At 49.5% G+C, this 143184-nt stretch overlaps 3 protein-coding genes and 1 long non-coding RNA gene across 4 annotated transcripts; 2 read left to right on the top strand and 2 right to left on the bottom strand.

The window, feature by feature from the left end:
• Positions 1-372: 372 nt before the first annotated feature.
• Positions 373-9390, top strand: LOC116984596 (E3 ubiquitin-protein ligase TRIM7-like). Its single transcript, XM_033038825.1, has 4 exons — positions 373-621; positions 1635-1657; positions 5734-5867; positions 8604-9390. The coding sequence occupies exons 1-4, from the start codon at positions 373-375 to the stop codon at positions 9122-9124; spliced, it is 927 nt and encodes a 308-aa protein (XP_032894716.1). The 3' UTR covers positions 9125-9390.
• Positions 9391-22157: 12767 nt separating this feature from the next.
• On the top strand, positions 22158-58787 carry gars1 (glycyl-tRNA synthetase 1). Its single transcript, XM_033040909.1, has 17 exons — positions 22158-22437; positions 31319-31420; positions 35435-35537; positions 37403-37544; positions 39229-39317; positions 39975-40051; positions 42646-42791; positions 42923-43072; positions 44247-44409; positions 46309-46473; positions 49028-49135; positions 50205-50350; positions 51815-51900; positions 53698-53807; positions 54969-55062; positions 56658-56848; positions 58489-58787. The coding sequence occupies exons 1-17, from the start codon at positions 22168-22170 to the stop codon at positions 58603-58605; spliced, it is 2259 nt and encodes a 752-aa protein (XP_032896800.1). The 5' UTR covers positions 22158-22167; the 3' UTR covers positions 58606-58787.
• Positions 58788-60683: 1896 nt separating this feature from the next.
• Positions 60684-79422, bottom strand: LOC116985822 (E3 ubiquitin-protein ligase TRIM39-like). Its single transcript, XM_033040888.1, has 6 exons — positions 78978-79422; positions 74170-74265; positions 71702-71932; positions 64988-65010; positions 64046-64179; positions 60684-62118 (listed from the first exon to the last, which is right to left on the bottom strand). The coding sequence occupies exons 1-6, from the start codon at positions 79341-79343 to the stop codon at positions 61598-61600; spliced, it is 1371 nt and encodes a 456-aa protein (XP_032896779.1). The 5' UTR covers positions 79344-79422; the 3' UTR covers positions 60684-61597.
• Positions 79423-85244: 5822 nt separating this feature from the next.
• On the bottom strand, positions 85245-94057 carry LOC116985829. The gene is made up of 3 exons (XR_004415354.1): positions 94047-94057; positions 92609-92613; positions 85245-85275 (listed from the first exon to the last, which is right to left on the bottom strand). It is a non-coding gene; the product is annotated as an uncharacterized LOC116985829 (long non-coding RNA).
• Between the last annotated feature and the right edge of the window lie 49127 nt (positions 94058-143184).

Raw genomic sequence — 143184 nt, 5'->3', positions numbered from 1 at the left:
CCCCGCCCCCACCCCCATTAACCACTCCCCCACCCCATTAACCCCACCCCCCCCACCCCATTAATCCCTCCCCCCACCCCCATTAACCCCTCCCCACCCCCATTAACCCCTCCCCCACCCCATTACCCCACCCCCCCACCCCATTAACCCCTCCCCCACCCCCATTAACCCCTCCCCCACCCCATTAACCCCTCCCCCCGCCCCCATGAACCCCTTCCCCCCCTACATAAAATGGCCCCTCGGAAAATGTCCCTCAAAGAAAGGACCCCCAAAGAAAGACCCCTTCACATGTGGAGGTGGGGGTGTCTCCCCCGCCCTCCATCCTCCCCCTCCCCCGCCCCAGTAGCAGAGCATGTTAACGGACAGGCGGCCATGGTTTGTGGGTTGCAGACACAGATGGGCCGGCTGAAGGGGAACCTGGCGAAGAAGTTCTCGGAGTGGCGCGAGAGCCTGCGGGAGGGGGAGGAGGAGGTGCTGAGCATGGTGGATGAGGAGGGTCAGCGCCTGCTGGCCCACAGCTCCCGCTCCTCCCACATGCTGGACCGCACCATGGACCTCATCCAGCAGATCGACGAGCAGTCCCAGCGCCTGACCCAAGAGGACCCCCTCGACTTCATCCAGGTATGTCCACCTCGCCACACTCTCACACTCGCACACGCTGCTCCAGTTCACCGCCACCTCCATTGGTGAGAGGAGCACAATGAGCCCATTCGGCCCATCGAGCCTACTCTGCCATTCAATCATGGCTGACCTATCTCTCCCTCCTAAACCCATTCTCCTGCCCATAACCCCTAACACCCTGTGTGGGAAGGAGCTGCAGATGCTGGTTTACACCGAAGACAGACACAAAGTGCTGGAGTAACTCAGCGGGGCAGGCAGCATCTCTGGAGCGGAGGAGGAATGGGTGACGTTTCGAGTCGAGACCCTTCTTCAGAGCACATTCCCACTATCCAGAGATGCTGCCTGTCCCGCTGAGTTAAGGGCCTTTCCCACTTCACGACCTAATTCACGATCTCTGCCGAGTTTGCCTTTGACTCATACTCGCAGCATGGTCGTCACGGGGTCGTAGGTCGTTCGTAGCAGGTCGTGATGCTAGTCGTAGGTACTGGTGGCATCAAGTAGGTCGGGGCGTTTTTCTAGCCTGATGAAAAATGTCCACGAATAAAAAAGGTCGTGAATGAGGTCGTGAAAGTGGGACAGACCCTTTAGGCTACCTCTGCCACCCGTTCTAATTAAGAATCTATCTATCTCTGTCTTAAAAATATCCATTGACTTGGCATCCACAGCCTCCGTACAGACAGCACCCGTAGTTAGGATCGTACTACGCTGTAAGGCAGCAACTCTACCGCTGCACGACCACACAGCTGTGGAAACACATCCAACCATGACTTTCAAAGGACATTTGGGCAGATATAGGGGATTGGAGGGATGGGCCAAATGCAGGCAAATGGGACCAGCCAACTCGGACAGGGTGGGCCGAAGGGCCTGTTTCCGTGCTGCACAGCTACCACGACCCTAACCTCCTCCGCACCGTTTCCGGCACCTTCCGTTCTCCCGCTGCGTTGGTTTACCGGGTGTAATCATTTAAAACCGTGATCTAATCGCCTCTCTCTCTCTGCCTTTCTCCCACCCAGGCCGTGAAAGAACTCCTTTCAAAGTAAGTCCGTTACAGCCGTGAGATTGCGTAAGATACAGTCGTATGCTGTTAAGCCTGAAAGAGCGCAGAGAGGATTTCCCAGCTTGTAGGTCTGAGCTATAGGGAGAGATTGAGACCAGGACACTATACCTTGAAGCACAGTAGGATGAGGGGTGATCTTATAGAGGTGTATAAAATCATGAGAGGAATAGATCGGGTAGATGCACAGACTCTCTTGCCCAGAGTAGGGGAATTAAGAACCATAGGACATAGGTTTATGGTGACATGGGGAAAGATTTAATAGGAACCTGAGGGGGCAACTTTTTTTTTACACAAAGGGTGATGGGTGTATGGAACAAGTTACTGAAGGAGGTAGTTGAGACAGGGACTATCACAACATTTAAGATAGGTACATGGATAGGACAGGTTTAGAGGGACACAAAATGCTGGAGTAACTCAACGGGGCAGGCAGCATCTCTGCAGAGTAGGACAATAGGTGCAGGAGTAGGCCATTCGGCCCTTCAAGCCAGCACTGCCATTCAATGTGATCATGGCTAATCATCCACAATCAGTACCCCGTTCCTGCCTTATCCCCTTATCCCCTGAATGGGTGATGTTTCGGGTCGAGACCCATCTCTCCTAAATGGTCTCCCATTCCTTCTCCCCAGAGATGCTGCCTGTCCCGCTGAGTTACTCCAGCATTTTGTGTCTACCTTCAATTTAAACCAGCAACTTTCCTACAGGTTTAGAGGGAAATGGGCCAGGTGGGACTAGTGTAGCTGGGGGGCATGTTGGTTGGCAAGGGCAAGTTGTGCTGAAGGGGCTGTTTCCACATTGTATGATTTTTGATGAAAACATTTTGAGAGGAGTGAAAATATTTTTGCTAAGTTGACGGCAGGAGGTGTTTGTAATTGAAAAGATATGGGCAAGGGAGGCAGATGGTTGGACGAAGGCCAGAGATGAAAAGACACAAGGCGTGAGACAAAAGGATTGAAGAGTTGTGAATTGTGAAGCTAGAGGAAGGAATGGAGGGAGGGGAGTCATGGTTGTGAGTCCAGGTGGGGGCACAGATGGGGGGGGGGCATAGCTATTTAAAATATCTTTTAATTTTGGCGTGGAGGCAGGTTCTCTGGATACTTTCAAGAGAGAGCTAGATAGAGCTCTTAAAAATAGCGGAGTCAGGGGATATGGGGAGAAGGCAGGAACGGGGTACTGATTGGGGATGATCAGCCATGATCACATTGAATGGCGGTGCAGGCTCGGCCTACTCCTGCATCTATTGTCTATTGTCTATTTTGAAATAAGTTTGTTATTGCAAGTCTGAAACTCTTTAACATTTGACCTCTTTCCCCATTGATACAATTGGTTTTGGATTTCCATGGTTCTTCAGTATGCAACAGTAGCGTTTAGCAGAATCATCTGTATATTGGTTCAAGGTTACTCTGTTGAACAGTGTAACATTGGCTGGTACTTCAAGACCATCGGACACAGAGCATCAGTGAGGGAAGGCCTGCTTCAGTATCTCTGTAAACTGGGCAGCAGAAGGCAATAGATAAATGTTTTGTGTTACTGCGGAGGGGTGGTTACTCTATCCAGCTCCAACTTGAGAACAAAATTGGCCACAAATTATACTTGTGACCTAGAGGTGGCTCAAGTTCATCTAAAGGCCCTGTCCCGCCATGCGAGTTTAATAATAATAATAATGGATGGGATTTATATAGCGCCTTTCTAATACTCAAGGCGCTTTACATCGCATTATTCATTCACTCCTCAGTCACACTCGGTGGTGGTAAGCTACTTCTGTAGCCACAGCTGCCCTGGGGCAGACTGACGGAAGCGTGGCTGCCAATCTACGCCTACGGCCCCTCCAACCACCACCAATCACTCACACACATTCACACACAGGCAAAGGTGGGTGAAGTGTCTTGCCCAAGGACACAACGGCAGTATGCACTCCAAGCGGGATTCGAACCGGCTACCTTCCGGTTGCCAGCCGAACACTTAGCCCATTGTGCCATCTGTCATCCCGAGTTTACCCAAGAGCTCTCCCCAGTTTTAAAGAACAAACTCGTGGTAAGTACGTAGAATGTACGTAGCGGGTACGTCGGAGCTCGTGGATGTCTCGTAACGGCTCGTAACACTAACGGCAGGTACTCGGGAAACGGGGTAACTCGTGAAGTTTTTTCAACAGTGTGAAAAACTTCCAAGAGAAAAAAAATACTCGTGATGAGGTACCTCGAGTTTGATTTTTTTTTAAAACTCGGGAGAGCTCTTGGGTAAACTCGCATCATGGGACAGGGGTTTTAGTTTTAGCTTCGATTTACCTTCGATCCCAGCAGCGGGTGCTGTCTGTGTGGGTTTGCACGTTCTCCCCGTGACCGTGTGTGTGTTTCCTCCCACGTCCCAAAGACATTGGGCGTTGCAGGTTAATTGGCCTCTGCAAATAGTCCCCAGTGTGTGTAGGATGGAGCAAGTGCAGGGCCAAAGGGTCTGGTCCCATTCTGTATCTCTAAACAAAACAAACTAAATTGCCCCTAGTGTGTAGGGAGTGGATGGGGAAAGTGGGATCGATGGTTGGCGTGGGCTGAAGGGCCTGTTTCCGTACAAAAGCACTAGATCCCTGTAGGTTTTCAGGCTCAGAGGGTTCAGGAAGCCAGTCTCTTTAGTTTGGTTTAGAGATACAGCGCAGAAACAGGCCCTTCGGCCCACCAGGTCCGCGCCGACCAGCGATCCCCGCATATTAACACTATCCTACACACACTAAGGACAATGTTTACATTCATACCAAGCCAATTAACCTACAAACCTGGAGTGTGGGAGGAAACCAAAAACTCGGAGAAAACCCACGCAGGTCACGGGGAGAACGTACAAACTCCATAGAGACAGCACTCATAGCCTGGATAGTCTGTCCTGATTAATGCCCCCTCTCCCCCCCGAAGTGCCTCCCCCTGAGGGAGGAGAGGGGGTGGAATAACACTGCACAAGATGCTTCATCGGGCTGAGATTACGAGAATGATCCCAGGAATGAGTGGGTTAACATATAATGAGCGTTTGTCGGCACTGGGCCTGTACTCGCTGGAGTTTAGAAGGACGAGGGGAGACATCATTGAAACGTACCGAATAGTGAAAGGCTTGAATAGAGTGGATGTGGGGAGGATGTTTCCACTAGTGGGAGAGTCTAGGACCAGACGGCACAGTCTCAGTATAAAAGGATGCACCTTTAGAAAGATGAGGAGGGATTTCTTTAGAGGGTGGTGAATCTGTGGAATTGATTGCCACAGACGGCAGTGGAGACCAAATAATTTAAAGCGGAGATTGGTTCTTTAACCTGAGATTATGGGGAGAAGGCAGGAAAATGGGGCTGAGAGGGAAAGATAGATGGCAGAGTAGACTCGATGGGCCGAATGGCCTAGTTCTACTCCTATGACTTGAACTATGAGACGATTTGAGGTGAATGGCTGTGAAGACCAAGTCAATGGATATTTTTAACATAGAAACATAGAAAATAGGTGCAGGAGTAGGCCGTTCGACGGGACGACAGATGGCACAATGGGCTAAGTGTTCGGCTGGCAACCGGAAGGTAGCCGGTTCGAATCCTGCTTGGAGTGCATACTGTCGTTGTGTCCCTGGGCAAGACACTTCACCCACCTTTGCCTGTGTGTGAATGTGTGTGAATGTGTGTGAGTGATTGGTGGTGGTCGGAGGGGCCGTAGGCGCAGATTGGCAGCCACGCTTCCGTCAGTCTGCCCCAGGGCAGCTGTGGCTACAGAAGTAGCTTACCACCACCGATTGTGACTGAGGAGTGAATGAATAATGCGATGTAAAGCGCCTTGAGTATTAGAAAGGCGCTATATAAATCCCATCCATTATTATTATTATTATTATTCGGCCTTTCGAGCCAGAGATTGATAGATTCTTGATTAGTACGGGTGTCGGGGGTCATGGGGAGAAGGCAGGAGAATGGGTTTGAGAGGAAGAGGTAGATCAGCCACGATTGAATGGCGGAGTGGACTTGATGGGCCGAATGGCCTAATTCTGCTCCTATCACTTGTGAACCTATGAGTCCGTGCCAAGTGAATGTTTCTCTTCCGTTTCAGGGCCTCGGAGGTACAAAAGCAGAAGATTCCAATTCACCACAAGGACACGCTGAACATGAACCTGATTTCTGACTACACCAAGGAGAGGGTGCAGAACTCCATGCTCTATCACTCCGCCATCACCAGCATTGTCGGTGAGTTCTAGAGACCGACAGGAGGAGAGGGAGCTGGGCTGAACGCAGAGTCTTTTACCAGGGGGGATCCAGGACCAGAGGAGATAGGTTTAAAGGGCCTGTCCCACTGTACGAGGTAATTCAAGAGTTCTCTCCATTTTTCCCCTGATTCGAACTCGTAGAATGTCCGTAGCGGGTCAGTAGGAGTTTGTGGATGTCTCGTAGCGGCTCGTGCGAGTCAAAAAGTAACAATATTTTTCATTACGAGTATTTTTTTACTCGTGGGCATTTTTCACAGTGTTGAAAAAACGTCACGAGTTTACCGGATGTCCCGAGTACCTACCGTTACTCGTACGAGCCGCTACAAGACATATCTCACTGACCTCCTCTCCCCCTACCAACCCTCACGGTCCCTCAGATCCACATCAGCCGGTCTCCTCTCCATCCACAAGTCCAACCTCCGCAGTTTTGGGGACAGAGCCTTCTCCAGGGCAGCTCCCAGGCTCTGGAACTCCCTCCCCCAACTGATCCGCAATTCCGTGTCCCTCACCATCTTCCAGTCCCGCCTCAAGACCCATCTCTTCACCTCTGCCTATCCTTAGCCCCACGTCCCCCTCCCTTTTCATCTGTACATTAATTGCCTCATATTGTGTTTTGTATTGAATTCTGTCTTTACTTTGTGTACTAGTCATGTCTCTACTATTTATTTCATTCCCCTTACATGTTTTTCCTCTACCTGCTAAATTTTTGTAAGGTGTCCTTGAGACTCTTGAAAGGCGCCCATAAATAAAATGTATTATTATTATTATTATCCACGATCTCCTACGGACATTCCCCGAGTTCGAATCGGGGGGGAAAACTCGGGAGAGCTCTTGAATTACCTCGTACAGTGGAACAGGCCCTTTAGTTGTGAGGGGAAAGGTTTAATAAGGAGGCGCGGTGGCACAGCAGTAGAGCTGCTGCCTCACAGCGCCAGAGACCCGGGTTCGATCCTGACTACGGGGGCTGTCTGTATGGAGTTTGCACGTTCTCCCTGTGACTGTGTGGGTTCCCACCGGGCGCTCGGGTTTCCTCCCACACTCCAAAGACGTGCGGGTTTGTAGGTTAATTGGCTTCTGTAAATTGTCCCTGGTGTGTACAGGATAGTACTAGCGTGTGCGGGGATCGCTGGTCAGCGCAGACTCGGTGGGCTGAAGGGCCTGTTTCTGCGCTGTATCTCTAATACTAAAAACTAAATACAATCTTCTAAGGAAGTAGAGGTGGTGATGGGCTGTCTATGTGGTTGCATCAATGTGCTGGGTCCAGGACAGATGTGTACAGATGTGCACGGCCAGGAACTTGAAGTTGTCATTACAAGAAACTGCAGATGCAGATTTAGTTTTATACCAAAGATGGACCCAAAATGCCAGAGTAGTTCAGCGGGAGAACATATGTGATGTTTTGACCCGAGACGTCACCTATTCATGTTCTCCAGAGATGCTGCCCGACCCACTTAGTTACTCCAGCACCTTGTGTCGACCATGCAATTATTGGATGTGGAGAGGATGTTTCCACTAGTGGGAGAGTCTAGGACCAGAGGCCATAGCCTCAGAATAAATGGAAGTTCCTTTGGGAAGGAGATGAGGAGAAATTAATTTAGTCAGAGGATGGTGAATCTGTGGAATTCTTTGCCACAGAAGGCAGTGGAGGCCAGGTCAGTGGATATTTTTAAGGCAGAGATAGATAGATTCTTGATTAGTACGGGTGTCAGGGGTTATGGGGAGAAGGCAGGAGAATTGGCTTAGAACGGAGAGATAGATCAGCCATGATTGAATGGCGGAGTAGATTTGATGGGCCGAATGGCCTAATTCTACTCCAATTTCTTATGACCTCATGACTCTCTCCACTACTGTTCCGTCGATGAAGACAGGTTTGAGGGTGGGGGGGGGGGGGGGGGGGGGGGTGGGGAGGTCAGTACCCGTGGTAGATCGGGTGGTGTCAACCACTCTTGACTCTCAGATGATCCTGATCTCCAAGTGTTGGGCTAGTTCATAACTCACTGGAGCAGAATTAGGCCATTCAGCCCATCAAGTCTACACCATTCAATCATGGCTGATCTATCTCTCCCTCTCAACCCCATTCTCCTGCCTTCTCCCCGTAACCCTTGACACCCGTACTAATCAAGAAGCTGTCAATCTCTGCTTTAAAAATACCTAATGACTTGGCCTCCACCGCCGTCTGTGGCAATGAGTTCCACAGATTCACCACCCTCTGTCTAAAGAAATTCCTCCTCATTTTCATTCCAAAGGAAAGTCCTTTTATTCTGAGACGATTGCCTCTGGTTCCTAAAATCTCCCACTAGACTTCAAGACTTTAGAGATACAGCACGGAGACAGGCCCTTCGGCCCACCGAGTCCACGCCGACCAGCGATCATCCTAAACCCTAGCGGTATCCTACACACTAGGGGCAATTTGCAATTTTACTGAAGCCAATTAACCCACAAAGCTTTGGGATGTGGGAGGAAACCGGAGCACCCGGACAAAACCCACGTGGTCCCGGGGAGACTGTGCAAACTCCGTACTGACGGACCGCGCCCGTAGTCGGGATGGAACTTGGGTCTCTGGCGCTACTCTACCGCTGCGCCCGCCAACGTACCGCCCCAACGGAAGCGCCCCTGTCCACGTCCACTCTGTCCAGGAGTCCCACTGGACTGGAGCACGGCTGGTGTGGTCAGTAGGTCAACGCGGATGACACTGTCTCTCTCTCCCTCTCTGCAGGTGAGTGGGCTCGGCTGACCTTGGACCCCAAGACGGCCTACTGGTTCCTGACGGTGTCAGAGGACGCCCGCTCCCTGAGCTTCGGCTACGACCTGCAGCCGTACCCGTCCAACCCCGAGCGCTTCCGCACCCACCGCCAGATCCTGTGCTGCCAGAGCTTCTCGTCAGGCTACCACACCTGGGTGGTGGAGGCGGAGGGCATCGCCTGGGGCATCGGCGTGGCCTACGGCAGCATCGCCCGAGAAGGCCTGACCTCAGACCTGGCCAACAGCGACAAGGCCTGGTGCGTCCACTTCAGCCACGGCACACTGACCGCCAGCCACTCCGGAGCCCACACCGACATCATCAGCGACCCCACATACAACAGGTTCCAGGTGGAACTGGACTTTGACATGGGCACTGTCTCATTCTACCAGGTCAACCACTCCCTCAAGCACCTCCACACCTTCAAGACCACCTTCAGTGAGCCCATCTTCCCAGCTTTCTCCTGCTTCTACATCTCATCCCTCAAGCTCTGTTAAATCAACCCGTACTTTCAAATCACCTGTAGTTTAGTGTGCGTGTAGATAGGAACTGCAGATGCTGGTATATACTGAAGGTAGACACAAGGCGTAACTCAGCGGGTCAGGCAGCGACTCTGGAGAAAAAGGATGGGTGATGTTCTTCAGAAGGTTTAGTGTGGTTTAGTTTGGATAGATACCTAATGCTGGAGTAACTCAGCGGGTCAGGCAACGTCACTGGAGAAAAAGGATGGATGACGTTTTCATAGAAACATAGAAAATAGGTGCAGGAGTAGGCCATTCGGCCCTTCGAGCCTGCACCGCCATTCAATATGATCATGGCTGATCATCCAACTCAGTATCATGTACCTGCCTTCTCTCCATACCCCCTGATCCCTTTAGCCACAAGGGCCAGCGATCCCCGCACATTAACACTATCCTACACACACTGGGGACAATTTACACTTATGCCAGGCCAATTAACCTACAAACCTGTGTGTCTTTGGAGTGTGGGAGGAAACCGAAGATCCCGGAGAAAACCCACGCAGGTCACGGGGAGAACGTGCAAACTCCGTACAGACAGCACCCGTAGTCGGAATCGTACCCGGGTCTCCGGCGCTGCAAGGGCTGAAACATAGAAACATAGACAATAGGTGCAGGAGTAGGCCATTCGGCCCTTCGAGCCTGCACCGCCATTCAATGTGATCATGGCTGATCATCCAACTCAGTATCCTGTACCTGCCTTCTCTCCATGCCTCCTGATCCCTTTAGCCACAAAGGCCACATCTAACTCCCTCTTAAATATAGCCAATGAACTGGCCTCAACTACCTTCTGTGGCAGAGAATTCCACAGATTCACCACTCTCTGTGTAAAAAATGATTTTCTCATCTCGGTCCTAAAAGATTTCCCCCTTATCCTTAAACTGTGACCCCTTGTCCTGGACTTCCCCAACATCGGGAACAATCTTCCTGCATCTAGCCTGTCCAACCCCTTAAGAATTTTGTAAGTTTCTATAAGATCCCCCCTCAATCTTCTAAATTCTAGCGAGTACAAGCCGAGTCTATCCAGTCTTTCTTCATATGAAAGTCCTGCCATCCCAGGAATCAGTCTGGTGAACCTTCTCTGTACTCCCTCTATGGCAAGAATGTCTTTCCTCAGGGTCGGGTCGGGATCTGTTAGGTACGTTCTTCAGGAGGTTTAGTGTGATTAGGTTTGGTTTAGTTTGGATAGACACAGTGTGCTGGAGTAACTCAGCGGGCCAGGCAGCATCTCTGGAGAAAAAGGATGGGTGGCATTCATCAGAAGGTTTGGTGTGGCTTTGTTTGGATAGACACAAAATGCTGGAGTAACTCAGCGGGTCAGGCAGCGTCTCTAGAGAAAAAGGATGGATGATGTTTTGGCTCGGGACCGTTCTTCAGGAGGTTTAGTGCGATTTGGTTGGTTTAGGTTGGATAGACACAAAGTGCTGGAGTAAGTCAGCGGGTCAGGCAGCATCTCTGGGGGGGACAAATAGCATTGGTGATATTTCGGGTCGGGAGCCTTCTCCAGTCTGAAGGAGGGTCCCAACTTGAAACTTCACCTATCCATAAATGCTGCCTGACTCGCTGAGTTACTCCAGCACTTTGTGTCCATCTATCCCAGTCTTGCTGGTGTGGAGAGCACCATTCAATGATTCACACAGTTACAGGGGTCAGGAGAATGGACGGGTTGGTCAGTAGGTGACCACTGACACACACGTATGATAAAGTGATCCTGGTTCTTCAGAAGAGTTTGTTGAGTTTAGATGGACACAAAGTGCTGGAGTAACTCAGCGGGTCAGGCAGCATCTCTGGAGAAAAAGCACAGGGTGGCATGGTGGCGCAGCGGTAGAGTTGCTGCCTTACATCGCCAGAGACCCGGGTTTGATCCTAGCTACGGGTGCTGTCTGTACGGAGTTTGTACGTTCTTCCTCTGACCACGTGGGTTTTCTCCGGGTGCTCCGGTTTCCTCCCACATTCCAAAGACGTGCAGGTTTGTGGGTTCATTGGCTTGGTATAAGTTTAAACTGTCCCTAGTGTGTAGGATAGTCAGATGGTGTATGAGTGATAGCTGGTTGACGTGGACTCGGTGGGCCGAGGGACCTGTTTTTTGTGTCCTTTCTCAAGTCTAAGGACGATTCAGTTGGAGGCCCTTGTTGAGACTGTTTGTTTGATTGATTGAAAGCTACAGCACGGACACAGGCCCTTCAGCCCACCGAGTCCACGCCGACCATCGATCACCCTTTCACACTAGTTCTATGTTGTCCCCCTTTCTCATCCATCCCCTTCAGGCAGGAGGGGGATTTACAGAGCTGTCTGTGTGGAGTTTGTACGTTCCTCCTGTGGGTTTTAGCCCAGCGCTCCGCTTTTAGATCAGATTCAGATTCCACTTTAATTGTCATTGTCAGTGTACAGTACAGAGACAACGAAATGCAGTTAGCATCTCCCTGGAAGAGCGACATAGAATATGATTTCAATAAATAAATCTATTTACATAGAACGAGTGTACCTGTCCTCCGCACAAAAACCAGCCGTTCGGCCCACTGAGTCCGTGCCGACCATAGTTCACCTGTGTGCACACTAATCCTATTCTCCCACATCCCAAAGATGTGCGGGTTTGTAGATTAATTGGCATCTATAAATTGCCCCTAGTGTGTAGGATAGAATGAGTGTACGGGTGATCAATGATCAGTGTGGGCCGAGGGGCCTGTTTCCATGCTGTGTCTCCAAACTAAACTACACACTAGGGGCGATTTACAGAGGCCAATTAACCTACAAACTAACATGTCTTTGAGATGTGGAAGGAAACTGAAGCATCCGGAGAAAACGCACGCGGTTACGGGTATAACGTACAAACTCCATACAGACAGCACTGGTGGTCAGGTTCGAACCCAGGTCTCTGGCGCTGTAAGGCAGCAACTCTACCCGCTGTGCTGATCGTAGTCATAGATCCTGTAGCGGAGCAAGATAGACCACTCCTGCTAAATACAATGGGCTGACGTGTAGTACGCAACGGAGTGGAACCTGGGCCTTTTTTCATCCATTTCAGTAACCCGACCCGACCCAACTCGCAGTGTAATCAACGTTGCGGGGGAACAGTTTGTGTTAATAAATTATAATTCTGAAAATGAGGAGAAGATTTTCACCAAATAACTTTGATTTTTACGAGGATGTTTCTGTAACCGGCTTCCGTCTCCGCACTAGTATCTTTGCTCCGCTATGATGGGATCTTTGGTGCGGAGACGGAAACCGGTTACGGAAATGGGGCCGAAAATGACCCATGAATCTGCCCGTGACCGTACTACGTCTTTTTCATCGAGTGATCTATCTTGCTCGCTAGAGGATCTTAGGGGCTGAGGAAAGCTGAAAAATGAAGAAAGTCAGGAGCTGTGTGGGAGGTAATAGTTCGACACAAGTGAGGGAGGCAGCTGGTTGGAATAAGAATGGAAGGAAGGTGTGGGACATGTTGGAAGAGTTGCGGATTGTAAAGGTACGTTAGTTTCTTGTCACGTGTGCCAAGGTACTGATGTAAAAAACCTTACACTGTCCCCCGATACACGTGACACTAAACTAAACCTGTCCCCCGCACACTTTGCCGAAAAACAGGCCGTTCGGCCAACTGAATCCGTGCCGACCATAGTGCACCCGTGTGCACACTAATCCTATCCTGAACTACTCCCAATATGAAGAGATATAGAAACACAGTGCTGGAGTAACTCAGTGGGCCAGGCAGCATCTGCGGAGGAAGGATAGACTCAAAGTGCTGGATTATCTCAGCGGGCCAGGTAGCAGAGGTCAGATGAAGGGTCCTGGCCTGAAATGTCACCCAGCCGTGTTCTCCACAAATGCTGTCTGGCCTGAGCTACTCCAGCACTTTGTATCTTTTTGTAAGCCAGGATCTGTTGTTCCTTGTTTCAGCATCTTTGGAGGACATGGATTGGTGACAATTTGAGCAGGGACCCTTCCTCGTATTCCCAACCAGTTTTACCCTCCCCTCCCCCACACTTCTTGGCCTACTAGGTCCACTGTTCACATCCATGTATCCCTCTCCTTTGCCCGTCTTCCCCAGCCAACAATGGACCATTGTGTGCTCCAGCAGTACACAAGTCAGTACACAAGAGTCGCCACATTTCCCGTGCCATCTTGTACCTTTCACGTTTCAAAGTTCTCAGATGAAGTGCCTTATCTTGGCCTTGAAGGCCCATAGTCCTGGCGACGGCACTGGTTTGGCAGGCCGTGTGTTCCAGTCGTTCTGGGTGAAAAAGTTCCTCCTTGGATCCCCGATGAATCTCTTGCCCCTTCACTTTAAAAAAAATCTTCCTCTCCAAAAAAAACCAGGATCTACCTAATTTGAAACACTTCTGCTGCCATCTACGCATGAGTTCTGAATAGTATAGGTTTATTATTGTTATGTGTACTTGGCTGCAGTGAAAAGCATGCTATTCAATACAAACAAGTCAAACTCCAGTACAACAGGTAGAGCAAAGGGGAAGATACAGAGTGCAGAATCTAGTTCTCAGCATTGTAGTGCACCAGTTCCACAGACAAAGTCCAATGTCCACAATGGGGTAGAGGTGAATTGGACAGTGCCCTAGCTTATGGAAGGACTGTTCAGAAGCCTGATAACAGAGGGGAAGAAGCTGTTCCTGAGTCTGGAGCTGTGCGATTTCAAGCTTCTGCCTGCCGAGAGCAGGGAGACGGAATGACCGGGGTGGGACAAGTCTTTGGTTGTGTTGGCTGCTTTTCTGAGGCAGTGTAAAGTGCAGGTGGAATCGATAGTGGGAAGTCAGGTCTGTGTGATGGGCTGGGCTACATCCACAACTCTCTGCATTTGCTTGCGGTCTTGGGCAGAGCTGTTCCCAAACCAGGCTGTGATGCAAGCCGACAGTGTGCTTTCTATGGTGCATCTGCAGAAGTCACTAAATGTGATGTAAGTGAGGCCAGTAAGGAAACACGATTCACTGCCATGGAGGCCAAGTCACGGTGTAATTTTAAAGCCGAGTTGGTAGGTTCTTGTTTAGTAAGGACGTCAAAGGTTATGGGGAGAAGGCAGGAGAATGGGGTTGAGAGGGAAAGATAGATGAGTCAAGATTGAATGGCGGTGCAGACTCGATGGGCCGAATGGCGTAACTCTGCTCCTTTGTCCCATGGTCTTACGATTTTACGAGTGTCTGAGCCATATTCTCTGGTGGTTCCAATGTCTCGGCCCACTAACACCAATTCTTTTTCTTTCATTGCCGCCCTCTAGCTGAATATTGACCCAGCTGCTTCCCCTGCACCAGACCCTTCCGGGTTGTACGACGTGTGACTTTGTGTGCTGTGACTTTCCTCCCCCAAATAAAGTGCAAACGCTTCACTTCCTCCTTGTCTTATTGATGTCGAGTTTCAAACCGGCCGCAGGTCAAAGAGAAATGAGTGTTCTGAGCCTACACTTGGGCAGGCGCAGCAGGTAGAGCTGCTGCCTCACAGCACCGCAGACCCGGCTTCCATCCGTGTGTGTGTGTGTGTGTGTGTGTGTGTCTCCCTCCCTCCCTCCCGCCCTCCCTCCCTCCCTCCTCCCGCCCCCCCTCCCCCCCTCCCTCCCTCTCTCCCTCTCTCCATCTCTCTCCCTCTCTCTCCCTCGCTCTCTCTCCCCCTCTATCTCTCTCTCCCTCTCTCCCTCCCTTCCTCCGCGTGGGTTTCCTCCAGGTGTTCCGGTTTCCTCCCACATCCCAAAGACATGCAAATTAAATTTCTTTATTTATATAGCACATTTTTAGTCAACTTGCATTGACCCCAAAGTGCTTCACATAATTACATCCACACACACAGGCAAAGGTGGGTGAAGTGTCTTGCCCAAGGACACACACAGGCAAAGGTGGGTGAAGTGTCTTGCCCAAGGACACACACAGGCAAAGGTGGGTGAAGTGTCTTGCCCAAGGACACAACGACAGTATGCACTCCAAGCAGGATTCGAACCAGCTACCTTCCGGTTGCCAGCCGAACACTTAGCCCATTGTGCCATCTGTCGTCCCGATTGTAGGTTATGGGGAGAAGGCAGGAGAATTGGGTTGAGAGAGAAAGATAGATCAGCCATGATTGAATGGCGGTGCAGACTCGATGGGCCGAATGGCGTAACTCTGCTCCTTTGTCTCATGGTCTTACGATTTTACGAGTGTCTGAGCCATATTCTCTGGTGGTTCCAATGCCTCGGCCCCTCTGTAAATTGCCCCTGTTGTTTAGTTTAGATAGTGCAAAGGTACAGCAATTTAGGGACAATTTACAGAAGCCAATCATCCTACACGTCTTAGGAACGTGGGAGGAAACCGGAGCACCTGGAGAAAACCCACGCGGTCACAGGAAGAACATGCAAACTCTGCACAAACTGCACCCGTAGCTAGGATTGAACTCTGGTCTCTGGCACTGTGCCACTGTGCCGCCCTTTTGTTAGCTGTAGTACATGCATTATAAAGCAGATAGAACCAGCGTCAACGGGTGACCGATGGTCGGGCCAGTGCCTGAAGGGCCTGTTTACAAGCTGTATCTCTAAACTAAAAAACTAAACACCCCCTGTATCTGAAACTTCCTTGAGGGAGTATTTCTGTTAGTTCATTATTATCAAGTGTACCAAGATACAATGAAAAACCTGTGTTATCCAGTCAGACTATACCATACATGAGCACAATCGAGCCGTACACAACTACAACAGGTAGTGCAAAGATAACAACACCAGAGTGCTGAATATTGTGTTGCAGTGTTACAATTATGGAGGAAGTGCAGGAAAAAAGTGCAAGGTCAGCAATGAGGTAGGTTGGAAGATCAGAATTACATCCAAGTTTATGGGAGGACCAAAATAAGGTTCATAAGGTTCATTTATTGTCACATACACCAATTAAACATCCACCACAGTGACTCCTACACATTCCTCACCGTGATGGAAGGCGAAATAAAGTTCCCTTTTTGTTCTTCCTTGGTCGGGGGGCCTTGAGCCCCCCGTTGACGGGACGATCTTGAGTCCAGTAGCTGGCGGCGTTCAGGCCCTCCGCCTCGAGGCGTTCAGCTCCCACAACGGGCGATCGAACCTTGCGTTGGGGGCTGGACGAACCTTCTGCGGCGTTGGAGCTCCCGACTAGCCTCTCCCGAGACCGTGAGCCCTTGATGGTAAGTCCACAGGCCGCGGTGGGAGCGATCCCAGGCAAATGATCCGCTCCGATGGGAAGTCCGCGTGAGGCTCACGACAGTCCGAGGCAGCTTTTCAACTCCATCGATGGTAGGCCGCAGAGCCCGGAGAATGTGATCCGAAACTTGATCACCTCTCCGGGAAGGTAAGAACTTGAAAAAAGGTTCCCCCAGATCCCCTCCCCTCCCCCCACATAAAACAAACAGAAGATTAAAACAAACTTTAAACAAACGCTAAAAATAACAAAAATAGACACAAAATGCTGGAGTGACAGGCAGCATCTCTGGAGAGAAGGAATGGGTGACGTTTCTGGTCGAGACCCTTCTTCAGACAAAGTCACGGTAAAAAAGGGAAACGAGAGATATAGATGATGATGTAGAGAGATATGGAACAAATTAATGAAAGATATGCAAATAAGGTAACAGTGATAAAGGAAACAGGCCATTGTTAGCTGTTTGCTAAGTGATAACGAGAAGCTGGTGTGACTTGGGTGGGGGAGGGATGGAGAGAGAGGGAATGCAGGGATTACTTATGGGAAGACCATTCAGTCGCCTGATAACAGCAGGGAAGAAGCTATTCCTGAATCTGGTAGTGCGGGCTTTCAAGCTTTTGCAGCTTCTGCTTGTTTAGTGAGGGGAGAAGCGGGATTGCCCGGGGTTTGAATGATCCTTGATTCACATATGTTTGAGGTGTTATATTTTGGGAAATCGCAACAGGACAGGACCGATCTAGAATGAACGGTAGGGTCCTGGGATGTGTGGTAGAGCAGAGGGATCAAGCATTACAAATCGAGAGACGCATTAGGGGGGTATCATTGGCTGATGGGTGGAGTAAGTGACAAAGGTTAGAGATGAAAAGGAGACGATAGGGTGTCAGATAAGGAAGTGGGAGGACAATAGATAATAGGTGCAGGAGTAGGCCATTCAGCCCTTCGAGCCAGCACCGACATTCAATGTGATCATGGCTGATCATTCCCAATCAGTACCCCGTTCCTGACTTCTCCCCATATCCCCTGACTCTGCTATCTTTAAGAGCCCTATCTAGCTCTCTCTTGAAAGCCTCCAGAGAACTGGCCTCCACCTCCCTCTGAGGCAGAGAATTCCACAGACTCACAATTCTCTGTGAGAAAAAGTTTTTCCTCGTCTCCGTTCTAAATGGCTTACTCCTTATTCTTGAACTGTGGCCCCTGGTTCTGGACTCCCCCAACATCGGGAACATGTTTCCTGCCTCTAGCGTGTCCAAGCCCTTAACAATCTTATATGTTTCAATAAGAATCCCTCTCATCCTTCTAAACTCCAGAGTGTACAAGCCCAGCCGCTCCATTCTCTCAGCATATGACAGTCCCGCCATCCCGGGAACTAACCTTGTGAACCTACGCTGTACTCCCTCAATAGCAAGAATGTCCTTCCTCAAACTAGGGGACCAAAACTGCACACAATACTCCAGGTGTGGTCTCACTAGGGCTCTGTACAACTGCAGAAGGACCTCTTTGTTCCTATACTCAACTCCTCTGTGATGGTAACGCTAGGGGAGAGGGTTGTAGGTGGAAAGGAGGGGAGGTAGAGGTGCTGGATAGTGGGAGAAATGGGTGTGCATCTGGGGAGGGCACAGGAAAGGAAGGGGGGGGGGGAGGTGATAGCTAAAATTAGAAAACTTAATGTTCATACCGCTGGGTTGTAAGCTACCCAAGTGGAATCTGAGGTGCTGTCCCTCCCAGTTTGCCTCACTGGCAATGGTGGCCCATTGTGGGGTCAGTGTGGGAATGGGAAGCGAAGTTAAAGTGGTTAACGACCAAGAGGCGTAGTAGGACCTGGCAGACTGAGCCAAATTGTTTGGCGAAACGGTCGCCCAGTCTACGCCTGGTCTCAACGATGTACAGGAGGCAACATTGGGAACACCGAATGCAGGAGACGAGGTTAGAGGAGGTGCATGTGAACCTCGGTCTCACCAGGAAGGGCTGCAGTGTGGGTAGGATGGAGTGTGAATTGTAAAAGGAGTGATCTCTAGATACCACAGTCCACAGTTCCCTGAAAGTGGCCTCATGGGCAGATTGGGTGTTGAAGAAGGCTTCTGGCTTATTGGCCTTCATCAGTCAGGGAATTAAGTACAGAAGTAGAACTCCTTCGCAGACGTTGAGATATTAAGTTGCAGTTGTACAAGGTGCCGATGAGGCCACGTTTGAAGTATTGTCTTTAGTTTTGGTCACCCTGTCGTAGAAGATTAATATGGAAAGAGCGGAGAACTGTCAGTTTCCTGAGCCACTCTCAATTCCACCTCGCCAACGGAACACTGTGAAGCACATGTGGACGAGACAACGTGCTGAAGTACCTCAGCAGGTCAGGCAGCATCTCTGGAGAACCTGGATAGGTGAGGTTTCGGGTTGGGACCCTTCACTTTTACACAAGCCTCCAGCATCTGCAGTTCCTTGTATCTCCCTTTTACCATGGACCAACTCTTGCACTTCCATGATTTTGTTGTTTTTTTTAAATTGTGTTCTGCATTAATGTCTTGGTATTTTGCTGTCTATTTATTTTAGTTGTGTTAATATTGTGTAGCTTGTACCGAGGTACAATGAAAAGCCAGTCTGTGGAAAAACTATATATGATTACAATCAAGCCGTCCACAATGCACAGATACAAGATAAAGGAAGCAATGTTCTTTCACTATGTCGACGAGTCTGTGTAGAGTCCCGACCCGAAACGTCGCCAAACCATGTTCTCCAGAGATGCTGCCTGACCTGCTGAATTACGCCAGCACTTTGTGGAGAGTAGCTAATGTTGTTCCTTTATTTAAGAAGGGAAGGAGAGAGAATGCGGGGAATTATACCCCGGTGAACCACACACTTCAAGTATGAAGAGCTGGTCATAGACTGCCGTAAGCAGGGCTGGAAGGCAAGGTGTATGCCCATCGAGGTTGGCTGCAGAGGTTTTGCAGGGCAATCGCTCTACAAAGCCTTGAATGCACTGGGCATAAACGGAGTGGCGAGGAGAAGGGCCATCAAGAACACCACAGAGGCAGCGGAGAAGGCATCAAGATGGCTCTGGATCAGGAGAGAAGGTCCATGGGGAGGAGCGAATGCCACCTGAACACAAGTCGTGGTCTGATCAACCAGGGCTGGGTCGCCTGGGTGAGGGTGTCTGATGTTGAAAGACCCGAAACACCCAATGACCCCAGGTTACATCACCGACGATGTGTTCAGGAGCATCAAGAGATGTATTTGTATCAATAGGGAGGCTTTTGGAAAGAATTCTTTGGGATGGAACTTGCTTCCAATGGGAAGAGAATGGGTTAATTTGGGACAGTCAGCATTGCTTTATACACAGCAGGACGTGTTTTACTAACTTGATTGAGTATTTTGAGGAGGTGATCAATGAGGTGGTAGATGTTGTCTACATGCATTTTAGTAAAGCTTTTGATAATGGTCCTCGTGGTAGGCTGATCCATAAGATCAAGGTGTACTGGATTACACCTTAGCTTCCATATCTCTAGTTTCCCTCTGCCTTGACTCTCAGGCAGAAGAAGGGTCTCAACCCGAAACATCACCCATTCCTTCTCTCCAGAGATGTTGCCTGTCCTGCTGAGTTACTGCAGCATTTTGTGTCTAATTTTGCTGAAAACCATGGGATTAACAGGATAAATATTCCAGCATTTTGCGTCTATCTTCAGGATTAACAGTGACTTGTTTGTATGGATTTAGAACTGGCTCACTGATGGAAGACAGAGGGTGGTGGTGCAGGTACAATGTTTGGGCAGCAGATTGGGAGAACATGGATAGGTGATGCTTGGGGCAGGGACCTTCTGGGTCCAGAACATCACTTACCATCTGCACCACCTTCTCCCGAGGAGCCCCTGAAGTCTGGATCTGGGCCCGTGATTCATAAGTGGTACGAGCAGAATTAAGCCATTCGGCCCAACAAGCCGACTCCGCCATTCAATCATGGCTGATCCATCTCTCCCTCCTAAACCTAATTCTCACCATAACCCCTGACACCCATATTAATCCAGTCAAGTCAAGTCAAGTTTATTCGTCACATACACATACGAGATGTGCAGTGAAATGAAAAGTGGCAATGCTCGTGGACTTTGTGCAAAAAGACAAACAAACAAACAACCAGCAAACAGAATGGAATACAGAATCACATATTCTTTTCATATTAAATATTGTGGGCGGAAGGAAAAAGGTGAAAAAAAACCCAGCGATTATGTCAATCTTTGTCTTAAAAATATCCATTGTCCTGGCCTTCCTCCACAGCCTTCTATGGCAAAGAATTCCACAGATTCACCACCCTCTGACTAAAGTAATTCCTCCTCATCGTCTTCCTAAAATAACGTCCTTTAATTCTGGTCCTAGACTCTCCATCTGTTGGAAACTTGCATCAACCCCCGCCTGCAGTTCTACAAAGCCGCGGTTGGCGGCGCTGCTCCTGGAGTCTGGAAAAGGGCCCGCGATTGCACCAGCCCCGCCCCGTCCCCCCCACACACTGACCCCTTCCCCTTCTCTCAGCAGCTGTTGGTGCGCGTCAACGCCCCGCTGACTCCTCCCCCTCCCACAGCCCCTCCCCAGCCCACCCCCTCCCCCAGCCCTTCCATCGGCCCCTCCTCCAGCCCCTCCCCCTCCCACAGCCCCTCCAGCCCCACCCCCTCCCCCAGCCCTTCCATCGGCCCCTCCTCCAGCCCCTCCCCCTCCCCCAGCCCCTCCCCCTCAAATAGCCCCTCCCCAGCCCTTCCATCGGCCCCTCCTCCAGCCCCTCCCCCTCCCATAGCCCCTCCCCCTCCTCAAGCCCCTCCCCTCCCACACCCCTCCCCCTCCTCCAGCCCCTCCCCCTCACACAGCCCCTCCCCCTCACACAGCCCCTCAGCCACTCCCCTAGCCCCTCCCCCTCCCCCTCCCCCAGCCCACTCCCCTAGCCCCTCCCCTCCCCCAGCCCCCACCAGCCCGCCCCAGCCCCTTGCGCCCCATGTAGCCGTTGGTGCGGGTCACCGCGCCGCTGACCCCTCCCCCTCCGCAGCCCCTCCCTCAGCCCGCCCCAGCTCCTCCCCCTCCCCAGCCCCTCCGCAGCCCCTCCCTCAGCCCGCCCCAGCTCCTCCCCCTCCCCAGCCCCTCCGCAGCCCCTCCCTCAGCCCGCCCCAGCTCCTCCCCTCCCCAGCCCCTCCGCAGCCCCTCCCTCAGCCCGCCCCAGCTCCTCCCCCTCCCCAGCCCCTCCGCAGCCCCTCCCTCAGCCCGCCCCAGCTCCTCCCCCTCCCCAGCCCCTCCGCAGCCCCTCCCTCAGCCCGCCCCAGCCCCTCCCTCAGCCCGCCCCAGCTCCTCCCCCTCCCCAGCCCCTCCCTCAGCCCACCCCAGCCCCTCCCCAGCCCGCCACAGCCCCTCCCCCTGCCCCTCCCCGCCCCTCCCCAGCCCCTCCCCCCTCAAGCCCCTCCCCCAGCCCCTCCCCTCCCTCAGCCCCGCCCCTATCCCAGCCCCTCCTTCTCCCCAGCCCCTCCCTCAGCCCCCCCCAGCCCCTCCCTCAGCCCGCCCCAGCCCCTCCCCAGCCCGCCACAGCCCCTCCCCCTCCCTCAGCCCCTCCCCCAGCCCTTCCATCGGCCCCTCCTCCAGCCCCTCCCCTCCCTCAGCCCCTCCCCCTCCCCCTCCCGCCCCTATCCCAGCCCCTCCTCCTCCCCAGCCCCTCCCGCAGCCCCCCCCAGCCCTCCGCAGCCCGCCCCCTCCCCAGCCCCTCCCCCTCCCTCAGCCCCTCCCCCAGCCCTTCCATCGGCCCCTCCCCAGCCCCTCCCCCTCCCTCAGCCCCTCCCCCTCCCCTCCCCCCCTCCCCCTCCACCCAGCCCCTACCCCCTCCCCCCAGCCCCTCCCCCTCCCTCAGTCCCTCCCCCTGCAGCCCCCAGCTCGTGCCCCATGCAGCCGTTGGTGCGCGCCGCTGCCGCTGCTGCCGCCGTGTCCGTGTCCCTGGCGTCTCCCTGTGCTCGCGCGTTGCTGCCGCTGCGGTTGTTGTCCGGCGGGTGGACGGCGCCGCCGCTGCTGCAGTCGGGCCCCGGCCCCCATCACCACCAGCACCGGCATCAGCATCAGCTGCAGCCGCCACCACCACAGGCCGCCACCATGGACGGGGACGCGAGCGGCATGGAGATGGTGCTGGCGCCGTTGAGGCAGGCGGTGCGGGAGCAGGTAGGACAGGACAGGGCAGGGCAGGGGAGGGGATGCCGGGGTCCGGGCCCGGGGCAGCGGTGGGGTCGCTCAGGGAGACGCCGAGGCATCGGGAGATGAACCTAGGCCTCGGTGCACATTGCAGCTTAATTTACTAATACATTTACAATTTGTCACTGCTCGGTTCTCGGGTCCTGAACGTAAAATTCCCTCTTCTGCCCTGAAGTCCCGAACCGTCACCCATTCCTCATCTCCTGCTGCCGCTAAATTACTCCAGCATTTTGTGTCTATCTTCGCATTTCCCTCTATGTAGGGGCGAACTGCAGATGCTGGTTTAAACCGAAGATAGACACAACAAGCTGGAGTAACTCAGTGGGTCAGGCAGCATCCTCTATGCTCCGTTGTCTGTAATCGCCATCGCGATTAAATTTACAATCTTATATTTCCATTAATCCATGCCTAACCTTTGATGGTGGCAGAAGCTTGCAGAAAGGAAGGGGCATCTGCAAGGTTAACAAACATGATGCAATAATTCGTGGGATTGAGTTATAAGTTTTTCCTCATCTCACTCCTAAATGGCTTACCCCTTATTCCTAAACTGTGACCCCTGGTTCCTGACTGCCCCAACATTGGGAATATTTTTCTTGCATCTAGCCTGTCCAATCCTTTAAAAAAATTATATGTTTCCATAAGACTTCCTCCCATCCTTCTAAATTCCAGTGAATACAAGCCCAGTCGACCCATTCTTTCACCATATGTCAGTCCCGCTATACTGGAAATTAATCTGGTGAACCTACACTGCACTCCCTCAATAGCAATCATGTCCATCCTCAAATTAGGAGGCCAAAATTGCACACAATACTCCAGATGTGGTCTCACCTGTACGACTGCAGTAGGACCTCCTTGCTCATAAACTCAAATCCTCTCGCAATGAAGGCAAACATGCCATTAATTTTCTTCACTGCCTTCTGTACCTACCTGCATGCTTACTTTCTGTGACTGATGTACAAGGACATCCAGGTATCATTGCACTTCCCCTTTTCCTATTCTGACATTCAGTCTAAAAAAGAGTCTTGACCCGAAACATCACTCACCCATTGCTTCTCTGCAGAGATGCTGCCTGTCCCGTTGAGTTACTCCAGCTTTTTGTGTCCAACATTCAGATAATAATCTGCCTTCCTGTTCTTGCCACCAAAGTGGATCACCACGCATTTATCCACATTATACTGCATCTGCCGAGTTACCCAACCTGTCCAAGTCACCTTGCAGCCTCGTAGTATCTTCCTCGCAGCTCACACTGCCACCCACCTTTGTGTCATCTGCACACTTGGTGATGTCACATTTAATTCCCTCGTTTAAATCGTTAATATATGTTGTAAATAATTGGAATCCTAGCACTGAACCTTGCGGCACCCCACTAGTCGCTGCCTGCCATTCTGAAAAGGACCTTTTAATTCCTACTCTTTGCTTCCCGTCTGCCAATCAGTTCTCTATCCATGTCAATACCTGACCCCCAATACCATGTGCTTTAATTTTAATTCTTGTGTGTGACCATGTCAAAGGCTTTTTGAATGTCCAGATACACCACATCCACTAGCTCTCCCTTATCCATTCTACTTGGTACATCATCAAAAAATTCCAGAAGATTAGTCAAGCATGATTTCCCCTTCATAAATCCACGCTGACTTTGACCGATCCTGTCACTGCTTTCCAAATCTGCTGCTATAACATAGAAACATAGAAAATAGGTGCAGGAGTAGGCCATTCGGCCCTTCGAGCCTGCACCGCCATTCAATATGATCATGACTGATCATCCAACTCGGTATCCTGTACCTGCCTTCTCTCCATACCCCCTGATACCTTTAGCCACAAGGGCCACATCTAACTCCCTCTTAAATATAGCCAATGAACTGGCCTCAACTACCCTCTGTGGCAGAGAATTCCAGAGATTCATCACTCTCTGTGTGAAAAATGTTTTTCTCATCTCAGTCCTAAATGATTTCCCCCTTATCCTTAAACTGTGACCCCTTGTTCTGGACTTCCCCAACATCGGGAACAATCTTCCTGCATCTAGCCTGTCCAACCCCTTAAGAATTTTGTAAGTTTCTATAAGATCCCCCCTCAATCTTCTTAATTCTAGCAAAACATCTTTATAATCGAGTCGAGCATCTTCCCCACTACTGATGTAAGGCTAATGTCTGTAATTCCCAGTTTTCTCTCACCCTCCTTTCTTGAAAACATCCAATTAATTGTCCTCCACTGCTTTCTGTGCGATCACAGTGGTGCAGCAGAGGAGTTGCTGCCTTACAGCGAATAGAGAGCCGGAGACCCGGGTTCGATCCCGACTACGGGTGCTGTCTGTACAGAGTTTGTATGTTCTCCCCGTGAGCTGCGTGGGTTTTCTCCGATATCTTCGGTTTCCTCCCACACTCCAAAGACGTACAGGTTTGTAGGTTAATTGGCTTGATAAATGTAAAAATTGTCCCTAGTGGATGTAGGATAGTGTTAATGTGCGGGGATCGTTGGCCGGCGCAGACCCGGTGGGCTGAAGGGCCTGTTTCCGCGCTGTATTTCTAAACTAAAACTAAAGAATTAATTCCACAGATTCACAACTCTGGGTGAAAAAGTTTTTCTTCATTTCAGTCCTCAGATTATCTTAGTTAGCTTGGTTGGGAAGGATGAGAGGCCAAATGGCCTGTTTCTGTGCTGTATAACTCTGGGGCTCCATGATGGCATTATTAACATATGCCGGAGCTCCCGCAACGCGACTTCTCCAGCCCGTGTCTCGGGGTTGGAACGACCCGGAGCGGGGACGTACATCGCCCGGCGCGGCTTCATGGCCATGGGACATTACAGCGCCCGCCGGGGGCTCCAACACTGTGACTTTTAGACCGGGAGCTGGGGCCGTAAATCGCCCGGCACGGCCTAAAATGGCCGTGGGACTTATCATCGTCCGCCTGAGGCTTGGACATCGGGAGAGACATGGAGAACAGGGGAGAGAAAAGACTTTGCCTTCCATCACAGTGGGTTCACTGTGATGGATGTTTGTGTGAATTAAATTGTGTGTATGTCTGTAGGAAATTGTCTTTGTTTGTATGGCTGTGGAAACAGAATTTCGTTTGAGCCTCACATTGAGCTCAAATGACAATAAATATTGTATTGTATTGTATTGCAACCTGTACCAAGTACCCCACTGAGTGAAGCAGGTTTACTCTTGAGGTGTTGGGAGCCAAATCCTGTCCCGGGAGCCCCCACTAAAAGCACTGTGCTAACTACCAGATCACTATTTCCAGTGATACTGATGGAAGGAGAACTATTGGTTAGCGAATGAGAAGTCCCTGCCTTTTGTTAGAATTAGTGCCACAATGCTAATTCAATCCATATGAAGGCAATGGGGCCCCTCTTTTTAACATCTCATCTGAAAGAGACAAGTGTTTTTGCGAAGAAATTGCAGTGCTCCCTCTGTGCCGCAATGGATTGTCAGTGTTGTGCTGCTTGGATTCCTGCAATGGGATTTGAACTGAGCCAGGGATGAGGTGTTTGAGATCCAATGTCTGTTCCTCTGCACAGCTGTTAATGAAAATTGTTCATTAGTACAGTGAAAATTAATTTTGCATGCTATCCAAACAGATCAGATAACCATATACATAAATATAATCAAGCCAAACCCAAGTACAATAGGTCGAGTGAAGGACGAGATACAGTAGCAATGTTACAAAATTTTGAGATTTTAAAAATCAAGTCTGTAATTTATCCCATCAGATAAAGCATAAAAATAAGTTTAATTTGACACCTAATTCACTTTAATATCTCAAGTATTTAAAAAGGTATGGCCATTTTCATACTGGGAAATGAGCATCTTGTTCCCTATTGATTTTCTATGGACATAACAAAAAAGCTGTGATCGTGAACAGTCAAAAGCCCATAACTTTCTTAAAAATTAAGAGAACTGAATGAAATTTTCAGTTATCATAGATTGAAGCATTCTGAAACAAATATAAAATAATCTTACTTGGATGACCTGAAATTAAAGCATATAATTAGTTAGTTACCTAATTGTAGCTAATTTCAGACTTCAATTACTAGATCTAAACATCTATCCATGATTAACATTTTTAAATAGCCTAAATGTCCAAATAATATTCACAAATAATTCACAATAAAACATGATTTTAAAATCTCATTTACATTAATTTATAGGCCAAATGGAAGGAATTTAGTGTTTAATTGCTGTAAATAAATGTCCATTTAAATCAGCTTTCCAGTGGGTCCCTGTGGAACGCGCTGGTTTAGAACGTTCACATTGCGGTAGATTTGTGCCTCAAATGCCGAGAAAAATACTGCGGGATATAATGGGCCCAAAATGAGCTACTCGCAATATTAAACTTTGTATAAAGGGATCTTTAGAAGCCCTTTTTAATGTAAAAATATACAGCCTACCTTCTATGGTTTGCTTTATGAGACCCTGCGGTTGCTGGCGGTCGCGGGTTTAGAGATTGATTTTTAAACTACTATAACTATTATTCAAGGCCTTTAAACCTAATAATAGCTTTTGCGACGGGGTCTTTCAGCGATTTTTCGTTAATAATTAACTAGGCTGAACATTTTCGATTTGAACAGCCTAGCGAAAATCGCGTTTTAAACCCGCCCCCTCTAAACGGCGCCAAAATCGCGCACACCCGCAGCGACAGATTTTCACCGACGCTTCAGGTAGGCTTTGCAACATACCTAGATACAGAGTGCAGAATATAGTCCTCAGCATTTTCTGCAGAAAGGTCCCAACCTGAAACATTACCTATCCACGTTTTCCAGAGATGCTGACTGACCCGCTGAGTTACTACAGCACTTTGTCTTTTTTTCAGCATTGTAACATGTCAGTTCTAGGGACAAAGGGTAATGTCCACAATGGGGTAAACTTCAGCCCACCGAGTCCGCGCCGACCAGTGACACTAGGGCCAATATTCTAATTTTTACCAAAGCCAATTAAACTACATACCTGTACATCTTTGGAGTGTGGGTGGAATCCAGAGCTCCCGGAGAAAACCCATGCGGTCACAGGGAGAACGTACAGACTCCGTGCAGACAGCGCCCATAGTCAGGATCGAACCCGGGTCTCTGGCGCTGTATGGCAGCAACTCTGCCGCTGTGCTGGCAAAGGGGCAGATTGGACAGTTGTGTTAAATGTTTATACTGACCTGTATCTAAAGTAGTTTTTTGATATGCTGGGATCTGGAGTGGGCAGGTTTGCTTTGTTAGCTGGTGTTGAGTTGTATGGTTGGAACTGAATGGAAAAGGCTCTTGGTTGTGTTTGGAAGTGTGAGTTCCAGCCCCTGACACACTGTGATCAATTCACTGAGATGATTTTCAAAAGCTGCCTCTGATTGTGAGATATGCTGCAGGGGTGACAGGACTGTCCCTCAGGGTGTGCCGGGACTGTGCCTTGGGGCGAGAGTGCAGTGGGGCTGTAATTCACGTTACCTGGGACTGTACTTCAGGGTGTGACGGGACTGGCTGAATGATTCAATGATACTTTATTGTCACATACAGTGAAATGCTTTGAAATGCATACAACCCAGTAAAGTCATACATCAGAACTCGCCAAGGCAGCACAAAAGGTTCGGCACGTTTCTGGCGTCAACAACGTCACAGAAAATGCGTCAAACAGTTTTCTTCTGCTCTACGAGCATACCTCAGGTTACCTCGGGACCATCGGGGTACTTCAGGATACCTCACACTGTACCCCAGGGTGAGAGTGAGGTGGGAGTGCTCCTCAGGGTGCGGGTGTGCCTTGGGGCGAGGGTGTTACAATTCCAGTTTAGTTTACAGTTACTATGTGGTGTGGTGGGACGGTGCTGTTTCTGCTGTACTCATCGAGTGAGAAGTCCCTGCCCTCCCAAGTGACAAGTGTAACAGTTCCTCCAGCACCTGCTGTGGCCGGTCCACGTGTGTTTCTGTCCAGTCTCCCACACTGCAGCTCCAGCAGCCTGCCTGCTGCAGTAGAAATCTACAGCTCCCGCCCCTGCCACGTTTCTTCCTGCACCACTAAGATGCAGCCTGAATGACTCACTCCTGTTTTTACAGCATTTCTGCATAACAAATTTATTTCTCGTATTCCCATCCAAGTTCCCACTAGACTCAGTGCAATGCCTTGTGCCCTTGTTGTCGTTTTCATGGGGTGCTTTTCTGATCCAAAGAACAACAGAAAAAGCCTCCAGCACACCCCTGTTGGTGCGTTCCACCACCCTCTATGTAAAGAAAACATGCCCAGCACATCTTTAAACTGCTCCTCACATCTTAAAGTGTCTGTGCAGCAGGGCCTGCAGATTACTTCCTGTTGACACTGTTTAGTTCAGTCTTGTGTATGTCGTGCACAGCCTAAAGTTGTAGGACAACGTGTTCTATTTGATCTTATGTGATTGTGCACGCCAGGTTGATTGCATTCGTCGAAACAGGTCGGACCACGTGAAGGTTGCAATCTCCCACCCCTGTTTAGTTCAGTGCTTGGCTTAGTGCTTAGGCATAGAAACAGGGTCTTCCGGCCACCGAGTCAATGCTGACCATTGATCACCCGTTCACACTGGTTCTATGTTATCCCACTTCCTACGCACTAGGGGCAATTTTACAGAGGACAAATAACCTACAAACCTGCAGGTCTTTGAGAAGGGGAGGAAACTAGAGCACCCTGAGAAAACCCACACGGCTACGGGGAGAATGTGCAAACTCCACACAGACCGAGCCTGAGGTCAGGATGGAACCTGGGTCTCTAGTGCTGTGAGGCTCTAACAACTGTGCCGTTGTGCCACCCACTATAGCTGGTAATTACTGGTGCTGGTGAAGACATCCAGGCCCGGATTGGCAGTCTAGAACCTCAGAACACTCTGGTTATTTTTTTCTAAGGCTTGCTGCAAAGTAAGTGGTGGAAGAAACTCAATGGTCAGGTAGATAGAAACTACACCTAAGTTTAAGAGACTGTTCAATTGTCCAATATGGGGAGATTTTTAAGATAAGCACAATTGGCGGGGTTGCTGCCTCATAGTCAGTGGCCCTTGTCCAACCCTGACCTCTGGTGCTGTCGCCGTATGAAGTTTGCATGTGACCGGGTAGGCCTCGTTCAGCTGCACTGCTTTACTCCCACATTCACTCGTTATATTGGCCGCTGTAAGTTGCTCCGAATGTGTAGGTGAACGGTACAATCTGCAGGCAGTCAATGGTGGCATTCAGGGCGACACAGTGGCACAGTGATAGAGCCAGACACACGGGTTACATCCTGACTACGGCTGCTGTTCTCCCTGTGACCACGTGGGTTTTCTCCAGTGCTCCGCTTTCCTCCCACACTCCAAAGGTGTACAGGTTTATAGGTCATCTGGCTTCTGTAAATTGTAAATTGTCCCTGTTGTGTAGCATAGTTCTAGTACGATACAATACGATAGAACTTTATTTATCCCAGGATGGAAAGTGGTCTGCCAACTCTCATAAAACACAACAAGATACATGAAACATGAAATTAAAGTGACGAATGGAAAGGATTGGGGATGTGCAAAGATTGGGGAGGGGGGGGAGGAGGGAGGAGGGGAGTCTGTCAACCCCATGACAGAAGGGGGAGGAGTTGTACATTGATAGCCACAAGGAAAAAGGATCTGTGGCATTCAGTGCTGCATCTTGGTGGAACCAGTCTGTTACTGAAGGTTCTCCTCAGATTGACCCAATGTGTCATGGAGGGGGATGAGCTGTATTGTCCAGGATGGTCTGCAGTTTGAGGAGCATCCTCCCTCGTCCCGAGCATCCAACACCACGTCCCAAGAATCCAACCACGCCCCCAGGACGGAGCCAGCCTTCCTGATGAGCTTGTTGATCCTGTTGGCATCCGCGGCCTTCGCTCTGCTGCCCTAGCACACGACAGTGAAGAAAATAGCACTAGCCACCACCGATTGGTAGAGCCTCATCAAAATGTACAGCCGACTCTGTCCCTTCTTGTACAGGGCCTCAGCGTTCCTGGACCAGTCCAGTTTAATGGCCAGGTAAACTCCAAGGTATTTGTACATCTTGGTAAACTGCTCATCCACACCATTGATGGAGACAGGGGACAGGGGTGTTCCTCACCTAAATTCTACCACTAACTCCTTAGTCTTGTCGGTGTTCAGCGGCAAGTGATTCAGCCCACACCATTCAAGAAAGCCATTGACTACGCCTCTGTATTCAGCTTCCCTCTCCTCACTGATGCAGCCCACAATTGTAGAGTCATCTGAAAACCTCTGCAGGTGGCAGGAGTCCGAGTTATATCAGAAGTCCGAGATGTAGATGGTAAACAGGAAGGGAGATAGGACTGTCCCCTGTGGAGCCCCTGTGTTACGCACAACCATATCCGAGACACAGTTCTGTAGCCTGACATACTGTAGCCGTCCAGTTAGATAGCTGGTGATCCAGGTCACCAATGGAGCATCCACCCACATCTTTGTCAGTTTGCTCCCCAGTAGTGCAGGCCGGATGGTTTTAAAAGCACTGGAGAAGTAAAAAAACCATGACTCTCACAGTGCTTCCCGGCTTATCCAGGTGAGCATAAGAACGATGAAGCAGTGTGATCGCTGGTCGCGATGTTTTTGTATAAATCAGGGAGAAACCTTATTCCAAACTGTGTGTGGAACAGTGGGGCAGCTGTAGAGCTGCTGCCTCAGAGTGCCGGGGAGCCATGTTCAATCCTGACCTTGGGTGCTGTCTGTGTATGGAGTTTGTACATTATCCCTGCGACTGCTGGGGTTTCCGCAGGGTGCACTGGTTTCTCCCACATCCTAAAGACGTGTGGGTCTGTATGTCAATTGACCTCTGTAAATTCTCCTTAGTGTGCAGACTGTGAGTGTACTGCTCCAGCATGTCCTAATTCCGGCTCTGTTCTGTTCCTTTCCAGGGAGAACTTGTTCGGAAGTTGAAAGCCGAGAGCACGCCTCAGGTGGACGTTGATAGAGCAGTGGCTGAACTGAAAGTGCGGAAGAGGATCTTGGAAGCCAAGGTTTGAGCTGAGGTCTTGCTGCTGTCAATGTCGGCTTCCACCGAGACGTCACGGTGCTTCCATCTTGCCCTCTCCTCCGTGCTGGAGAATCAGCATTCTCTGACTGCTGTCTGCACATGCCGATGGTGTCAGATCCCCGTCCTCTTCCACCCATATCCCTCCCTCCCGGTTTTACATTTCACTCCGCTTCTATGGTGTTGTCACATGTTGGTTTAGAGGGATATGGGCCAAACACAGGCAGGTGGGACAGGTAAAGTATCTTGGTTGGCGTGGGCAAGTTGGGCCGAAGGTCCCGTTTCTATCTCTCTGATTATGTCTGACTCTCTGTACCTAGGTAGAGTGAAACATTTTTGCATATAATTCAGTAACGTCCTATTATACATAATCACAATTATACCCACTTCAAGCGTGTTAAGTATGTGGATTACAATGAGGCAGTACACAAGAATCGCCATGTTTCCAGCACCATCTTGTATCTTGCAAGTTCAAACACGTTAAAAATATCGAGTCTTATATTGGCTTTAAAGGCCCGTTGTCCTGGATTGGTGAGAGGTTAGAAGTTGGTATGGAGGGTGGTGAGAAAAAGTTTAAAGGACAGAATATACAGGAGAAAGGCAGAAAGCGAGGAAGGAAGGCTGGTTTAAACTGCACAAATTTTAATGCAAGGGGCCTGACGGGTAAGACGGATGAGCTTAGGGCATGGATAGCTTTGTGCGACTAGGCCGTTGTAGCCATTACTGAAACCTGGTTAAGAGAGGGGCAGGACTGGCAGCTCAAGGTTCCAGGGTACAGGAGAGAGAGGGGTGAGGGTGAAAGAGGAGGGGGGGTTGCAATATTGGTTGAGGAAGATGTCACGGCAGTGGTGAAAGGTGACATTACGGACGGTTGGTCCAGTGAGGCGATATGGGTGGAGCTGAGGAACAAGAATGGGATGATCACCTTGTTGGGGGTGTACTACAGACCCCCAAATAGTCAACGGGGCTATTGCAGACAGCTGCGGGTCAAATAAGGTTGTTGTAACGGGGGTTTTTAACTTTCCCAATATTGACTGGGAAAATCATAGTGTGAAAGGCTTAGATGGGGTGCAATTTCACGATATTGTTCAGGAGAGTTTCTCCAGCAATATGTAGAGGACCCCACACGTGAGAGGGCAAGACTCGATCTAGTCTTGGGAAATTGGGATGGGCAAGTGAATGAAGTGTTTGTGGAGGAGCATTTTGGGACCAGCGACCACTGTTCGATTAGGTTTAAGATGGTTATGGAGGTTAAATAGTTAAAATACTAAATTGGGGTAAGGCCAACTTTGAGGGTATGAGTGAAGGTCAAAATCAAGTTGCTCGGAGCAGGTTATATGAGGGAAAAGAAACATCAGTCAAGTGAGTGTTTTCAAAGGTATGCTGACAAGATCTCAGGATATGTTCGTCCCTGTTCGAGTGATGGGCAAGGCAGGCAAACGTAAGGAAACTTGGCTGATGAGAGAAATTGAGGCATTAGTCAAGAATAAGAAGGACGCAGGGGACCGTATAGGCAGCTGGGATCAATTGTATCCCTGGAGGAGGTTTGGGAACGAAAGAGCAAACTAAAAAAGGAAATCAGAAGAGCAAAAAGGGGCCAGGATATAGCTCTGGCAAATCGTATTAAGGACAATGCCATGAGGGTTTATAAATATATAAGGGGGGGAAAAGGTAACTAGAAAGAGAGCGGGACCCTCGGGAATCAAAGTGGTCTACTGTGTGGAGCCACAGGATTTACCTCGGAGAAAGACAGGAGGACGGGAAGAGCTTGGGGCAGTCGATGGAAGTGTCTTGAGAACAGTCAGTATTACAGTGCTGAAGGTACTATCGTGTATGAAGGTAGACAAATCTCCAGGGCCTGATCAGACATATCTGAGGACATTGTGGGAAACTAGAGAGGAAATTACAGGAACCCTGGTTGAAATTTACGAGTCGTCTTTAAATACAGGAGAGGTGCCGGAAGACAGGAGGGTGGCAAATGTTAAAGGTACACAAAATTGCTGGGGAAACTCAGCGGGTGCAGCAGCATCTATGGAGCGAAGGAAATAGGCGACGTTTCGGGCCGAAACCCTTCTTCAGACTGATGGGGGGTGGGGGAAAGAAAGAAGGAAAAGGGGAGGAGGAGGAGGAGCCCGAGGGCGGGCGGAGGGGAGGGTGGGAGGAGACAGCTAGAGGGTTAAGGAAGGGGAGGAGACAGCAAGGGCTAGCCAAATTGGGAGAATTCTATGTTAATGCCATAAGGACGCAAGGTCCCCAGACGGAATATGAGGTGCTGTTCCTCCAATTTCCGCTGTTGCTCACTCTGGCAATGGAGGAGACCCAGGACAGAGAGGTCGGATTGGGAATGGGAGGGGGAGTTGAAGTGCTGAGCCACCGGGAGGTCAGGTAGGTTATTGCGGACTGAGCGGAGGTGTTCGGCGAAACGATCGCCCAACCTACGCTTGGTCTCACCGATGTAAATCAGCGTGGCAAATGTTGTTCATTTATTCAAGAGGGGCCACAGGGAAAATGCTGGGAACTAGAGGCCAGTGAACTTAAAATCTGTAGTTGGAATGTTACTGGAGATTATTCTAAGGGATATGATATACAGGCATTTAGATGGACAAGGGCTGATTAGAGATAGTCAGCATGGTTTTGTACGTGGGAGATCATGTCTCACAAATACTTTGAAGACATGACCAAAAAGGTTGAGAGCAGAGCTGTAGATGATGTATATATGAACTTCAGCAAAACATTCAACAAGGTTCCGCATGGCAGGCTGCTCTGGAAGGTTAGATCGCGTGGCATCCAAGGAGAGTTAGCTGAATGGATAGAAAATTGGCTTTATGGGAGGAAGCAGAGGGTGATGGTGGAAGCTTGCTTCTCAGACTGGAGGCCTGTGACTAATGGTGTGCCTCAAATAGGACCTACACAGTGAGTGGTTTGGTTCTCGGGAGTGGTTGTAGAGCAGAGGGATCTAGGAGTGCAGGTGCATGGTTCCTTGAAGGTGGATAAGGGGGGGTCAAAAAGGCTTTTGCACACTGGCTATCATCAGTCAGAGTATTGATTATAGTTGATGGGTCATGTTGCAGTTGTATAAGACGTTGGTGAGGCCACATTTATATTGTGTTCAGTTCTGGGCACCGTGTTATAGAAAATATGTTGTCAAGCTGAAAAGTGTACAGAGAAGATTTACGAGGATGTTGCCAGGACTAGAGGGTCTGAGCTGTAGGGAGAGGTTGAGCAGGCTGGGTCTCACATGCTCCCTCCATTTCCTCTACTGCAGTTGTACAGGTTCTACTGCAGTTGTAGAGGGTCTTGGTGAGACCACACCAGGGGTATTGCATACAGTTTTGGTCTCCTAATCTGAGGAAAGACATTCTTGCCATAGATGGAGTACAGAGAAGGTTCACCAGACTGATTCCTGGGATGGCAGGACTTTCATATGAAGAAAGACTGGATAGACTCGGCTTGTACTCGCTACAATTTAGGAGATTGAGGGGGGATCTGAGAGAAACGTACAAAATTCTTAAGGGGTTGGACAGGCTAGATGCAGGAAGATTGTTCCTGATGTTGGGGAAGTCCAGAACAAGGGGTCACAGTTTAAGGATAAGGGGGAAGTCTTTTAGGACCGAGATGAGAAAGTCATTTTTTACACAGAGAGTGGTGAATTATGGAGTTCTCTGCCACAGAAGGTAGTTGAGGCCAGTTCATTGGCTATATTTAAGAGGGAGTTAGATGTGGCCCTTGTGGCTAAAGGGATCAGGGGGTATGGATAGAAGGCAGGTACAGGATACTGAGTTGGATGATCAGCCATGATCATATTGAATGGCGGTGCAGGCTCGAAGGGTCGAATGGCCTACTGCACCTATTTTCTATGTTTCCATGCTGCTATTCCTGGCTTAGCTCAGGCTTCGAGCTCTGGCATTCACACTGTCAGTGTTCCATTGGTTTTAGACGGCCGGGTTGCTGTTATTTCGATCCTGCACCCACCTAAGCACCTTTGCCCCTGTCTCCACAGGAGTTGGCTCTGCAACCAAAGGATGATATTGTTGACCGAACTAAAATGGAGGACACGCTAAAGCGAAGGTTCTTCTACGATCAGGCGTTTGCCATCTATGGAGGTAGGAGAGTCTTGGGCTTGTGGGGAAGTGAGGGTACATTAAATGAGTCGGTGTTGGGACAAGAATCCCACTTCTGCATTGTCCAGCCTGCTCTTCCAACATTCCGCTTGGGCTCAAATAAGTTCATAAGTCAGCAGAATTAAACAATTCGGCCCATCGTGTCTACTCCGCCATTTGATCAGGGCTGATCTATTATTTCCTTGCAATCCCATTCCCCTGCCTTTTCCTCGAAAAACCTTTGACGCCCTTACTAATCAGGAACCTGAAATCTTCGATTTAAAAATACCTAATGATGGCTTCCACGGCACCTGAATTGCACGTCAACCACCCTCTGGCTAAAGAAATCCCTCCTCATAGTGAAGTGTAGAGAGTGAGGTGTAGCTTTCAGCAGGGAAGAAGTCAGCCACTTGGGTTCTGTAGCAGCTCAGCAACTTTCCTGGTGCAGGACCATTGATTTGCGTTCCAGTTTATGTAGCGTGGGATTCTTTAAAAGTGACTTTTGGGCTTGTCTGTTCTTCCCATGACCTGAGTGGCTTTTCACTGGGATGTCAAGTTTCCTCCCACACTCTAAAGACATACGGGTTTGTAGGTCAATTGGCTTGGTATAATTGTAAAATTGTTCCTAGTCTGAGTAGGATTGTGTAAGTGTGCGGGGATCGCTGGTCAGAGGGATTTGGTGGACCGAAGGGCATGTTTCCGTGTTGTATCACTAAAATGCATTTCGTTGTAAATGCATTTCGTTGTCTCTGTACTGTACACAGACAATGACAATTAAAGTTGAATCTGAATCTGAATCTGAACTAAACTAATTGATTTGAGTTATGCAGTTTGTCCCTGCTTTAATAATGTCTCTGGGGCATGGGCATTACTGGCGAAGGCAATATTTACTGTCCATCTCTGGACGTCCTGATGCAACTGAGCGGCTTGCCAGGTCACTGCAGTGAAGGGTTAGAAGTCAACCCAGTTTTGGATCAGATTTGCATCTAGACAGGACTGGTACGGATGCCCTATTTCTAGCTCGAATAGGTGTTGTGAAACTGTTAGAACTGCAAATTCTCAACAGGCTTGTGGTCACTTTTACCTGACTGCATGTCTGAGTTTTTAACATTGCTTAGCAGCAGGAAACAAAAATCTAAAGCTGCCCACAGAGGCGATTGAACCAGTCCTGTGAATCTTTATTGCAAGCCTCTGGATTGCTGATCCACTAGTGTAAATCGAAGACATCCACAAAATGCTGGAGTAACTCAGCAGGGCAGGCAACATCTTTGGAGAGAAGGAATGGATAGTGTTTCGGAACAAGACCCTTCTTCAGACGGTCTTGACCCGAAACTTCACCCATTTCTTCTCTCCAGAGATGCTGCCTGCCCTGCTGAGTTACTCCAGCATTTTGTGGATGTCTTTGATTTAAATCAGCATCTGCAGTTCTTTTCTACACACTGGTGTATTTCTGGGAATGTTCAATACCTTTGGACGGCACAGTGTCACACCCACAGGAACCATTGCACCACTGTTCCAGCAACCCAGACCATTGTTTACTGTACACTTTAGAGATACATCATTAGAAACAGGCCTGTGTCCACCAAGTCTGCGCCAACCAGCGATCACACTAGGGACAATTAGTCCTGTGAATCTTTATTCAACGCCTCTGTGTTGCTGAGCCACTAGTGTATTCCGGGCAGCGTCCACCACCTTTGGACAGCACAGTGTCACATCCAATGGCTCACTGCTCCATCAAGCCAGAACCACCCTGTCCAATTCTACCTGTAGGAAAGGTGGTGTGGTGTATGGGGCTGCTGTCGGGGTGGTGGGAGGAGGATAGACAGCCAGTGCGTTGGGTGACCGGTGTCTAACTCTGCCTGGCCCAGGGGTGAGTGGTCTGTACGACTTTGGTCCTGTCGGCTGCGCTCTGAAGAACAACACCCTTCAGATCTGGAGGCAACACTTCATCCAGGAAGAGCAGATCCTGGAGATTGACTGCACGATGCTGACTCCAGAACCTGTCCTCAAGTAAGTCCCTGTACTGTGGGTGCATGGAGCTTGTGGTGGGACAGTGGGTGGTGTGGTGGGGCTGCACTGTGTGTGGGCGCAAGTGTGGGGAAAGGTGCACAGTGTTTCCACCTTCCTCAGCCAATCGATAGTAGCTTATTAATTTCAAGTATACCAAGATGGTGAACAGCTTTGTTAGCATGATATCCAGTCATAGAGTAATAGTGTGGAAACAAGCTAACTCGCCCACACCGGCCAACAATGTCCCAGCTACACTAGTCCCACTTGCCTGCGCTTGGTCCATATCCCTCCAAACCTGTCCTATCCATGTACCTGTCTAACTGTTTCTTAAACGATGGGATAGTCCCAGCCTCAACTACCTCCTCTGGCAGCTTGTTCCATACACCCACCACCCTTTGTGTGAAAAAGTTACCCCTCGGATTCCTATTAAATCTTTTTCCCTTCACCTTAAACCTATGTCCCCTGCTCTGGGTAAAAGACTCTGTGCATCTACCCGATCTATTCCTCTCATGATTTTGTAATTCCTCTCATGATTTTGTATCATACTATACCCAAGTTTAATTTAGTTTATTGTCACGTGTACTGAGTGACAGTACTGAGTGACAATATTCGAGGTACAGCTGACTGGTTAGCACACAGCTTTTGTTAACCAGTCAGCGGAAAGACAATACATGATTACAATCAAGCCATCCACAGTGTACAGATAAATGATAAAGAGAATATCATTTAGTGTAAAGTAAAGTCCAATTAAAAATAGTCCAATGAGGTAGATGGTAGCTAAGGACCGCTGTCTAGTTGTTGATAGGATGGTTCAGTTGCCTGATAACAGCTGGGGAGAAACAGTCCTTGATTATACTGGTGGCCTTGGCCCTTCTTTAAAGTTAGCATGGCGGTGATATGGATGCCTAAGCTGATGACCATCTCTGCAGCAGCTCTGTTGGGTGTGTTCACCTCCCTGCTTTCTTAAATCAACAATCAATTTGTTCCTCTTGCTGACTAATTAAGGGCTAGTCAGCAAGTTAAGGGCTAACTGCTGTTCTGGCACAAGGTTCTTGATCTCTTTCCAGTAATCCTCTCACCATTGTTGATCCGGCCGACAGCTGTGGCATTATCGGCAAGGTTAAAGATGGAGTTGGTGCCATACCTAGCCGCACAGTCATTGGCGGACAGGGTTTGAGCACACAACCCTGAAGGGCACCAGTGTTGAGGGTCAGGGTGGAGAAAGTGTTATGACCAATTCTAACCGACTGACATCTGTCAGTCAGGAATTCTGGAAGCTAAATGAGGAGAGATTTTTAGGTCTGTGGGGAAAGAGCATGGGGTGGGACTGATTGGTCAGCTTTTGCATGGATTTGATGCAAGGGAAAGATACCGAGTGCAGAATATAGTGGGGTAGAGGTGAATCGGACGGTACCCTAGCTTATGGAAGGACTGTTCCGAAGCCTGATAACCGAGGGGAAGAAGCAGTTCATTGTTCACTCCGGCCACCAACTGCTGAATGAACTCGTATCCCAGGGATTGTTACACGGAGACTCTCCTTGGGTCACCCTGACAGTCATTTACCAATAACACTGGGTTGCCTTTAATCCATGACTGTGGAAGGATGAATGAGGAGGCTGAGGAACTCTTGACATTTTCCCTAATGTAAGACAGTGTGCTTGATTCTCGGTGCTTGGCGTTGCAGGACCTCTGGCCACGTGGACAAGTTTGCTGACTACATGGTGAAAGATCTGAAGAACGGGGAATGTTTCCGAGCCGACCACCTGCTCAAAGGTAATGCTTTGTGTAGAGCCTCTACTGAATCAGAATTAGGCTATTCCCATTTAACATTTTTGAATCAGGGGCCTTGTTCAGATTGATAAACAGGGTTTCAATTCAAAACTTTACCTATTGCATCAGTCTGAAGAAAGGTCCCGACCCAAAACGTCTCCTTTCCATTCCCTCCACAGATGCTATCTGACTCTCTGAATTCCTTCAGCACTTTGTGTTTTGCTCAAGATTCCAGCATCTGTAGTTATTGTATCTTCACCTATCACTTTCCAGGCTTTGTTTCACCCCTCGTCTCTTTTCCAACTTTCTCACCCCCACCAACTCCAATAAGTCTGAAAAGGGGCCCCAACCCGGAATGCCATCTCCCCATTCTCTCCACAGATGCTGACTGACCTGAGTTCCTCCAGCATTCAGCTACTTGAATGCCCAGTGTTCTAAAGGCTCTTATGAAGTGAATATGAATTTTTGACCTTTTGAAATTTTACAGAGAAATCTTAGAAAAGGCTCTGCAGATCAGGCAGCGTCTGTGGAAAGAGAGGCAGCTAAAGACTTGATGGTCACTTGCTTGGCCTGTTGGCCATAGGACAGAGCCGGTGCTGCAGTCAGGTGTGGGACTGGTTGTACAAGGTGGTGATCGCTCATTGTCTTCTGCTGTTGCAGCTCATTTGCAGAAATTGATGTCTGATAAGAAATGCTCAGTGGAGAGGAAAGCAGAGATGGAAGATGTCATCACCCAGGTAAGCAGCACCTTCACTTTGCTTTATTATTGTCATGTGTACCAGGAAAGAGTGAAAATCTGGTCAAATCATACTCTGCTTTATCTGACTACAACCAGGCTATGCACATGTACAACAGGTAGTGCAAAGAGAAACACAACCAGAGTGCAGAATATAGCAGAATACAGTGTTATAAAGACTGTGCCAAATCACCTCCTCCATAGGCAACAATGGACCATTGTGGGCTCCACCTTTCCTGGGTCATCGGTGCCGGCTCTGATTTTTTTCTGTACATTTCCATATCTCCAGTTTCCCCTCTCCCCTGACTCTCAGTCTGAAGAAGGGTCTTGACCCAAGATGTCAGCTATACCTTCTCTCAAGTGATGCTGCCTGACCAGCTGAGTTATTCCAGCATTTGGTGCCTATCTGCAATGAAGTAGGTTGGGAGTTCATGACTCCACCCTAACTTGTGGGAGGACCGTTCAGTAGTCTGATAACAGCAGGGGAGAAGCTGTTCCTGATTCTGGTCGTGCATGCTTTCAATCTTCTGTCCGAGAGGAGAAGAGGGAATAACCGGGGTGAAAATGGTCCTAGATTACGTTGGCAGTTTTTCTGAAGTGTAGATGGAGTCGCTGGGGGGAGCCTGGTTTGTGTGATGGACTGGGCTTGTCCACACCAGTTCACTTTGTTATAGTTTAGAGGTACATCACGCAAACGGACCCCAGCCCCCCGTCCATGTCGTCAACCCATTCACATCTCTGGACTCTGGACTCTGGTCCTGTCCACGGGCGGGGAAATGGAGGAGGACTGGCCAAATTTTTGTGCCTTCCACCACAGTGATGAATGCTGTGGTGGATGTTTGTGTTACATTTTGTGTGTTCTTTATTATTGTATCGCTGCTGACAACCCAATCCTTGCCGGGTCACTGTCCGTGCGGTCATCCGGTTGGTGCAGAGAGTAGCTTTGAATGTTTGTCTCTTCGTTGATTGTGTCCATTTCTTTTTTTAAAAGCTACTGTAATGCGCCCTTTAAATTGCCCCTCGGGGATGAATAAAGTGCTTGATTGATTGATTGATTGATTGATTGACATCAGTTCTATGTTATCTCACTATGTATTCTCCCATCGCATGACCATTTCACTGAGTGTTAACTGTGTGCCACTGCTGCCTTGACCATCCCGATTGTTAGATTGTATGAGATGCGTAGATAGAGTAGACAGTCGGAACCTTTTTCCCCAGCATGTAAAAATCAAATACTAATGGCATAGTTTTAAGGCGAAAGGGGCAAAGTTATACTCTTGTATATCAGCGAGACCAAGCGCAGGCTCGGCGATCGTTTCGCTGAACACCTCCGCTCAGTCCACCTAAACCAACCTGAACTCCCGGTTGCTCCCATTCCCACACTGACCTTCCTGTCCTGGGTCTCCTCCATTGTCAGAGTGAGGCCCAGCGCAAATTGGAGGAACAGCACCTCATATTTCGCTTGGGCAGTTTACACCCCAGCTGTATGAACATTGACTTCTCTAACTTCAGATAGCCCTTGCTTTTCCTCTCCATCTCCTACCGCTTCCCAGTTCTCCGACCAGTCTTACTGTCTCCGACTAGATTCTATCTCTGTCCCGCCCACTCCCCTGACATCAGTCTGACGAAGGGTTCTGACCCGAAACGTCACCCACTCCTTCTCCCCAGAGATGCTGCCTGTCCCACTGAGTTACTCCAGCATTTTGTGTCAATCTTTGTAGTATTTTATGTTTGTTTTAAACCCCATTCTGAGAGCATGGCCTTCCCAAATTGTCTGTGGACCCCTACTTTCTTTTCCCTCCCTTGACGTAGTTCAGGTTTTGTGCGGCATGGTGACGCAGCGGTAGATTTGCTGCCTCACAGCGCCAGAGACCTGGGTTCGATCCTGACTATGGGTGCTGTTTGTACGCGTTTTGTACATTTGTACAGTGCTGGAGTAACTCAGCGGGTCAGGCAGCATCTCTGGAGAAAAGGAATAGGTGACGTTTCAGGTCGGGCATCTCCTTCAGACTGATTTCAGTGGTTTGAACCTGACTACGGGTACTGTTTGAACGGAGCTAGTACGTCCTCCCTGTGACCCCGTAGGTTTTCTCCAGGTGTTCCGGTTTCCTCCCACACTCCAAAGACGTGCAAGTTTGTAGGTTAATTGGTTTTGTTAAAATGGTAAATTGTCCCTGGTGTGTGGAGCATAGTGCTAGTGTACAGGGTGGTCGCTGTTCGGCGAGGACTTGGTGGGCCGAAGGGCCTGTTTCCACGCTGTCTCTCTAAAGTCTAACAGAATGGCTCCTTCATTATCTGGGTGGGGATGGCTCCCATCTGAGGTCATGGTATGTATTCAAGAGAGAGTTAGATAGACTCGGGGCTAACGGAATCAAGGGATATGGGGAGAAAGCAGGAAGGAGGAACTGATTTTGGATGATCAGCCATGATCATGTTGAATGATGGTGCTGGCTCGAATGGGCTGAATGGCCTACTCCTGCACCTATTTTCTATGGTGACGATTGTGTGCAGAACCCTTGTTGCATTGACTTGAAAGCTGCTGACAGCTACTTGTTGCAGAGAAATGGTATGTTTGCATTTTACTTTTGCGATTAGATGGACAATTACAGCCAGCAAGAGTTAGCGGACCTGTTTGTGAATTACAACGTCAAGTCCCCAGTCACCGGGAACGACCTGTCCCCACCCATCTCCTTCAATCTGATGTTCCAGACATCCATCGGACCAGGGGGCAACATGCCAGGGTGAGATATATTACCAACCCAGCGCACTTGGGGAACTTCCGTACTGTGGAGGGCTTTCGAGAGCTTATGACGAACACCCAGCTCGGGTGTGGAGCTGATCTTAAACTCACCGTTTCCATTTATGTTTCCAGCTACCTCAGGCCTGAAACAGCTCAAGGGATTTTCCTCAACTTCAAACGGTTGCTGGAATTCAATCAGGGAAAGCTTCCCTTTGCCGCTGCCCAGATTGGCAACGCGTTCCGCAATGAGATCTCCCCGCGATCAGGCCTCATCCGCGTCAGGTAGGAAACTCGTGGCAAATTACTGACGTTGTTCTGCTTCTGGTATTGGTTTGTTATTGTCACCTGGGCACTGATTTGCGGCTTATCCAGTTAAATCAGTGGCGCTGTGGTAGAGTTGCAGCCTAACAGCACCAGAGACCTGGGTTTAATCCTGACTACGGGTTCTTACTATGCAGAGTTTGTATGTTCTCCCTGTGACCGTGTGGGGTTTCTCCAAGTGCTCTGGATTCTTCCCACAACTCCACAGACGTGCAGGTTTGTAGGTTAGTTGTTTTCTGAAAATTGTAGATTGTCCTCAGTGTGTTGAGTAGTGCTAGTGTATGATCTGGGGTGATCGCTGGTTGACTTAAACTCGGTGGGTTGAAGGGCTTGTTTCCACGCTATCTCTTGTCTAAATATATATTACCCATGAGTACAAACAAACCAGAATATGGTGCTACACTGTTATAAAGTAACAGTTCCAGAGAAAGTGCAGATAAAAAGAAAGTGCATGGTCCACAGTCGGGTAGATTGGAAGATCAGGACCGCAATGAAGTTTTGAATTTGGGACCACAACCTAGCTAATGGAAGGATCGTTCAGGAGTCTGATAACAGAGGGGGAGAAACTTTTACTGGATCTGGTGGTGTACAGTTTCAAGCTTTTGTATCGTGTGCCCGATGGGAGAGGAGGGAATGACTGGTGGTTAAGTGGCTTTCCCCGAGGCAGCGTGAAGTGTAGATGGAGTTGTTGGTGGGGAGTGTAGTCTGTGTGATGGACTGGGCTACATCCACAACTGTGCGATTTCTTACTGTCGTGGGCAGAGCCGTTCCCAACACAAGCTGTGATGCAACTTCACAGGATGCTCTCTGCAGTGCATCTGTCAATGTTTGTAAGAGTCGTAGGTGACATGCCGAACTTTCTTAGTCTTGTGATGCAGTGGAGATGTTGGTGTGCTTTCTTGGTGACCTTCAATGTGATGGACCAGGGCAGCTTGTTGTCCTTTGCCCTATTGTCCCCTTCAGTGGTCTCTCTTACCCACCCTGCCTCTTTCTGCCCTGCATGGCCGCTGTTGGTTATTTCTGTGTTTAGTCGGGTAGTTGGTTCTGCAATGGACTGTCCCAGACTTGGCGATGTGGGCACAGTGTGGGCGCGGGCATTTCCCAGTGGCATTCTCAGCTCCCTCTCACTGTCCAGGGAGTTCACCATGGCAGAGATCGAGCACTTTGTGGATCCCAGTGAGAAGAACCACCCCAAGTTCTCCAACGTGGCCGACCTCGAGATAATGCTGTACTCGGGCCAAGCCCAGACCAGCGGGCAGTCGGCACGGAAGATGCGGCTCGGAGACGCCGTGGAACAGGTGAGCTGTGTGTGTGTGTGTGTGTGTGTGTGTCTGTGGAATTACACAACAGCCCACTATCATCTGGTGTGCTATGATCTGTCTTGTGGTGCTCTTGATTTTTGCCAACTACACCCCTCTGCTACACTTCCCCTTCTTTTCTCTCTCCCTCCCTCTCCTTTCTCCCTCTCCCCCCCTTCTTTCTCCCCTCTCTCTCCTTATCCCCTTTTCCCCTCTTTCCCCTCTCCCTCTTTCCCCTCTCCCTTTTTCACCCCTCTCCATCTCCCCTTCCCTCTCCCTTCAATCATAGTGTTGCAGATAGATAAACAGTTTGAGATTCGGGGAAAAGATGTATTTGGTACAGCTTTTACATTCTCAGGTGACAAGATTGCACAGAAATGTGATTAACAGTAAAACTGGGTCTTGATTACAGAACAGGGTTTAATTAGGTAACAAACTAGGTCTTGATTACAGAATATAATGATTATCCGCAAGTCTCAGTTGACAGTAGATCCAATTTTCTGATGGGTGCACGCTGTAACATAATCAAAGAAAGTTCTTAAAACTCGGGTGTAGTCACTGCTGTATTCCATGTCTCTACTTTCAAAGGTTCAAAGGTCTTTTATTGTCATCTGTACCAATTAAAGTACAGTGAAACTCCATTTACCGTGCAGCCAAACTAAAAAAAGCAACAAGACACAACTACATAAAAGTTAACATAAACATCCACCACTGCGGATTCCCCACATTCCTCACTGTGATGGAAGGCAATAAAGTCTAATCTTCTTCCCTCCTTTTCTCCCGCGGTCGGGGCAGTCCAACCATCCGCAGTCGGGGCGATCGTAGCCCCCACGTTGGGGAGATCGAAGATCCCACGATCGGGGCGGTCGAAGCTCCTGCGGCTTGGAGCTCCTGAAGTCGGTCTCTAACCAGCGACCGTGAGCTCCATGATGTTAAAGTCCGCAGGCTCCCGCGGTTGCAGCTCCCAAAGTCGATCTGCAGATCTAACAACTTCACGATGTGAGGCCGCAGTGCGGACGGAGAACCGCTTTGAGGCTTTGTCTGCAGTGCCCTATCACCACATTAGCGTAACCCCTATTTACTAGTTATTAGTCCTTGCTATTCTTTTCCCTACAACACATGTTTCAAAGAAAAAGTGCAGAAGAATACAATCAAGCTGTCCTCAGTGCACAGATCAAAAATAAAGGGCGCACCATTTACTGCAAGATAAAGTCTGATTAAAGATAGTTCAAAGGTCTCCAGTGAAGTAAATTAAAGGTTCAAAGTTGCTTTACTTGTCCCATGTGCGACTGCACAGTGGAATTATTTTTGCATTCTTGCACATGTGGGCACTGCCATGTCTTGGCGCCATTTCCAAAGTTTGTTCCACCCGCTCGCTCGATCTACTGGAGCTGCTCCCGTTCCAGGCGAGCTCCAGGCTCCTGCAGGGCCGTCTGTCGCACCACAAGACAGATCATTGCACACCAGATGATAGTGGGCTGTTGTGTAATTCCTCAGCCCATGATCCGACGTCCCTCTCCTCGTCCGGCCAATGTTGTGTCCAGGGGGCGCCTCCTGCAGCCGACTTTGAAGGTGCTGGAGGCTTTACCCTGGTTCACCCTCCTACCGCCTTTGCTCCTCACACCCGTCTCTCCAGCGGCGTCCGCCGAGCCTTTGGGTCCCCAGGCTAGGTTCCCCGTTCTGCGGTCCGCTGGGTCACTCGGGCCGGATTTTCCGTTCCGCGGTGTGCTGGGCCCCCCCGGGTGGGTTTCCTGGTCCTCGGTGTGCCGAGCCTTCAGGCCGGGTCCTCTGGCAGGATTCCGGTTAAGGGCGGTGACAAGTGGGGAAGGTCAGGACTGCGCTCCAGCTGGTGAGGGGACAGCTCAGCTGCCCGATTTACAGCCCCATCTTCCATTGCAGGGGATCATCGATAACTCTGTGCTGGGCTACTTCATCGGAAGGATCTACCTGTTCCTGGTCAAGGTGGGCGTGTCGCCCAGCAAGCTGCGCTTCCGGCAGCACATGGAGAACGAGATGGCCCACTACGCCTGCGACTGCTGGGATGCCGAGGCCAAGACCTCCTATGTAAGTGTGCTCCCGCCGGACCAGAGCGCAGGCAGCTCCCGCCTCCACAAACCCTTCACCACAAACTTAGTGTGGAGATACAGCGTAGACACCGGCCCTTCAGCCCACCGAGTCCACCAATCACCCCGTTCACACTAGTTCTATATTTTCCCAGTCTTGCATCCACTCCTTACACACTAGGGACAATTTGCAGAAGCCAATTAACCTACAAACCCCCACATCTTTGGAGTGTGGGAGAAAACCAGAGCACCTGGAGGAGACCCATACAGGTCACGGGGAGAAGGTGCAAACTCCGTACAGACAGCACCCGTAGTCAGGATTGAACCCGTGTCTCTGGCGCTGTGAGGCAGCAACTCTACCGCTGCACCACTGCACCGTCCCGTGCACATCCCTGTGTTTGTGGTAACTGGTTTGTTTCATCACTGCAATCTTCTGCCCCCGAAGTGTGTAGTCAGTCGAACAGCCCTTTACCCTCTCCTCTGATCACGAATCAGCTTCTTAAGTAGGGTGGCATCAGGGGTGAAAGCATTGCTTCCTTAGTGTAGTTTAGAGATATAGCCCCAACGGGTCCGCGCCGACCAGCGATCCCCACACACAAACACTATCCTACACACACTAAGGACAATTTTTACATTTACCAAGCCAATTAACCTACAAACCTGTACGTCTTTGGAGTGTGGGAGGAAACTGAAGATCCCGGAGAAAACCCACGCGGGTCACGGGGAGAACGTACAAACTCTGCACAGACAGCGCCCATGCACGTGCAACAAGAAGAGAGTATTAAAGCAGATTTGGTTGCAGCTCAAGCATCTATAGCTCTGCAAGTTGATGGCGTTCTTGTGCACATTGTCTATCCTGCTCACAGTGGGTGCCCAATCAGGATTGTTGACATTCCATGCTGCAGGCTTGTCTGTTATTAGATGATAAATAAATAAATAAATAAATAAGTAGTTTGGGTGATTGTGCAGGCTTTAAACAAGAAACATTGAGAAATATATTTTGGCAAATAATAAAATGTCCTGCTTTTGTCCAACTAACAGCTGACAGCTTGCATCTCAGTAAAATTTATTTCAAAACGCATTGATAGTTTATGATTATTTAAATGGTAAATGGAGCTTCAGAAGCGTTTTCATTTTGCATGTTAAAACCCGCCTGTGAACCATGGGCGATTTTGCAATTTTACTGACGGATTTTTAACTTTTAATACTTTTCATATAACAAATGAATAAAGATAAAAAGTCAATAATGCCACTTTTGATGAAATGCAGCGAGCAAACGCGATAATTCCCGATATTTTGGATCTTTAAATCTCCACGGCAAATGTCTGCTAGCACTTCCGCTGTATTTACACCTTCAGCTCCCTCTTGAATTTACCTTAGTTTCTATCTTTTTTTTGGACTGTAAATTTAGGTAGCTGTACCTCACGGTCACCCCGACTGGTACAATAAATTGCAGCTCAAAAACGGGCCGTTTTCGATGTTTTTAACGGGTGTGAAAGTGCGTGTTTTCCCATTTACTAACATGTACCGGAAGTGACGCATGTACTCCAGTTAAAATTTTCGGTCACGTGGGTGCGGATCTACGCTCCAGTGACCTTTCGTGAAATCACCTTATAGGAGAGATGTCAAGCTGGAAAGGGTACTGGGAAGATTTACAAGGATGTTGCCAGGACTAGAGGATCTGAGCTATAGAGAGCGGTTGAGTAGGCTGGGAGTCTATTCCTTGCAGCGCAGGAGGATGTAGGGTGATCTAATAGAGGTATCACTCGAAAATGAAAATAGAGGGTTTGAGTTACAAGGTTGTGTTTTATTTTTTTTCTCGATAGTGCAGGAGGTTGAGGGGAACCTTATTGAGGTTTATAAAATCCGGAGGGTCATAAACAAGGGGTTTCTTTCCTCAGGAAAGGGCTGTATAAAACTAGCGGGCATAGGTTTAAGTGGGGGAGAATGATTTAACAGGAGCCTAAGGGCATGAGCTATGGGGAGAGGTTAGGTAGGTTAGGACTTTATTCTTTAGAGTGCAGGAGATTGAGGGGTGATCTTATAGAGGTGTGGTCGTTGTGGCTATCCCTCGAGGTCGAGGATGATGGTCCACTTTCAGTTGTTTTTACGTTCTGTTGCTTTTATGGTGTACAACTTCATGCAAGGAATAGACAGGGTAAATGTACAGAGTCTTTTACCCAGAGAAAGGTAATTACGAACCAGAGGACGTAGGTTTAAGGACGTTAGTTTGAGAAAGATTTAATAGGAAGCCGAGGGGTAACTTTTTCACGCAGAGGATGGTGGGTATAGGGAATGAGCTGCCAGAGGAGATAGCTGAGGCTGCTACTAGAAAAGCATTTAAAACATATTTGCATGGATACATAGATAGGAAATGAAAGTTAGATGGATACGGGCCAAAAGCGGGCAAATGAGGCATCTTGGTGGGCATGGTCGAGTTGTGCGACGACTATAATCCGTGGGTATTGCTGCCCTGCGGAGGATAGTGTGTGGCTATTTGCCTGGGTGAATAACTCTCCTCTCCTGCGGTCTCACTCTGTCTTCTCTCCCCGCAGGGCTGGATCGAAATAGTTGGCTGTGCTGATCGATCGTGCTACGACTTGGCCTGTCATTCCCGAGCGACCAAGGTGCCTCTAGTGGCAGAGAAGCTTCTGAAGGAACCCATATCCTTATCAGTGTGGAGCCTGAGCTGGGAGTAATCACTGAATACAGGCACCCCCTTCTTGATCAATACCCACAGATTGGGAGCAGGAGTAGGCCATTCGACCCATCGAGCCGAGAGGTGGCAATATGGAACGAACTGCCAGAGGAGGTAGTTGAGGCAGGGACTATGACAGCATTTAAACGCCATTTGGGCAGGTACATGGATAGGAAAGGTTTAGGGATATGGGCCAAAGATGAGCATAGACGAGGCATCTTTGTCAGCGTGACTAGACTGTACTAAATGTTATTCTCTTCATCCTGTATCTGTACCCTGTGGATGGCTCGATTGTAATCATGTATAGTCTTTCCACTGACTGGTTAGCACGTAACATAAAGCTTTTCACTGTTGTCTCACATGATAATAAACTAAACTAAACTAGCGTAGATGGGGCATCTTTGTCAGCTTGGACAAGTGGCCTGTGTCTGTGCTCTGTAGTTCTGTCACCTGTCCATGTTCACCAGAGATGCTGCCTAACCTGCCGAGTTACTCCAGCACTTTGTGTCTTTTTTTTTTTACCCCTGAGAGACAAAAGGGGTCTGACTTTAAAATATAATCTTAGACAGAGCACCTTTTTTCCCACCTCTTTTTCACCACCCCCCCCCCCCCCCCCCCCCCCTCAAATCCCTTGGGGTGTCAGCCAAACATGTTGGGGAGCAGAGAATCGCCTGTAGTTTTGCGGTTTAAAAGAACGATGTGGTGTCCTTGAGGCATTCAGTATTGAGGGGATTAGATACTGAGTGACTGTCCTGCACTGTACTTTCAGGAAGCAGATACCATAGTAGTGTTGAAGATGTTTTTGAATATGGATATGGTGAATGGAGGGGTAAATCAGTGCAACAGCAGAATGGTACAATCTGGAATAATGTATAGAAAGGTACGACTGTAATACCAGTAACGGGATTATTGAATGACCGCGTCAAGCCCCCTTTAGGATGTCGTGTGTTTGTACGAGGGCGAGATGCCTCGCAGGCTGCGGGAGCAGAGTACCTTTGGATATATTGCTGCGATTTCCCTTAACGTTAGTACACAAAACTGTCAGCGTTGTGCAGTTTGAGCCCAACAAGAGCGCCATTGGCAAGGAGTTCAAGAAGGAGGCCAAGAAGGTGATGGAGTACCTGAGCGTATGTGACGCGTGCTACATCACAGAGGTGGAGACGGAGCTGAATGAGAAGGGGTGGGTATCTGTAATCTCCCAGCTCCACCACAACTCAGAACCACACAAGAGTTTCATTGTCAGATGTCCCAAAATCTTCACCTCAACTCAGCCTCTCGCCCAGTGGGACGCGCCGCAACACCTAGCCTTGCTTTCATTTGCTAATCAACTCATTTGGATGTCCTCACTCACTGCTCACACTGCCGCCCCTCTGCCAACCTTTGCGTTAATTGTCTAAGGCTGCCCATGGGCGGCATTTTTTAAACTACCCGCACTAGGATCCCCTTCCTCCAGCTGATCCACTCACCCGCTGCTCAGACTGCCGCTCCCCGTTAACTGAAGGGGGACCCTGATGGGCAGAATGGCCTAATTCTGCCGTCGCTTAGGAACTTATGAATACAATACAATACAATACAATTTTATTTGTCATTTGAACCTCGTTGAGGTCCAAATGAAATGTTGTTTCTGCAGTCATACATACAAGAAAAAGACCCAAGACACAACACAATTTACACAGACATCCATCACAGCTCATCTCTCCCCTGCACTCCCCATTCCCCATCCGATGTCAGAGTCAAAGCCCCCGGCGGGCGATGGTAATTGTCCCGCAGCCATTAACGCCGCGCCGGGTGGTGCAAGGCCACGCTCCGGGTCTTGTTGTTGGAGCCCCCGGCGGGCGCTAGCAAAGTCCCGCAGCCATTCCAAGCCGCGCGGGGCGGTGATGTAAGGCCCCGCTCCAGGTAATCTTCAACCCCGCAACTCGGGCGGGAGAAGTCGCCGTTGCGGAAGCCCCGAAAAGCGGTCTCCCAGCAGGGACCCGCGGGCTCCCGGTATTACTGTCTACCAGACCTGCGGTTAGAGCCTCCGAATCTCCGGGGGTCGGGTCACAGCAGCGCACCACCACAACTCCACCCGCTCCGGTCTCGGCCAGCTTCGTGATGGTACGCAAGTCCGCAGCTCCGCGACTGGAGCCCTAGGTCATTCCTGCTGGAGGCCGCTCCACGTTGCTCAGCCCCAACGACAACGGAGACCCGACAAAGAAAAGGTCGGGTCTCCCGTGCAGGGGAAAGATTTTAAAGTTTTCGCCCCCCAACCCCGCCCCCCACACACATACCCCGTCAAAACAAATAAAATAAAAACTACATTGAAACGAGACAGAAAATAATAAAAAGACAGACGGACTGCAGAGGCTGCTGCGACGTGAGGTGCATGGAATGGAGGGATGTGGATAACGTGCAAGCAGATAAGAGTTGGTTTTGGCATTATGTTCAGCACAGACATTGTGGGCTGAAGGGCCTGTTCCTGTGCCGTACAGTTCTGAGTTCTCTGGAAACAGGTAAGGTGTGCGCTGGGTTCTCCCTCCCTCCAGGTTCAAGGTCACTGGACAGGCCAGGGAGATTTCACCGCCAGTTGGTTGTTTCAAATTTCTTGCCACCTTCCGAGACTGATCTTGTTTTATACCGCTTTCTACCCCACCCCATCCAGGAAGTTCACTTTTGAATCCGACGGAAAGAAGTTCACCCTGACCAAGAACATGGTTGGAGTGAAAAGGTTTCAGAAGACCCTGCATGGTGAGTGGATCCTCTGAGCCTGCAGTGTGTTTATTTACAGATGATTCCCCATGAGCTGAACCTTTGTTCCCACCTCCAGAAGCTGGTGACCAACTTGTGTGGACATTGAATAACAAGTGTGTGCTGTACACCCACTGCCACACAGTGCTACTGCATGGTTCAGCTCCAATGACCTTCCCTTTGCTATAGGACCGAGGTCTCCCAACTATGGCCCGTGGGCCACATGCGGCCCGCCACGAGATTGTATCCGGCCCACAGCAAGCTCTGAGCTCCGGGTCTTAAGGTCTGGCAACTCAGAGAATTTGTATCGTGTTTACAGCATTTGCTCTCCACACAACAGATTTGTTTCCTTTGGAACGGATCTTTGTAAGAATGGGTTCAAACCGAATTCCCGGTTCCAGGTGGGAGCCCGTTATGCTCAGGCTCTGTCTCTCTCCCTGCAGAATACCTAGATCGTTCCTTGTTTCAGTCGCCACCAGACCCTTCCCTCACCTCTCTCTCAAGTACATCATGTCTGTATCGGTGCTGCTTCCTGCTCTCGTTCATTGCTTTAACGTTTCATCTCCCTCACTGCCAGTTTCCAACCAGCTCCCACTTTCCTCTGCTCGAGCCCCGACTCTTCCCTTTGCTTTCTCGCCGTCTCTATTTCCGATTCAGAGAAAACGCGAGTGACCAAAAGTCTATTCCAAGCCTGCGGACGCCATCGGCTACCTTATCTATCCACTACCCCTGTTTGTGCATCGGAACTGAAATATCCTCTCCAAGATCGAGTCCTTACAGCAAAACTGACATTTCTTTATTTTTTCCGACGGCCCGCAAAAATGTGCCAAATATATAATATGGTCCTCATGCTGAAAAGTTTGGAGGCCCCTGCTATAGGACATGATGCTGGTTGTAGCCTTGCCTTTCGTGCCTGGGTAAACACAGCATGCGGGTGGTTCAGACACTGGGCAAAGCTCCGGGCGGCACAGTGGCGCAGCGGTAGAGTTGCTGCCTTACAGCGAATGCAGCACCAGAGACCCGGGTTCCATCACGACCATTGGTGCTGTCTGTACGGAGTTTGTATTTTCTCCCTGTGACCGTGTGGGTTTTCTCCGAGATCTTTGTTTTCCTCCCATTCTCCAAAGGTGTACAGGTTTGTAGGTTAATTGGCTTAGTATAAATGTCCATTGGCCCTAGTGTGTGTAGGATAGTGTTAGTGTGCAGGGATCACTGGTCGATCCTCCGAGTGTGTCACAGGCACAATGTGGTCCTCACACTCACTAAGTTAACGGTGCTCTGAGTATAGAAACAAGGAGCTGCATGTCCTGGTTAATGCACAAAAGGACACGCAGTGCTGCAGTATCGCAGCAGGTCAGGCAACATTGCTGGAGAACATGCATCAGTGGCATTTTGGGTCAAGGCCCTTCTTCAGAGTCTGAATCTGAAACATCACCTATCCATGTCCTCCAGAGGTGCTGCCTGACTCGCTGAGTTACTCCAGCTCTGTGCTTTTCAATGAAATTCTTAATTGCTGCAGCACAGACCACTAAACATGGCGCTCAATAGCTAATTAACAACTGAAAGTTCAATAAATAAAAAAAGAGCAGGGGTGGAAGGGATTCGGTGAGAAGGCAGGAACAGGATACTGAATGGGGATGATCACAGTGAATGGTGCAGTAGGAAGGAGCTGAGAGTGTGTCCAGGGCGGTGTGGGTCTCTGGCTACTGTTGGTGGGCAGGGCAGGTCTAGCTTGCCCCCTGCAGCCCAGTGCTTCGCTCCCCTCACTAATGCTGCCTTCTCTTGGTGCCATTCCAGTTGAGGAGATCACCCCCAGTGTGATCGAGCCGTCCTTCGGCATCGGGAGGATCATGTACACCGTGTTCGAGCACACGTTCAACGTGCGGACTGGCGACGAGCAGAGAACGGTGAGAGGGGGGCGTGGGTGGGACAGACACTCGAGGGTGGGGGAGGGTTGCTCAGGAGAGGTGGGTGGTTGCGGTGGGGGTTGGTGGGACAGACACTGTGGGTGGGGAGGTGTTGCCCAGGGGAGAGGGGTGTGGGGGCGGGGGGGGGGGTCAGTGACGGGGCAGTCCAGTGCATTGCAGGAAAGCAGTGCCGGCTGTCGTTGACTATGTGGGTCAAGGAGTGATCTGATGTGGGATCAGAGCCGAGGGTTTGGTGGGCACTGGCCATCCTCCCGGTATTGCTTCAGCGATGAATGAGGAATGAAAGGAACCTGTGCTGGAAGGCCCATGGGAATAATGATGGGAGTTTCTGGTATAAAACAGTCACCAATAATTTGTCCTGAAGCAGCCACGTTGATGCTACGGCTGAGAAAGAACGCTGACGTCTCTACTTCCTTACGAGGCATGACCAATTTCCTCAGTCTCCGCAGCCTGTAGTAGCGTTGGCGGACGCATCAATGTGTTTGGTCCACGGCAGATTGCTGGTAGTGCTAAAGGGCCTGTCCCACTTGGGCGACCTAATCCGCGAGTTCTGGCGAGTTTGCCCTCGACTGATACTCACAGCATGGTCGACACAAGGTCCTAGGAGGTCTTCATGACTCTCCTTCATGCTCAAGAGTGGTCTCCGTGCACTCGAGGCCTCAACTAGGTCGCGGCGTTTTTTTCAACATGTTAAAAAAGGCCGCAACTAAAATAAGGTCGCCATGGAAAAAATCAATACTTTTTTTACTTGTAGGTTTAGTCGTAGTAGGTTGGCATGTTAGTCGTAGGTAATCGAGGGTAGTCAAAGGTAGTTGTAGATAGTCTTCAACATAGTCGAAGGAAGATTGAAGGAGGTCGTCTTCACTCTCCACTATTCGGTGTCCAATTTTCCCGAAGCTAGTCTTCAACATAGTCGAAGGAGGTCTTCAACATGTCATTTTTTCAAACTCTCCTAAACTCGCCAATTAGGTCGCCCAAGTAGGACAGCCCCTTAATGCCCAGGAACTGAAGCAGGCTGCCAGATTGAGAATATACGGGGTTGTGCGGGAGGGGGGCTGTGATTATGTTGACCTGCTGTTATTGCTCCTGTCTGCACGGTGCTGAGCCTCTCACTGTAACAGCCTCCGTTTCCCTCCACAGTACTTCAGCTTCCCGGCGCCTGTGGCCCCCTACAAGTGCTCCGTGCTGCCGCTCAGCCAGAACCAGGAATTTGCTCCCTTCGTCAAGGAGCTGGGTGAGTAGCCAACCACTGATACGCAACATAGGGTGTTATTCTCATCTTCCAACCTACCGCGTTGCTGCCTTGGCACTTTTTAAAAACCTACTGTAAAGCTGTACACTACATATTGCACTGGTATTTTCTCTTTGCATTACCTGCACTTGTGTGTGACTTGATTGTACTCATCTATGTTATGGTTTTAATGGATACAAAGTCATAGAGTGATACAGGTGTGGAGACAGGCCCTTCGGCCCAACATGCCCCAGCTACACTGGTCCCACCTGCCTGCGTTTAGTCCATTTCCCACCAAACCTGTCCTATCCATCTACTTGTCTAACTGTACCTTAATAGGAATAATAGGAATCTGAGGGTTTAACTTTTTCACGCAAAGGGTGGGGTGGTGTAAGGAACGAGCTGCCAGAGGTGGTAGTTGTGGTCGGTGGTATCACAACGTTTAAGAGACATTTGGACAGGTACATGGATAGGATAGGTTTAGTGGGATACTAGACTAAGTGGGGCCCTTTGGGTCCCAGTCACACGGGAGGCCTGGTCCCCCAATGCAACCCATGCCCCAACGCAATATTCCACCACTCACCCGTTCCTCCAACGCAATATTCCACTGCTCACCCATAGCTCCTAACTGCGCAGGCGCGGCTCATTTCCCCTCATCCCTGAGCACCCTTGTGGGAGGGGAGGGGGGAGGGAAGTGGGGTGTGTGGCGGGGGGGGTGGGGGGGGGGGGAAGGAGGGTGTGTGTTGGGGGGGGGGGGGGTGTGGTGGGGGGGATGGGTGTGGGCAGGGGGGTTGTGGGGGGAGGATTTGTGTGGGGGAGGGAGGTCTGTGGGCAGGTGGGGAGTTGTGGGGGAGGAGGGGTGTGGGCGGGGGGGAGGGGGGGAAATGAGCTCGGAGAAAAGACGGGGGAAGAGCCATGGGGGAGAGGGTGGTATCACGGGAGGGGGGGGCAGGAGCCAGCGAGGGGGACCAGAGGGGTAGGGGCTGGAGCTGGCAGTACGATGTGGACTCACAGCGGGCGCTAGTCGTTCTCCTCCGCCGGGATCAGAATCTCCACTTTCCGTTTGGCAACATCTCTGACTCCGGCCTGGGCTAGGTCAGGTCTCCGACGTGGGGCTGGTTTGGGTCGCTTCGGGTCCGGCTGGCCATCCTCTGCTCCAGTAAAGGCGCGATGGTGGAGGAAGGGGCGGACCATGGGAGTGACAGGAGAAGAGACTAATCCGCGCGGCGCTGACTGGCAGGAGAGGAGATCGATCTGTGCACGCGCGTTTTTAAAGATTTTTAAACCTCACTGACTTTTACAACATTCAACCGATCTGAACGAAACTTGTTGCACTCGCAACATAGGAGAACGGTGAGTGAACTCGCGAAAAATCGTATCATTTTTGCACAAATAGAAAGATCGCGCAAACCGGAAGATAACAAGATCAGAGTTTTAGTCATGTATAGATAGATGGGCCAAACGCAGGAAGGTGGGACTAGTTTAGATGGGGCATGTTGGTTGGTGTGGGCAAGTTGGGCTGATAGGACTGTTTCCATGCTGTATGACGTGTCAATAATAAACCTGTGCTAACGGTGCTCCCTCTGCCACTCTCCCAGCCGAGGCACTGAACAGACATGGGGTGTCCCACAAGGTGGACGACTCGTCGGGCTCCATTGGCAGACGCTATGCCCGGACGGACGAGATCGGCGTGGCGTTCGGCATAACCATCGACTTTGACACGGTCAACAAGGTGCCGCACACGGCCACGCTGAGGGAGAGGGATTCCATGCGGCAGATCCGGGCCGAGGTAGGCAGGGGAGGGGGAGGTCTCACCTGTCGCTGTGTGTGGACATTTTTTAGAATTTTGTAAGATCTTATAGAAACTTACAACATTCTTAAGGGTTTGGACAGGCTAGATGCAGGAAGATTGTTCCCCATGTTGAGGAAGTCCAGAACAAGGGGTCACAGTTTAAGGATAAAGGGGGAAATCTTTTAGGACCGAGATGAGAAAAACATTTTTCACACAGAGAGTGGTGAATCTGTGGAATTCTCTGCCACAGAATGTAGTTGAGGCCAGTTCATTGGCTATATTTAAGAGGGAGTTAGATGTGGTTAAAGGGATCAGGGGGTATGGAGAGAAGGTAGGTACAGGATACTGAGTTGGATGATCAGCCATGATCATATTGAATGGCGGTGCAGGCTCGAAGGGCCGAATGGCCTACTCCTGCACCTATTTTCTATATTTCTATGTGTGGCCCCAACATCAGTGTGGCAGCAAGGGCTACACTGTGTAAATGCTGGTTTACACCACAGACAGACAGACAGACATACAAACATGCAGCAACTCAGCAGGACAGGCAGCATCTCTGGAGACAAGGAATAGGGGACGTTTCGGGTCAAGACCCTCCTTCAGACCCTTGTTCTCAAGAAGGGTCATGACCTGAATCATCACCTATTCCTTTTCTCCAGGACGACACTGACAGGAGCTGGTGTGTACCCATCACAGGCCGGGTACGGCTGTAGTGCCTGTACACCACCTGGTGCCTGACGCCACAACAACACGAGCAACACATTACACCTGCTAATGCTGGCTTAGGGCAAAAACACAAAGTGCTGGAGTAACTCAGCAGAGTAGATAGGGTGGTTAAAAAGACTTTTGGCATATTGGCTTTCATCAGTCAGGATAATGAGTACCGAAGTTGGGATGTTATGTTACAGTTGCTTAACTGTTTTACATTGGTGAGGCCGCACTAGGGGTGTTGTGTTCAGTTTTGGCTACCCTGGTACCGGAAGGATGTTGTTAAGTTGGAAAGAGTGCAGTGAAGCTTTTTGAGGATGTTGCCAGGACACGAGGGCCTGAGCTACAGGGAGAGGGTGGGCAGGCTTAGACTTTACTCCATGGAGTGCAGGAGGATGAGGGGGTATTTTATAGCGATGTATAAAATCATGAGGGGAATAGATCAGGTGAATGCACAGAGTCCTTTCCCCAGAGTAAGGGGAATCAAAAGCCAGAGGACATAGCATTAAGGTGAGAGGGGTAAGATTTCATAGTGACCTGAGGGGGCAACATTTTCATACAGAGGATGGTGGGTATTTGGAATGAGTTGCCTGAAGAGGTAGTTGAGGCAGGTACTATAAAATTCAAAAGACACTTGGACAGGTACATAGATAGTACAGGTTTAGAGTAATATGGACTTAACTCTGGCAGTTGGGAGTAGTTGCAACGGGGCATGTTGGTCGGCATGGGCAAGTTGGGCCGAAGGGCCTGTGTTGATTCAGTGCTACCCTGTCCATGTTTCCATGTTGTCCAGCTCTGTCACTCTATCTGCAGAAGGGTGTTGCTCAACACCTCACACCCATGTCTGTAGCCTATCACACAGACCGGCCATTTGGCTGCGGGCCATTCATTGTCCGTGCTCAGAACAAACCCTTTATTGTTGTCCACAGATTTCACAGCTGCCGCAAGTTGTCCGGGATTTGTCCAACGGTTCCGTGACCTGGGCTGACATTGAGGCCAACTACCCATTGTTCGAAGGGCAGGAGACCAGCAAGAAGGAGAATTAAACAGCGGCCCCCCCCGCCCGCACCCCTCCCGTCCCGTCCCGGAGCCATGTCAGTTGCGTGGGGCAGTGTCGTTCGGTGAGGAGTGGCCGCAGAGTGGTACCGAGACGATGACCATTCCACCCAGTGAATGTCAGCCCACCTGTCAATGGTGTTCCCAGCAATAAAGTCTGAGTGGGAAACCACCTCTTGTGCTTTCTGATCTCCAGCCCGGGGCTTTCATCAAAGAACCAATGGGTGAGGTATTGTGTTGCTGCGCTACAAACACGGGGTGGCTTGTCTGTCTTAAACCATGCTCTTGACCGGGCACCACTCCTCACCCAATGATGGGCAAGAGCTGTTCCATGCCAATGGGGCAGCCTGGGCACCGGTCAATGCCAATGGGGCACTGGTCAATGCCAATGGGGCACCGGTCTATGCCAATGGGGCACTGGTCTATGCCAATGGGGCACTGGTCAATGCCAATGGGGCACTGGTCTATGCCAATGGGGCACTGGTCAATGCCAATGGGGCACTGGTCAATGCCAATGGGGCACCGGTCAATGCCAATGGGGCACCGGTCAATGCCAATGGGGCACAGGTCTATGTCAATGGGGCACCGGTCAATGCCAATGGGGCACCGGTCTATGCCAATGGGGCACCGGTCTATGCCAATGGGGCACCGGTCAATGCCAATGGGGCACCGGTCAATGCCAATGGGGCACTGGTATATGCCAATGGGGCACCGGTCAATGCCAATGGGGCACCGGTCAATGCCAATGGGGCACCGGTCAATGCCAATGGGGCACAGGTCTATGTCAATGGGGCACCGGTCAATGCCAATGGGGCACCGGTCAATGCCAATGGGGCACCGGTCTATGCCAATGGGGCACCGGTCAATGCCAATGGGGCACCGGTCAATGCCAATGGGGCACTGGTATATGCCAACGGGGCACTGGTATATGCCAATGGGGCACTGGTCTATGCCAATGGGGCACCGGTCTATGCCAATGGGGCACCGGTCTATGCCAATGGGGCACCGGTCTATGCCAATGGGGCACCGGTCTATGCCAATGGGGCACCGGTCTATGCCAATGGGGCACCGGTCAATGCCAATGGGGCACCGGTCAATGCCAACGGGGCACTGGTATATGCCAATGGGGCACTGGTCTATGCCAATGGGACACCGGTCTATGCCAATGGGGCACTGGTCAATGCCAATGGGGCACCGGTCAATGCCAATGGGGCACCGGTCAATGACAATGGGGCACCGGTCAATGCCAATGGGGCACCAGTCTATGGGGCTCTGGTCAATGCCAATGGGGCACTGGTCTATGTCAATGGGGCACTGGTCTATGCCAATGGGGCACTGGTCAATGTCAATGGGGCACTGGTCTATGCCAATAGGGTATCACTCCTCACCTAATGATGGGCGAGAGCTGGTCTCGGCCAATGCGGGCTAACGCTGGGTTCAGAAGGATATGAACTAAATGGACACAAAGGGGATTTGCCCTACGTGCCAACATTGTGGAAATACCTTGTCCTGTTTCCATGTTGTGTTGCTCTATAACTCTTCATTTCAGAAGGGTGCTGTTTCTTTTGTTGCATGCTCACCTTACTGAACCCTAGGACAGCTGAACTGGTGCAGAGAGAGAGAGAGAGAGAGAGATAGATAGGGTTGGAACTTGTTCAATCCTGATACAACTGGACAGAATAGATGCAGGAAGGTTGTTCCTGGTGGTGGGATAGCCCAGGGACACAGGGTGGGCTGTGTGACACTATGATGAGGAAAGACTTTGACAAATCTGGCGCTTCTCTACCAGAGAAGGCCATTAAATATGTTCCAAACAGAGGGATATATTGTTGGGGTGAGTGGGATTAAGGACCAAGGAGGGGAAAGCTGGAATGTGGATCAATGATGGGCCAAATGGCCTGCTGCTACATTTCCCTATTGAAACGAGGTCATGGACAGTTTGGCGAGAGCATGGCTAATCGGTGCTCCTGTACTGATGGGGACTTGTGCTGTTCCTACCAAGCTAAACAGGACACAGAGCTCTCTGGAGAGGCTTGGCCTTGGCTTGCGCTCAAAGAATCCAAACATGTTTAATTGCTCAAGTTTATTTAGTGCAGAAATTCTTGACATCACAAAACAGGCGGCCAGTACAAAACATGGAGGATGCTTAGTTTAGTTTATTGTCACGTGTGCCGAGGTACAATGAAAAGCTTTTTGTTGCATGCTAACCAGTCAGCGGAAAGACAATACATGATTACAATCAAGCTATCCGCAGATGATGTTTTGTGCAAGATAGAGTCAGCTGTTGGAGGAGAGGTTTAAGACTGCAACGATTGTAATGCGTGATTGCGAATCCGCTTCTGGGACCAGCACGAAGAGCGTGGCCTGGCGTGGGTGTCATGTTCTGGGCTCAGGTGCTAGTGCAAGCAGTGAAGCAAGATGCTGGGGTTAGTTTAACATAAATCTTTAGCCATGTCTCTAATCAATCTCTCGTCCTGTTGCAGGTGTTATAGATTTCTCCAATAGATTGGTTAAAGATAGCTATTGAAGCATAATTTTTAGAAAGGCCAAGTCAGATGCTCAAAGCCTACAGGTCCCTCGAGGATGAGTTGGAATGGGTCAGCATGGACACAGTGGGCCGAAGGGCCTGTTTCCCATCTGCACTGCTTTATGACTGAGCACTAATTGTGTGGAGGTGGAATGTGGAATTTGGCTGGGTGGTTTTCAGTGCTGAGAAAGATTTGTGGTGATGAATGGGCCACTAGAGAGGCATGTGATGGATGTTTTGTATAGAAACTGGAAGTGGTTTAGTTTTATAGAAAAGATGCAGCGTACTGGAGTAACAGCGTGTAGGACAACATCTGTGGAGATTTGTGTAACATGTGTAATAGCTAGCGCTTTGGTGGCGTTTTGAGGGGTGAGGGACTTGGTGACAGACACACCCTCCCCTCTCCTCCCCGGGCATTGCGGGACAGAGAGCCGACCCTTGTGGGGCGGGTTGTTTCAGCAGAGTTTGAGGGAGGAGTTTCCAGAGCAGGAGAAGGCGGGGTAGACGGGCTCGGTGAATGCGGTGTGGAAGGTGTGGAGGTGGCGGTGTTGTTCTCCAACCTGGTAGAAGGCCAGAGTGCCACCCTCGTAGTCGAGCTGCAGGCGCACCCTGCTGGTGGCGGGGAATTCCAGCAGGTAGGCGTGCTGGTCGCAGTGGCAGGCGGTCAGCGTCCCGCGGTAGAAATACAGGCACCACGACTTGGGGCTGCTGGTGAAGTAGGAGCCCAGGCCGCCGCGCTCAATGCTGCCGTAAGCCACGCCGGCCCCCCACGCCACGCCTCCCGTCCGCACGTCCCACGAGTGGCAGCCCGCCGTGAAGCTCTGCGCACACAGCACCTGGTGCATGTTCTCAAACATCTTGGAGTTGTGCCACGAGTTCTCCCCCATGTAGCCAAACATCACAGTCTTCTCATCCTCCGACACGTTCAGCAGCCAGTACGCAGAGTCAGGGTCCAACGTCAGCGAAGACCACTGGGCTGGGGGAGGAGGACACCAGCGTTACCCTCACTAGCTCAGGAACAGCACGGAAACAGGCCCTACAGCCCAACTTGCCCACGCCAACCACCAAGCCCCATAGAGTTATGGTCATACAGCACGGAAACAGGCCCTTCAGCCCAACTTGCCCACGCCAACCAACAAGCCCCATAGAGTTATGGTCATACAGCACGGAAACAGGCCCTTCAGCCCAATGTCCATACAGCACGGAACCAGGCCCTTCAGCCCAACTTGCCCATGGCGGCCAACGTGCCCCATCAAGCTAGTCCTACCTGCCTGCATTTGGCCCAGATCCCTCTAAACCTTGATGGATACAAAAAAACTGGAGTAACCCAGCGGGTCAGGCAACATGTCTGGAGAAAAGGAATAGGTGACATTTCAGGTCGGAGCCCCTCCTTGGACTATAAACCAGCACCTCCACATTCTCTAAACCTTTCCTATCCATGTACCTATGCAAATGTCTTTTAAACGTTGTCAGAGTACCTACCTCCTCTGGCAGCTCATTCCATATACCCACCACCCTCCTATTGCTCCTTAGATTCATATTAAATCTTCCCCCTCACATTAAACCTTTCTCCTTTGGTTCTTAATTCCCCACACTCTTGGTAAAAGAATGTCCATTCACCCTATCTATTTTGCTCATGATTTTGTACACCTCTATAAGATCACGCCTCCTGTGTTCTAAGGAATAAAGTCCCAGCCGGCCTTTCCCTATAGCTTAGGCCCTGCACTCTATCCAGTTTAATGACATCTTTCCTATATCAGGGAGACCAAAACTGAACACAATACTCCAAATGTATCCTTATTAACATCTTGTTCAACTGTGGAATTCTCTGCCTCAGAGGGCGGTGGAGGCAGGTTCTCTGGATGCTTTCAAGAGAGAGCTAGATAGGGCTCTTAAAAATAGCGTAGTCAGGGGATATGGGGAGAAGTCAGGAACGTGGTACTGATTGTGGATGATCAGCCATGATCACATTGAATGGCGGTGCTGGCTCGAAGGGCCGAATGGCCTACTCCTGCACCTACTGTCTATTATCTATTGTAACTTAACGTCCCAACTTCTTTATTCAATATACTGACTGATGAAGGCCAATGCTCGCAGTGGAAGCTGAGCCTCGGAGAAATATTGGGCATTGGATAACAATCTTGGGAGGATTCTCCACTCCCCAACTTGGAAGAGAGGATGAAGCAGAGTATTTTATTCTTGTGTAAGGGAATGGAGAACCAGAGGGCTTAGGGTTAAGGTGAGGTGAAAGATTGAATAGGGACCCGAGGGGCAACTTTTTCACACACAGGATGCGTATATGGAATGAACTGCCAGAGGAAGTAGTTGCAGCCGGTACTATAACGATATTTAAAAGGTAAATGTTTAGAGGGATATGGAGCACACAAGGTAAGGTGGGACTAGTGTAAGTGGGCAAGTTTGGCCTGTTTCTGTACTGTACAACTCTAAACCTGCAACCACTTTGAGGATATAACCACAGGGTAGATCAGGGTGGACCAGTCGACATGGTATAGGTGGGCATTTGAAAGGCATTTGGTGCAGTTCCAAACAGCTACACACAAGGTTCTATGCACTGAAACAGGCCGTTCAATCCAAGTTGTCCATGCAGACCAACGTGCCCTTTTTTAAACATTTTGCCCACATCCCTCTAAACCTTTCCAATTGTACCTGTGCAATGAAACATTATTCATGTTCCTACCTCTAGAGCTCTCTGTGTCAGCCCCTTCCATGTGACAAACTTAACCTTCCACTTTCCCCTAAAAATTGAGCCCTCTCACCGATGACCCTCAGTTCAGACTTCCCCCTGGAGTGCTGGGACCAGCCTGGCCATCCAGCTCATGCTGATGATTTTGCCCATCCTCTTGCTCCCGTGTATAAAAGTCCCAGCCTCCCCGCTCACTTACTGGTGGTTCCCAAGATGGCCGACTGGTACATGAAGGAGCTTCTCAGGCGTTTCTTGATGGCCTCCGGGGCACTGCACAGGTTGAGGACCAGCTTCGGGACTTCGGGAGTCGGCACCTTCTCCTCCTCCGCAACTCTGCAACGAGGTGAGATCTTCATCAGACAACACTGTGCTCCCTTCGCAACTAATCCACCCTCTCCCGCGCTACCCACAGATCCCCAGAGCCGTGCATCACAGAGAGGCCCTCCGCATGGCGTCATTGAACAGGCCCTTCAGCCCACAATGTCCTTGCTGAACACAATGCCAAGTTAAATTAATCCCCTCGGCCTGCACGTGACCCATATCCCTCCATTCCCCATATATCCAAGTGCCTGTCCAAAAGCCTCTTAAACGCCACTATAGGATCCCCATCCACCACAGCTGGCAACATGTTCCAGGCACCCACCACCCTGTCCTTTAAACTTGCTCCCTCTCACAAAGCTATGCCCTCTACTCTTTGACATTTCCACCCTGAGTAGGAAGAAGGTTCAGTCTACCCTATCTAAGCCTCTCAGAATTTTGGAAACTTCTATCAGGTCTCCCCCCCTCAACCAATGCCCCCTAACCTAGGAATCATTCGGATAAGCCTCCTCTGCACCCTCTCCAAAGCCTCCACATCCTTCCTGTAATGGGGTGACCAGAACAGCATGCAATGTCCTCTCCCCTTGGCCTCCCTCCTCAGCTGCCTCGCCTACACAAGAGAGAGGGGAGAATGTGCAAACTCCAGCGCCGGAGGTCAGGATGGAGCCTGGGTGCAGCAGTTCCACCCGCTGCCGACTGTTCCACTGAGTGTGCACGGCTTTTGTTTTCTGCGGTGTGGGAACGCTGGTCAGGGAAAAGTAGGCAGAGACCCTGATAACACTGTGAACCAACCCCTGCAGCAGAGTGACTGAAAGACACTTACTTCTGGAGGAGCTGGCTGGAGTCCTGTGGTGGGGGGGGGGGGAGGAAGGAGAGCAGAGGTTAATTAAATCACAGCCAGACTATAAGAGGGAACATAAAACACCACAGCACCGGAAAATAGGCCCATTCAGCCCGTGATGTGTCAATCATTACACTAAATGTAACAATCATAAAGTGCCTGTATTTGGGTTCCTGCATATCCATGTGTACATGTACAAGCCTCTCAAAAACCACGATCATATCTGCCTCCACCACCACCCCTGGCAGCACGTACCAGGCACCCACCACCTTCTGTTTGAAAATAACTTGCCCCACACATCAACCCCCTCTCCCCTCCTCCAACCCCCTCTCCCCTCCCCTTCACCCTCTCCCTTCCTCCCCCTCCCCACTCCCCCCATCTCCTCTCTCTCCCCCTCCTCTCCTCCCACTCCCCACTACCCTCTCCTCCCTCTCCCCCTGCTCTATCCCCCCCCTTTCCCCCTCCCTCTCTCCCCATCCTTTCCCCCCTCCCGTGTGTGTGTGTGTGTGTGTGTGTGGGGGGGGGGGGGGGGGGGTGGTTAGTGTGCGTGTGAAGCTGCAGCAACCCCCCCAACCACGTGTTGGGGGAACAGACCCAATGGGTCTGCACTTGGTCTAGTCTCCCTTAAATCTCACCTTAACGTTCTGCCCTCCAGTCTTTGAATTTCCACCCTGGGAGAAAGATTGAATAGCCACATTGCCCTTGCCTCTCACAACTTGTCTACTTTACCTGGTCACCCCTCACTGCAGACAGTTGAGGATGTTCAAAGGGCTGTTTATTGTCACGTGTACTAATTAAGGTACAGTGAAACTCGAATTACCGCACAGCCATACTAAAAAAAAGCACCAAGTCTCACAACTACACCAAAGTTAACATAACCATCCACCACAGCGGATTCCCCACGTTCCTCGCTGTGATGGAAGGCAATAAAGCCTAATCTTCCTCTTTATTCTCGGGGCGATTGAAGCTCCCGCTCGAAGCCTCCGCGTCAGGGCGATCGAAGCTCATGCTAACCAGGGACCGTGAGCTCCACGATGTTAAGTCCGCAGGCTCCCGCGGTTGGAGCTCCCAAAGTCAATCTCCAGCAAGAGGCCACCAACTCCTCAATGTTAGGCCGCAGTGTGGACGGAGATACGATACGGAAAATAAATCGCATCTCCGTTGAGGTAAGAGATTAAAAAACGTTTCCCCCAACACCCCCCCCACATAAAACATACATTTAACACATACTAAAACAAACAAAGAAGGAAGGAACAGACAGACTGTTGGCAAGGCAGCCAATGCTGGCCCCATCCGGATGTAGGCCAATCCATCCACACAGACCAGACTACCATCCACCTTCCCTCAACGACTTCCGCCCAGTTGCACTTACCCCCATCATCACCAAGTGCTTCGAGAGGCTGGTCCTGGCACACCTCAAAGGCTGCCTACCCCCCACATTGGATCCCTATCAGTTTGCCTGCTGCAAGAACAGGAGTACGGAGGATGCCATCTCAACGGCACTTCACTCCGCCTTCTCCCACCTCGACAACAGACACACTTACGTAAGAATGCTGTTCATCGATTACAGCTCAGCATTCAACACCATTATACCCTCTAAACTGATCACCAAACTCGGTAACCTGGGCATCGACCCCTCCCTCTGCAACTGGATACTGGACTTTCTAACCTACAGACCCCAGTCTGTTAGGTTAGACAAGCACACCTCTTCAACCCTCACCCTGAACACCGGCGTTCCACAGGGCTGTGTGCTGAGCCCCCTCCTCTACTCCCTCTTCACCTATGACTGCACACCTGTACATGGTACTAACACCATCATCAAGTATGCAGGTGATACAACGGTGATTGGCCTCATCAGCAACAACGATGAGTCGGCCTATAGGGAGGAGGTCCAGCTCCTAGCAGCATGGTGCGCTGACAACAACCTGGCCCTTAACTCCAAGAAGACCAAGGAGCTCATTGTAGACTTCAGGAAGTCTAGGGGCGGCACGCACACCCCCATCCACATCAACGGGACGGAGGTGGAATGTGTTTCCAGCTTCAGGTTCCTGGGGGTCAACATCTCCGATGACCTCTCTTGGACCCACAATACCTCAACTCTGGTCAAGATGGCTCACCAGCGTCTCTTCTTCCTGAGGAGACTGAAGAAGGTCCATCTGTCTCCTCAGATTCTGGTGAACTTCTACCGCTGCACCATCGAGAGAATCATTACCAACTGTATCACAGTATGGTATGGCAACTGCTCTGTCTCTGACCGGAAAGCACTGCAGAGGGTGGTGAAAATTGCCCAACGCATCACCGGTTCCTCGCTCCCCTCCATTGAGTCTGTCCAAAGCAAGCGTTGTCTGCGGAGGGCGCTCAGCATCATCAAGGACTGCTCTCACCCCAACCATGGACTGTTTACCCTCCTACCATCCGGGAGGCGCTACAGGTCTCTCCGTTGCCGGACCAGCAGGTCCAGGAACAGCTTCTTCCCTGCTGCTGTCACTCTACTCAACAATGTACCTCGGTGACTGCCAATCACCCCCCCACCCCCCGGACACTCCTCCCACAGGAAAAACACTATGTCTGTATACATGTAAATAGATTTATTTATTGAAATCATATTCTATGTCGCTCTTCCAGGGAGATGCTAACTGCATTTCGTTGTCTCTGTACTGTACACTGACAATGACAATTAAAGTTGAATCTGAATCTTGAATCTGAATCTCCATCTACACCACGCTGCCCCAGGTAAGCATCCAGCAAAACCAAGGACCACTCTTCTCCTGTCGGGCAGAAGCTTGGAAGCATGTACCTGCAGATTGAGGAACAGCTTCTTCCTCACTCTTATCCTACCTGAGCAACAATGGGCCATTATGGGCTCCAGCTTTCCTGAGGTCATCTGTTGCTAGCCCTGATGTGTTCTGCCCTTTTCCCACCTCTAGTTTCCCACTCCTGTACTCTCGTCTGAAGAAGAGTTCCAACCTGAAACGTCTCCTATTCTTTTTCCCTCCCTGACCCACTGAGTTACTCCAGTACTTTGTGTCTATCTTCTGTATAAACCAGCATCTGCTGTTCCTTGCTACATGTTGAACAGACTTCTCTGGGATGGATGTATTCCTGATCTCCCAATCCACCTGGTTGCTGCCATTGCACTTTTTCTGCAGCTGTGACAATAGACCTTTTGCTGTTGCGCGACCTGACTGTACTTGTGTGCAGTAAGTATGATTTGACTGGATAGTGCACAAAGATATTCAGTTTCAGTAGACATTACTTTAGTTTTAGACATACAGCGTGGAAACTGGCCCTTTGCCCAGTGATCCCCGTACAGTGAGACTATCCCAACGTTTAAGAAACAGATACATGGATAGGACAGGTTTGGAGGGATATGGGTCAAACCCAGGCAGGTGGAAGGAGTGTGGGTGGGACATGTTGGCTGGTGTGGGCAAGTTGGGCCAAAGGGCCTGTTTCCACACTGTCACTCTATGACACTGACACTATCCTACACGCTAGGGACAATTTTCAAAGACAATTAACCTACAAACCTGCATGGAGTGTCTTTGGAGTGTGGGAGGAAATGGAACACCTGGAGGAAGCCCAAGGGAGAACGTGCAAACTCGCTACAGACAGCACCCGTAGCCAGGATGGAACGCAGGTCTCTGGCGCAGTGAGGCAGCAACTCTACCGCTACATGTGCCTCTAGACGTGATGATAATATACTAGTCTCCAACCCCCCCAGAGAAAACACACCAGCCAAGTGTTCGAGCACGTTTCTGAGTCCTGCGAGTTATCAGAGGGAGCGTTGGAGGTGTTGTACCTGTTCCAGTCCTGGTCTGGCCTCTGATCTCAGTCCCAGCTCTGCCAACCCAAGCGGATTATCAGAGGGTCACCCCACGGGGAGGCCCAATGAAGCTCCCGCCCCAGAGGACAGGACTGTGCGGCCATGGTGTTGTAGCCCATTCTGTGTACCCTGTGGAAGGGAGGCATGTGTGGAGGGGCACAAAAAAGCTAGAGAAACTCAGCGGGTGCAGCAGCATCTATGGAGCGAAGGAAACAACGTTTCGGCCGAAACCCTTCTTCAGACTGATCGGGGGTGGGGGGGGGGCGGGGACAAGAAGGGAAAAAGGAGGAGGAGCCCGAAGGCTGGGGGATGGGAGGAGACAGCAGGGGGACTGAGGAAGGGGAGGAGACAGCAAGAACTAACAAAATTGGGAGAATTCGATGTTCATGCCCGCAGGATGCAGGCTCCCCAAGCGGAATATGAGGTGCTGTTCCTCCAATTTCCGGTGTTGCTCGCTGTGGCCATGGAGGAGACCCAGGGCAGAGAGGTCGGAGACGGAGTGGGAGGGGGAGTTGAAGTGCTGAGCCACCGGGAGGTCAGCTTGGTTATTGCGGACCGAGCGGAGGTATTCGGCGAAACGATCGCCCAACATCCGTCTCACCAATATAGATCTGTGTGGAAGGGCTATGGGGGGGGGGGGGGGGATCTGAACATAAGTAACATAGAAACATAGGTGCAGGAGTAGGCCATTTGGACCTTCGAGCCAGCACCGCCATTTAATATGATCATGGCTGATCATCTAAAATCAGTACCCCGTTCCTGCTTTCCCCCATATCCCTTGATTCCTTAAGCCCCAAGAGCTAAATCTAACTCTTGAAAACATCCAGTAAATTGGCATCCACTGCCTTCTGTGGCAGAGAATTCCACAGATTCACAACTCTCTTGGTGAAAAAATGTTGCCTCATCTCAGTCCTAAATGGCCCACTCCTTATTCTCAAACTGTGACCCCTGGTTCTGGACTCCCCCAACATTGGGAACATTTTTCCCACATCTAGCCTGTCCAATTGTTTAAGAAATGTATATGTTTTGATAAGATTCCCTCTCATCCTTAATTCCAATGAATGCAAGCCCAGTCGACCCATTATTTCGTCATATGACAGTCCCGCCATCCTGGGAATTAACCTGGTGAACCTACGCTGCACTCCCTCAATAGCAAGAATGTCCTTTCTTAAATTAGGGGATCAAAATGGCACACAATACTCCAAGTGCGGTCTCACCAGGGCCCTTTAGAATTCACATTTAACTACATTATACTGCATCTTCCCACTCACCCAACCTATCCAAGTCACCCTGCAGCCTTGTAACATCCTTGCAGCTAACACTGCCACCGAGCTTTGTGTCATCCGCAAACTTGGAGATGTCACATTTAATTCCCTCATCTAAATCGTTAATATCTATTGTAAATAACTGATCTCAGCACTGAGCCTTGCGGCACCCCACTAGTCACTGCCTGCCATTCTGAAAAGGACCCGTTAATTCCTACTCTTTGCTTCCTGGCTGCCAACCAGTTCTCGATCCATGTCAATACCCTACCCCCAATACCATGTGCTCTAATTTTGCACACTAATCTCTTGTGTGGGACCTTGTCAAAGGCTTTATGAAAGTCCAGATACACCACATCCACTGGCTCTCCCTTATCCATTCTACTTGTTACATCCTCAAAAAATTCCAGATTAGTCGAGTATGATTTCCCCTTCATAAATCCATGCTGACTTTGACTGATCCTGTCACTGCTTTCCAAATGCGCTGCTATTACATCTTTAATAATTGACTCAAGCATCTACCCTGTAAGGGTAACTGGTCTATAATTCCCTGTTTTTTCTCTCCATCTTTTCTTAAAAAGTGGAGTTACATTGGCTACCCTCCAGTCCACAGGAACTGATCCAGAGTCGAGAGAACATTGGAAAATGATCACCAATGCATCCACGATTTCTAGGGCCACCTCCTTGAGCACTCTGGCATGCAGACCATCAGGCCCTGAGGATTTATCTGCCTTCAGTCCCAACAGTTACCTAACACCATTTTCCGACTAATGTGGATTCCCTTCAGTTCCTCCCTCGCACTAGATCCACGGTCCCCTAGTATTTGTTTGTGTCTTCCTTAGTGAAGACAGAACCAAAGTACGTCTAACTGTTGCACCATTTCCTTGTTTCCCCATTATAAATTCACCTGTCTCTGATTGTAAGGGACCTACATTTGTCTTCGCTAATCTTTTCCTTAGTACAACAACTTAAACCCCTGTCCCACGGTACGAGTTCATTCCAAGAGCTCTCCTGAGTTTCCCCTGATTCCAACTCGGAGATTTACGGTAATGGCCACTCGTCGGTACTCGGGGCTCTCGTGGACATTTTTCAACATGTTGAAAAATCTTCACGAGTCTTCCCGTGCTTACCTGCCGTTAGCGAGTCTTCCCGAGTACCTGCCGGTAGCGCTAAGAGACATCCCCGAGCTCCGACGTACCCACTACGTTCACTCTCCGTGCTTACCACGAGTTTGATTTTTTTAAAACTCGGGAGAGCACTTGGAATGAACTCGCACCGTCGGATAGTACAGTGCCGGGATAAACTGCCGAGTAAATTCTGTAGCGGGATAAACCATAGGGTCATGTCTGACCCGGGATAACTGGGGTGAGGTTTGACCCGGGATAACTGGGGTGAGGTTTGACCCGGTATAACTGGGGTGAGGTTTGACCTGGGATAACTGGGGTGAGGTTTGACCTGGGATAACTGGGGTGAGGTTTGACCCGGGATAACTGGGGCGAGGTTTGACCCGGGATAACGGGTGAGGTTTGGCCCGGGATAACTGGGGTGAGGTTTGGCCCGGGACAACTGGGGTGAGGTTTGACCCGGGATAACCCGCAACCACACCTGTACCTGGATAAACTGCAGAGGGCTTTGCTGCACCAGGCTTCGTGTCTCGTCGTCAATCAGCTTGATCTGGTTCATCCTATGTATCAACTCGTCGCCGCTCCTCCTGCTCGGCACCAACACCTTCTCCCCCTCAGTGTCGATCACCTTCAGTGCACACTCCTCATCCTCCTCCAGACACTTCCTCCACTCCGTAAACTTCTTCGTCAGGTTTCTCTTCAGCTGGTCGATCTGTGTCTGGAATGGCAAAAGCCGGGAACGATTACGCCAGTGGCCCAGCAACATGAGGGTACAACCCCTCCGAGTCCCACAGAACACATTGCAGATCCTCAAAAGACCAGGACGGGACCTTCACAGTGAACAGCAGGGCCCTGGGGAATGTTGTAGAGCAGAGGGATCTAGCAGTGCAGGTACATAGTCACCTGTAAGTGGCATCACAGGTAGATAGGGTGTTAAAGAATGCTTTTGGTACATTGGCCTTCATCAGCCCGGGTATTGAACACAGAATGTGGAAACAAAGAACTGCTGATCTTCTATACCAAAGAGAGACACAAAATGCTGGAGTAACAACGTCAGGCAGCATCTCTGGAGAAAATGGATGGGCTACGTTTCAGATTGAAGAAGGGTCACCCATTCTTTTTCTCCAGAGATGCTGCCTGACCCGCTGAGTTACTCCAGCACTTTGTGTCTATCTATTATTGAGCATAGATATTGGGATGTTGCTACATTTGTACAAGGATTTGAGTATAAGAGCAGAGAGATTCTACTGCAGTTGTACAGGGTCTTGGTGAGACCACACATGCGTACGGTTTTGGTCTCCTAATCTGAGGAAGGACATTCTTGCCATAGAGGGAGTACAGAGAAGGCTCAGCAGACTGATTCCTGGGATGGCAGGACTTTCATATGAAGAAAGACTGGATAGACTCGGCTTGTACACGCTAGAATTTAGAAGATTGAGGGGGGATCTTATAGAAACTTACAAAATTCTTAAGGGGTTGGACAGGCTAGATGCAGGAAGATTGTTCCCGATGTTGGGGAAGTCCAGAGCAAGGGGTCACAGTTTAAGGATAAGAGGGAAGTCTTTTAGGACCGAGATGAGAAAATCATTTTTCACACAGAGAGTGGTGAATCTGTGGAATTCTCTGCCACAGAAGGTAGTTGAGGCCAGTTCATTGGCTATATTTAAGAGGGAGTTAGATGTGGCCCTTGTGGCAAAAGGGATCAGGGGGTATGGAGAGAAGGCAGGGATGGGATACTGAGTTGGATGATCAGCCATGATCACATTGAATGGCGGTGCAGGCTTGAAGGGCCGAATGGCCTACTCCTGCACCTATTTTCTATGTTTCTATGTAAGACGTTGGTGAGGCCACGGTTGGAGTATTGTGTTCAGTTTTAGTCATCCTGCTGTATGAAGGATGTTGTTAAAGCTGGAAAGGGTGCAGAGAAGATTTACAAAGATGTTGCCAGGACTCGAGGGACTGAGCTACAGGGAGAGGCTGGTCAGGCTAGGATGCCTTGGAGCGCAAGAGGCTAAAGGGTGATCTGATACAGGTGTATCACATCTTTTACCCAGAGTAGAGTAGTCAAGAACCCAGAGGACATGGGTTTAAGGTGAGAGACGAGAGATTTAATAGGAACCTGAGGGGCAACTTTTTCCACACAGTGGGTGTATGGAACGAGCTGCCAGAGGAGGTAGTTGAGGCAGGGACTGTAACCGTGTTTGGACAGGTACAGGGATAGTAAAGATTTAGTGGAGGTGACATGAAACATCACCTACAGATGTTCTACACAGATGCTGCCCGAGTTACTCCAGCAGTCTCTCTTTAGTAAACCAGCAGCTACAGGTCTTTGTCTGTAAGATTGAGTGGGATTATGGGCCAAATGCAGATAAATGGGATTAATCATTTGGGCAGGTACATGGATTGGAAAGGTTTAGAGCGCTGAAGTCTCAGAGGAGTTCTGAGGTACAACCCACACTAGGGGCACTACAGTCCAATTAACCTACAAACCCGCACGTCTTTGGGATGTGGGAGGAAAACCGGAGCACCCGGAGGAAACCCAGGCGGTCACAGGGAGAACGTGCAAACTCCACACAGACAGCGCAGGGTCAAACCCAGGACTTTGGCGCTGCGAGGCAGGAATAACTTCTGGAAAGGGGGACAGACCCTTTGCCAGCTGCACCACACTGACGCCCGAACAGCTGGAATCGGAAACTCTGCTCCCTCCTCTGTCCCACCAGCCATGCAGAGGAGTGACTGGCCACATCTATACAGCTGCTGACGCACTCTGCCAGACACTCTAATCCCGTGGTATTCCTGCACTGGTGTCCAGATCCCAAATCTTTGTCCCGGTGGGAGCTCTGGGCCACAGGAGCGCTTCCCAGGTTTAATCCAGTCGCCCATTTCCACTATTTCCCCGGATCAAAATCGGCACCCCCCCCCCCCCCCCCCCCCCCACCCCCACCCCCCATCTACCTTTATGTCCGACTCTGAGATTGTCATGTCCTGGTGCTTGAAGTGGCAATCCTGTTGGATTATACGCAGGTTCTCAACTTCCTTCTTCAGTTTCTCCTGTGGAGATGGTTTCAACAATTTAATGAAGAAAAGGAGATGCATCACAGCATGGTTTGGGAACAGCCCCATCCAAGAATGCAAGGTATTGTAGAGAATTGTAGACGCAGCCCAGACCATCACACAAACCAGCCTCCCTTCCATTAACCCCATCTACACTTCCCGCTGCCTCGGCAAGGCCAGCAGCATGATCAAGGTAGACAAAAATGCTGGAGAAACTCAGCGGGTGCGGCAGCATCTATGGAGCGAAGGAAATAGGCAACGTTTCGGCACGAAACGTTGCCTATTTCCTTCGCTCCATAGATGCTGCTGCACCCGCTGAGTTTCTCCAGCATTTCTGTCTACCTTAGATTTTCCAGCATCTGCAGTTCCTTCTTAAGCATAATTATGGACCAGTCTCACCCCCCCCCGGTCACTCCCTCTTCTCCCCTCTCCCATCAGGCAAGAGGTACAGAAGTGTGAAAACGCACACCTCCAGATTCAGGGACAGTTTCTTCCCAGCTGTTATCAGGCAACTGAAGCATCCTCTCACCAACTAGAGAGCGGTCCTGAGCTACTATCTACCTCATTGGAGACGATCGCACCATCTTTAATCGGACTTTACCTTGCACTAAACGTTATTCCCTGTATCCTGTATCTGTACACTGTGGAAGGTTTGATTGGAATCATCTATAGTCTTTCCGCTGGGCAAAGGCAGTCTTTTTTTTCAAGGTAAGGGGAACAAAGAACAAGAGGGAATAGGTTTAAGGTTGGAGGGGGAAAGATTTAATAGGAAAAACACAGATTACTGGAGTAACTCAGCAGGCCAGGCAGCATCCTTAGAGAACATGATCATCGGTAACTCGACCCAAAACGTCACCTATCCATGTTCTTCAGAGATACTCCAGCACTTTGTGTATTTTTTTCTTTATAAATCAGCATCTGCAGTTCCTTGTTTCTACAAAGATAGGAATCTGAGGGGCAACTTTTTTCCACACAGAAGGTGGTAGGTAGGGAACGAGCTTCCAGAGAGGGTAGTTGAGGCAGGGACTGATAACATTTAAGATTCACCTGGACAGGTACATGGAAAGGAAATATTTAGAGGGATATGGGCCAAGTACAGGCAAATGGGAGCAACTTAGACCGGCATCTTGACCAGCATGGACAAGTTGGGCTGAAGGATCTATTTCCATGTTGAATTGCACTCTGACTGAAGAAGACTGAATATATATATACATATATATATTTTACTGTTCCATTATTCTATGTTGGCTCTTCTGGGTGAGATGCGAACTGCATTTCGTTGTCTCTGTACTGTACACTGCACAATGACAATAACGATTGAATCTGAATCTGTCCCGCTGAGTTACTCCAGCTTTTTGTGTCTATCTTCAACTCAGTGACTTTATATTGTATCTTGTTATTGCTGCCCTTTGATTAGTTCCACATCTCTGTGCTCCCTGGTTCATTATCCTCGTAAACACAATTAAAAATGAAACTGTTGATGTCATTTTCCCTCCTGTGTATAAACCACACAGTAATGTCACTAAAATAGTGATAATAAACAATAGACAATAGGTGCAGGAGTAGGCCATTCGGCCCTTCGAGCCAGCACCGCCATTCAATGTGATCACGGCTGATCATCCACAATCAGTACCCCGTTCCTGCCTTCTCCCCATATCCCCTGACTCTGCTATCTTTAAGAGCCCTATCTAGCTCTCTCTTGAAAGCATCCAGAGAACCTGCCTCCACCGCCCTCTGAGGCAGATAATTCCACAGACTCACCACTCTCTGTGAGAAAAAGTGTTTCCTCGTCTCCGTTCTAAATGGCTTACTCCTTATTCTTAAACTGTGGCCCCTGGTTCTGGACTCCCCCAACATCGGGAACATGTTTCCTGCCTCTAGCGTGTCCAAGCCCTTAACAATCTTATATGTTTCAAGTGTCGGTTAGAGAAACCAAATGTCGATTAGAGAAACAGTGTTACTGCCACAGAGAAATGTTAGAGTTATAGAAAAAAAATTACAGATACAGAACGTTATAGCCACAGAAGAATTTAATGTTAGAGCATCGAAAATAAATACAGAATTTAAAAAGTTTCAGCTACAGGGAAATGTAATGGAACTCAAAAAAAATTACACAGGGGAATTTGATGTTAGAACTTCAGGATACACTCCTGTGTTTGGTCCATATCCCTCCAAACCTGTCCTATCCATGTACCTGTTTAGGAAGGAACTGTAAATTCTGGTTTAAACGGAAGATAGACACCAAATGCTGGAGTAACTCAGCGGGACAAACAGCATCTCCGGAGAGGAGGAATGGGTGACTTCTCGGGTCGAGACCCTTCTTCAGGCTGAAGGAGGTCTCAATCCGAGATGTCACACATTCCTTCTCTCCAGAGATGCTGCCTATCCCGCTGAGTTACTCCTGCATTTTGTGTCCACACATGTACCTGCCTAACTGTTTCTCAAATGTTGGGATAGTCCCAGCCTCAACTACCTCCTCTGGCAGCTTGTTCCGTGCACCCACCACCCTTTGTGTGAAAAAAGTGACCCCTCAGATTCCTATTAAATGGAGAGAAGGCAGGAACGGGGTACTGATTGGGGATGATCAGCCATGATCACATTGAATGGCGGTGCTGGCTCGAAGGGCCAAATGGCCTACTCCTGCACCTATTGTCTATTGTCTATTGTCTAAATCTTCCCCCCTTCACCTTGAACCTAGGTCCTCTGGTCCTCGATTCCCCTACTCTGGGCAAGAGACTCTGTGCATCTACCCAATCTATTCCTCTCATGATTTTATACAACTCTATAAGATCACCCCTCATCCTCCTGCACTCCATGGAATAGTCCCAGCCCACTCAACCTCTCCCTATAGATCAAGAGAATTACCAGAGAATTACCAGAGAAACAGTGTTACAACTACAGGGGAATTTGATGTTAGAGCTGCAGGAAATAATATTATTACAGCGACTGACAAATAAGTTGCAGCTACAGAAACAGTGTTACAGGCTATACAGGGATATATGCCACAGCTTCGGAGATAAAGGTGGTGCAGCCAGGAACAAAACGCGTTCAAGTTACAGGCAGATGGCCCACCCAGTTTACGCTGGAGTAACTAACTCAGCGGGACAGGCAGCATCTCTGGAGAGAAGGAATGGGCGACGTTTCGGGAGTGGATGAGTCTGAGGAAGGGTCTCAACCCGAAACATCACCCATCCTTCTCTCCAGAGATGCTGCCTGTCCCGCGGAGTTAGTTACTCCAGCATGTTGTGTCTATATTTCGCTTACTACCCTTCCACACTAGTTCTACGTTATCCCGCTTTCTCATCCACTCCAGACAATTTACACTGGGCCGATCAACCTGCACGTCTCCCGAAGATGCGAGGAAGGAACCCACGGGGAGAACGTGTAAACTCCACACAGACAGCACCCGGGTCTCTGGCGCCGTGAGGGTGCAGCTCTACCAGTGCGCCCCTGTAATTGTGCCCCTTCTACCAGTGCGCCCCTCTATATCCCACTCCCCCTCTCTCTACCCCCATACCCCTCTCTCCCCCCGTCCCTCTCTCTACCACCTCTCGCCACCCCTCTCTCTTCCTCTACCCCCTCTCCCCCTCTCTCTCTACCTGCCTGTCTCCCCCCTCTCTCTCCCCCTCACTCTCGCTCTCTCTCCCTCTCCCCCCCTCTCGCTCACTACCCCCCTCCACTCTCTCTACCCCCTGTCTCTCTCTACCTCTCTCTATTCCCATCTCTCTCTACCTCTCTCCCTACCCCCTCTCTCCCTACCCCCTCTCTCCCTACTCCCCTCTCCCCCCCCTCTCTCTACCCACTCTCCCTCTACCCCCTGTCTCCCTCTACCCCTTCTCCCTCTCTACCCCCTGTCTCTACCCCCTGTCTCTACCCCCTGTCTCTCCCCCTGTCTCTACCCCTTCTCCCTCTCTCCCCCCTGTCTCTACCCCCTGTCTCTACCCCCTGTCTCTCCCCCCTGTCTCTACCCCCTGTCTCTACCCCCTGTCTCTACCCCCTGTCTCTCCCCCTGTCTCTACCCCTTCTCCCTCTCTCCCCCCTGTCTCTACCCCCTGTCTCTACCCCCTGTCTCTCCCCCCTGTCTCTACCCCCTGTCTCTCCCCCCTGTCTCTACCCCCTGTCTCTCCCCCCTGTCTCTACCCCCTGTCTCTACCCCCTGTCTCTACCCCCTGTCTCTACCCCCCTCTCCCCTTGTCTCTATCCCCTGTCTCTACCCCCTGTCTCTCCCCCCTGTCTCTCCCCCCTGTCTCTACCCCCCTCTCCCCTTGTCTCTACCCCCTGTCTCTACCCCCTGTCTCTCCCCCCTGTCTCTACCCCCCTCTCCCCCTGTCTCTACCCCCCTGTCTCTACCCCCTGTCTCTACCCCCCTGTCTCTACCCCCCTGTCTCTACCCCCCTGTCTCTACCCCCTGTCTCTACCCCCCTGTCTCTACCCCCCTGTCTCTACCCCCCTGTCTCTACCCCCTGTCTCTACCCCCTGTCTCTACCCCCTGTCTCTACCCCCTGTCTCTACCCCCCCTGTCTCTACCCCCCTGTCTCTCCCCCCTGTCTCTTCCCCCCCTGTCTCTACCCCCTGTCTCTACCCCCTGTCTCTCCCCCCTGTCTCTACCCCCCTGTCTCTACCCCCCTTGTCTCTACCCCCCTGTCTCTACCCCCTGTCTCTACCCCCTGTCTCCACCCCATCCCTCTCCCCCTTGTCTCCCCGTGTACCTTGAGCGAGTCCCGGGCAGTATCCAGCGAGGTGACGGTGTGTTCCCGGTGAGATCCACTATCCATACACGATGTACACACACACTGGCCGTCCTGCTGACAGAAGAGTTGTAGGGGTTGCCCGTGTTGGGGACACAGCCGCTCGGCCCGTCCACCTGCTGCTGCTGTTGCTACATCTAGTGCGGGGAGCGGGGCAGTGACGGGGCCACTACAGGTGGGACAGTCCAGGCTGCCACCCAGCGCTGTATCCGAGTATCGGGCACAGTCGGAGCACAGGCGGTGACCACAGGGCAGACGCCGGGCGCTGGCACCCAGACCGGGGGAGCGACACACGGCGCAGTCCGACGCCGGCACCGGGGTGTCCATGGGCGGCGGCAGCAGCAGAGTGACCGCGGGGAGCCGGCACCACAGACACAGAGACAGGACAGCCCAGCCCAGCCCAGCCCAGCCCGGGGTTAACCCTTCCCCAACCCCCAGCACCACACACACACGCCCTTCGGCCCGGCCCCGCCCTGCTAGCCCAATGGACAAAAACTGACCGCTCCTCCCTCACACACGCCCAGTGTCCTCACCCCCCCCCCCCCCACACACACACGCCCTTCGGCCCAGCACTGCTAGCCCAATGGACAAAAACTGACCACTCCTCCCTCACACACGCCCAGTGTCCTCAACCCCCCCCCCACATACACACACACGCCCTTCGGCCCGGCCCCGCCCTGCTAGCCCAATGGACAAAAACTGACCGCTCCTCCCCCCCCCCCCCACACACACACACACACACACACACACACACACACACACACACACACCAACTAGACCAGCAAACAGCCCCTCACAACCCAATGGAGACCAGACAGAATGTGAATGGAGGAGTAGACTGGAGTTTAGAAGGATGAGAGGGCACCTCATTGAAACATATAAGATTGTTAAGGGCTTGGACACGCTAGAGGCAGGAAACATGTTCCCGATATTGGGGGAGTCCAGAACCAGGGGCCACATATTAAGAATAAGGAGTAAGCCATTTAGAATGGAGACGAGGAAACACTTTTTCTCACAGAGAGTGGCGAGTCTGTGGAATTCTCAGAGGGCCGAATGGCCTACTCCTCCCTGAACTTATGATGAAGGGTCAACACCCAAGCATCACCCGTTCCTTCTCTCCACAGATGCTGCCCGATCCGCTGTTACTCCAGCACTTTGTGTCTAACTACTTCTGTATCCACACTGGAGTTCTCCAGTTTTAGCTGACATTCTCTCCCCCTTCTCTCTCTCCCCCCCCCCCGCTCTATTCTCTGTGCCCCACCCCGTTTCTCCCACTCCCATTCCTCCCCTCATCCCATCACCCCCCCCCCCCCCCCTCATTCCACCTACATACGGAGTCAGAGGATATGGGGAGAAGGCAGGAACGGGGTACTGATTGGGGATGGTCAGCCATGATCACATTGAATGGCGGTGCTGGCTCAAAGGGCCGAATGGCCTACTCCTGCACCTATTGTCCATGTTTCTATCCCTCCCTCTGTCTTCACAGTTCACTCCTCTTCTCACCTGATCTGACACCCTCACCTCCAGCCTTTATCACCTGCTCCACCCATCCACCATTCAACCCCCCCCTCACCTGTATCCACCCATCACTCGGCAAGCTTTGTCCCACCCCCACCTCTTTCCCGACTGCAATCAGTCCGAAGAACAGTCCCGACCCGAAACATCACCCATCTAGATTCTCCATGGATGCCAACTGACCTGCTGAGTTACTCCATCATAGTGATACAGTGTGGAAACAGGCCCTTCGGCCCAACTTGCCCACACCAGCCAACATGTCCCAGCTACACTGGACCCGCCTGCTTGTGTTTGATCCATATCCCTCCAAACCTGTCCTACCCATGTACCTGTGCAGGAAGGAACTGCAGATGCTGGTTTAAACGGAAGATAGACACAAAATGCTGGAGTAACTCAGCGGGGCAAACAGCATCTCCGAAGAGGTGGAATAGGTGACATCTTGGGTCAAGACCCTTCCTCAGACTGAAGGAGGTCTCGATCCGAGATGTCACACATTCCTTCTCTCCAGTGATGCTGCCTATCCCGCTGAGTTACTCCTGCATTTTGTGTCTACCCATGTACCTGTCTAATGTTGGGATAGTCCCAGCCTCAACTACCTGCTCTAGCACCTTGTTCCATACACCCACCACCCTTTGTGTGAAAAAGTTACCCCTCTGATTCCTATTAAATCTTTCCCCCTTCACCTTAAACCTATGTCCTCTGGTCCTCGATTCCCCTACTCTGGGCAAGAGACTCTGTGCATCTACCCGATCTATTCCTCTCATGATTTTATACACCTCTATAAGATCAACCCACATCCTCCTGCGCTCCATGGAATAGAGACCCAGCCTACTCAACCTCTCCCTATAGCTCACACCCTCTAGTCCTGGCAACATCCTCGTAAATCTTCTCTGTACCTTTTCCAGCATGACAACATCTTTCCTATAACACGGTGCCCAGAACTGAACACAATATTCTAAATGTGGCCTCACCAACATCTTGTACAACTGCAACATGACCTCACAACTTCTATACTCAATACTCTGACTGATCAAGGCCAATGTGCCAAAAGCCTTTATGACCACCTTATCTACCTGCGACTCCACCTTCAAGGAACCATCCACTTGTACTCCTAGATCCCTCTGCTCTACAACACTCCCAGAGCCCTACCTTTCACTGTTTAAGAAGGAACTGCAGATGCTGGAAAATCGAAGGTAGACAAAAATGCTGGAGAGACTCAGCGGGTGAGGCAGCATCTATGGAGTGAAGGAAATAGGTGATGTTTCGGGTCGAGACACTTCTTCAGATCTACCATTCACTGTGTAGGTCTTGCCCATGTTAGACCTCCCAAAATACAACACCTGTGACACCCGTTTGTCCTCTATTCACTTCCAGCCTTTGTCACCTGTTCCACCCATCTGCCATTCAACCCCCCCCCCCCCTCACCTGTATCCACCCATCACTCGGCAAGCTTTGTCCCACCCCCACCTCTCTCCCTACTGCAATCAGTCTGAAGAACGGTCCCAACCTGAAACATCACCTATCCATGTTTTCCACTGACGCTGCCTGATCTGCTGAGTTACTCCAGTATTTTGTGCTTTATTCAAGATTCCAGCATCCGCAGTTTATTTTTCAGTTTTAGTTTAGAGGTACAGTGCGGAAACAGGCCCTTCGGCCCACCGGGTCCGCGCTGACCAGCGATCCCCTCTCATTAACACTATCCTACACCCACTAGGGACAATTTACACTTATACCTAAGCCAATTAACCTACAAACCTGTACGTCCTTGGAGTGTGGGAGGAAACCGGAGCTCCCGGAGAAAACGCACGCAGGTCACGGGGAGAGCGTACAAACTCCGTACAGACAGCGCCCGTAGTCAGGATGGAACCGGGGTCTCCGGCGCTGTGAGGCAGCAACTCTACCGCTGCGCCACCGTGCTGCCACTTGTCTCTCTGAGGGAGAGATAACTCAGCCATGAATGAATGGTGGAGTAGATGATGGTCGAAATGGTCTAATCCTGCTCCTATCACTGATGAACTGATGAACATATTGTGGCTGCTTCCCCAAGGCAGTGTGGAGTTGATTGAATCGATGATGAGGGGTAATACAGGTTTGGATATTCATGACAACACTGCGACATTCCAGCATGCTTGTGGCTTTGTGTGGTGTTGGACAGTCCTGTTTTCTGGAATATTGGATGTTCCTTCCACTGGTGTGGGCTGTGCTCTAGGGAGAGGTAGGGCAGGCTCGGACTGTATTCCTTGGAGCTCAGGAGGCCGATACCCCATCTTAACAAGTCCCAGTTGCCTGCCTTCGACCCATACCTCTCTAAACCTTTCCTATCCTTAGAGTGCCACAGTGGTGCAGCGGTAGAGTTGCTGCCTGGCAGCGCCAGAGACACGGGTTCAATCCTGACTACGGGTGCTGTCTGTATGAAGTTTGTACGTTCTCCCTTTGATCGCGAGGGTTTTCTCCGGGTGCTCCGGTTTCCTCCCACACATGTGGGTTAATTGGCTTTGGTACCTATTTCCCGCCAATGAAGACACACCCCCACTTTAAGTTGCTACATTTTGAAAAAAGGATGGCGGGACAGGATCAAGGGTTTGGTTTAGTCCAGGGGTCGGCAATATTGCCTGCGTGCCCCGGGACTGGCTGCAGTTCCCAGATCCCTCGCGTCCCCAGGACCAGTTGCAGTTCCTAGGTTGCCTGCCCCGGGACTGGCTGTAGGGCCCAGGTCGTCTGCCCCGCGTCTAGTAGAGAGAGAGAGAGAAAGAGCCCAGGACGGAGCTACCAGCCTTCCCGCCCAGTAGCTACCCGCCAACCACCACCTCCACCGGTTGCGCCTGTGCCGAAGGACACCGTGGCTGGCGGGCGGGCGGGCCGGCAGAAGGCGTGAGGTAGCGGTCGGTTCCGCTGTCCGGTCCCTGCGGCCGCTCGCAGCCACCCGAGCTACTGAGTGAGTGCGTGACTTGCTGGCATAATCCCCGACCCCCTCCTTCTCAACGCTCCTGCCCTCCCCGCAACTTTACCCCTGGCGGCCCATCCAATTTATGCAGCCCAGGCCGTGCTGACCCGGGCCAGACTCCCGACACGCTGTGAAAGGATCTCCCCCCCAGCGGCATTTACAGCCGCTTCCCATCAGCTGCCAGCAATGAGGGATAGACTTGGCTATCCCTCAGTACAGAAACATTGTTCTTGATGTACTGAGGGATAGCCAAGTCTATCTTTGTTGGACAACAACCTAACTTTCGGCCTCCAAGATGCAGGTACATTTTCGTGCCTTATTTTTGGGTAAAAAAGAGTCTTCATTGCCGGGAAAATTGTCCCTAGTGTGTGTGGGATAGAATTAGTGTATGGAGTGATCGCTGGTCGGCGCGGTGGGCCGAAGGGCCTGTTTCCACGCTGTATCTCTAAAGTCTATTCATGTACTTGTCCAAATGCATTTTGAATGTAGTTACAGTCCCTGCCTCATCTACCTCCTCTGGCAGCTCGTTCCATACGCCCATCACCCGCTGTATGAAACATTGCCCCTCAGGTTGCTAGTAAATCTTACCCCTTAACCTATGTTGTAGATTCCACTACTCTTGTGATTTTATACACTTCCATCAGATCATCTCTCAGTTTTCGACACTGCAGGAAACCAAGTCCTCTCCCTAGAGCACCAGCCCTCGAGTCCTGACAGCACCCTCGTGGAGCTTCTGCAATATCTCCGGCTTAATTGCATCTTTCCTGTAGCACGGTGAGCAAAATGGAACATGATACTCCAAGTGCGTCCACATCAACGTCTAGTAAAACTGCAATCTAATATCCTAACTCCTGTACTTGTCACCTATCCATGTTCTCCAGAGAGGCTGCCTGGCCCTGACCTGCTGGGTTATTCCAGCACCTTGGAGTATTTCCTGTACCCAATATCCTGACTGATGAAGGCCAACACCTGCGTGACTTCCCTATCTACCTTATTTTTTTTTAAATTTCAAAATATCCTTTATTCGAGAAAGAAATAGACACTTTCCGTGATCCTTACAACACTCCAGCCCCCATTCTCGGAGGCTCAAAACTGCTCACACAAATGACACAAATTTATCCTCCACACTTGCCACTCATGTGGCCCACTGGCATGGGATCCCTTCCCTTATTTTGAGGGGCGTCTCCACCACACCCTGCCCCCGATGTCCAGCAGCGGAAGGGCCCTAGACTGTGGTCCTCCCCCACAGAGCCTTGGCGTTGGCTGCATCGAGCTTCAGTGAGTCCCACAGCACGTACTCCTGCAGTCTGCAGTGGGACAGTCGGCAACATTCCCCGACGGACATCTCGCTCTGCTGGGTGGTGAACAACGCTCGGGCAGACCAAAGAGCGTCTTTCACCGAGTTGATGACCTTCCAGCAGCACTCTGTCAGTCTCTGAATGTGGCCCTGGGAACGGTCCGTAAATCACAGAGTCCTCTGTGACGGAGCTGTTCGGGATAAACCATGACAGGGACCCTTGCAAACTGTGACACCACTATTAGGGACGCATGTACCTGCACTGCTAGATACCTCTGCTCTACAACACTCCCCAGGGCCATTTACTGTCAACATCCTGCCCTGCTTTGACTTCCCAAAGTGCAGCACCTTGCACTTATCTGCACATCCGCCATCCCTCCACTCACTTACCCAGCTGATCAAGATCCCACTGACATTTTTAGCCATCTTTTTCATTCCCCACGATGCCTCGTATGTTACTCTCATCTGCAGACCAAAGATCCTCTAGCGGGCAAGATAGACCACTCGACGAAAAAGACGTAGTACGGTCACGGGCAGATTCATGGGTCATTTTCGGCCCCATTTCCGTAACCGGCTTCCGTCTCCGCACCAAAGATCCCATCATAGCGGAGCAAAGATACTAGTGCGGAGACGGAAGCCGGTTACGGAAACATCCTCGTAAAAATAAAAGTTCTTTGGTAAAAATCTTCTCCTCATTTTCAGAATTATAATTTATTAACACAAACTGTTCCCCCGCAACGTTGATTACACTGCGAGTTGGGTCGGGTCGGGTCGGGTCAGGTCGGGTCGGGTTACTGAAATGGATGAAAAAAAGGCCCAGGTTCCGCTCCGTTGCGTTGCGTACTACACGTCAGCCCATTGCATTTAGCAGGAGTGGTCTATCTTGCTCCGCTATAGGATCTTTGTTGTAGACTAGCTAACCATACCTTGTACATTCTCATCCAAATTGTTGAAATTAAAAAACAAACAGCAATGGACCCAGCACCGATGGATTCCTGAGGCACCACTGCTCACAGGTCTCCAGTGTAAAAAACAAGCCCTCACCATCCTGCTTCCTACTCCTCTGCCTGGATCCCACGTGTCCTAACCTTCCAGAGCAGCTGACCCTGCAGGACCTAGTCCAGGGCCTTGGTGAGGTCTATTTCGATACCACCACCATGTCTCATCAATTGATTCTTGCTATTGAGGGAGTGCAGCGTAGGTTTACAAGGTTAATTCCCGGGATGGCGGGACTGTCATATGCTGAGATAATGGAGCAGCAGCTGGGCTTGTACACTTCGGAGTTTAGAAGGATGAGAGGGTATCTCATTGAAACATATAAGATTGTTAAGGGTTTGGACACGCTGGAGGCAGGAAACATGTTCCCAATGTTGGGGGAGTCCAGAACCAAGGTTTAAGAATAAGGAGTAAGCCATTTAGAACGGAGACGAGGAAATACATTTTCTCACAGTGAGTGGTGAGTCTGTGGAATTCTCTGCCTCAGAGGGCGGTGGAGGCAGGTTCTCTGGATGCTTTCAAGAGAGAGCTAGATAGGGGGAGAAGGCAGGAACGGGGTACTGATTGGGGATGATCAGCCATGATCACATTGAATGGCGGTGCTGGCTCGAAGGGCCGAATAGCCTCCTCCTGCGCCTATTGTCTATTGTCTAATTCTCTGGGTTATCTTTCAAGGAACAGATCTGTCAGACATGGTTCCACACTCACCAATACTGAATCAGTGCCTGTCTATCTAAAAGATCCTGCTCCTCAGGGTCTCTTACCCAGAGTAACGTACCCACCACTTGCAACAGCGTTGATGTATAAAACGATCATGGAGTCCCGACTCCATCTACACCTCACGCTGCCTCGGCAAGGCCAGCAGCAGAAACAAGGACCAGTCTCACCCCCGGTCACTCCCTCTTCTCCCCTCTCCCATCAGGCAAGAGGTACAGTTTCCTCCCACATCCCAGAGACGTGCGGGTTTGTAGGTTAATTGCCCCTAGTGTGTAGGAAGTGGATGAGAGAGTGGGATATAGTACAGTAGAACTAGTGTGAATGGGTGATGGATGGTCGGCGTGGACTGGGTGGGCTGAAGGGCCTGTTTCCGTGCTGTATCTCTATAACTGGACTACACTGACTGTTGCCCCACCACTGGCCAGGAGCTGGCAGGAATATTCAGTGTTAACCCTCACCCGGAGGTCAAGGTCGTGATCACAATGGCATGCTCTTGTTTCCCTGAGCTCAGCTAAACTCCGGCTGAAGTAACACTCTGGTCAAAGATATAATCTCCAAGAACATCACATTGAAACATTGATCGGCCGAGAGTGCTGATTCTGCCATTCTGCAACCCACAGCTCTGATTCGATGCTGCTGGTGTATTTATAGAATTACAGCACGGAAACAGGCCCTTCGGCCCACCCTGCCCATGCCGACCAGCGATCACACGCTTACACTGGTTCTAAGTTTAGTTTAGTTTTGAGATACAGCATGGAAACAGGCCCTTCGGCCCACAGAGTTCATGTACCTGAAGGTAACCCACACGGTCCCAGAGAGAACGTGCAAACTCCGCACAGACAGCACCCATGGTCAGGATTGAACCCGGGACTCTGGTGCTGTGAGGCAGCAGCTCTACCAGCTGCGCCACCGTTAGAGATACATCACAGGAACAGGCCATTTGGCCCACCGAGTCCACGACGACCATCGATCGCTGTTCACACTGGTTCCATGTTATCCCACTCTCTCATCTACTCCCTACACACGGGGGGCGATTTACAGAGGGCCGATAAGCCAACAATCCCGCACGTCTTAGGGATGTGGGAGGAAACCGGAGCACCCGGAGGAAACCCACGTGGTCCCACGGGGAGGACGTGCAAACTCCGCAAGGACAGCACCCAAGGTCAGGATTGAACCCGGGTCTCTGGTGCCGTGAGGCAGAGGCTCTACCGGCTGTGCCACGGTGTGCCACCCTGGGATGTGCCAACAGACACACAGCCCTTACTGTAAGTCATTGAGTCATCGAACACGGAACCACACACACACACACACACACACACACACACACACACACACACACACACACACACACACACACACACACACACACACACAGCAAGCATTAGAGTGTAGGTGCAAGGAACTGCAGGTGCGGGCTTACAAGTGTTGATGCCAGTTTTAAAACAAGCATCTTAGAGTCAGAGAGCGATACAGTTAGAAACAGGCCCTTCGGCCCAACTTGCCCACACCGGCCAACATGTCCCAGCTACACCAGTCCCACCTGCCTGCACTTGGTCCATATCCCTCCAAACCTGTCCTATCCATGTACCTGTCTAACTGTTTCTTAAACGTTGGGATAGTCCCAGCCTCAACTACCTCCTCTGGCAGCTTGTTCCATACACCCACCACCCTTTGTGTGGGAAAAGTGACGCCTCAGATTCCTATTAAATCTTTTCCCCTTCACTTTAAACCTATGTCCTCTGGTCCTCGATTCCCCTACTCTGGGCAAGAGATTCTGTGCATCTACCCAATCTATTCCTCTCATGATCTTGTACACCTCTATAAGATCACCCCTCATCCTCCTGCGCTCCAAGGAATAGAGACCCAGTCGACTCAACCTCTCCCTATAGCTCACACCCTCTAGTCCTGGCAACATCTTCGTAAATCTTCTCTGAACCCTTTCCAGCTTGACAACATCTTTCTTCACCTTCGCGACTAAAAGATGAACATGGCATCATCTTTGGTAGGGACGTTGTGGGCCAACGAACTTGTTCTTGTGCTTCACTGTTCTGTGAACTATGAAGAATGGCCAAAAACAGTGAGTACTTGAAGCACTCGCCAACACAAACCAAATGAAGACACAAAGTGCTGGAGTAACTCAGCAGGTCAGGCAGCATCACTGCAGGTCATGGGTAGGTGACGTTTTGAGTCGAGACTGATTGTAGAATTAGAGGCTATCTCGGAGAGGTTGGACAAAGGTACCCGGGTTCTATCCCGACTACGGGTGCTGTCTGTACGGAGTTTGTACGTTCTCCCCGTGACCCGCGTGGGTTTTCCCCGGGTGCTCCGGTTTCCTCCCACACTCCAAAGACGTGCAGGTTTGCAGGTTAATTGGCTTCTGTGATGGTAAATTGTCCCTAGTGTGTGTAGGATAGTGCTAGTGTACGGGGTGATCGCTGGTCGGCGCGGACACGGTGGGCCGAAGGGCCTGTAACCGCACTGTATCTCTAAACTAAACTAAACAAATTCTCACTGTAGATATAATGATGTCTTTGATGCCACACGTTAGATTGGCAGAGTAATGCATCCTTTGCATGCAAGAGGACTGTTCAGTACTGATCACAGCAGGGTAGGAGCTGTTCCTGAATCCGGTGAGACGTGCTTTTAAGTGTCTGTATCGTCTGCCCCACAGGAGAGGAGAGAAGAGAGAACGATCGTGGTGTGAGTTGGCTGCCTTCCCGAGGTAGCGTGAAGTCTAGATGCAGTTATGGGGAGGGGGGGGGGGGGGGATATGGACCATGGTCTATATCCATTCCCTGCATATACATGTGCCTATGGAGAGAGAGGGAAAGCAAGGGCTATTTGAAGTTAGAGAAGTCAATGTTCATACCGCTGGGGTGTAAGCTGCCCAAGCGGAATATGAGGTGCAGTTCCTCCAATTTGCGCTGGGTCTCACTCTGACAATGGAGGAGGCCCAGGACAGAAAGGTCAGATTGAGAATGGGAGGGGGAGTTGAAGTGTTGAGCAACTGGGAGATCAGGTAGGTTTAGGCGGACTGAGCGGAGGTGTTCAGCGAAACGATCGCCGAGCCTGCGCTTGTTCTCACCGATGTACAGGAGTGCACACCTGGAACAGCGGATACAGTAGATGAGGTTGGAGGAGATGCAAGTGAACCTTTGCCTCACCTGAAAGGATTGTCGGGGTCCCTGGACAGAGTCGAGGGAGGAGGTATAGGGACACGTGTTGCATCTTCTACGATTGCAGGAGAAAGTACTGGGGGAGGGGGTAGTTTGGGTGGGAAGGGATGAGTTTACTAGGGAGTTGTGGAGGGAGCGGTCTCTGCGGAAGGTGGAAAGGGGTGGAGATGGGGAAATGTGGCTGGTGGTGGGATCCTGTTGGAGGTGGTGAAAATGTTGGAGGATTATGTGTTGTATACGACGGCTGATGGGGTGGAAGGTGAGGACTAGGGGGACTCTGTCCCTGTTGCGATTAGGGGGAGGAAGAGGGGGATCAAGGGCGGAGGAGACATGAGTGAGGGCCTCATCTATGATGGGAGAGGGATGTTCCCTAAAGAATGAGGACATCTCGGATGTTCTAGTATGGAACACCTCATCCTGGGCACAGATGCAGCGTAGACGGAGGAATTGTGAGTAGGGGATAGTTTTTGCAGGAAGCAGGGTGGGAAGAAGTGCAGTCTAGATAGTCGTGGGAGTCAGTGGGTTTATAATAGACGATAGTTGATAGTTCGACTCCTGTGATGGAGACGGTGAGATCTAGAAACGGTAGGGAGATGTCGGAGATGGTCCAAGTGTATTTGAGTGCAGGATGGAAGTTAGTGGTGAAATGGATGAAGTCAGTGAGTTCTGCATGGGTGCAGGAGGTAGCACCAATGCAGTCGTCAATGTCGTGGAGATAGAGGTCAGGGATAGGGCCAGTGCACGCCTGGAACAGGGATTGTTCGACGTACCCTACAAAGAGGCAGGCATAGCTGGGGCCCATAGCCTTGGACTTGGAGGAAGTAGGAGGAGTTGAAGGAGAAGTTGTTGAGGATGAGGACCAGCTCCGCTAGGCGGAGGAGAGTGTTGGCAGACAGGTTGTACTGTACGGGAGCCTGGGTACTCTGGGTGGTGAGGACTCCTTCCCATAGAAAAAGGCACGGAGGTGGCAGCGACGGAAGTGGCGGTCCAGGAACTCGTTGAGGTGGGGGTGGAGGGGAATGAAGGTGAGGCCTCTGCTGAGCACAGACCATACTGTATCGGAAAGGGGGAGGTCAGGGGGCGTGGTGAAGACACACACGGGTGGGGGTTGGCAGGTGAGTGGAGGGTGGCTGAGGCGAGGCCTGGTGGGGGGATGGTGGGTGTTCAGAGAGGAGGGGGGCAAGGAGGGAGTAGCTGGGGCCACCTAGTTAAAAGTGGGGGAAGGGAAGACCCAGTGGACCCACCACTGAGGTTCCCTGTAGGAGGGGGGGAGCAGTTGGACACCGGAGAGTCAGGCCACGTGCATCATGGAGGCTGTGGGCCTGGTGCTGAGCCTGGAACTCAGGTGAGGTGACCGCTCTGGCCCGCTGGTGGGTGGTGGGGAGACGAGGGTCGGCAGAGTCGCTGGTGGAGGCTTCGAGACTCGATAAAAAACACCTCATATTTGGCATGGGTAGCTTACACTCCAGCGGTATGAACATTGACTTCTCTAACTTCAACTTGCTTTCCCTCTCTCTCCATCCTCAAGGGGCTGTCCCACTTGAGCGACCTAATTGGCGAGTTTAGACGAGTTTGAGAAATTGACATGTTGAAGACCTCCCTTCGACTATGATGAAGACTGTCTATGACTACCTTCGACTACCCTCGATTACGTACGAATAACATGCCGACCTACTACGACCTACTTCGACTAAACCTACAAGTTAAAAAAGTAGCGATTTTTTCCATCAGGACCTTTTTTTACTCGTGGGAATCTTTCAACATGTTGAAAAATACGCCGCGACCTTGCTGAGGCCTCGAGTACGCGTAGACCACTCTCGAGCGTGAAGGAGAGTTACGAAGACCTCCTACAACCTCGTGTCGACCATGCTGCGAGTATGAGTCGAGGTTAAACTCGCCAGAACTCACGGATTAGGTCGCCTGAGTGGGACAGGCCCTTCAGCATGTGAACTGAGTGAAGTTTTGCGGAACAGAATGTAGACTAACCATCTGTAAGCCACGTTGAGGATGTATAGTTTTCTCCCGATTCCCCCCCCCCCCCCCCCCCCCCATGCCCCAGAGATGTACAGGTTGATGGGATAGTTGTCCTCTGTAAATGACCCCTAGTGTGTAGATGAAGGGTAAGATCTTGGGGGAGGGAGGGGGGTTGATGAGAATGTGGAGGGGGTAAAATTTGGAGTTCAGAGATACAGCGTGGAAACAGGCCCTTCGGCCCACCAAGTCCATGCCGACCAGCGATCGCCCGTTCACACTAGTTCCATGTTATCCCACTTCCCCATCCACTCCCTACACACTAGGGGGCAAATTAACCGCCAAACCCGCACATCTTTGGGATGTGGGAGGAAACCGGAGCACCCATGGTCACAGGGACAACGTGCAAACTCCACACAGACAGTACCCGAGGTCAGGATCGAACCCGGGTCTCTGGCGTTGGGAGGCAGTGGCTCTATCCGCTGCACCACCGTGCCGCGCTGGAGGGTGGGTGTAGAAGAATGGATGGCATGCTTGATGTGCTGATGGGCCCGTCCCTTGCTGTTTTAATCTATGACTCTAACCATTGCAAGCCGACCTTCAGCAGTAGCGAGTGCGTGTAGCAAATTACTGGAATAACTTGTCTTTGGATGTAACAAACAGACAGAATGTATCTAGGAGAAGCAGGAAAGTGTTGCACCAATGTAACAAACACCACTGCTAATCACTGGCCGGGAACAGCGCAGTGATAATTCATGCAGCAGGCAGCACAGCCCTGCATTCCTGTAGCAACTAGTGTTGCAGAGTCATAGAGTGATACAGTGTGGAAACAGGCCCTTCAATCCAACACGCCCAACATGTCCCAGCTACAATAGTCCCACCTGCATGCACTAGGTCCATATCCCTCCAAACCTGTCCTATCCATGGACCAGTCTAACTGTTTCTTAAACGTTGGGATAGTCCCAGTATCAACCACCTCCTCTGGCAGCTTGTTCCATACACCCACCACCCTTTGTGTGGAAAAGTTACCCCTCAGATTCCTATTAAACCTTTTCCCCTTCATCTTGAACCTATGTCCTCTGGTCCTCGATTCCCCTACTCTGGGCAAGAGATTCTGTGCATCTACCCGATCTATTCCTCTCATGATTTTATACCTCTATAAGATCACCCCTTATTCTCCTGCTCTCCAAGGAATAGTGACCCAGCCTACACAACCTCTCCCTACAACTCACACCCTCTAGTCCTGGCAACATCATCGTAAATCTTCTCTGAACCCTTTCCAGCTTGACAACATCTTTCCTATAACATGGTGCCCAGAACTGAACACAAGACTCTAAATGCGGTCTCACCAACGTCTTATACAACTGCAACATGACCTCCCAACTTCTATACTCAATACTCTGACTGATGAAGGCCAATGTGCCAAAAGCCTTTTTGACCACCTTATCTACCTGCGACTCGACCTTCAAGGAACCATGCACCTGTACTCCTAGATCCCTCTGCTCTACAACACTCCCCAGAGGCCAACCATTCACTGTGTGGGTCCTGCCCTTGTTAGACTTCCCAAAATACAACACCTCACATTTCTCTGTATTAAATTCCATCAACCATTCCTCAGCCCACCTGATCAAGATTCTGCTGCAATCTTTCACAACCATCTTCACTATCTGCAAAACCACCCACTTTTGTATCATCAGCAAACTTGCTAATCTTGCCCTGTATGTTCTCATCCAAATCATTGATGTAGATAACAAACAGTAACGGGCCCAGCACTGAACCCTGAGTCACACCACTAGTCACAGGTCTCCAGTCTGAGAAGCAACCTTCCACCATCACCCTCTGCTTCCTTCCATGGAGCCAATTTTCTATCCATTCAGCTATCTCTCCTTGGATCCCATGCAATCTAACCTTTCAGAGCAAACTACCATGTGGAACCTTGTCGAATGCCTTGCTGAAGTGTATCGCAGGATGTGACAGACCTCGTCACACACAAGAGGTATCGGCTGTGGTGTCACTGTGTGTGGGGGGGGGGGGGGGGGGGGGGGCGAGAGGAGGGAACACCACCATCAAAGTTACAGGTGGGAACAACACAGCCCGGGGGTTCTCTGGCCCACCATGCCCATGCTGACAAGAACTCCATCATCAAGTTCGCTGACGACACCACTGTTGTAGGATGTATCACTGATGGGGATGAGTCAGAGTATAGAAGAGAGATCGAGCAACTGTCCATATGGTGCCAGCACAATAACCTGGCCCTCAACACCAGCAAAACCAGGGAACTGATTGTGGACTTTGGAAGGGGTAGGATGGGGACCCACAGCCCCATTTATATCAACGGGTCGATGGTTGAAAGGGTCAATAACTTCAAATTCCTGGCCGTGCATATTTCCGAAGATCTTTCCTTGACCCAGCACGCCGATGCAATTATTAAGAAAGCACATCAGCGCCTTTACTTCCTGAGAAGATTACGGAGAGTCGGTTTGTCAAGGAGGACTCTCTCTAACTTCTACAGGTGCACAGTAGAGAGCATGCTGACCGGTTGCATCGTGGCTTGGTTCGGCAACTTGAATGTCCAGGAGCGGAAAAGACTGCAATAAGTTGTGACCACTGCCCAATCCATCATCGGCTCTGACCTCCCCAGCATCGAAGGGATCTATTGCAGTCGCTGCCTCAAAAAGGCTGCCAACATCATCAGAGACCCACACCTTCCCGGCCACACACTCATTTCACCGTTGCCATCGGGAAGAAGGTACAGGAGCCTGAAAACTGTAACGTCCAGGTTCAGGAACAGATTCCTCCCCACAGCCATCAGACTATTAAACACAATGAATACGCTCTGAGCTCTGAACTGCAAAAGACTATATTATTATTTGTTATTTGCACTATATTTGTTATTTATTGATTTTTTTCTTTTTTTCCTGTTATATACAATGTTATCATATTCACATATTGTGTTGTGCTGCAGCAAGTAAGAATTTCATTGTCCGGTCCGGGACATATGACAATAAAACACTCTTGACTCTCTTGACTTGATTCAAGGCTCAAGAGTGCAGGAGGATGAGGGGAGATCTTGTAGAGGTGTATAAAATCATGAGAGGAATAGATCGGGTAGATGCACAGAGTCTCTTGCCCAGAGTAGGTGAATCGAGGACCAGAGGACATAGGTTTAAAGTGAAGGGGAAAAGATTTAATAGGAATCCGAGGGGTAACTTTTTGTATGGAACAAGCTGCCAGAGGAGGTAGTTGAGGCTGGGACTATCCCAACGTTTAAGAAACAGTTAGACAGGTCCATGGATAGGACAGGTTTAGAGGGATATGGAACAAACGCAGGCAGGTGGGACTGGTGTCGCTGGGACATGTTGACTGGTGTGGGCCAAAAGGGGGGGACGGGGGGGGGGGGGGGGGACTGGTCTGTGTAATGGACTGGGCTGTATTCACAATTGGGACATTTAAGGGCCGGTCCCACTTGGCGATTTTTTTTGCCGACTCTATCGGTGAAATATCATTTCAAAATCCAGCGGCGACAAAAAAATGTAGCGACACTTGAAAAAACAGCGCGCGTCATACATCATCACACCGTGTCACCGCCGCATCACGCCGCAAATTTTCGGTAAACTGATACAAAAGGTTCAAACGTTATTTTATTGGTCACATACACCTAGGTGTACTGAAATGCTTCTTGCCAATGCAAGGCACAAAGTCCAGTCCCCATCCCATGTCCACCCATAGTCGGGCCTATTGAGGCCTCCACAGTTGCCTCTACGGAGGCCCGATGTTCCAGGCCGTTCTCGCCGGGTGGTGGTGCTCCGGCGTCGGGAGAATCCTCACAGTGGCATGGGAACCCTGGAACGGCCGCCTCCGTACTGGAGGCCGCGGCTTCCGAAGCCAACAAGGCCGCGCCGGATGGAGCTCCACAACTGGCGATCTCGCCGAGAGATCCCAGGCTCCCGATGTAAAGTACAGCGCCGCCGCCCGCAGCTGGCTGCTCCACAGTCCCGCAGCTCCGCGATGTTTTCCTCAGCGAACTTCAGCTCACTGGAGCTCCAGCGCGGCGACCCAGGCAAGGCATCGCCCGCTCCGCTCCACGATAGCGCTCCAGCGCTGTGCCGCTGGTTCTGGGCGGTCCCCGACAGGAAACGCCGCTCCAGGCCCGCTGGTAGGCCGCGAGGACGGGTCGAAACTGCAGCACGGAGAAAAGCTGCCTCTCCGACCAGGTAGGGACCCTGAAAGGTAGTTTCCCCCTTCCCCCCCCCCCCCAACCCCCACATAAAAAAGTCTAGACCTCCAGAACAAAAACACTTTAACTAACTAAAAATAAAAAAAAGAGATGAAAAGACGGACAGCTGCTGGCTGGGCAGCCGTGCACAGGACAGCGCCCACTCTCCCAGTCAATGATGGCGGCAGTCGCCGGCAAGTGGGACAGGCCCATTAGTCATTTAGTCATAGAGTCTCCCACTAGTCTTACTGTCTCCGACTACGTTCTATCTCGGTCCCGCCCACTCCCCTGACATCAGTCTGGAGAAGGGTCTCGTCCCGAAACATCGCCCGTTCCTTCTATCCAGAGATGCTGCCAGTCCCGCTGAGTTACTCCAACATTTTGTGTCTACCTTCGATTTAAACCAGCATCTGCAGTTCCTTCCGACAATAATAACAATCGTGGGCGGCTCGGTGGTGCAGCGGTAGAGTTGCTGCCTCACAGCGCCAGGGACCCGGATTCCATCCTGACTACGGGTGCTATCTGTATGGAGTTTGTACGTTCTCCCTGTGGCAGCGTGGGTTTCCTCCGGGTGCTCTGGTTTCCTCCCACATTCCAAAGTCGGGCAGGTTTGTAGGTTAATTGACTTTGTGTAAGGTAAGTTGTAAAAGTGGCAACATTGTCCCCGGTGTGTGTAGGCTGGTGTACAGGGTGATCGCTGGTCCGTATGGACTCGGTACTGTAAATGGCACCTGCAAAACAGCACAATAGAGCAAGGTTATAGACAATACACAATAGGTGCAGGAGTAGGCCATTCGACTATTCGAGCCAGCACCACCATTCAATGTGATCATGGCTGATCATCCACAATCAGTACCCCGTTCCTGCCTTCTCCCCATATTCCCTGACTCCACTATCTTTAAGAGCCCTATCCAGCTCTCTCTTGAAAGTATCCAGAGAACCTGCCTCCACCGCAGAGAATTCCACAGACTCACCACTCTCTGTGAGAAAAAGTGTTTCCTCGTCTCCGTTCCAAATGGCTTACTCCTTATTCTTAAACTGTGGCCCCTGGTTCTGGACTCCCCCAACATCGGGAACATGTTTCCTGCCTCTAGCGTGTCCAAGCCCTTAACAATCTTATATGTTTCAATAGGATTCCCTCTCATCCTTCTAAACTCCAGAGTGTACAAGCCCAGCTGCTCCATTCTCTCAGCATATGACAGTCCCGCCATCCTGGGAATTAACCATGTGAACCTACGCTGCACTCCCTCAATAGCAAGAATGTCCTTCCTCAAATTAGGGGACCAAAACTGCACACAATACTCCAGGTGTGGTCTCACTAGGGCTCAAGAGGTGATTGATTCAGGAGTGTGATAGTCAGAGCTTCACGTTCCTTGGTGCTAACATTACCAATCATCTGCCGCGGACCAACCCCATTGATGCCACAGCCAAGATGGCACCAGCGTTTCTATTCCCTGAGGGTACTGAGGAAATTCAGCATGTCTCCAGTGCCTCTTACAAGCTTCTACAGAAGCACCAGATAAAGCGACATCACAGCCTGGGCATAGAGTCACAGAGTGATACAGTGTGGAAACAGGCCCTTCGGCCCAACTCGCCCACACTGCCCAACATGTCCCAGCTACACTAGTCCCACTTGCCTGCGCTTGGTCCATATCCCTCCAAACCTGTCCTATCCATGTACCTGTCTAACTGTTTCTTAAACAATGGGATAGTCCCAGCCTCAACTACCTCCTCTGGCAGCTTGTTCCATACACCCACTGTGTGGAAAAGAGGTTTGGGAACAGCTCTGCCCAAGACTGCAGGAAATTGCAGAGAGTTGTGGATGTAGCCCAGTCCATCACACAGACCAGACTCCCCTCCATCAACTCCATCTACACTTCACGCTGCCTCGACAAAGCAGCCAACACAATCAAAGACCACTCACACCCTGGTCATTCCTCCTTCTCACCCCTCACAACCCTGGGTCTGGATTCACCATTGGAGAGGAGCTCACCATCCGAATACCAAGCACAGTGCACTAGTTTAGTCTAGAGATACAGCATGAAAACAGGCCCTTCTGCCCACCAAGTCCATTCCAACCATAGATCACACCTACACTAGTTCTGTGCTATCCCAGTTTTGCATCCTACACACTAGGTGCGATTTACCAGGTCCATTAACCTATAAATCTGCAGGTCTTTGGGTTGTGGGAGGAACCCGGAGCTCCCAGAGAAAACCCACGCGGTCACGGGGAGAAGGTGCAAACTCCACACAGACAGCACCCGTGGTCAGGATTGAACCCGAGTCTTTGGCGCTTTGAGGCAGCAGCACTACCCGCTGCACCGATCAGGCCTCCCCCCCCCCCCACTCACCCCCAGGTGGCCGACCCCGCCTCACGAGATGGGAAGATGTGTAAGTGAGGCTGCACTTGTATTGTGTTTAGTTTTGGTCATCTTGCTATGGGAAAGGTGCCATGAAGCTAGAGAAGATTTACGAAGATGTTGCCAGGACTCGAGGCCCTGAGCTACAGGGAGACCCAGAGTAGTAGGTCAGAGATTAGAAGTGACAGCATCGCTGATATTAAGTCTCAAAGGAAGATAGGCACAAAAAGCTGGAGTAACTCAGCGGGTCAGACAGCATCTCTGGAGATAAGGAATAGGTGACGTTTTGGGTCGAGAGCCTTTTTAAGACTGAAGAAGGGTCTCAACCTGAAACGTCACCCATTCCTTCTCTCCGGAGATGCTGCCTGTCCCGCTGAGTTACTCCAGCATGTTGTGCCTATCTTTGGTTTAAACCAGCATCTGCAGTTCCTTCCCGCACAGCCCCGAAGGAAGGACAGGCAGTGAGGCAAGGAGAGCTAAAGATAGCGGAGTCAGGAGAGAAGGCAGGAACGGGGTACTGATTGTGGGCGATCAGCCATGATCACATTGAATGGCGGTACTGGCTCAAAGGGCCGAATGGTCTACTCCTGCACCTATTGTCTATTGTCTGTTGTCTATTGAGAGGTGAAGGATTATGGAGATGCTGATGAGATGAGGTGTGGTTATGTCAATGCTGGGGCTATTAGACAATAGACAATAGACAATAGGTGCAGGAGTAGGCCATTATTGTGGGGATGGGGACAAACACAGAGTGGGGATGGGAGCTTGGGAACGCTGATGTTGTGGCCATTTGTGAAAATGTCATCACAAGAGGGGCACGACTGGCAGCTCAACCTACTGGGGCATCAGTAGTGATGGGGGGGTGGGGGGGGAGGGAAATGGAGTGGGCGAGTTGCTCTACTAATCACAGAGGCACTCAGAGAGGACACGCGGGAGGGGGTTGTCTACCCTGATGACATGGGTAGAGGCCAGAAACAAAACTGATGCAAGGACACTCTCATGGATCATGCTATATACCCACCAATAGTAAGCGGGAGGTAGAGGAGCAGCTACGTGGGCAGATGGCAACACCATGCCAAAGCAACAAGGGGCGGTCTCAGTGCGTGACATTAACTTCCCCAAGATCATAAGTCATAAGGTCGTAAGTGATTGGAGTAGAATTAGGCCATTCGGCCCATCAAGTCTACTCCATTCAATCATGGCTGACCTATCGCTCACTAGTAACCCCATTCCCCTGCCTTCTCCCCATAACCCCTTGACATTAAGACATTCTTGCCATAGAGGGAGTACAGAGAAGGCTCACCAGACTGATTCCTGGGATGGCAGGACTTTAATATGAAGAAAGACTGGATAGACTCGGCTTGTACTCGCTAGAATTTAGAAGATTGAGGGGGGATCTTATAGAAACTTACAAAATTCTTAAGGGGTTGGACAGGCAGGAAGATTGTTCCCGATGTTGGGGAAGTCCAGAACAAGGGGTCACAGTTTAAGGATAAAGGGGAAATCTTTTAGGACCGAGATGAGAATATTTTTTTTCACACAGAGAGTGGCGAATCTCTGGAATTCTCTGCCACAGAAGGTAGCTGAGGCCAGTTCATTGGCTATATTTAAGAGGGAGTTAGATGTGGCCCTTGTGACTAAAGGGATCAGGGAGTATGGAGAGAAGGCAGGTACAGGATACTGAGTTGGATGATCAGCCATGATCATATTGAATGGCGGTGCAGGCTCGAAGGGCCGAATGGCCGAATGGCCTACTCCTGCACCTATTGTCTATGTTTCTATGTTGACACCCGTACTAATCTAGAATCTATCAATCTCTGCCTTAAAAATATCCATTGACTTGACCTCCACAGCCTTCAGTGGCAAAGAACTCCACAGATTCACCACCCTCTGGCTAAATCTCCTTCCTAAAAGAAAGTCCTTTAATTCTGAGGCTATGACCTCTCACTAGTGGAAACATCCTCTCCACATCCACTCTATCCAGGCCTTTCACTATTCTGTATGTTTCAATGAGGACCACCCTCACTCTTCTAAACTCCAGCGAGCACAGGCCCAGTGCCGACAAACGCTCATCATATGTTAACCCACTCATTCCTGGGATCCTATACTTGTAAACCTCCTCTGGACCCCCTCCAGAGCCAGCACATCCTTCCTCAGATATGGGGCCCAAAATTGCTCACAATATTCCAAATGCGGCCTGACCAGCGCCTTATAGACCCTCAGCCTTACATCCCTGCTTTTGTGTACAAGCCCTCTAGAGGATAGACACAAGATGCTGCAGTAACTCAGTGGGACAGGCGGCATCTCTGGAGGAAAGGAACAGGCGACGTTTCGGGTCGAGACCCTTCTTCAGACTTCCCCAATATTGACTAGGACTGGCTCGGTGCCAAAGGCTTAGACAGGGTAGAACTTGTGAGGTATATTCAAGAGAGTTTCCTGAAACAATATGTGGATGGTCCAACCCGAGTAGGGACTTGCGTCGAGATCTTGCGTTGGGCAATGAGACTGCGTGGGTGACTGGTGGGGTTAGTGATCACATCTCCATATGTTTTGAGATTGTTATGAATAGGAAGGCTGGACCTTGCGGGACAGTCCTAAATTGGAGTAAGACAAAGTACAATGTTATTAGCTGGAGCTCAGGAGGTACACCAGGAGTGACTTGTTATCGGGCAAGTCTGCATCTGACATGTGGGCATCTTTTAAAGGCCAGTTGATCAAAGTTCTGGACCCGGCATATTGGGACTGAAGAAGGATCTCGACCCAAAACGGCGCCTATTCCTTCTCTCCGGAGATGCTGCCTCACCCGCTGAGTTCCTCCAGCTTGTTGTGTCTAACAGCAGAGAAGAAACTGTCCTTGAATCTGGGAGTTTGGGCAGTGTGGGACTCCATTCCTTGGTGTACGGGACCTTTTATAGAGGTGCATAACATCATGAACACCGATGGAGTGAGTCTTTTCCCCCCATGTTTTGGGAATCAAGAACAAGAGAGCACAGGCTTAAGGTGAAAAGGGACGGATTGAAGATGCACTCAAGAGCAACCTTTTCACACGGACTGTAATATGGAACAAGGTACAGCATGGAAATAGGCCCTTCGGCCCATCGAGTCCATGCTGACCATTGATCACTAGTTCTATGTTATCCCACTTTTTCATCCACTCCCTACACACTTGGGGCAATTTACGGAGGGGCCGATTTAACCTACAATCCCGCACGTCTTTGGGATGTGGGAGGAAACCGGAGCACCCGGAGAAAACCCACGTGGTCACAGGCAGAACGTGCAAACTCCACACAGACAGCACCCGAGGTCAGGATTGAACCCGGGTCTCTGGCAGCGTGCCACCCTACTGCTGGAACTTTCTTCATGGTGATCTAAGCTGTTCCTTGCTGTTATCAGCCTCTTGTACAGAGTTCGATGGTACAATCCCAATCTCCCAATTTACATCTGGTGCCCCTTCTACTTAAAAACAGAATCTTTCCCTGTAGATGTAACACTATATTCTTCACTCTGGACACGAGGAACTGCAGATGTTGGAATCTTGAGCAAAGCACAAAGTGCTGGAGGAACTCAGTGGGTCAGGCAGAGGGAATGGACTGGTGACTGAATTATGGGTAGAGTCTGAAGAAGGGTCCCGAACCAAAACGTCACCTATCCATCCCCCCACAGATGCTGCCTGACCCGCTGAGTTCCTCCAGCATTTTGTGTCTAAAGTTGACACATCTTGGTCGACGAGTTGGGCCGATGGGACAGTATCTATGTTGTATGAGACTATTTGACTGGATAGCACACTAAAACAGAATGTGTCACAGTATCTCTGTACAGTAAATAAGAGACCAATGATGCCAGTGTAGGAAGGAACTGCAGATGCTGGTTTAAACCGAAGATAGACACAAAAAGCTGGAGTTCCTAACAGCAGGTAGTGAAGAAAGCCAATGGCATGTTGTCCTTCATAACAAGAGGAGTTGAGTATAGGAGCAAAGAGGTCCTTCTGCAGTTGTATAGGGTGCTAGTGAGACCACACCTGGAGTATTGTGTGCAGTTTTGGTCCCCTAATTTGAGGAAGGACATTCTTGCTATTGACGGAGTACAGCGTAGGTTTACAAGATTAATTCCCGGGATGGCGGGATTGTCATATGCTGAGAGAATGGAGCGGCTGGGCTTGTACACTCTGGAGTTTAGAAGGATGACAGGGTATCTCATTGAAACATATAAGATTGTTAAGGGCTTGGACATGCTAGAGGCAGGAAACATGTTCCCGATGTTGGGGGAGTCCAGAACCAGGGGCCACAGTTTAAGAATAAGGGGTAAGCCATTTAGAACGGAGATGAGGAAACACTTTTTCACACAGAGAGTTGTGAGTGTGGAATTCTCTGCCTCAGAGGGCGGTGGAGGCCGGTTCTCTGGATGCTTTCAAGGCAGAGCTAGATAGGGCTCTTAAAGATAGCGGAGTCAGGGGATATGGGGAGAAGGCAGGAACGGGGTACTGATTGTGGATGATCAGCCATGATCACGTTGAATGGCGGTGCTGGCTCGAAGGGCCGAATGGCCTACTCCTGCACCTATTGTCTATTGTCTATTGTCTATAGTAACTCAGCGGGACAGGCAGCATCTCTGGAGAGAAGGAATAGGTGACGTTTTGGGTCTGAAGAAGGGTCTCGATCTGAAACCTTTCTCCAGAGATGCTGCCTGACCCGCTGAGTTACTCCAGCACTCTGTGAAATGTCACCTATCCATGTTCTCCACAGATGCTGCCTGACCCGCTGAGTTACTCCAGCACTCTGTGAAACGTCACCTATCCATGTTCTCCACAGATGCTGCCTGACCCGCTGAGTTACTCCAGCACTCTGTGTCTATCAACAGTGAGTCAGTGGGTGCGCATTTCATGGAGCTCCCAGCAGATGGCAGACTCTCTCCACTCCCCGGCTCTCTGCCCCATGGAGGGTGCACTGTGTTTGCCCAGTCCTGCCCTGCCCTGCCCCGCTACAGAATGCACCGCTGGCCGCGGGCAGGATGGGAGGAATCACACGCAGGGCGGGGGACTGACTGCCTCTGGGTCGGGTTACACTCAGGAGCCTGTGGTCACACACACACCCAGACACACCCACCTTTTAAAAAAAATCAAACATAATTGAATCAATTATAAAAAATAATATTTACAGTACACAATAAATCAAAAAACCCACCACCATAATACAAGACAAAGAAATATAATAAATAAACTACGATACAACGATGTTACACTCCTTGTCAAGGATACATTCCACCCCCCCGGCAGTCCCGGAACTCCCCCAGGGTGCCCGTGGACAGGGCGTAGTCCCTCTCTAACCCCACCCGGGCACAGACATATCCCCAAACCCTCTCCCGGACACGTCACCTGTTTAGTCTCGAGAAACAGCGCGGAAACAGACCCTACCACCCACCAACCCTACCGTCCGCGCCGGCCAGCGATCCCCGCATGCCAACACTATCCTACACACACTAGGGACAATGTTACACTTATGCCCAGCCAATTAGCCTACAAACCTGTACGTCTGTGGAGTGTGGGAGGAAACCGGAGCACCCGGAGAAAACCCACAAGGTCACGGGGAGAAGTACAAACTCCACACACAGACAGCACCCGTAGTCAGGATGGAACCCGGGTCTCTGGCGCTGTGAGGCAGCAACTCTACCATGTGTAGGAAGTGTATTGAGGCATAAGGGGGAATGTCTGGCAATGCAGGAAGCATGAGCAGTAATTAACGCTGGCAGAGGCCATGTTTGATCTGGTTTCATGTTGTTAGCACAGAGGTACCATTATCATCAGTAAACTGCAGCTTAAATGCAACTTGCAGACTGCTGCATTATAATCAACCAGCCCATAAAACCACTCCATGTGATAGGAACATTTAAATGGCTTCTTATTATTATTACTGGGAGTTAAAAGATCAAAGCGTGGAGCAGCCGGTTAAATGTTAATGAGGCTAGTAATGCCTCATAGATTAATTAAACATGGTCTCTTAGAAGTTACCCTCTATCACGGACCATCAAAGATCTATAAAAAGACCATTCTGGACGTAAACAGATGTCCGTGTGTGTGGGATTAAAGTATAACTGGCAATATAGATGCTATCTATCTGTGTGTGGGGGAGACGAGAGCAAGCCAGGGGGCACAGCCTCAGAACAAAAGGACCTACCTGTAGAAAGGAGATGCGGAGGAATTTCTTTAGTCAGAGGGTGGTGAATCTGTGGAATTCATTGCCACAGACGACTGTGGAGGCCATCAATGGATATCTTTAAGGCGGAGATTGACAGATTCTTGATTAGTACGGGTTACGGGGAGAAGGCAGGAGAATGGGGGTGAGAGGGAGAGGTAGATCAGCCATGATTGAATGGCGGAGTGGGCTTGATGGGCCGAATGGCCTAATTCTGCGCCTAGAACTTCTGAACTTATGATGTCTTCCAGTAACCAGCATAAATGTGACCCTACAGAGTATGGTGTACAATTCTGGAGTATGGTGTACAATTCTGGAGTATGGTGTACAATTCTGGAGTATGGGGTACCATTCTGGAGTATGGGGTACAATTCTGGAGTATGGGGCACAATTCTGGAGTATGGGGTACAATTCTGGAGTATGGTGTACAATTCTGGAGTATGGTGTACAATTTTGGTCGCCAAATTATAGGAAAGTTGTCAACAAAATAGAGAGAGTACAGAGCAGATTTACTAGAATGTTGCCTGGGTTTCAGCAACTAAGTTACAGAGAAAGGTTGAACAAGTTAGGGCTTTATTCTTTGGAGCGCAGAAGGTTAAGGGGGGACTTGATAAAGGTCTTTAAAATGATGAGAGGGATAGACAGAGTTGACGTGGATAAGCTTTTCCCACTGAGAGTAGGGAAGATTCAAACAAGAGGACATGACTTGAGAATTAAGGGATAGAAGTTTAGGGGTAACATGAGGGGGAACTTCTTTACTCAGAGAGTGGTAACTGTGTGGAATGAGCTTCCAGTGGAAGTGGTGGAGGCAGGTTCGATTTTATTATTTAAAAATAAATTGGATAGGTATATGGACGGGAAAGGAATGGAGGGTTATGGTCTGAGTGCAGGTATATGGGACTAGGGGAGAATACGTGTTCGGCACGGACTAGAAGGGCTGAGATGGCCTGTTTCCGTGCTGTAATTGTTATATGGTTATATGGTTACAGACTCCCAGCCTTAGACACAAGGAAGTGCAGATGCTGGTTTGCACAGTAACTCAGCGGGGTCAGGCAGCATCTCCGGGGAATATGCAGAGGTGATGCTACGGGTCGGGACCCTTCTTCAGACTGATTGTAGGGGTGGGTGGGTGAGAATAAAGCTGCAATGACAGAGGGCGAGCAGTGAGAGAGGGTCTCACGGAACTCCCATCGCAGAAAGGAGAACTGAATCCACATATCATTTGCCAGGCTATGACCCCCCCACTCCGTCCCCACCTCCCTCCCTCCCAGCTTGCTCCCCTCTACAATCAGTCTGAAGAAGGGTCCCGACCCAAAACCTGCCTCTTCATGTTCTTCAGAGATGCTGCCTGACTTGCTGAGTTACTCCAGCACCGTGTGTCTTATATCCTTCTCTGGTCAGGGTTTAATAGAAGGGATGTGTAGGAAGGAACTGCAGGTGCTGGTTTAAACGGAAGATAGACACAAAAAGCTGGAGTAACTCAGCGGGACAGGCAGCATCTCTGGAGAACATGAATAGGTGACGTTTCGGGTCAAGGCCCTCCTTCGGATGATAGTCAGGAGAAAGGGAAACAAGATAGAGTCGAAGTAGAGATAAAGAACAAATGAATGAAGGATATGAAAAAAAAGTATCAACTGACCCGTTATAAAGCCACTGACTCCCGCAACTATCTAGACCACTTCCTCCCACCCTGCTTCCTGTAGAGCCTTGAACTCCTCCTCCCAATTTCTCCGTCTACGCCGTATCTGCGCCCAAGATGATGTTCCATACCAGGGCATCCGAGATGGCCTCATTCTTTAGAGAACTGTGGTTCCCCTCTCCCATCATAGATGAGGCCATCACTATGGTCTCCTCGATATCCCGCAGCTCCACCCTTGCTCCCCCTCCCCCTAGTCACAACAGGGACAGAGTTCCCCTAGTCCTCACCTTCCACCCCATCAGCCGTCGCATACAACACATAATCCTCTGACAGTTCCCTCCGACATTGAGAACAAGCGCAGGCTCGGCGATCGTTTCGCTGAACACCACTGCTCAGTCTGCCCAAACCTACCTGATCTCCCGGTTGCCAAACACTTTAACTCCCCCTCCCATTCCCACACTGACCTTTCTGTCCTGGGTCTCCTCCATTGTCAGTGAGGCCCAGCATAAATTGGAGGAACAGCACCTCATATTTCGCTTGGGCAGTTTACACCCCAGCGGTATGAACAGTGACTTCTCTAACTTCAAATAGCCCTTGCTTTCCCTCTCCCTTCGTCCCTTCCCTTTTCCCAGTTCTCTGACCATTCTGATTGTCCTTCATTACATTTTATCTCTGTGTGCTTTGTTGTTACCTTCTCCCAGCTAACAATGATCTATTCTACATTTTCCTTGATCACCATCTCCTTTGTCTCATTTTCACACCTTACACTTCCTTATCTATGTATCGCCCTCTCCCCTGACATCAGACTGAAGAAGGGTCTCGACCCAAAACGTCACCCATTCCTTCTATCCAGTGATGCTGCCTCGCCCGCTGAGTTACTCCAGCAACTTGTGTCCATCCATTGGGTTGTAAAGGGCCATAATGGCATAATTCCAGGAGCCTGTTTCTGATTAACCCTTATAGCTAACAGCTTACTATTATCAAAGGTATAACTAATTATAAATAATTAGTAGATGAAAGTGTTAGATAAATAAATTTCACAGTAGCTGAACACAGATCTGATCAGTCTGAATGAAATATATATATATATATATAGTGTAATTGGGTGAAATATAATTGATTTTGAAAGGGTACCGCCCTCCTAGGTTTAGAGTAATAAAAGGAGCGGAGCTAATAGTACAACATCAACTTCGGAAGTCGAATAGATGTCAAATCCCACAGACGGGTGGGACACGCACTACAGTGTCGAATACTTCAGACACTGTAATTTTACTTGTTCAATTTTTTTTTAAATCACAATATGTCACAACTATGTGTTTTTTTTTCAAGGAAAATCGCAAAAGGGATCTACCAAGGAAGTTAGTAATATAAACGCCCCCCAAATATCCAGAGCCCTGAGGTATGGATGCATCGTAATAAATAAGGGTATAAAAATCAGAGAAAATGCAAGATGATAAACAAAAGAAAATGGGAGGAATCACATTGTGTAGCTGGAATATAAGGGGTATTAATGAACCAATTAAAAGGGGCAAAATACTAGCTCAGTTGAAATCATATAACACGGACATTACTTTTCTACAAGAAACGCACCTTAAACATCAAGATCAGATGAGATTGAGGGCGAATTGGATAGGCCAAACATTTCACTCCTCATATACTTCGAAATCTAGAGGCACCACAATCATTATTGCCAAAGGAATACCATTCAAATCAAAGAACATTATATCAGATAAGGAAGGGAGATATCTTATAGTTACAGGAGAGATCCATGCTATGCCAATCACTTTGGTAAACATATATGCGCCCAATTTTGATAATCCTCAATTTTTTAATAAAATCCTGAATATAATCACAGAATTTAACTACCAAAATGTTATAATTGGAGGAGACTTCAACTGTGTTTTAGATCCGTACTTAGATAAATCGATGCAAAAACAAAGAGGTAATATGAAATCTAAAACTAGTGAACTCTTAAATACATATATAAAAAATACAAATATAGCAGACGTCTGGAGGATCGCGAATCCGACTGGAAGGGAATACTCGTTTTATTCAATGGTACACAAAACATACTCACGTATAGACTACTTCTTAATGGATACAAAACTAATCCCTTATACTATGAACCCTAAATATCACACCAATACGATTTCAGATCACTCCCCGCTAACTTTTGTTTTAAAATTAGAAGGAATGTCTACAAACAAATCGTTCTGGAGGTTTAACTCGCAAATTCTGAAAGACCCACAAGGGAGTATATATCTAAAAAAACAGATGGACCTATTTTTTGAGACAAACGATACACCAGATATATCGCCCACTTTATTATGGGAATCCTTCAAAGCATTTATTAGAGGAGTCATTATCTCGTATCAAGCTTTTCAAAACAATAAGAATAAGAATGAACAAAGACAATTAGAAGAACAAATCAGAAAACTAGATATAGATAATGCTAAAGATCCAACTATGGATAAACATAATAACATTTTAATACTGAAATTTAAGCTAAATAAATTATTATCAGAGAAGGTTATAAGATTATTCCAAATCACAAAACAAGAACATTTCGAATTTGGGGATAAACCCCATAAACTTTTGGCACGCCAACTGAAAAAACGGGAAAAAGATCATGCAAATTTAAAGATTAAATCAGATAGAGGGGAATTACTAACACGACCTAATGATATCAATAAAAGATTTGCTCAATTTTACAAGAATTTATACACATCGAAAACGCTAATAGACAATAATAAAGTTTCAGAGTTTTTGGACAACTGTAACCTTCCAAAACTAGAACTGAAGGAACAAGAGGAACTGGGAGCACAAATTACATCTAAGGAAATAGAAGACACAATAAACTCACTTAAGAATGGAAAAACACCAGGACCAGGCGGATTCAGTAATGAATTTTATAAATGTTTTTACGACATAGTTACACCACTTCTACAGAAAATGTATACATACGCTTTTAAAGAACAAATCTTACCTGAAACACTAGCAGAATCAACGATCACATTAATACTTAAAAAATATAAAGATATAGAAGAACCAGGCTCATATAGAGCTATTGCTTTGTTAAATACGGATCAAAAAATATTAGCGAAAACACTAGCTAGAAGACTAAGTCAATATGTTAGTAAATTAATAAATAGGATCAAACGGGATTTATACCTAAGAGACATTCATTTAATAACCTGAGCCGTCTGCTTAACATAATGCACTCTCACAAACCTCAAGAACAAGAGTTATCTATCATTTCATTGGACGCAGAAAAAGCGTTTGATCAAGTAGAATGGGATTATATGATTAAAGTATTGCAAAAATTTCAAATGGGAGAGAACTTCATCGCATGGATAAAATTATTATATAACAAACCCACGGCTAGAATATTAACTAATAATATACTATCTACGAAATTCCAATTATCAAGGGGCAATAGACAAGGATGTTCATTATCACCGCTGTTATTTGCTCTGGTAATTGAACCTTTAGCTGAAAAAATTAGAACACACCCGGATATTTACGGTTATAATACAAAATATTCAAATAACAAAATATTTTTATACGCAGACGATGTATTACTGTATATCACAAAACCCCAAATCAGTATACCAAACATATTAAATCTAATTGAGGACTTTGGATCTTTCTTAGGATATAGAATAAACTGGAACAAAAGTGAAATTATGTCGATAAAACCGAAAGACTCAACACATCTCTTGAAATTCCCCTTTAAAATAGCCACAGAAAATTTTAAATATTTAGGAATTGAAATTACTAGAAACTATCACGCTATGTTTAATGCCAATTATAGCCCCTTACTTAAGAAACTAAATAATCTAATCAAATTCTGGAAAACGCTCCCGATGTCTTTAATAGGTTGAATAAATGCTATAAAAATGATCAAGTAACACAACATCCTGCCTCAATGACTACAGACCGATTGCCCATACATCCGTGGCCATGAAGTAATTTGAGCGCATTATTCTCGCTCACCTCAAAACCAGCACTTCCTCCAACATGGACCCATATCAATTCGCATATAGAGCCAACAGGTCAGTAGAAGACACAGTCAACCTGGCCATCCATCACACACTGCAACACCTGGAAACCGCCAACACTTACGCCCGCATCCTGTTCATGGACTTCAGTTCTGCATTCAACTCCATCAACCCGGTCAAACTCTTCCATAAATTAACAGACATGAACATTGACCCCTGCATCTGTCACTGGATCCATAGCTTCCTTTGGAACATACAACAATGGGTGAAGATACACAACATCACATCTCACCCTCTGCACCTCAGTACAGGAGCCCCTCAGGGCTGCGTCTTGTCACCCTGGTTATTCTCATTCTATACAAATCAATACATCCCAGTATAGTTCAGTCAAAATATATAAATACGCAGATGACACAACCATCATAGGTCTCATCTCTAACAACAACGAACAGAATACCGCACTCAAACACACAAAGCAGTCACTTGGTGCACAGACAATAACCTCCTACTCAACACATCAAAAACCCATGAACTTATCATCGACCTCAGACGTAAGGCACAACCCAAGACCCCCCTACTCATCTCCGGCGAACCCATATCCACCACTGACTCATTCAAATTTCTTGGCACTCACATAAGCAATAACCTCAAATGGAAAACCAATTCAGATCACATCTATAAAAAAGCCAACCAAAGACTCTTCTTTCTCCGTCAGCTCAAGAAGTTCAGAGTGAGGAAACATCTCCTAATCCGATTTTACACAGCCATCATCCAAAGCATGCTCACTTCATCAATAACAGTTTGGTACAGCAGTTTAGACACTCACTCCCGTAATAAACTACAGCGCATTGTCAACAAAGCATCCAAAATCATCAGCACTCCCCTCCCATCAATAGAATCACTCAATCTCAAACGGTCCGTGTCAAGGGTGAAGAAAATCATTTCTGATCCCTCCCACCCAGCTCACCACATCTTCCACCTGCTGCCCTCAGGGAGGTGCTACAGCTCACTGCCTGCCAAAACATCACGATTCAAAAATAGTTTCTATCCATATGCAATTCGAACTCTGAACACTCTATGACAATATCACATAGCCACCTCGTGCATGTACTGTATACTGTATGTTGTTGTGTTTTATGTTATGTTTGACGGGAATCAGCCTATTGTGTAACATCCTGTACTGAATATGATTTCCACCAGCTTGAGTGTGTGGTCATTAAATAATCTTGAATCTTGAATCTTGAATATGCACACACACACACACTCTCACACACACACACACACATATGCACACACACACACACTCTCACACACACACACACATATGCACACACACACACACTCTCACACACACACACACATATGCACACATACACACTCTCACACACACACACACACATATGCACACACACACACTCTCACACACACACATATGCACACATACACACTCTCACACACACACACACACATATGCACACACACACACTCTCACACACACACACATATGCACACACACACACACTCACACACACACACACATGCACACACACACACACACTCTCACACACACACACATATGCACACAAACACTCTCGCACACACACACATATGCACACACACTCACACACACACACACATATGCACACACACACACAGTCTCACACACGCACACACACATATGCACACACACACTCACACACACACACACATATGCACACACACACACACTCACACACATATGCACACACACACACACTCACACACACACACACACACATATGCACACACACACACACACTCTCACACACACACACTCTCACACACACATGCACACACACACACACTCTCACACACACATATGCACACACACACACACTCTCACACACACACACATATGCACACACACACACACACACACTCTCACACACACACACATATGCACACACACACTCACACACACACACATATGCACACACACACACACTCTCACACACACACACATATGCACACACACACACTCTCACACACACACACATATGCACACACACACACACTCACACACACACACACATATGCACACACACACACTCTCACACACACACACATATGCACACACACACACACTTTCACACACACACACATATGCACACACACACTCTCACACACACACATATGCACACACACACACACTCACACACATATGCACACACACACACACACTCACACACACTCACACACACACACATGCGCACACACACACTCTCAGACACACACATACTCTCACACACATATGCACACACACACTCATTCTCACACACACACACACACACATGCACACAAACACACACACACACTCTCACACACATATGCACACTCACACACACTCACATGCACACACACACTCTCAGACACACACATACTCACACACACATGCACACAAACACACACACTCTCACACACATGCACACACACACTCTCACACACACATGCACACACACTCTCACACACACATGCACACACACACACACTCACACACACACACATGCACACACACACACTCTCACACACACACACTCTCACACACACATTCACACACACTCTCACACACACACACACTCTCACACACACACATGCACAAACACACACTCTCACACACACACGCATGCACACCCACACTCTCACACACCAATGCACACACACACACTCTCACACACATGCACACACACATGCACACACACACACTCACACATATGCACACACACACACTTTCACACACAAGCACACACACACACACACACACACATATGCACACACACACACACATGCACACACACACACACCCTCACACACATATGCACACACACACACACTCTCACGCACATATGCACACACACACATGCACACACACACACACACACACATATGCACACACACACACACACACATGCACACACACACACTCTCACACACATATGCACACACACACACACACTTTCGCACACATATGCACACACACACACACATGCACACACACACACACTCTCATACACATATGCACACACACACTCTCACACACATATGCACACACACACACACACATGCACACACACACACACTCTCACACACATATGCACACACACACATGCACACACACACACACTCTCACACACATATGCACACACACACACTCTCACACACATATGCACACACATATGCACACACACATACACTCTCACACACATATACACACACACACACACTCTCACACACATGCACACACACACACACTCTCACACACATGCACACACACACTCAAGGGTTCACACACACCAGTAACGTGCAGAATTGCAACACAAGCCTCTAGCCTGTGCTAAGCACCATGTCCCCTTCTCTGTGACGTTGGGATTGTAAACTAGTGAAGCCACTGTGCTGAGACCCCTCTCGGGGAAGCATGTTAAATCAGCTGGTCTCAGGGTCAATTAAGAGCAAAGCTGCTGCGGTATTGAAGATGAGTTTGATGCTGCAGGTGCACAACATATTTCCCTTGTCCAGAAACCAGATTATCAAAGGGTCAGACTAAACCAGCAGCTTCTTTTCACTGCATGCCGATTCTATAATGTTCTCAGCTGAAGTATTCTATATTCTATAATATTCTTTAGTATTCTATCACGTTCTCAACGTAGTTGCTTATTCCCACCTGTGCCATCTATTAGTGTGGTTAAATGTGTTACATATCCAGAACAGGTAAGGTCACACAGCCATGGAGAGATACAGAATGGAAGCAGGCCTTTCGGCCCATTGACTGAGTTATACAGCACAGTCACGAACATGTTTGATAACTAAACTGGTCTCATTGGCCTGTATTTGACCCCGGCACCTCTAAACCTTAGCATCAAGGGAACTGCAGATGCTGCTTTACCCAACAAAGACACAAGGTGCAGGAGTAACTCAGCGGGTCAGTCAGCATCTCTGGAGGACATGGATAGGTGACGTTTCGGGTCGGGACCCTTCCTGAAATGTCACTGTAGGCATCTATCCTGCAAAGTAACCTGCAAACCCTTTGGGATGTGTGAGGAATTCCGAGCACCAGGAGGAAAGCCAGGTTGGAAAGACAGGGAGAACGTGCAGACTCCGCACAGACAGCAGCCGAGGTCAGGATTGAACCGAGGTCCCTGGTGGCCGTGAGGCAGCGGTTGTACCAGCTGCGCCACTGTGCCGCCCACCGTTCGTCCTGTTGGCTTGGCGCGTGTGGCTGGGGTGCAGAGATGAGTCCAAGGGAAGGTGCCTGGTCCGTGATTGAGGGGTTGGGAGGCTATCGCGGCTCGGCGCGGAAATCGCTGTCGCAGGGGAGTGTGGACGCAATAACCAGGAGGACGAAGGAGATGTGTGCAGCACGCCCACAGAAGCATCTCCCACTACTTCACCACTTACAGATACAGCACACAAACAGGCCCTTCGGCCCACCGAGCCCATGCTAACCAGCGATCCCTGTACACTAGCACTATCCTACACACTAGGGATAACTTACAATGTTACCAAAGTCAATTAACCTACAAACCTAAGACAGACACAAAAAGCTGGAGTAACTCAGCGGGTCAGACAAGGAATGGGTCATTTAAAATCAATTCCCATGATTCCCAAAGGACATCATTAACAAGTGACTTTAAAAGGCGAGTTGCCAGGTTCATAAGTTCATGTGATAGGAGCAGAATTCGGCCATTCAGCCCATCAAGTCTACCACCATTCAATCATGGCCGATCTACCTCCTAACCCCATTCTCCTGCCTTTTCCCCATAACCCCTGACACCCGTACTGATCAAGAATCTAAGATAGACACAAAAATCTGGAGTAACTCAGCGGGCCAGGCAGCATCCCTGGAGAGGAGGAATGGGTGACGTTTCGGGTCGAGACCCTTCTTGAGACCAAGAGGCAGGGGAAAGGGAAAGGAGAGATATAGATGGTGATTTGGAGAGATGTAGAACAATGAGTGAAAGACGTGTAAAAAACTAACAATGATAAAGGAAGGTACACAAAATTGCTGGGGAAACTCAGCGGGTGCAGCAGCATCTATGGAGCGAAGGAAATAGGCGACGTTTCGGGCCGAAACCCTTCTTCAGACTTTGAAGTTGGTATGACGTGTGGGGGAGGGATGGAGAGAGGGGGAAAGCAAGGGTTACTTGAAGTTAGAGAAATGACTTGACTTGGGGTGTAAAACTGCCCAAGCGAAATATGAGATACTGTCCCTTCAATTTGCGTTTGGCCTCACTCTGACAATGGAGGAGGCCCAGGACAGAAAGGTCAGTCGGTGTGGGAATGGGACGGAGAATTAAATTGTTTGGCAACCTACAAACCTGCACGTCTTTGAAGTGTGGAAGGAAACCGGAGCACCCGGAGAAAACCCACGCAGGTCACGGGGAGAACGTACTAACTCTGTAAAGATAGCACCTGGGATCAATATCAAACCCGGGTCTCTGGCGCTGTGAGGCAGCAACTCTACCACTGTACCACCATGCCGTCCCCTCTGGGAAGCGAGCCATCATTTACTACAGCCCATGAAGACGAGCTGCATGAAGCCAGAATCTTAGCAGACCACATGCTGATCGACTTTAACCCACTTAAGGGACTGGCCTCAATGGCCCTCTAATGCCATTATCTTGCCAATTATCAGGCAACCTAATCCTTCTCTGATCTACGTTAATCTCCTGTAACTTTGTAATGAGCAGCATCTGCCTGACATTTTGTCCCCTCTTCCTTATTTTGTTAATTAAAACACTCTCTGCTAAATATTAGCGCTGTGGGTGGTTCAGTGAAAGCTCCAGAGGGAGGTGAGATGCATCAACGACAGCATCATAGAGTGATACAGCGTGGAAACAGGCCCTTCGGCCCAACTTGCCCACAACGACCAACAATGCCCCATCTACACTAGTCCCACCTGCCTGCGTTGGGCCCATATCTCTCCAAACCTGTCCTATCCATGTACCTTTCCAAATGTTTCTTAAATGTTGTGATAGTCCCAGCCTCAACGACCTCCTCCAGCAGCTTGTTCCATACACCCACCACCCTTTGTGTTAAATAGTTACCCCTCAGAACCCTATTCCACCTTGCCCACCTCACCTTAACCCTATGTCCCTCTGTTTCTCGATTCCCCTACTCTAGGCAAAAGGTCAGGGTCTTTTTTAAATTATTTTTATATGATTTATCCTAGCAAAGAGGTCCTTCTGCAGTTGTACAGGGCCCTAGTGAGACCACACCAGGAGTATTGTGTGCAGTTTTGGGCCCCTAATTTGAGGAAGGACATTCTTGCTATTGAGGGAGTGCAGTTTAGGTTCACAAGGTTAATTCCCGGGATGGCGGGATTGTCATATGCTGAGAGAATGGAGCAGCTGGGCTTGTACACTCTGGAGTTTAGAAGGATGAGAGGATATCTTATAACCATATAACCATATAACAATTACAGCACGGAAACAGGCCATCTCGACCCTTCTAGTCCGTGCCGAACACGTATTCTCCCCTAGTCCCATATACCTGCGCTCAGACCATAACCCTCCATTCCTTTCCCATCCATATAACTATCCAATTTATTTTTAAATGATAAAAACGAACCTGCCTCCACCACCTTCACTGGAAGCTCATTCCACACAGCCACCACTCTCTGAGTAAAGAAGTTCACCCTCATGTTACCCCTAAACTTCAGTCCCTTAATTCTCAAGTCATGTCCCCTTGTTTGAATCTTCCCTACTCTCAGTGGGAAAAGCTTTTCCACGTCAACTCTGTCTATCCCTCTCATCATTTTAAAAACCTCTATCAAGTCCCCCCTTAACCTTCTGCGCTCCAAAGAATAAAGCCCTAACTTGTTCAACCTTTCTCTGTAACTTAGTTGCTGAAACCCAGGCAACATTCTAGTAAATCTCCTCTGTACTCTCTCTATTTTTTTTCTTTTTTTTTTTCTTATTGAAACACATAAGGTTATTAAGGGTTTGGACACACTAGAGGCAGGTAACATGTTCCCGATGTTGGGGGAGTCCAGAACCAGGGGCCACAGTTTAAGAATAAGGAGTAAGCCATTTAGAACAGAGATGAGGAAACACTTTTTCACACAGAGAGCTGTGAGTCTGTGGAATTCTTTGCCTCGGAGGGCGGTGGAGGCAGGTTCTCTGGATAGGTCAAGAGAGAGCTAGATAGAGCTATTAAAGATAGCGGAGTCAGGGGATATGGGGAGAAGGCAGGAACAGGGTACTGATTGTGGATGATCAGCCATGATCACATTGAATGGTGGTGCTGGCTTGAAGGGCCGAATGGCCTACTCCTGCACCTATTGTCTATTGTCTATTGTCTATCACCCCTCATCCTCCTGCTCTCCAAGGAATACAGTCCTAGATTGCCCAACCTCTCCCTCCAGCTCCAGGCCCTTGTGATGCAAGATGATCGCTCTCTACATTGCAAATGTTTCATGATTCTGTATCTTTAGATTCTGCCTGTGAAGCAGATTATCTGAGTGCGGTGGTCTCTGCATTTCCTGCATCTCAAATAGAAACATAGAAACATAGAAAATAGGTGCAGGAGTAGGCCATTCGGCCCTTCAAGCCTGCACGGCCATTCAATATGATCATGGCTGATCATCCAACTCAGTATCCCATCCCTGCCTTTTCTCCATACCCCCTGATCCCTTTAGCCACAAGGGCCACATCTAACTCCCTCTTAAATATAGCCAATGAACTGGCCTCAACTACCTTCTGTGGCAGAGAATTCCACAGATTCACCACTCTCTGTGTAAAAAATGTTTTTCTCATCTCGGTCCTAAAAGATTTCCCTCTTATCCTTAAACTGTGACCCCTTGTTCTGGACTTCCCCAACATCGGGAACAATCTTCCTGCATCTAGCCTGTCCAACCCCTTAAGAATTTTGTAAGTTTCTATAAGATCCTCCCTCAATCTTCTAAATTCTAGCGAGTACAAGCCGAGTCAAATGAAGCAACAACGCATTTAACATTGGCTGGAATGCACTTTACAGTGGCCAGTGGTTTTGTAAAGACCCGTAGGAAGGCAAGTTGCTTATTATTACTCCAACTCTTTCCTTCTCTCTCACTATTTTCCAGTTTGTGGTTATGGTGGTGGTAGTGTGTGTGTGTGTGTGTGTGTGTGTGTGTGTGTGTGTGTGTGTGTGTGTGTGTGTGTGTGTGTGCGTGCGTGCGTGCGTGCGTGCGTGCGTGCGTGCGTGCGTGCGTGTGTGTGTGTGTGTGTGCTTGCATACGTGCGTGTGTGTTCGTGTGTATGTGTGTGTGTGTGTGTGTGTGTGCGTGCGTGCGTGCGTGCGTGCGTGCGTGCGTGTGTGTGTGTGTGTGTGTGTGTGCTTGCATACGTGCGTGTGTGTTCGTGTGTATGTGTGTGTGTGCTTGCATGCGTGCGTGTGAGTGCTTGCGTGCGTGCGTGTGCGTGCGAGCATGTGTGTGTGTGCGCGTGCGTGCGTGTGTGTGCGTGTGTGTGCACTTGCGTGCGTGTGTGTGTGTGCGTGTGTGCTTGCATGTGTGTGTGTGCTTGCATGCGTGCGTGCGTGTGTGTGCGTGTGTGCATGCGTGTGTGTGCGTGTGTGTGCTTGCATGCGTGTGTGCGGTACATGCATGTATGTTCATGAATGCATGTATGTGTACAGGCATAGATAGGAGCATTCGTGATCAGGGTAAATGAGGCATTAGTGGTCGGGGAATTAACCAGCGATCATTCTCCAGATTGCTACCTGTAATATGTGACTGGGCACATGGGTGAGAGGAACGGTGCTTAAGTCATGGAGAGATACAGCAGAGAAACAGGTCCTGCAGTCCACTGCACACTGAATATAGAACAGCACCGACACAAAGTGGATAGTTATATGGATGGGAAAGGAATGGAGGGTTATGGTCTGAGCGCAGGTATATGGGACTAGGGGAGAGCATGTGTTCGGCATGGACTAGAGGGGTCGAGATGGCCTGTTTCCGTGCTGTAATTGTTATATGGTTATATGGTTAAAGTGCTGGAGTAACTCAGCGGCTCAGGCAGCATCTCTCAAGAACATGGATTGGCAATGCTTTGAGGTGAGACCCTTCTTCAGACACTGATCCGAAACGTCACCTATCCACGTTCTCGAGAGAATCCGTCTGATGCAGGCTGTTTCTCCTGCAATCTGTGTCTTATTTTGTAAACCAGCATCTACAGATCCTTGAACTGTACAGCACAGGGACAGGCCCTTCGGCCCACAATGTCTGTGCTGAACATGATGCCCTTAAACGAATCTCCTCTGCCTACACGTGATCCACATCGCTCCATTCCCTGCATACCCATGTGCCTGTCCAAAAGCCTCTTAAATGAATCTGCCTCCACCACCACCCCTGGCAGCGCGTTCCAGGCACCCACAACTGTGTAAATATACTTGCCCCACACATCTCCTTTATACTTTGCCTCTCTCCCTTAAAACTATGCCTTGTAGTCTTTGACATTGTCACCCTGACTGTCTACCCGATCTATGTGTCTCATCATTTATAGACTTGTATCAGGTGTCCCTCAACTCTGACCTCCCACACCAACCATCGACTACCTGTGTACACTGATCTTATTTCATTCCCCCCCCCCCCCCCCACACATTCTACCACTCCCCTGCAGACGGGGGCAATTTACAAAGGGCAATTGGTCTACCAACCCAGGGGCACCGCGCGATGGCAGCCTCGCCAACAGTCTGTCTGGTTTTTCATATTTTTTTGTTATTTTTAGTGTGTTAATGTTCTCCGGTTTGTTTTATGTGGGGGGGGGGGGGAGGGTCGGGGAAATTTTTTTTCCAATCTCTTACATTGCCGGAGGTGCCATCGTTTTCCGGATCGTATCTCCGGTTGCTCTGCGGCCTAACATCGTGGAGCTGGAGGCCTTGCTCGGGACTGACTTTGAGCCCCACCGCGGGGACGTGGGCTGACATCGGAGCCTGCGATCCCTTGCCTGGGATCAACGCTCCAACCACGGCCTGCAGACTTTAACATCAAGGAGCTCGCAGTCTCGGGTAGAGACCGTAGATGTGGGGAGCTCCAACGGCGCAGAGGTTCAACCAACCCCGACCCGGGGTCCGATCGCTCGGCGCAGGGGAGTGGACATCCCCCCCCACCCCCCCGATGCGGGAGCTTGATCGCCCAGACACCGCCGGCTACGAGAGTGAGATCGTCCCGTCATCGGAGGGCTCGAGGCCCCCCCTACCGCGGGAAAACAAAGAAGGGAAGAGATTGAACCTTCCATCACAGTGGGGAATGTGGAGGAGTCACTGTGGTGGATGTTTATGTTAAAATGTATTTTGTGTGTTCCCTTGCTTTTTATTGGTATGACTGGCTTGGCAAATGAAATTCCTCGTATGTTGCAAAACATACTTGGCTAATAAAGTATTATTGTGATTGTGATGTCTTTGGAATGTGGTGGTGAACTGGAGCACCCAGTGAAAAGCCACAGGGAGGGCGTGCAAGGCAAATGTAATGTCGTTGTCAGAGAGAGTACAGTGTGAGGTGCAGCGAGCGTGATTTATGAGACCAGGGAGCTAGCACAGAGCACACATTACCATCAGCTCAAGCTGGCTTGGATCCTGCAGCTAATGAACTGGCTAATCCTCCGGTCCCTCTAGCTGGCCTCTACCTCCTATCTTCATTACTATCTGTCCCCCACCATGACGGATGTTCATCCCTTGCTCGCTGATGACCACCTCACAGAGCCTGTGCTGGCCACACTAAGCATTAGTTCTGGTTGAGGGAACGAAAGCTAAGACTGCTTGCAGGTGTGGAGGTGACTTTCAGCTCCGGCAAAGCTATCGGCTTCCTCCTGGTCTGCTGCCTGCCTGGTTAGTTTGGTTTAGTGGAGTGGAAACTGGCCATTCGGCCCACCGAGTCCACGCCGACCATCGATCACCCGTTCACACTAGTTCCATGTTATCCCACTTTCCCATCCACTCCCTACACAGTAGAGGCAATTTACAGGGGGGGGCAGTGAACCCACTTTGGGATGTGGGAGGAAACCGGAGCACCCGGAGAAAATCCGTACGGTCACAGAATAACATAGAACTAGTGTGAATAGGTGATTGATGGTTGACTTGGACTCAATGGGTCGATGGGCCTGATTCCATGCTGTACTTTGTAAAGCAACAAAGTGTTGGTGTAACTCAGTGGGTCAGCTAGAATCACTGAAGAACATGGATAATAATAATAATAATAATAATACATTTTATTTATGGGCGCCTTTCAAGAGTCTCAAGGACACCTTACAAAAATTGAGCATGTAGAGGAAAAACATGTAAGGGGAATGAAATAAATAGTAGAGACATGACTAGTACACAAAGTAAAGACAGAATTCAATACAAAACACAATATGAGGCAATTAATGCACAGATGAAAAGGGAGGGGGACGTGGGGCTAAGGATAGGCAGAGGTGAAGAGATGGGTCTTGAGGCGGGACTGGAAGATGGTGAGGGACACGGAATTGCGGATCAGTTGGGGGAGGGAGTTCCAGAGCCTGGGAGCTGCCCTGGAGAAGGCTCTGTCCCCAAAACTGCGGAGGTTGGACTTGTGGATGGAGAGGAGACCGGCTGATGTGGGTCTGAGGGACCGTGAGGGTTGGTAGGGGGTGAGGAGGTCAGTGAGATATGGGGGGGGGGGGGGCAGATGGTAGAGGGCTTTGTAGGTGAGGACCAGGATTTTGTAGGTGATCCGGTGGGAGATGGGAAGCCAGTGAAGTTTTTTGAGGACTGGAGTGATGTGATGCCAGGAATTGGTGTGGGTGATGAGTCGGGCGGCTGCGTTCTGGACCAGTTGGAGTCGGTTGATGTAGGTGGAGCTGATGCCAAGGAGAAGTGAGTTGCAATAATCCAGTCGGGAGGAGATGAAGGCATGGATGAGTCTTTCAGCAGAGGGTCTGAGTTTGGCGATGTTGCGGAGATGAAAGAAGGAGGTTTTAATGACATGGCGGATGTGAGGCTCAAGGGAGAGGGTGCAATCAAAGATCACGCCAAGGTTGCGGGCCTGGGGAGATGGGGAGACAGTGGTGCCGTCGATGGTGAGAGTGGGGTTATTGATTTTAAATAACATTTAAATAACATAGGTGACATTTCATCTTGAGACCTACATCACTGATTGTGGAGGATTAGGCTGTTTTGAAATTGAATACGGTGCAAAAAGGCGTGACATAAATCAAGGTTTTACTTGTATTTCTCTCTCCCTAATATTCATAGCTGCCTCTGCTTAAATCCAAGACCTCAAGAAATAACAGTGAATTGTAGACGCAGCCCAGACCATCACTCAAACCATCCTTCCTTCTATTGAGTTCAAGAAGGAACTGCAGATGCTGGAAAATCGAAGGTACACAAAAAATCCGGAGAAACTCAGCGGGTGCAGCAGCATCTATCTATTGACTCCATCTACACCTCACGCTGCCTCGGCAAGGCCAGCAGCATAATCAGGGACCAGTCACACCCTGGCCACTCCCCCTTCTCCCCTCTTACATCAGGCAAAAGGTGCAGAAGTGTGAAAACGCACACCTCCAGATTCAGGGACAGTTTCTTCCCAGCTGTTATCAGGCAACTGAATCATCCTACCACAACCAGAGAACAGTCCTGAACTACTATCTACCTCTTTGGTGAACCTAGGACTATCCTTGACTGGACTTTGCTGGCTTTACCTTGCACTAAACGTTATTCCCTTATCATCTATCTATACACTGTAAATGGCTGGATTGTAATCATGTGTTGTCTTTCTGCTGACTGGTTAGCACGCAACAAAAGCTTTTCACTGTACCTCGATACACGTGACAATAAATGAACTGATCAGTTTGATTGGACCTAAATCCCTACTGGTGATTTTGTGCTCCTCATATCCAACCGATTGGTGAAGGAGTTTGTCTTTGTTCCTGGTGGCCCTGCCTGATTATAGGGCAGGCAACCATTGCTGGCTAAGCCCGCAGCTTATATATGGAGCAAGGCTTCTATTTTGCTTCTCGCATCACTTGTTCAAGACCAGAGTGTCCCCGAAACTCTCCAGTCAGCATCACTAGTGCCATAGTGAAGATGGTCGAGAGCTTTGAGTTTACTTTATACCTTGCAGATACAGCGTGGAAACAGGCCCTTCGACCCACTGAGTCCGCGCCGACCAACGACCACCCCGTACACTAGCACTATCCTACACAAACTAGGGACAATTTACAATTTACAATTTCGCCAGAATCAAATACATGGGTGCTGATGCTCTGCGAACTTTGGTTTGAGTCCCGTCGCTGTGCTTCACTCGACTGATTTGACTGGTTGCTTCGTAAGAAGTACTGGTCAATGCGAGGCCCATGTCTCTGCTCTCTCAAGCACTTTTTCCTCCCTTGGTGGATCTTCAAGCCCTTCACTGATGTAATTTTCTCCCAACCACAAATGCACACCTGAAGTTTTTGTCCCGCAGCTGTTGTGGATGTCTCATGTGCCATGCTCTCCTTGTCCGTAGTCGTTTCCGTTCCTGGGTCTGTAACCGTGTTATCAATCGGTGAGCCATCTTCCGCCCCCGCTCTCGCAGGCTCTAGGGGTATTCTCTTTAATTTACTTTTAGTAGCATTTAGCGGGTGTCTCCAACTAACTGAAACAGCGTTGGGGACTGCTATCATGGGTAGCTAGCCCGTGACGGCCCCAGTGGGGTCTGTTCCCTCCTGTCAGCTGTCTCTCCAAGCTGTCACGTGGACTTTCCCATGTTGTCAGCTGTCCTTTCACAGCAGTCACTGGACAAGTCCAGATTATCAGAATCAAATACACAGGACAAGATGTTAAGAAGTCCCTTGTGCCAATAGGTGGGGAGCATTTCACGACATTCGTTGATTGTTGAGAGTGGTAGACGCTCAACATCGGTGGGGGGGCGGGGGGGGGGGGGGGGGGAGTGGATACGTATATCTTGGCCTGGGTAACCTTCAGGACAGTTGGGCACAGGGCACATCATCAGTAGTGTAATTAACCTACAAACCTGTTCGTCTTTGGAGTAGAAACATAGAAAATATGTGCAGGAGGAGGCCATTTGGCCCTTCTAGCCTGCACCGCCATTCATTGCGATCATGGCTGATCGTCCCCAATCAATAACCCGTGCCTGCCTTCTCCCCATATCCCTTGATTCCACTAGCCCCTAGAGCTCTATCTAACTCTCTCTTAAATCCATCCAGTGACTTGGCCTCCACTGCCCTCTGTGGCAGGGAATTCCACAAATTCACAACTCTCTGGGTGAAAAAGTTTTTTCTCACCTCAGTCATAAATGGTACCCCATTATTCTAAGACTGTGGCCCCTGGTTCTGGACTCGCCCAACATTGGGAACATTTTTCCTGCATCTAGCTTGTCCAGTCCTTTTATAATTTTATATGTTTCTATAAGATCGCCCCTCATCCTTCTAAACTCCAGTGAATACAAGCCTAGTCTTTTCAAATCTTTCCTCATATGACAGTCCCGCCATCCCAGGGATCAATCTCGTGAACCTACGCTGCACTGCCTCAATCACAAGGATGTCCTTCCTCAAATTAGGAGACCAAAACTGTACGCAATACTCCAGATGTGGTCTCACCAGAGCCCTATACAACTGCAGAAGAACCTCTCTACTCCTAGTGCGGGAGTGTGGGAGGAAACCGGAGATCTGGAGAAAACCCACGCGGTCACGGGGAGAACGTATAAACTCCGCACAGATGGCACCCGTAGTCAGGATGGAACCTGTGTCTCTGGCACTGTGAGACAGCAACTCTACCGCTGGGCCAAACGTGTCGCCCTAAACTTCATCCCTAAATTTGCCCCAAGTTTCTCGGGTAAAAATCACCAACAATTTGTCCTGACCAACCACACTGCAACTACAAAGGCACACCAATGCCTCTGCTTCCTCCGAAGATTAAGGACGTTTGGCATGTCTCCAATGACTCTGACCAATTTCGACAGATGCACCACAGAAAGCATCCCATCCGGATGCATCACAGCTTGGTTTGGCAACTGTTCTACCCAAGACCACAAGAAATTGCAGAGAGTTGTGGATGTAGCCCAGTCCATCACACAGACCAGACTCCCCTCCATCAACTCCATCTACACTTCACGCTGCCTCGACAAAGCAGCCAACACAATCAAGGACCATTTCCACCCCGTCATTCCCTCTTCTCCCCACTCCCATCCAACAGAAGATACAATAGCTTGGAAGCACGTACCAGCAGGAACAGTTTCTTCCCTGCTGTTAACAGGTTACTCAAAGGTCCTTCCATAAGCTAGAATGTAATCACGATCTTCCAACCAACCTCATTGCAATCCTCACACTTTTTACAATCAGCACTTTCTGGTTAGCTGTAACATTATAATGGTATAACATTAGTTTCTGCATTTTGCTATTGATCTCTTTGCACTACCTGTTGTACTTAGTATGTACGGCTCGATTATAGTCATGTTCAGTGTGATTTGACTGGATAGCATGCAAATAAAGTTGTTTTTCACTGTACCTCAGTACACGTGTCAGTAATAAACCTATACCTATAGAAGACACAAAGTGCTGGAGTAACTCAATGGGTCTCAACTCTTCAATAACGTTCAGTTCCTAGACCTCCATTGCTTAATTTAGTTTAGTTTAGTTTAGAGATACAGCATGGAAACAGGCCCTTCGGCCCACCGAGTCCGTACAGACCAGCGATCCCCGCACATTAACACTATCCTACACACACTGGGGACAATTTACACTTATGCCAGGCCAATTAACCTACAAACCTGTGTGTCTTTGGAGTGTGGGAGGAAACCGAAGATCCCGGAGAAAACCCACGCAGGTCACGGGGAGAACGTGCAAACTCCGTACAGACAGCACCTGTAGTCAGAATCATACCCGGGTCTCCGGCGCTGCAAGGGCTGAAACATGGAAACATAGAAACATAGACAATAGGTGCGGGGGTAGGCCATTCGGCCCTTCGAGCCTGCACCGCCATTCAATATGATCATGGCTGATCATCCAATCAGTATCCTGTACCTGCCTTCTCTCCATACCCCCTGATCCCTTTAGCCACAAGGGCCACATCTAACTCCCTCTTAAATATAGCCAATGAACTGGTCTCAACTTCCTTCTGTGGCAGAGAATTCCACAGATTCACCACTCTCTGTGTGAAAAATGTTTTTCTCATCTCGGTCCTAAAAGACTTGCCCCTTATCCTTAAACTGTGACCCCTTGTTCTGGACTTCCCCAACATCGGGAATAATCTTCCTGCATCTAGCCTGTCCAACCCCTTAAGAATTTTGTAAGTTTCTATAAGATCCCCCCTCAATCTTCTAAATTCTAGCGAGTACAAGCCGAGTCTATCCAGTCTTTCTTCATATGAAAGTCCTGACATCCCAGGAATCAGTCTGGTGAACCTTCTCTGTACTCCCTCTATGGCAAGAATGTCTTTCCTCAGATTTGGAGACCAAAACTGTACGCAATACACCAGGTGTGTTCTCACCAAGATCCTGTACAACTGCAGTTGAACCTCCCTGCTCCTATACACAAATCACACAAAGGCAGCAACTCTACCGCTGCACCACTGTGACCGACCTCATCTTTGCCTTATTGTTACCATGGGTTGTCCAGTCCCTTTACACCTCCAGCTCCCACCAGGAAGCTCTCAAGGCCCGCCGGTTCTATCTTGAAAAGAAACCCTTGAAAGCCTTCGGTATCGAGGAAGGCTTGTACTGGCCAAGCTGAAAAATATCACAATCCCCCTGCTGGACCCTCTGCAGTTTGCATATCAAGCCAATAGATCTGTGGATGACGCAGTCAACCTGGGCCTGCACTTCATCCTCCAGCACCTAGACCGCCAGGGGACCTATGCGAGGATTTTGTTTGTTGATTTTAGCTCTGTATTCAACACCATTGTGCCAGACCTACTACACTCCAAACTTTCTGAGTTGACTGTGCCTGAACCCCTCTGTCGGTGGATCACCAGCTTCCTGACAGACAGGAAGCAGCATGTGAGGCTGGGAAAGCACATCTCGGAACCGTAAACCCTCTGCATAGGAGCAGCGCAAGGCTGCGTACTCTCCCCTCTCCTCTAGAAACATAGAAACATAGAAATTAGGTGCAGGAGTAGGCCATTCGGCTACTCCCTATACACTTATTTACTCCAGCACTTTGAGTCTTTTTATGTGAAGCTGCATCTGCAGTTCCTTGTGTCACCAATACCAGTTGGATGACCTTATACTGAATGACATTGCAAATTGTTTAATTTAGTTTAGAGATATAGCACGGAAACAGGCCCTTCGGCCCACCAAGTCCGCGCCAACCAGCGATCCCGCACATTAACATTATCCTACACACACTGGGGACAATTTACAAATTTTATCTCTACACTTACCTAAACTAACTCTGAAGGAGGGTTTCGACCCGAAACGTTGCCTATTTCCTTCACTCCATAGATGTTGCTGCACCCTCTGAGTTTCTCCAGCATTTTTGTCTACCTTCGATTTTCCAGCATCTGCAGTTCCTTCTTGAACTAAACTAAATGTAAACAGTTTTGGTCTACTTCATTTCCGTATGAATATTTGTGTTAAAACCTGCAGGCTATTGGAAAAGAGTAGATGCCTGGTAGCACATGGAAAATTCTTTCAAAGTGCTGGCTTGTGGTTTATCATTGCATGTGTCGGCAGAGGCACAGTCATAAACAGACTCTCTGACTCTCTGGACATGGAATGACGCCACAAGCCACCTCTTGGAAATAACTTTCCAACGGTTCACAGGCATCTACACTTTTCCAGTTTCACCTGGGGCTGTCCCACTTGGGCGACCTAATTGGCGAGTTTAGAAGAGTTTAGAAGAGTTTGAAAAAATGTCATGTTGAAGACCTCCTTCAACCTCCTTCGACTATGTTGAAGACTAGCTTCGACTAACTTCGGGAAAATTGGACACCGAATAGTGGAGAGTGAAGACGACCTCCTTCAATCTCCTCCGACCTCCCTTCGACTATGATGAAGACTATCTACAACTACCTTCGACTACCCTCGATTGCCTACGACTAACATGCCGACCTACTACGACCTACCTCGACTAAACCTACGAGTAAAAAAGTATCCATTTTTTCCGTGGAGACCTTTTGTTACTCGCAGGCATTGTTCAACATGTTGAAAGATACGCCGTGACCTAGCTGAGGCCTCCAGTACACGGGGACTACTCTCGAGCATGGAGGAGAGTTACAAAGACCTCCTAGGACCTCATGTCGACCTTGCTATGAGTATGAGTCGAGGGCAAGGTCGCCAGAACTCGCGGATTAGGTCGCCCAAGTGGGACAGCCCCTTTACTCTTTGAGGGGTGTATACGTGGTGCAGCAGGTTAAACTTTGGTCTGTTCAGGACCAGGGGGCACAGCCTCAGAATAAAAGGACTTTAGAGATCCAGTGCGAAAGCGTGCAGTCGGCCCCACCAAGACCTCGCCCCGACCAGCGATCACCCCGTACACTAGCACTATCCTACACACCCGGGACAATTTACAATTTGCGGCAGCCATTCATCCCACAAACCTGTACGTCTTTGGAATGTGGGAGAGAAACCGGAGCACCCTGAGAAAACCCACGCGGTCACGGGGAGAACGTGCAAACTCCGTACAGACAGCACCCATAGTCAGGATCTAACCTTGGTGCCTGGCGCTGAGAGGCAGCCACTCTACCCGCTGCGCCATCGTGCCGCTGACTGGGGTGAATTTGTACATCAGAGCCTGTTAGGAGCACGTAACTCTGACATCTGCGATCCCGGATCCTTGTATTGGAGGTAGTGATATAAACAACAACTGATGTGCAGAGCGTGGTGTGAACAAGTTGCTGCCTGTGATTTGATGTTGGGGGGAGGAAGCGCCAGTCCCTGCCTCCTGCCTCCTGCCCTGAGCTCCATTCATCAGATCAATGACCCATGCTAACTGTTTACCCTCGCGCCTTCAGTATGAAATATTTGCTCACCTGTCTGAACTTGACCAGCTCCGCTTTTCTCCGATGTCTCGCAGCTGCTGGTGTGGCAGGAATGGCAGGGAGTGTCTTGAAGTGTTTACTTCAGCTTCACTGGTGTCAGCTTCCCCTCCTCATTGACCACGTTGTCAGCTATTCGAGTGGAGGTGATACAGCATGGAAACAGGCCCTTCGGCCCAACTCCTTCATGCCGACCAACATCAATGCTTCCATTAAGAGGGAATGCTCCCTATTCCATTATAGATGAGGCTCTCACTAGGGTCTCCTCGATGTCCCGCAGCTCCACTCTTACTCCCCCTGCCCCCATTCGTAACATTTCGCAACAAAGACAATGTCCCCCTTGTCCTCACCTTCCACCCCACCAGCCGTCACATACAACAGATTATCCTCCGACATTTTCGCCATCTCCAACGGGATCCCACCACTGGCCACATCTTCCCATCTCCACCCCTTTCTGCTTTCTGCAGAGACCATTCACTCCGCAACTCCCTGGTTAACTCGTCCCTTCCCACCCAAACCACCCCCTCCCCAGGTACTTTCCCGAAGAAGATGCAACACCTGTCCCATCACCTCCCCCCCTCAACTCCATCCAAGGACCCAAACAGTCTTTCCAGGTGAGGCAGAGGTTCACTTGCACCTCCTCCAACCTCATCTACTGTATCCGCTGTTCCAGGTGTCAACTCTACATCGGCGAGACCAAGCTCGGCGATCGTTTCGCTGAACACCTCCGCTCAGTCCGCCTAAACCTACCTGATCTCCCGGTTGCTCAGCACTATAACTCCCCCACCCATTCCCAATCTGACCTTTCTGTCCTGGGCCTCCTCCATTGTCAGAGTGAGGCCCAGCACAAATTGGAGGAACAGCACCTGATATTTCGCTTGGGTAGCTCACACCCCAGCGGTATGAACATTGACTTCTCTAACTTCAAATAGCCCTTGCTTTCCCTCTCTCTCCATCCCCTCCCCCTACCCAGTTCTCCCACCAGTCTTACTGTCTCCGACTACATTCTATCTCAGTCCCGCCCACTCCCCTGACATCAGTCTGAAGAAGGGTCCTGATCCGAAACGTCGCTCATTCCTTCTCTCCAGAGATGCTGCCTGTCCTGCTGGGTTACTCCAGCATTTTGTGTCTACCTTCGATTTAAACCCGCATCTGCAGTTCTTTCCCACACAAAAGAACAGAGCTTCAATGTATCTTTATCACATGTACCGAGCTATAGTGAGATTGTTTTTTTTGCCTACAGTTCAGTTAACTATTCCCACACATTAGTTCACGTGCTGTATTTCTAAACTAACGACACCATTTGCAATGTCTTTCAGTATAAGGTAATCTTACTGGCAATGGTGATGCAAGGAACTGCAGATGCTGCTTCACAAAAAAAGGCTGAAAGTGCTGGAGCACAGGAGGAGGAGGAGGTGATCTCATAGAGGTGTACAAAATCACGAGAGGAATAGATCGGGTAGTCTTTTACCCAGAGTTGGGGAACTGGCAACCAGAGGACATGGGTTTATGGTGAGGGGGGGAAAGATTAAATAGGAACCATTATGGGTAACTTCTTTGCATGAAGGATGGCTGAGTGCATGGAACAAGCTGCCGGAGGAGGTAGTTGAGGCAGGTACTATCGCAACGTTTAGGACAGGTACATGGATATGACAGGTTTAGAGGGATATGGGCCAAACGCAGGTAAGTGGGACTAGTGTAGCTGGGACATTGATGGCTGGTGTGGGCAAGTTGGGCCGAAGAGCCTGTTTCCACACTGTATATTCCACACTATGACTAAATATCCATCTAAAGATCAGTTCAGTGGTCAGTGATGGCCAATCATTGTTGGTCTTGCCTGTGAATGAATAGAGAAAATAAGTTATTTCTATTGCCTCCCATTCTTCCCTCCAAATGCATGAATTTACATTCACCACGTGGTTGGATAGTCGGCGACTAAACCGTCTCCCCCACCTGGTTTGCCAGGTGAGGAGGGGGCTGTGGACCTAAAACAAGACCTGTCAAACGGCGGATGAGCTCCTAGCGAGCCAACGGCCATCCACACTTCAGTAGAAGTTGCGATCACTGTCGTACACAGCATTGTAAGGAATGATGATAAAACACACACACACCAAAATCCTGTACTTCCAGCGGCGGAAGTCCGCAGGAACTGGAGGACAGAGATGTTGTGGTGCGTCCGTCACCGTTCCCGTTGGATACCAGCGCCACTGCGTTGCTAATGTTTACAACGATGTTGAATGAATGAATGAATGACATGCTACATGCTAGCGAACCAGAGGGAGGTGGCGGCTGTAATGGGCCTTTATGACCAGCTGAGTCCGGGACTTTTGAAAATGGCCCCAACACATGGCGACTCTTGTTTATAGACTGAGTGGGCTGTTTCTATGCATTTGGGACTTATTCAGGGATTTGTACTTATTTATGGCAATAATCTTACTGATCTGTATCATTGATCAGCACGGTGGAGCAGCGGTAGAGTTGCTGCCTTACAGTGCCAGAGATCCAGATTCCATCCTGACCACTGTGCTGTCTGTACGGAGTTTGTACGCTCTCCCCGTGACCGCGTGGGTTTTCTCCCGGTGCTCCGGTTTCCTCCCACACTCCAAAGACGTACAGGTTTGTAGGTTAATTGGCTCCGGTAAAATTGTTAAATTGTCCCTAGTGTGTGTAGGATAGTGTTATTGTACAGGGATCGCTGGTCAGCGCAGACCCGGTGGGCCGAAGGGCCTGTTTCCTCGCTGTATCTCTAAAGTCTAAATAAAGTCTAAAGTACCAATGGTACACGTCAGAATAGAAGAACTGTTGAACCATTGGCTTGGCCCACCATCTGAGAACTCAGCAAACTAGACTGGTATCACATCATCCTCAATCCTACAACACGAGGGATACGTGTAGCATGCAACAGTAGCATGGTCCAAGGTACAGGCACGTGTTAATGACTGGAATATCTCTGCCTTGGCATATTGGCTGAGAGTTCAATGTTGGCCAGATGATTTAGTTTAGTTTAGAGATACAGCGCAGAAACAGATGGCAACCCTAGGCCTAGCCGTGCAAATGACAAGGAAAAGAACGAGTGCTTTGATTTTGGGAAGAGTTGTCCATAAACTAACAAATTAACCTATATTCTTTTATTTAGAGGATAATGTACTCAGACAGTACAGAGTGTTCAACTTACAATTAGCTTCAGGGACAGATGCCAAGATGAATGACACTTGGCAGAATGCTTGTTGCAGTACTGGTCCAGGTTGTGGGGAATGAAGTGGCTCGTGCTGGTCAGCCTCTGTTAAACATTGATCAGCTGGTCTTCAGCTTTGTAACACGCTGTGACCGTTGAACTTGAGGTGGGTGGAGAGGGAACAGCTTGGAGAAGTGTGGCAGGCGGATATATTCAGCAAGGTCTCACTCACGTGTTTGGCCCCGCATAGTAGTGCAAGAATGAAGCCTCAGGCAAGTTAAACGTTAAAAACGTCAATTGTGTAATCTCATTATAATTGATATTTCTGAGTCAATGTCTGCGCCTGTGATGCTGCTGCAAGCAAGGTTTTTTATTGTGCCTGTACCTCACCGTACTTATGCATCTAATAATAGCTTTGAGTGCTGGAGGAACTCAGCGGGTCAGGCAGCGTCTGCGGAGGAGGGTATGGGCAGATTACATCCCGGGTCGGGACCTTTCTTCAGTCTGAAGGGACGTGCGGAGGTGATAAGCAGGTGATGTTTCGGGTCAGTCTGAAGGGATCAGTGCTGTGACCTCTAATGTAAAACACAATAATTGATCATTGCCACAGTGCTGGAGTAACTCAGCGGGTCAGGCAGCATCTCTGGAGAAAAAGGAATAGGTGACGTTTCAGGTCGGGCATCTCTTTCAGACTGATTTCAGTGGTTTGAACCTGACTACGGGCGCTGTCTGTATGAAGTTTGTACGTTCTCCCCGTGACCTGCGTGGGTTTTCTCCGGGTGCTCCGGTTTTCTCCCACACTCCAAAGATGTACAGGTTTGTAGGTTAATTGGCTTGGGTAAGTTGTCCCTGGTGTGTAAGATAGTGTTAATGTGCGGGGATCGCTGGTCGGCGCAGACTCGGTGGGCAGTAGAGCCTGTTTCCGCACTGTATCTCTAAAGTCTAAAAGTTTAAATCTGCCAATAGACTTGAGCAAAGCACAGTGTGCTGGAGGAACACAACGCATGTCCCACCCCTCTTCCAGATTAGTCCCCCACTACAATCAGTCTGAAGAAGGATCCCGACCAAAAACACCACCTATCCATGTTCTCCAGAGATGCTGAATGTTCATATTTCATATAATGCAGCACTTTATATTTTGAGCTCAAGATCCCAGCATCTGCAGTTCCTTGCTGTCTACTCTGTATATGTATGTTCAATGTGTATAAAATCATTTGGGTAGTTAATAGGGTGAATCCACAAAGTATTTTACCCAGGTTAGGGGGATCAAGAACCAGGGGACATAGGTTTAAGGAGAGAGGTGGCAAGATTTAATTGCAACTTGAGGGGCCAGGCTTTTCACTCAGATGATGAAGGGTGTATGGAACAAGCTGAAAGAGGAGGTGTAATAAAAGCACTTAAAAAAACTTAGACACGTACATGAATCGGAAAGGTTTAGAGGGGTATGGGCCAAACGCATGGCACAGAGGCACAGCGGGTAGAGCCACTACCTCACAGCGCAAGAGGCCCAGGTATAATCCTGACCTTGGGTGTGGTCTGTGTGGAGTTTGCACGTTCTCCCTGTGGCCGTGTGGGTTTCCGCAAACATGCAGGTTTGTAGGTTAATGGGCCTCTGTAAATTGCCCCTAGTGTGTAGGGAGTGGATGAGAAAGTGGTTCAACATAGAACTAGTGTGAACGGGTGAACAATTGTCGGCATGGACTCTGTGGGCCGAAGGGCCTGTTTCCGTGCTGTATTATTCTATGACCCTGCTAACGTCTTATGCTGCCGGTTGAATTGTCGGTTCATTCCATCGGACATGCCGACTGCTCGGTATCTTGTAATATCTTGTTATGTTGTAATGTCTTGCTTCTGAGTGAGAAACTTTGAGTTTAGTTTATTGTCACGTGTACCGAGGTACAGTGAAAAGCTTTTGTTGCGCGCTATCCAGTCACTGGAACGACATAATCATAATCATAGTTTATTAGCCAAGTGTGTTTTGCAACATTTGAGGAATGTTATTTGCCGTACAGTCATACCAATAAAAAGCAACGGAACACACCAAATACATTTTAACATAAACATCCACCACAGTGACTCCTCCACATTCCTCACTGTGATGGAAGGTGAAACAAAGTTCAATCTCTCCCTTCTTTGTCCTCCAGTGGTAGGGGGCCTCTAACCTTCCGTTGACGGGACGATCTTACTCCCATAGACGGCGGCGGGCCCTCTGTGTCGGGGTGATCAAGCTCCTGCATCGGGGGGGATCTCAGCTCCCCCGCGCTGGGTGATCTACCCCGGGTCGGGGCTAGTCGAACGTTGTGCGGCTTTTGCGCTTCCCGACGTCGGTCTCATCCCGAGACTGCGAGCTCCTTGATGTTAAAGTCCGCAGGCTGCGGTTGAAGCGTCGATCCCAGGCAAGGGATCGCAGGCTCCGATGGTAAGACCACGGCCCGGCGGTGGGACTCAAAGTCAGTCCCGAGCAAGGCCTCCAGCTCCACGATGTTAGGCTGCAGAGCGACCAGAGATACGACCCAGAGAACAATCGCATCTCCGGCAAGGTTAGAGATTGAAACAAAGTTCCCCCGCCCCCCCCCCCCCGCATAAAACAAACCAGAGAACATTAACACAAACTTTTTAAACACACTAAAAATAACAAAAAAAGGACGAAAAGGACAGACAGACTGTAGGCGAGGCTGCCATCGAAGCGCCACCCAGTGGACACAGGGTGACCAAAACAAAAAATACTAGTATGGCCTCACCAATATCCTGTACGACTTCACCAATGTATTGTACAACTAAGTAAGAGGGAGAAATAAGGAGATCAAGCAAGGAAACAGGCTCTTCGGCCCACCAAGTCCTGCACCTATTATCAACTACCCATTTTATACAAATCCTACATAAATCCTATTTTATATTCTCTCCACATTTTTTTTCACTTTAGAGATACAGCGCGGAAACAGGCCCTTCGGCCCACCATGGCCGTGCCGACCAGCGATCCCCCTGTACACTAGCACTACCCTACACACTCTGGACAATTTACAATTTACGGAAGCCATTTAACCTACAAACCTGCACGTCTTTGGAACGTGGGAGTAAACCGGAGCACCCGGAGAAAGCCCATGTAGGTGACGGGGAGAATGTACAAACTCCGTACAGACAGTACCCGTACTCAGGATGGAACCCGGGTCTCTGGCGCTGTGAGGCAGCAACTCTACCTCTGCGCCACCGTGCCATCCTAAACAATGTTAAAAAAATATCAGGAATTCCTCCCCCCCACCAACTCTGCAAAAAATAAATATACTCCTCTCAACGTTTATACGTGTCCAAATATTTATATGGCTTGAAATGTCCAGGTTCAACATTGGATTAAAAGAATTTCAATGGGGTTGCACATCTGAATTCCACTGTGTGTTTTTCCTCAAAGCTCAGTTTCGGGAGCAGTAGGTATGATCTTGCTTTTTCCTTGCCTTCCCAGACACGGGATCACAAAATCCTAGCCGCTAGACCAGTGCAGTATTGGCAGAGTTACATTTAGAGATACAGCGCGGAAACGAGCCCTTCAGCCCACCGAATCCGCACTGACCAGCGATCCCCATACAGCAGCACTATCCTACACACACTAGGGACAATTTACAAATCTTACCAAAGCCAATTAACCCACAAACCTGTACTTCTTTGGAGTGTGGGATGAAACCGGAGCACCCGGAGAAAACCCACGCGGTCACGAGGAGAACGTACAAACTCTGTGCAGACGGCACCCGTGGTCAGGATTGAACCCGGGTCTCTGGTGCTGTGAGGCAGCAACTCTACCGCTGCACCACCGTGCCGAGTGGTCATTGATTGAAAGACACGGCGTGAAAACAGGCCCTTCGGCCCACTGAGTCCACATTTATCATTGATCACCCATTCACACTAGTTCTATGTTAGTCTACTGTCTCATCCACTCCCTACACATTGGGCGCATTGAATTTGCACACCCTCATATCTTTGCGATGCGGATGGGAACCGGAGCACCCGGAGGAAAGCTAAGCAGTCACAGGGAGAACATGCAAACTCCGCAAAGACAGCACCCGAGGTAAGGATCGAACCTGGGTGCCTGGCACTGTGAGGCAGCGGCTCCACCCGTTGCGCCACTGTACAACTTAAGTCTTAACCTTATGCCCCTGTCCCACTTAGGAAACCTGAACGGAAACCTCTGGAGACTTTGCACCCCACCCAAGGTTTCCGTGCGGTTCCCGGAGGTTGCGGATGGTTGCCGGAGGTTGCAGGTAGTGGAAGCAGGTAGGGAGACTGACAAAAAACCTCCGGGAACCGCACGGAAACCTTGGGTGGGGCGCAAAGTCTCCAGAGGTTTCCGTTCAGGTTTCCTAAGTGGGACAGGGGGCATTAGTCTATTCACTAAAGCAGACGGTAAATTGGCTCGACGGTAGATGAAAATCACAAAGAATGACAGGAAGAAACTTAGGAAATGCTTGAAAAACTCGGCATCTGTGGACAGAGAAACGGTCAGCGTTTCAGTTACGTGACCCAACGCCAGAATTTGACAGCCTGTGGACAGACAGATCACTTCATGTCCACGTTTACCCATCGCTCCACCCCTGACACTCGCTACCAGAACTGGTCAAGCCCCAGGTGTGAGCCTTTCAATTTTCACTGCCTGGAACGCACTTTGGAATAAAAACATAGAAAATAGGTGCAAGAGGAGGCCATTCGGCCCTTGGAGCCAGCACCGCCATTCATTGCGATCATGGCTGATTGTCCCCAATCAATAACCCGTGCCTGCCTTCTCCCCATCTCCCTTGATTCCACCAGCCCCTAGAGCTCTATCTAACTCTCTCTTAAATCCATCCAGTGACTTGGCCTCCACTGCCCTCTGTGGCAGGGAATTCCACAAATTCACAACTCTCTGGGTGAAAAAGTTTTTTCTCACCTCAGTCTTAATTGGTCTGCCCCTTTATTCTAAGACTGTGGCCCCTGGTTCTGGACTCGCCCAACATTGGGAACATTTTTCCTGCATCTAGCTTGTCCAGTCCTTTTATCATTTTATATGTCTCTATAAAATCTCCCCTCATCCTTCTAAACTCCAGTGAATTCAAGCCTAGTCTTTTCAATCTTTCCTCATATGACAGTCCCACCATCCCAGGGATCAATCTCGTGAACCTACGCTGCACTGCCTCAATCACAAGGATGTCCTTCCTCAAATTAGGAGACCAAAACTGTACACAATACTCCAGATGTGGTCTCACCAGAGCCCTATACAACTGCAGAAGATCCTCTTTACTCCTATACTGAAATCCTCATGTTATGAGGATTGACCCACACCAGTGTATTATCTTGGGAGATCTTGCAGATCTTTTATTCTAAGACTGTGGCCCCTGGTTCCAGACTCGCCCAACATTGGGAACATTTTTCCTGCATCTAGCCTGTCCAGTCCTTTTATAATTTTATATGTTTCTATAGGATGCGCAGGAAGGAACTGTAGCTGCTGGTTTAAACCGAAGATAGGCACAAAAAGCTGGAGTAACTTAGCAGGTCAGGCAGCATCTCTTGGAGAAAAAGGATAGATGACGTTTCGGGTCGAGACTCTTCTTCAGACAACTTGACCTGAAAGGTCATCTATTCCATATCTCCAGAGATGCTGTCTGACCACTGAATCACTCCAGCTTTGTGTCTATCTGCACTTTGGAATGTGTTATAGTGAGACGCTGCGGAAATATGTTTGCTCTGCTGCTGGTGTGAATAGGCACGACCATCTCATAAATCCCCACTAATTATTAAATTGCAAAATGCTGTTACTGAGCAAAATAAAGTGGCTTGGAAATAAATGTGAAACGATTGTGTGAAGCAGCATTTTACTTTGGTTCCCCTATTTTCTGAAACAAATGTCTGTGGAAGGGTCCTGCCATTGATATGGGAGGAGGAATGTGTGGGCTCTGAGCCTTCACGAATGGGACTGGCTCCTTCCACGCTGTTATCAGACAACTGAACCATCCTACAGTGCATTCAGAAAGTATTCAGGCCCCTTCACTTTTTCCACATTTTGTTATGTTACAGCCTTATTTTAACATTGATTAAATTCATTTTTTTTTATCATCAATCTACACACAATACCCCAGAATGAAGAAGCGAAAACAGGTGTTTAGAAATTTTTGTAAATTAAAAATAACTGAAATATCACATTCCCCTTCCTCCCCCCCTCCTCCACCCTCCCTCCTCCTCCCCTCCACCTTCCCTCCTCCTCCCCCCTCTCTCCCCTCCACCCTCCCTCCTCCCCCTCCTCCCCTCCACCCTCCCCTCCTCCTCCCCCTCTCCCCTCTCCCCTCCACCCTCCCTCCTCCTCCCTCTCCCCTCCCCTCCTCTCCCCCCCACCCCCCTCCCCACCCTCCTCCACCCCCCTCCCTCTCCCCCACCTCCCCCCTCCCTCCTCCTCCCCCTCCCTTCCTCCTCCCCCCCCCCTCCTCCCCTCCCTTCCTCCTCCTCCTCCCTCCCTTCCTCCTCCTCCTCCCCCACCTCTACCCTTCCTCCTCCTCCTCCCCTCCCTCCTCCTCCTCCCTCCCCCTCCCCCTCCCCCTCCCCCTCCCCCCTCCCCTCCCCCCCCCCCTCCCCCTCCCCTCCCCTCCCCCCTCTGTGTGGGACCATGCTGGAACCACCATGGTGAAGGAATCCCAGCAATTTCAAACTTGGCGCCCTGTCCTCCCCCACCCCCCGCGCGCGCCTGCGCGATGACGTCAGCGCGCTGAGCCCGCCCACCGGCGCGGCCATGATTGGCCGGCGCTGCCGGCCCGCCAGCCTCTCCGATTGGCGGAGCGGCCCGTCACTCATCCACGGGGCGGGCGGGGGGGGGGGGGGGGGCGCTGGGCCCGGGCGGCGGTTTCAAGGCGCCCCCGCCAGCGTGCTGCCTGCCGCTTGCAAAGTTGCTGCAACACTCTCCCTTCAGTCCACAAACGTACATGCAAGCAATTAGCACAAGAATGACATGCACAATGCCAGGCAACACCCAATACACCATCCACCAATTATCTAAACAAATATTCTTAAATGTCAAATGCACTCTTCAAACAACTATACAACTTAAACAAATATAGCCAGTTCATTGACTATATTTAAGAGGGAGTTAGGTGTGGCCCTTGTGGCTAAAGGGATCAGGGGGTATGGAGAGAAGGCAGGTACAGGATACTGAGTTGGATGATCAGCCATGATCATATTGCATGGCAGTGCAGGCTCGAAGGGCCGAATGGCCTGCTCCTGCACCTATTTTCTATGGTTCTATGTTTCGATATCACAATCTTTATTAATGATACTATACATAGATAGGTGCAGGAGTAGGCCATTCAGCCATTCAAGCCAGCACTGCCATTCAATGTGATCATGGCTGATCATCCACAATCAGTACCCCGTTCCTGCCTTCTCCCCATATCCCCTGACTTTAAGAGTCCTACCTAACTCTTGAAAGCATCCAGAGAACCTGCCTCCACCGCCCTCTGAGGCAGAGAATTCCACAGACTCACCACTCTCTGGGTGAAAAAGTGTTTCCTCGTCTCCGTTCTAAATGGCTTACCCCTTATTCTTAAACTGTGGCCCCTGGTTCTGGACTCCCCCAACATCGGGAACATGTTTCCTGCCTCTAGTGTGTCCAAGCCCTTAATAATCTTATATGTTTCAATGAGATGCCCTCTCATCCTTCTAAATTCCTGTGAATACAAGCCCAGTCGCTCCATTCTCTCAGCATATGACAGTCCCACCATTCCGGGAATTAATGTTGTAAACCTATGCTGCACCCCTCAACAGCAAGAATGTCCTTCCTCAGATTAGGGGACCAAAACTGCACACAATACTCCAGGTGTGGTCTCACTAGGGCCCTGTACAACTGCATGAATAGAACTAAATTTATGCTAGGAGTGAAATTGATTTGTCAACAGTCATGAAAACACAAATACATGAAACACAAAATTAAAGAGTCGAGTGGAAAGGATTGGGGATGTGCAAAGATTGGGGGGGGGGGGGCGGGGGGGAAGATAAGGATGCATTCCACCCCCCACGTTACCCAGCTGTCCCGCAAATCCCCCAGGGCGTGCACCTCTCCCAGCTGTAACGTTAACCTCCACCGCCCCCCGGCCTGTCCACACTCGTGATATGTCCCGGACAGAGCAATGATATTCATACTAGCAGCAGCATAACACAACATGTAAACATCGTACACTGTAAACAATATAGTAAAGGAGAGAGAAAAAAGTTCAGTGTGTGTATATCTACACAAAAGAGAGACACAAAATCCTGGAGTAACTCAGCGGGACAGGCAGCAGCTCTGGAGAAAAGGAATGGGTGACGTTTCAGGTCGAGACCCTTCTTCAGACTGAAGAAGGGTCTCAACCTAAAATGTCACCCATCTGATGAAGGGTCTCAAACATTGCCTATTTCTCCCCAGAGATGCTGCCTCTTGAATTACTCCATCATTTTGTGTTTATCCTCGGTTTAAAACAGCATCTGCAGTTCCTCCCTATACCTTCTTATATCGTACTCACCTATACACACATGACTAACGGGACCGGGTTTTTAAATAATTATAAAACACTATCCTGTGGAGCATTCTGTATTTTTGTTTACAATATTCTGTTGTGCTGCAGCAAGCAAGAATTTCATTGTCCTATCTGGGACACATGACAATAAACTCTCTTGACTTGACTAGGCTTGACTAGCCGGTGGGGTGGGAGATTGCAACCTTCACGTGGTCCACCCTGTTTCGACGAATGCAATCAACCTGGTGTGCACAATCAAATAAGATCAAATACAACAAGTTGTCCTACAACTTTAGGCTGTGCACGACATACGCAAGAAGAAGAAGAAGAGTAGTTGGTCCAAGGAAAGCCGATATTTATTTGGCAAAGAGCATTATCGATTAGTAAATACATTAAAATGCTTACTGTAGCGAATCCAAGTTAATTTTTCTGCACTCTCTCTCATTTTATGCTACCTATATGATTACTACTATGGATAGTACTACTGCTATGACTACTATTTGATTACTACTTTGGATACTGATATTATGCATACTAAATGTATCCTATGGAATTATCTATATTACTAAAAGTCTGATCTTGACCACTTCCTGTTGTTCTGTATATAGATTTTTGAAAAAACGCTGCCACTTACGGCTGTGGTTTTTGGCCATCTTACTCAGAGTCCCCCTCCGCTGCGCAGGACAAGAGGATTTTTCCCATCGATGAAAAATAAAAGAGTTATTAGTGTTTAAAAAATGTTGAGATTCTCTCTCCTGAAAGCCTGGAATTTCCTGGAGTGCCTGGAAATGCTAAAGCTGTGTTGCCTTTGGTTTGGAAATGCTAAAGCTGTGTTGCCTTTGGTTTGGAAATGCTAAAGCTGTGTTGCCTAATTAAAGTTGCCTTGCCTAATTAAAGTTGCCTTGTCTAATTAAAGTTGCCTTGCCTAATTAAAGTTGCTTTGCCTTCAATATAATTAAAAGTCTAATCTTGACCACCAATATTGGAATTGGTGGAGAGGTGGAATATTGCGTTGGGGGACCAGCCCTCCCATGTGATGCTGGGACCCAACGGGTCCCACTTAGTCTAGGTATACTATATTTATCTATCCTTGACGTTATAAAATGTTACTACTGTTTGTTAGAACATAGAACAGTACAGCAAAGGAACATATATGGCAGCTTCTCTGCCACAGAAGGCAATGGAGACCAATTCACTGGATATTTTTAAGTGAGAGTTAGATTTAGCTCTTGGGGCTAATGGATTCAAGGGATATGGGGAAAAAGCAGGAATAGGGGACTGATTTTGAATGGTCAGCCATGATCATATTGAATGGTGGTGTTGGCTCAAAGGGCCTAATGGCCTACTCTTGCACCTATTGTCTATGTTTCTATGTTTCATCGAACATAGCCCCCAGCCCACATAGATGTTTATTGTGTCTATGCTTGATGTAATCCAGCATCTACAATTCTTTGAGATAGACACAAAATGCTGGCAGCATCTGTGGAGAGAAGGAATGGGTAACGTTTCGGGTCTGAAGAAGGATCTCAACCTGAAACGTTATCTGTATATATACCACACACACACACACACACACACACACACACACACACACACACACACACACACACACACACACACACACACACACACACACACACACACACACACACACACACACACACACACACACACACACACACACACATAAATATATATATAAGTATTATAGTAGAATATATTATAGTATAAAATAATGCCAGAGGAGGTAGTTGAGGCTGGGACTATCCCAACGTTTAAGAAACAGTTGGACAGGTACATGGATAGGACAGGTTTGGAGGGATATGGACCAAGCGCTGGCAGGTGGGACTAGTGTAGCTGGGACATGTTGGTGGTGAAGGGCCTGTTTCCACACTTCCAATTTGTACCAGCTTCAAAGTCATCTTGTTGAGTCACTGTTTGTACTTATTCTCAACTAGCCCACAGCTAACAATGGCGTGTTGCCTTTATGAGCGTTAGTTTTTTACATATCTTTCATTCATATGTTCTATATCTCTCTACATCACCGTCTATATCTCTCGTTTCCCTTATCCCCTGCCTCCCAGTCTAAAGAAGGGTCTCGACCCGAAACGTCACCCATTCCTTCTCTCCAGGGATGCTGCCTGTCCCACTGAGTTACTCCAGATTTTTGTGTCCATCTTAGATTCTTGAATAGTACGGGTGTCAGGGGTTATGGGGAGAAGGCAGGAGAATGGGGTTAGGAGGGAGAGATAGATCGGCCATGATTGAATGGTGGAGTAGACTTGATGGGCCGAATGGCCTCATTCTGCTCCTATCACATGAACATGAACCTGGACACTCACCTTTTAAAGACACTTGTTAATGATGTCCTTTGGGAATCATGGGAATTGATTTTAAATGACCCATGCTGGTTAAACTGCTGATAAACGTCAAGCTTCAATCTCGTGGTCCCGGTTAGTATCTAGTTTGAAGCTAATATTGGCTTGCTGATGTAATGCAGCGACATACAGAATGCGATAGTTGAATGCAAGGT

The sequence above is a fragment of the Amblyraja radiata genome, chromosome 2 (genome assembly GCF_010909765.2).
Source record: "Amblyraja radiata isolate CabotCenter1 chromosome 2, sAmbRad1.1.pri, whole genome shotgun sequence".
In the NCBI taxonomy this organism is placed as follows: Eukaryota; Metazoa; Chordata; class Chondrichthyes; order Rajiformes; family Rajidae; genus Amblyraja; species Amblyraja radiata.
This window is presented reverse-complemented; position numbering and strand designations above follow the sequence as displayed.

Excerpts from the sequence above, each read along its gene's own strand:
- LOC116984596 (XM_033038825.1), top strand. The coding sequence starts at position 373 with ATGGTTTGTGGGTTGCAGACACAGATGGGCCGGCTGAAGGGGAACCTG. Across the intron at positions 1,658-5,733 it reads GTGAAAGAACTCCTTTCAAA|GGCCTCGGAGGTACAAAAGC; the intron begins GTAAGTCCGTTA and ends CTTCCGTTTCAG. Across the intron at positions 5,868-8,603 it reads CGCCATCACCAGCATTGTCG|GTGAGTGGGCTCGGCTGACC; the intron begins GTGAGTTCTAGA and ends CCCTCTCTGCAG.
- gars1 (XM_033040909.1), top strand. The coding sequence starts at position 22,168 with ATGCAGCCGTTGGTGCGCGCCGCTGCCGCTGCTGCCGCCGTGTCCGTG. Across the intron at positions 37,545-39,228 it reads ACTCCAGAACCTGTCCTCAA|GACCTCTGGCCACGTGGACA; the intron begins GTAAGTCCCTGT and ends TTGGCGTTGCAG. Across the intron at positions 44,410-46,308 it reads TCGGAGACGCCGTGGAACAG|GGGATCATCGATAACTCTGT; the intron begins GTGAGCTGTGTG and ends CTTCCATTGCAG.
- LOC116985822 (XM_033040888.1), bottom strand. The coding sequence starts at position 79,343 with ATGGACACCCCGGTGCCGGCGTCGGACTGCGCCGTGTGTCGCTCCCCC. Across the intron at positions 64,180-64,987 it reads TCCAGCCAGCTCCTCCAGAA|AGTTGCGGAGGAGGAGAAGG; the intron begins GTAAGTGTCTTT and ends ACCTCGTTGCAG. Across the intron at positions 62,119-64,045 it reads GGCCATCTTGGGAACCACCA|CCCAGTGGTCTTCGCTGACG; the intron begins GTAAGTGAGCGG and ends CTCCTCCCCCAG.